Raw genomic sequence first — 144,179 nt, forward strand, 5'->3', positions numbered from 1 at the left:
GTCGAAGTCGGGGCATGCCAGGACTGGTGCTTGCGTGAGTCTTTCCTTGAGAGTCTCGAATGCCTAATGTTGTTCGCCTATCCACTCCCACTTTTGATCCTTTTTGAGCAGGTTGGTCATGGGCTGGACCACCGTGGCGAAGTTGGGGACGAAACGTTGGTACCAGGATGCCATCCCGATGCAGCGTCGCAGTTCTTACAGTGTGGTGGGCGGTGCTAGTTTCTGGACTGCGCTGACCTTGTCTGGGTCCGTGTGGATGCCTTGTTCGCTGATGACATGGCCGAGGTAGACTAAACTCTTCCTGAAGAAACTACACTTGTTTCGGTTTAGTCGCAGGTTCGCCTCTCGCAGCCTCCTGAAAACCTCGCGAAGGTGGTCGATGTGTTCTTCTAGCGTGGCTCCGATGACGATGATGTCGTCGAGATACGCGAATGCGTACTACTCCATGGTGGGTCCGATGACGCGGTCCAAGGCTCGCTGGAACGTCGCTGGGGCTGAGTGCAGGCCGAAAGGCATGACCTTCCACTGGAAGAGTCCTCTGCCAGGGATGGTAAATGCTGTTGCCTCTCTGCTGCCCTTGGCAACCGGGATCTGCCAGTATCCGTTTTTGAGGTCCAGCGTGGAGATGTAGCGAGCGTGGCGTAGTCTCTCGAGAATGTGGTTAATCCGTGGCAGCGGATACGCGTCAGGCACCGAGCGGGCATTTAGCTGGCGATAATCCACGCACATTCGCATTTCTCCGGTCTTCTTTGCTACCAAAACGAATGGTGCTCTGTGGGGACTTCGGGATTGTTCAATCCTTCCGTCCCGGAGCAGCTCGACCACCTGTGCGTTGATGATCTTCTGCATGGCCGGGTTTTTCGGGAAATAGCGCTGCTTCACGGGCCTGTTGTCTGGCATTGTTATCGTGTGTTCGGCGATTGGGGAGACTCCAGCTAGTGTGTCGAATTTCGCCAATTCTTCTTCCAGAAACTTGCCTGCCCACGGCGTGGGGGGTGGTTCGGGGTCTGGGTCGTGCTGCCACGGCGATAGGTCCTCCAGTTCCAGGGCGGTAATAGCGGCCAAGATCGCGTTCTCGTAGCCATCCGAGTCGGCTGGGCGAAACGGGTTGCGTTCCCGAGCTATCTCGGCGTCGGTTAATGGCTCCAGTTGGTAGTCCGTCGTCGGGGTTTCTGTGATCTCGTCCTGTGGTATCCGGATTGTGTTATATATTCAAAATTTATTGGAAATTAAAAAATTTTTGTTTTGTAAATTTGTATTTAAAGTGTAATAAAAGTTTTCCCAAATTCAACAGCACGAAATTAAATTTTTGCAAGTGGATTTTGAAGAACGCGCCACTACGCACCCCCTCAAATTAAAAATCTTTATATTTGAAGATACGAGAAAACACAAGACTTAGCAGTACAAAACAATTATTTCTTCTACTAGATTATAGAATTTGGTAGACTCCTGTCGCTGTCTCTCTTGTCCAGAGTGACGCCAGGTGACGGAGGGGTAATACCTACATATGTAGTACGGTACAGAAGAAAAAATAGTTAAATGAACTAAATGAAAATAGTAATTTAAATAATATATAATTTATTGAAAGCTTAAATAAAATGTTGTTGGCTACTTAAGAAGTTCTGCGTTATTTTCGACTTTTCGCTTTGCAAATGAAGCAATATTTTTAAAATACATACATATACATATGTATATGTATGTATACAACTTTTATATATTCTTGTATTTTGTTATATATTTTTCTTTTCATATTGTTAAAATTGGTTTTTGTTGAAATGTATATACTTCTATATGTACATATTAACACAGCCGTGTAAAATGGTCATATTTAACTAAGCTTTTTACATCCCGTAAAGCTATTCGTAAAAGCTTTTAGGAATATACACATTTGTTGTCAGTGCTTGTTACCTTTGATCGACATAAAACAAAACAAATTTTCTAGATAAATTGTAAATAGTTAAAAATTTCGTAAATAATCTTGTTCCTATACATATGCACGCGAACTATTAGGGGAAGTGTAGTCAACATGTTTGTATATATGTAACATTCAGGAACCTAATGCGTGGTAAGTAATTGACCAGTATTGATTATTTCACACTCAATATGAAATTATACATATTTTTTCGAATGTCTTGCAGCGTCAACCTTGAAAAACATTGCAAAAGCTATACAAATAGGAGGAAATAAAATACGAAGAGATACATCTTTTAGCAGCAATCTAAACCATGACAGCTGATTCTAGCGCACGTAATGTATTTCGAAAGAATGGTGTTGCCAGCTTGGGGAGTACTCACGGTCGAAATCTTATTACGACGGCAAATCCATCCGGTGGAAGTAGCGCATCTTTACTGCAAAAACAGTTATCATTTAAAACACCAGTTGGTTCGAAACAAATCGGCAAGTCCGATGAAATTGAAATAGTTGATAGCTCCAACATCGAAAACTTTAATGCAGGATATAACAAGGTACATTAAACAATTTACTTAATTTAATTTAATTGAATTGGAGCGCGGATGTGTTTATATTCTTGCAACTCAGGAGCCAGTGAAAGTTTATTTTCTTTAGTTTAACAAAATATTCTCTTTCAGGAGAAGGCACTCACACTCACTTCCCAGAATTTCAAAATTATATCAATCAGTTTAGTTAAGCTTTAAAAGCCCTTACTTATCAAACAATAATTTTTATGAACGATGACTAGTGCTCACTATGATATTTCCGTTTATGATACATTTTACGAAACGAAGCATAGATGGACGTGAATGTATTTAATTAAATATACTATTATAAATGCTGAAAATGAGAACTGGTCCATATTATAAAGATTCTGAAATAGCTTTCAAATTTTTTTTAATTGAAATACATTTTATTTTATTTTAGAACAGCATTATTGGATGGATTTGTTGTGCTCCATGTATATGGTTTCGAACTTCTGCGGCTGTTCATAAAATGGCCATAACATCTGCAACCTTATTGGTGACTACTTTGCTTGTAGCGTCACCCATACTATTTTTGATTAGTACGGCACCGTCTCCCTTACCTCGAGACTGCTATATGGAAGGCGACCGTTGCTCATCACCCATCTCTGCACCACCCGAATGCATGGATGTAATTTGTGAATCAGTAGCTTCCAGTATTCAAGCCAGACTAAATTGGAACAAGGACCCATGCACAGAATTCAAGAAGTTTAGTTGTTGGCGGAATTCCCGAAACAAAAATATAACAAACCTAATTGAAATGGGAAACTCTCAAAAAAGTGTTGATACTCAAATGCTGTGTAAGAATATTTTCCAAAACAAAATACATTTTTGTTAATCTTTTTGCTACAGTCTTTTTCCAGAATAAAGCTATGGACGAAAGATTCAAAATATTACATCATTTATATGAAAGCTGTTTACAACAGACCACTAACTCAACTGAAATGCACCGCATATTTGATAGTTTGGGCGGATATCTACCAGTTGGCTCAACTGGACCTTCAAGTATTGCACCTTTGATAGCTAAAATTTATGAACTCGGCCCAAGCCCATTAGTTGATTTGTATTATGATCTAAGCTATGGAAGAAGACCTCACATTCTTCTTATAATAAGTGGTCCAAGCACATCGTCAACTATCTTAGAGGTGCGTACGTTTATGTTAAGCTTATTTAGAATTAACAAGTATGCACACAACAATAGGTTGTTTTATATTTATATATTATATAGAATGCCTAACAAGAGAGTATTATGATTTTGACCAGATATATGGAATCACATATGTATCTGATTTTAATAGCAGTTATTTATATAGTTTATATGTATATTAAATCTATGTAAAGTGTATATATTATTGAATAGCATCAATAGCCGAGTCGATATACCCTTGTTCGTCTGTCCACCCGTTAATTTAGTTATTTATTATTTAGTTAAAATAAGGTAATACAATATTCTTAGGTCCGGTTTCTCGACTTCGGGTCAAGGTGCTGTTAGTTTTCGTTTGGATAAAGTTGACAACCAGATATCCTTGCTTCCGGTTTCTCAAAGTCCGATTTATAACCGGAACGAAATATAATAACAAGGTGCTGTAAAGCGCACAAATGTGCTGTTGAGCCTACAAATGTTCTATACAGCGCAAATCACACGATTGCTTCGATTATTGCATCAGCTGTTTGCTATTTGCTTATTTTCGTTCTGGATCTGACATTTGGCACATCAATTCTTTGTTCAGAATTGCAATCGCTCGTGCGACTTATTTTTATCGATCGGGATGCTGACAGCACAGAAAATTCCTGCCGTAATAAAGTTGCTGCTGCTTGCATAAAAGCGAAAGGCCAACAAACATTTTGTCTGTGATTTTCTTAAATCAGCTGTAAATGATCTCCTCTTCTTAATTTTTATGTAAGGCCGAAAAATTTTATTTGGCAGTCGGCTGCCGCACAGTGGGAGATTCGGTCATTTCAGCTTGCTAAATTAATTACTTCTGAACGAATAAAAATATCTTTACGGAATAAACTGAACTTAAAGCATAAATCTTTCAAAATGTAGTCTGCACAATAACATCAAGATTTTCCCCGATATTTTGTTATATATATTCTTTGAATATTTTATTTTATACATGCGAAAGCTCTTTGGCCGCTTTTTCGTGTAAAGTTGCGTCAGTTTAATAGATTCAGAAGCGGAACAGCTCCAAAATGAAGAAAAATATCGGCGTAAAACCCGAATAAATTTTTGGAAAGTCAAGTCTAAGTTGAAAAAACAGTCCAAACTTAGATGGTTTGGAAAATACGTTTTTCTTTAGAAGTGTCTATGCAACGGACCACTTGAGTGTTGATACGTTACATACGTTACATAGTTTTTTTTTTTTCACCTGAAAGATGCAGTATGTGAATAACAGTTTAATATATTTTGGCACACTGAAATAATTTTTCACACTCACATAAACTAAAAATCCGATTCTTTTGAAAATTAGATTTTGAAAAGCTCTGGAAATTTTTCTATTACATGCATATATTAATTTCATCCAAAGCACTCACAAAATTCTTTGAATTATGACACATCTTTTCGGTTGAGGTCCCAATGTTCGTCGGCCCTTGGAAAACCGTTTTTTCCATATCGGACACTTGAACGTTCCGATTAATGTTTAGCCGAAGTAAAGAAACCGGTCCTTAGTTTAAAACTTACATTTTTGAGCTAATTGCGTGCTTGTTAGTTAGCCAGCAACTGGATTTAAATACAATTCTTATGGGATTAATTTAATAAAAAATAAACGGGACAACAGATATCCATTTATTTTTATGGGCGGAAACAAATTTTTCGGAATGTAAGGCCGTTAAGTCGTCCAGATTTGGATGCAGTTGCATCAAAACAGGCTTCTTTGATTTTATCAACTATTCTCCATTTCATTCCCATTCCGAATGAATTTTGGGTAGACGAGGGTTGCAATTCGATATTTGAATACTCTGCTTGTATAATTGCCTATTAGTCTCAAAAGTTGAATGTTAACTTTTTATTGTTAATCAATCGATCGTAAAAACGGGCTAAAACATTATAGTTTATTGTTTATTGATCTTTGAAAATAATTATACCCGATACTCAAAATGAGTATTGGGGTAGATTAGATTTATGGTGAAAGTGGATGTGTGTAACATCCAGAAGGAATCGTTTCTGACCCCATAAAGTATATATATTCTTGATCAGCATCAATAGCCGAGTCGATTGAGCCCTGTCTGTCTGTCCGTCTGTCCGTCCGTCCGTCCCTATCAGCGCCTAGTGCTCAAAGACTATAAGAGCTAGAGCAACGACGTTTTATATCCGGACTTCTGTGATATGTCACTGCTACAAGTATATTTCAAAACTTTACCCCGCCCACTTCCGCCCCCACAAAAGGCGAAAATCTGTGGCATCCACAAATTCAAAGATACGAAAAAAACTGAAAACGCAGAATCGTAGAAGATGACTACATCTTCTAGAGTGCAAAATCTGAACCAGATTGTATATTATTCTAGCCAGAATCAAGAAAACAATTTCATTCTTTCTCGCTCTGTCTCTCTAACACACAGGTTTCATGGTCGGTTTTGCCAATCGCAAAATATGAGTTCAAGGATCTCAGAACCTATAACAGCCAGAGCAACCAAATTTGGTATCCACACTCCTGTGATATCGGACCTTGACCATTTTGTATCACAATTTCGCCACACCCCCTTCCGCCCCCGCAAAGGACGAAAATCTAGGGCATCCACAAATCTCAGAGACTATTAACGCCAGAGTAACCAAATTTGGTACCGCACTTCTGTTAGATCTCACTATAAAACGTATATCTCAAAATTTCGCGCCACCCCCTTCCGCCCACACAAAGGACTCAAATCTGTTGCATCCACAATATTGCAGATTCGAGAAAACTAAAAACGCACCATCATAGAGAATGACAATATCTATCAGATTGTTGAATCTGGATCAGATCGAATCATTTTTATAGCCAATAGGAACAAATTAATTTTCAGCGCCGGACAACACTTTCAGACTCTTTGTCGCTCAATATAGCCATCGGTTATAAATGTAGAGTTGCGGTCGCAGAAGCAACTCACATCGTTCCCCGCTGTTCTAATTTCCCTTTGACTCCGGAAAGTCGAAAAAATGTTTCTTCTGCTTTCATATTTTATTATTTTTGTTTATTAATTAGGTATCGTTTAAAGTATAGTTTATAAACTCTTTTTGGATAAACAAAATTAAATTAGCCGACCACAATGAAACCGAACACGTTGCGACGGTTAACTTTATTTATTGTTTTTAAACTAATAAACTATATTTGTAGCACAAAATACGTTGGATCAGCCCAAAAGCACCCCCAAGCCGTATACGACAAGGACTCCCTAAGCTTTTATCCGATTTGGTTGACAATTTTCTACCATTTTTTGTATCATATGATCAAAGAATATCAGAAAAAGATACAATTTTTGAATTTGTGAAGGATCTTAACAAGGTAAGTTTTACAGAAAAGTTTTTTAGCTATCTAAACAAAATTGTACACCCAATTTATTCGAGGTGTTTAATTACTCATTAAATATAAGCGAAGAAGTTGTATACACCTGCAGTTAGACGCTTCCGATTTCAAAATTTTGTTAGATATGCTATTGAGCTACTGAGCTTTTTCAGCATTCGATCGAAATACAATAATAACGCACGAATTGGTAAATATAGAAACTTAATTAAATGTTTATTGTGTGTTTATGATATATAGAACAAGAGGGAAAGGTGTGCGGATTTGACAGCGATAGAGTAAGTTCACTACGAAACGTCACACGCTGGGTTATCTGTCTGAGAACCCCAGATGACGCGTCATCATGAGAGAGCGCAGAGAGAACATCTTTGCATGTGTTAGTACACACGCAATATGTTTCGACAAAAATATGTGTTTGTTGCTTTTTTCGTTTTCAGAGATCTGATGCTGATGCTAATTTCTGTTTTCTGTTGTACCTCCAGCATATTTGAATGTATACATAGGTGCACACGCATTCTCACGTACTTTGCATGTGTGTGTTCTAGCTTTGCTGGCCGCTATAACTGAAATTTAAGTTTGCTTCTTGTTTTGGGTCTTTTGATGAACTGACGTACCGCCACAAAATAAATGAAGAATGGGCAGGGGGTGGGGGTATGGTACACTAGGGCGCAGGATATAAAATAAAAGCTGTTATTTGTTGGATTTGTATTACAAAATATAAAATATTACAATAATATAATTACACATTTATTTCGTTATTTTCAAAAAGGTTGATTAAAAATTATAAAAATTATGTAAACGCCGACTTCTTTGTTTATTATAACTAAAATATTGACGTATCTAAATATACGATATATATACTAAAATAAATATGCAAAGCAATATATGCAATATATGCAATATATATATATATATATATATATATATAGTCGCCGCTCAAACTGGCTCCCGGTTGAAGATCGGTACCCAAGGAACACCACGAGGAGGCCATTATAAATTAAATAGGGTCAAAAATTAATCTGACCTTTGAGTCGACTTGATATGACTTAATTTCAAGACTTTTAAGTAATTAAGTCACATCCATGTTCTCAGTCTAGTAACCCAGCGTGTGACGTTTCGTAGTATGAACTGGCACATCTACATATATACGGTTATGGTTAGTGGTAAGATATAAGAAGAGAGCAATCAGTTGTCTTGGATTTATTCAAAGACGATGTCGATTTAAGACGCGAGGGTCGGTTCAAGTCGGTGTCGGTTTGAAGAACAAGAATCCAAGGGTTTTTGCAATACCAAGTGAGTGATAGGTGCAGAGTAAAAAGAAGGGCACATATATTTTCACCATTGAAATTGATTGAAAAGGCATTCTGAAAATCAGACTTAAGACCGCGATAAAGGCTTTCAAGCTTCAGAACTTTGTCGTTAAGCTCGTCTATTTTCGAATGCGAGTCATTCGCAACCACACAGTTATCACACTGCCACAACAAATTAGGCAGATTTGTTAAGAGTTGAACTACATCTGCATGCAAATCGATACACGTCAGATGAAACGCTCGGCGAACCAATAAGAATAGCGGACATCCTCAAAGAAACGAAGCTGAGCGGCAGTGACGTCCAAATTGCATTCCGAGCTGTAACCGAACGCAGTGAGAGCTGACTAATCACTGATCAGATTTGACTAATATTAGATATGTGGTGAAAATGGATTCCAGAAGGAAGCGTTTCCGATCCCATAAAGTAAATATATATTCTTGATCAGCATCAATAGCCGAGTCGATTGAGCCCTGTCTGTCTGTCCGTCTGTCGGTCCATCCGTCCCTATTAGCGCCTAGTGCTCAAAGACTATAAGAGCTAGAGCAACGATGTTTTGGATCCAGACTTCTGTGATATGTCACTGCTACAAGAATATTTCAAAAGTCTGTGGCATCCACAATTTTAAAGATACGAAAAAAACTAAAAACGCAGAATCGTAGAGAATGACCATATCTTTCAGACTGGAGAATCTGAATTGGATCGTATCATTATTATAGCCAGTATCAAGAAAACAATTTAATTTTGCCGGCTTTGCTGAGCGTAAAACATTAGCGCCTAGATCTCAGAGACTATAAAAGCTAGAGCAACCAAATTTTCGATCCACACTCCTGAGATATCGGACCTTGTCGAGTTTGTTTCAAAATTTCGCCACACCCCTTTCCTCCCCCGCAAAGGACGAAAATCTGGGGGTATCCACAAATCTCAGAGACTATTAAGGCTAGAGTAACCAAATTTGGTATCCGCACTTCTGTTAGATCTTACTATAAAACGTATATCTCAGAATTTCGCCCCACCCCATTCCGTCCCCACAAAGAACGAAAATCTGTTGCATCCACAATATTGCAGATTCGAAAAAACTAAAAGCGCACAATCATAGAGAATGACCATATCTATCAGATTGTTGAATCTGGATCAGATCGAATCATTTTTATAGCCAAAAGGAACAAATCAATTTGCAGTGGCTACGCAGCGACTGGCGACACGCTCAGACTGATTTTCTGTCTCTCTCGCACGCACTATTTGTCGTGTCGTTTAAAATAGCGGCGTCTGCCGGAGGAGAGCCACACTGACTAAGTATCGGGTATAAATGTAGAGTTGCGGTCTCCGCAGCAACTCACAACGTTCCCCCTCATTTTTAATTTGTAAATGTGGAGTCAGAGTTGCCGAAAAAGCTCGGCAGCTTCCAACAGTCCGTCTTTAGCCAACACAAACAAACTGGATGGTTTTCCCATAGGAAAAACATGGTGCTTCCAAATCAAAGCCACATACAGACAATGGCCTTGTGATTTATTGATCGTCATAGCGAATGCCAATGTAATTGGGAATTGATTGCGTTTGAATTCAATTGAAAAAAGTCCCTATTAATCATAGGGACTCGTGGCAGCAATACATTTTCGCCTTGAAACTTTCCATTCAAAATTATGGCTTCAATAACGTTTCTCATACGTTTTTAATGACTAATGACCAGCCGCGGTGGGTTTTAAGTTACGAAGCAGATTGATCGGAGATCCATCCTTCCGTTGTAAATGGTGTGGTGGCATGCCTGGCAAATCCAATCAATTTTAAAACTCAATTGGATAATTCACAGTTTCGTTGACACCAAGTCCCCAGGCAAAAATTGTTGTATCCTTAAAGTTAACCCATTAACGTCCAATTTTTTGCTGACAAAATCGCTCTTTCTGCCAGCCAATTATGATTTTCATATTGTGTGTGTACATCGGGAAATATGTAAACGATGAGAGTATTTTGCGATTATGATTCACGTAACCGCGCCGTGTTCACACGCTCACACGCTCATCTCCATTGTTGTCTTGGATTTGTTCACCTACAATGTTTGTTATTGAACTTCTCCGAATTTCATGAAATTTTATGTGCTTTCGATTATAAGTTGTTATTTTAGATGTTTTCGCTTCCGAGATGAAACGAATAATGATTTCATACACAATATTCAAATCCCAGGACCGAATTTTTGTTTCGGCCCACTAGGATTTCATATGTGTATGAAAAAATTTTATTCAATTTAATATTTTTCATAACATTTTCTTTGAATTCACATTTACATTAAATGCTATTGGCTCAGATTAGCGAGATTACAAAATGGTTGTAACAATTTTCTGGGTTTTACAGGTGCTGCAGCTCCAGATTTACATAAGTTTTTTTTAAATTCTAAATACAGCCATATATACAGCCAAACTTTGTCAAAACATAAGGGCGTGTAAAATAATTATGCATACCAAATCTTGACCCGATCAGTCGAGCCATTTCGGAGAATTTAAGCTACAAAATTTGTCACACTAAAAATTTATACATTAGATTTATTGAGATGTTTATTGAACACGTGTGTTTCGTACATCGGTTGTTTATAGTAAGAAACAAAATGCATTACACTTATTTGTGATCTTATTATTATTTTTTCCTCTAAATTGTATTCTAGCTTCAAGTCGAATATTCACGTCGGGGATTTTGGGATAGTTCTGTACTGTATAATATATCGATTCTACAGGACATGTACCCAGTTGTAAGTATAATAGATATGTATTTTTTTCATAGTTTTATTTTAATAGGTTAATAGGTTTGCACCTTAAAATTGCACCAAATCATAGTACGTTTTTAGTGTTGTCAATCAGTCTGGACTAACCATTCAAGGAACATGTTGAGCTACTGAGATTCTTCAGCAGCGTAGATTCAATCGCGAACTTTTTGAAATAAGTTGGATTATATTCAGGCAGGCTCCGTTTTTCACTTACTTTTGTGGATTACGCTTTCAGCCAAAACATTTCGTTCTCGTTTTAATGTGGTCCAGTTTTCACATATTTTTGTTATCGATATGTTTCATTTTTCATCGTTTCTGGCAAACAAAAACGGCTGACCTGGCTGCTTTGTAAAAATGCACCGTGATGCCTTTTCTTTTTTCAATTGCTTGTTGAAAAGCAAAACGATTGCAGAAATTACGTGATCTAAGAAGATCCAGACATCTTAGATGCAACAGTTGTGTATTTAACATGTCAGACGAACTGTGAGTAACAGCATGCAAATTGAAAATTAAATAGTCAAGATTTTAAAATGATTTTGTAGAAAGATGATTTATGCTTCCCCTTTCCTTTTTCAATTCAGATTCGTTTTCTTTTGGTGTAGGAAAATGGTTTCGTTTGAAAAGTAAGAAATCTTGCGGATTGTGAAAAAGGGATCCCCAATTTATGTGATTTTAAAAGTAAATCGAAAAACTTTTGTGAAAGTGAAAAACGGAGCCTGGCTGATTACATAGGTTTTGCTGCGCAAGGCGAGTGGGGTGATTTAGATGCGAGAATTATAACAGTCGGACCCGAATTGGCGCGTGTTTAAACGATAACCACGTCTGCAACGGTTCGGATTATGTGGCAGCCAGGTGACTGTGCCAACGAAAACGAACGAACGACGAGAAAAAGCGATACACCAATTAAGAGCGTAGGAGGGGAACCAAACGACAACAGTAACAAGTTGCTACAAGTACTGCTACTTGTTCTGCCATGGGCCGGCGCTTAGCCGAACAGAATATACATATTACACATTTTTTCAAATTAAATTACAGTATAAAAATATACAATATACATATGTACATACTATCAAAAAAGTGCATGAAGGTATTAGATACTATTTTAATATACTTTTTCGTAAAAACTACTTTCTATGACTTTTTAGCTTAATTGGACACTATTAATCCCAAAAAACTGGAGTGGTCCCATAATTGTCAGAAATGGTGATTATCTCAAAGCTTTGAAACATTTTCTTACAAAATATCCGACTAGAGTTGCACATAATTCATTGCTTTTGCTAAGTGCTCTAGAAATATTGCCAAGGGATTATCCAAATCCTGAAGTGTGTACTCGGTCCACAATGTGGGCGTTGCCTGAATTAGCCTCAGCTTTATACATTGCACAACATGCATCCAACGATTTAAAGGACATTACAAAACGGGTAATTATGATGCTACATATGTACGTACAGACAAACACTGAATTTAATTTGACATATTTTCAGGCGGAATTAATATTTAAATCATTGAAAGCTCATTTGAAAAGAGCTCCTTCATTAAAAGGAGCTGCTCTTGTAAAGCTATCCGCGTTGAAAATACAATCACAGACGTGGGAAGGATTTTCAAATGTAACCGACTTAGTAAAGTCCCTAGAAAGCTTGAATATAAATGCCGAATGTTGGTTTCAAAATATTTTAGAGATTTATAAAAAAAACAAATTAGTTCCCAACGAAATTAATATGCGTGAAGGCTCACATGAAGCGTAGGTTCAACGTGCTGTTAAAATTATATGCAACAAATTTTGATTTAGATTTCTTACAGATGGGCATATCCTATTGTATCAACTACATTTTACGATACACTTAGTCATTCAATCGGTATGTACATATATTTAAATATACATATATACATTTTGATACCTATAATATTTTCGTACATTTTTGCAGTGGTTCCACTTTCAGTCATACTCATACCGTATTTTAATGCAGCGTTGCCGCCCTACCTACATTATGCTTCTGTTGGCGTTTCCATAGCCAAAGAAATTTTGCGGTCTATAACAAAATCATTTGACGAAAAGGCAATGCGTTGCGTTCCACATTCTGTAAATATATTTTCGAACTATAGTCGAATGGACATTCTGATACATTCAGGAGGAATGCAGATATCATACCACTCAATGCTTTCATTGACTGGTCCTATTAAAGGAATGGCGCGACTACCTGGTCTAAGCTTAACACCAACACAAATATTCTTTCTAGTTTCCGGTCAGGAACTATGTGCTGAATCGAATTACTTGGGAATCGATATAAGCGCTCCAGAGTTCGATAATATGTAAGTTTAATATATGTCTATATAGTCTATATCCGCTGTATTAGCTAATTTTCTGTCTGTCTGTCTGTCGGTCCGTCCGTCCCTATTAGCGCCTAGTGCTCAAAGACTATAAGAGCTAGAGCAACGATGTTTTGGATCCAGACTTCTGTGATATGTCACTGCTACAAGAATATTTCAAAATTTCGCCCCTTCCCTCTTTTGCCCCCTTAGCATCCACAATTTTAAAGATACGAGACACTTTGGCTGTTATTTGTTTGACGTACCTTAGTAAAATGGATATATGTGCACTGCTTTGAATGACGTTTTTTTTCAACACGTATTTTCTTGACTTATTTTATATTTTTATTTGGTTAGCTGTTAATAAGTACAAAACAAAAAGGCATAAACAAATTCAATATAATTTTTTTAATAACAACAAAAAAATAGTTTTATATGTTTCACATAGAAAATGGCTATAACAGCAAAATATATTTTGTATGTACAAAAATTTCCTAAAAACAAGTTTTTGGGAAAATAATTAATGCAGTTGAACTTATGCTCCTGAATTTTATTCAACCTACTGGGCATTAAGCCTGCCAAGTTTTGTAGAGTTAATAACTCTATCCTGTTTCATTCTGCAACAATCGCTTGTTTTAATTCCTTTAAGGTTTCATACCGCCTTGTACAGGCATAGACTTTTCCTGCAAAGAAGCCCCACAGCTCCTCAATTGGATTTAAGTCCGGACATAAAACATATTGGAGACTTCCCTTTAGCACTAAAGGCAGCCCATATAATAAGCAATACATCACCATGGTTTGGCTTGTAGCAAGTTGCCCGAGGATGACGCGTGTCTATCCAATATTTATGATGCACATTTATTTATGATCTGAACCGTCTAAATTCAATTTTTTTCATCACTAAAAATAAAATTTTCTAATTCGTGTTCCCAGATCTTGTGTTTTTCAAAAATGACATGCGCGCATCATTATGACGTTTAGTTAAGCGGAGTTTTCCCACTTTCTTTTGATATGTGAGGTTAAAATTTACGTTCAAAATTTGGCTCACACGTTGCCTGGGGATTGTTAACCCGAGTTCGGCCATGATTTTGTTGCAGCTCATTAAGTCTTTAGTTGCAAACTGCCGTAACAGCCGTTTTGTCAATTTTATTATGGTTAATACTGGGCCAAGTCGATGATTTATGCGGTAACCGTCTGGATCTATGACAAATTTTGAAATAGTATTTCGATGTTGATACATTAGCGAAGCTATTCGACCAGTTTTTATGCCGGCTAATTTCAATCACTTGATCCTTCCCTGTTCTTCCTCAGAAAATTCTTTACCATGTGGCATTTTTAACTAAACAACGAAACAATGCTAACACTGCGCTTCTCAAAACATGAAAAAATATTATTGCACATATATCTGTTTTCTACGTAGAGCGCACTTTGATCTCTTATCTAAGCTAATGGTACCACAAATGGGATTCAAAGAAATCGAAATTTTGTAGTAACTGAGCACAACAAAAAGAAATATGGACTGCATTGAAAAAATAAAAATAGTTTTTGGCAAAAAAATAGAATATACTAGCAGCCATGCAACAATTTTTAGTTGACCCGGTGCACTTTTTTCCGCCTTAGAGGCAATAAATAAGCAGTTTTTTTTATTTGATCATGCTTATTTTAGTATTTTAACGATTCTTTTTTTTTTCTTTAGTCAAGCACCTTGTGATACACAACATTTTTTGTTTTTTTATCAAGAGCAAAAACAAACAACGCAAATGGTCTTCTTAATAGTCATGGAAAATGCAAGACGTATCGGAAATTGAAGTCTTTTAACTCAAACGGTATATCTGTTGGGATCATCGGAATCCTAGGAATGAGAACTTCCTCCCCTTCGAATTCTCCTTTGAGTATCGTCGCGTAAATTAAATTGTACATACATTTTCTTACCACCAAACGCATACCGTTGCATGGTTTTGGTTGGTTTATGTTTCGAAGCATGAACGAAAAACGGACAAAAACGCCTATCAAAGGTCTTAAATCCCATTTATGTATAATTATATTTTGACCGTTTTTCGTGGGAGGTTGTGGCAGTTAAATCTGTATAAAAGGCTCCGAAGCGCAGAATCCGCTTTTAGACTTAGGTAACAAATTATTAAAAAACATATATACAAAAATTCTCGGTAAAATGTAGGGATATTTTTTTTTTAAGTCCAGTCAAAGCTGACAAAAAGCCAAAATTTTAGATGGTTTGCAAAACAAGTTTTTCTATAGAACTGCCTATGCAACTGACCATATTTTTAAAAAGTTTTCCTACCTGAAAGATGCAGTATGTGAATAAAAGTTAAATAAATTTTTGCACTTTCAACTTTCAGTGATCATATCTTCTAAACTAAACTCTAAAACTATATTCCGATTATTTTGAAAATTTGATTTTTTAAAGCTCTATTTAAATATTCGACTTTTTTGCCTATTTTCGGCTGATTCCCCACTGTGCGGCGGTAGCCGAACGCTAGAGCCGAATACCCTGGGATTTAGTTTTTTATGTTCGGAAAAACAATTATATAATGTATGTATGCATTATAACCAAAGGATCAAATCACTTTGCAGTGGTTGTGCAGCGCCCTCCGCCTTCTGACTGATATTCTATCTCTCTCTCTCACAAGCCCCTTGGCGGGCAATGTTAGTTTCCTCTGGCGGAGGTGTTCTTTATAAGCCTTTCAAAGTCATAAGACACGTAAAACATGCCCAGATAGATAAAAGCATACTTACATCTTATATTTGCGACCTACGTATAAATCGGTCGAGGCGTTAGGGAAGAGTTCAAACACAAACCTTACTTATTAGAAGACAAAAATTCAATCAGAATAGCAATTTAGCAATATGAAAAGCCATTATAAAAGTAAAGAAAAAAAATATCTAAAAAAAATCCAGTACCTTATACAGAAGAGGATATAGCCGGATAAGAACAGACATTTTTAAAAGTTGATTATCCTATTCTTGCATGTAAGCGACGTCTCTCAAAGCTTTCTATGATTTATAATCTATGATTTATTAATAATAAAGGGGTTACCGTGTTACAAAATAAGTCATATACCAAAATTTCTATGAGTTTGTAGCTAAAATTAAACATTGTTTCTTTTTTCTAGATTGGGTTGGCTCGTAGCCCAAGGTGGAAGCGCAACGGAAGTTTTCAAGTGTCCATCTGGATCTATGATTAATATACAAAAAACATGCAATGTGCTTTAAATATTATATGGTTACCATATAGACTATCGGATTAGAGTTAAAAAACATTAATTTTAGAGAATCAACTATTAATAGTGATTACGTTTAGATTATTAATTTGGCGAAACACTTTTTTAATCTGTTGTCATGTTTAAGAAATCAAATCGTGTTTTCCCATGATTATACCCGATACTCAAAGAGAATAGGGAATACTCAAAAAGAATATAATTTTTGTCTAAATGTATGTAACGGCCAGAAGGAAGCATTTCCGACACCATGGTGGATATATTTTATTGATCAGCATCAATAGCCGGGATCACATATGTACATACATATGTAGGTATTTCTGTCCGCTTCTCCGTCCCGTTTGACGTCTTGTTCTATAGACTATACGAGCAAGAGAACAAAATGTTGTGTACAGACTCACAGTGAATTAAGTTTGTTTCGAAATTTTGCCAAACACCTTACCGCTCCTTAAAAAGGATAAGAGGATATGAGGATAAGAGAACACGGAAAACTCAGAATCATGAAATGATTCTCTTATACTTTCTCGTATAGGTAGTTTGATGGTGGAACAAGAGAGGGAGAAACAGAGAGGGGGAGAAATGTAATGGAAGCTTAGGTGCAAAGAGGTTAAACAAATTAAAGAACTACTACTATCACTATTCTGCACGCTCTCCAAACAATTGCTCGCAAAATTTAGATTACATATAAACTAACGGAGTACCGGGTATTATAGTGTCGCAATTAACGTCAAGGCTTTTTTTTCTTTGTTACATGTATTTTTTTTACATAAAAAGATAAACAAATAAGTTAATAAATTAAACAAATTACTTGTATTATAAAATCTTCTAGTCTAGTTCCTGAAGACGGCCGTCCGTAAGTAGGTTGTTGTCGGTAAGTTTCAGCTTTCTCTGGTTTTTCAGCTTTTTGATACAAATATTTAAATTGAGTGCTTGCATTCGTTGAATTATAATTTTTTGTCAACACCTCGGTTTTCTCTAAGGCTAGCATTAGTATAATCCATATGCGTGTTGAGATTATAAGAGCGCAGTGCAGTAGTGGGTCTTCCTGCTCTTATATATGTATAAAATATACATATTACAAATAATAAAGGTATCTAACCTCAACATCGGGGTGTAGTTATAAGATTCTGTGGTACGTTGTGCTATTCGTAATGAAACTATGTGATAATAATAGTGTCCTATCTAAAAATTAAAAAATCCCAGGTCTATCAAAAGTACCAGAAAACCAGCTGTCTATCTGTCATTGCTGAATATTCTTATTATACCCGATACTCAAAATGAGTATAGGGGTACATTAGATTTGTGGTGAAAGTGGATGTTTGTAACGTCCAGAAGAAAGCGTTTCCGACCCCAAAAAGTGTATATATTCTGAATCAGGATCAATCGACGAGTCGAGTCGATACAAGAAAACCATAAAGGCAGAATCGTGGAAAATGACTATATCTTCTAGTCTTCAGAATCTGAACTAGGTCGTATCACTATTAAAGCCAGAACGAAGAGCTCAATTTCATTCTCTCTCGCTAAAACACACGTTTCATGGCCGGCTTTTCCTATCGCTAAAAGTGGGCGCCTAAAGACTAAAAGAGCCAAAACAACCAAATTTGGCATCCACACTCCTGAGATATCGTACCGGCACAAGTGTATTTCAAAATTTCGCCCCACCCCCTTCCGCCCCCGCAAAGGCATCCCCAGATCTCAGAGATTATTAAGGCTTCAGCCACCAAATTTGTTATCCACACTCCTGTTAGATCTATTACCATTTTGCCATTTCAAAATTTCGCCACACCTCTTTCCGCCCCCACAAAGAACGAAATTCTGTGGCATCCACATACTGAGCCATACTGACTACGTATAGAGTAAATTTAAATAGAGAGTTGCAGCAGCAACTCACAACGTTTCCTCTCGTTTTCGCTCTTAATTTCTGACCGTCAATAATCAATATTATAACCAGTATCTTTCCCAAATTCAAAGTTGAAGAGAAAGTAGCTTAAGAAGGTTTTTGATCGACTGATATTTATTTTTTAAGCGTTTTTTTTAAACTTCGCTAAAGCCCTATGACAACCTTTGACCTTCTTTTTTAATCTTTCTTTGGAGCGTTCTTGTCTCCCAGTGATTTTGATCGAAATATATATTATTTCTCTTCACAATAAAGGGTCAAGTTCAAATATGGAAATATATCTCGGTATTGCTGCTTGAGCACATAATTATTAGTCAATTGCAACACGTATGCTGTAGTTTTTCATTCCCGTCTCAACATGGTTTTTTTATACATCGAGCAAACCTGCTTGAAAAAACTTCTTGCAAACGGACTTGTTAGTCACAGACATATACTTAATTAATATTACAGAATATACAGTGCAATCTCATACACAAATACTCATAAATATAATTGTCCATGTCACTTCATGTGAATGAATATGACGACACGAAAATTATATAGCAACTAAGAATAGACAATAGCACTTGTAAACTCGAACCCACCAAAAGGGATCAATCAATAAACTATTTACTTAATTGCTGTCAAGTACCTAAGTAAATGCACTGAAATATAACACCCGCACAGAGTAAGTGCACCGTATCTAAAAATACACTCACAAGGAACCTGTGCGTTCAATAAGAGTACCACTGCTAGCTATATAAGGACATGCATTTTTTCAATAAAACTCAGTATCAGAAACAGTACCACAACTGCCTGTCACTCATTTTCCCATCGCAATCATCAGAGGCTGTCGCCGTGTCTTGAGATCCTCATTTTGCGCACCGAAGGATACCCACTCCGCAGTCCAACTGGTTCAAGTGCTAGTTGCGACGACCAAACTGTAGACAGTTTATACCGCATACAACTCAGCTTCCTAAAAACATATACACATTAAGATTTGGTGACCCCCGAACATGGTCATCCTTTCAAACTGTCAGACAAGATACAGTGAAAGGACTCGATCTGGACATCAGATTGAAGAAGTCAACAGGACTCAATAAAATTTGGCACCAGGCCAAACACTTACGGTAGTATCTCCTACCAATAAGTATCACTGTGGCAAATCTGACATATTAATGTTATCAGCCAACAGAAAAACAGCTACAGAATTCGATTACCATCGAGGCAATCAATTTTTGTTGTTCGTGCGTTCCATAGATTGGTAACAGCACAAATCCATCCATCCAATACATCACCTGTACTCTTAGTTTCAGACCGACAACGGTTGCTATTCGGAGCGTAAAGCAAAAAAAACACTCCCAACGGGGCAAAAAGTAATAACTAAAAACAGATAGAATGGATGCACAAAAGGAGGAAGAAGCTGCCGCTACAATGGCAATGGATGTGCAGCAAGATATTGTCGGGGAGATATCGAGGCACATTCGGAACTTTAAAAGAGATCCCCAAGAAAGGAAGCAAAAGGCCTCTTACTTTCAAGCCAAAATATCGGCAATCGAAAATGCGTGGAATCGTTTCAACAAAAACGACTCCAAACTTCGCGAAACAGACAATACGGATGAATATGTCAATTTTCGTGAAGATTTACGTACAACATGTAAAAAATACGTTACGATTTTTACGGAATGCATTGACAAGCTATTGCAGACAACTAGCGTTCGTGGGGAACGTCTAATCGTCCCTAAAGAAGATCATGAGGAACCTCCTGTAGGTCCTAAAGAAAGCGATCTGATCCAGAAGTCCCCGAAGGTTTACAGCAAATTGCTTTCACTATGTCGCCGACAAAAGACCATAGTAGAGTCCTTAGAACGCAATCTGAAACAACTTGCAGAGGCGGAAGGACGCATATCAAGTGATTTGATAAAATCACTATGGACTCAAGGAATACGAGGACCCAGTGGAAGGAGGATATGACATGGAAGCCTACCTAACACTGGAAAGTATGGTACAAAGACCATTGGCATAATCAGCCACACCAAACACGGACAACGTGCATCTTCCACGCATCAGCATTCCATAGTTTAATGGGGATCTATTAAAATGGACCCAGTTCTTTGACCTGTTCTCATGTATGGCTCAGGAAACTAACATGCCTACGGTGAAAAAGATGTGGTATCTTAAAACCACCGTTACCGGCGAGGCAAAAAGATTGATCCGACATATCGATCTAAAAGAAGAAAATTATGAACCCGCTTGGGAAATACTGGTTGATGCATACAACAAACCCAGAGATGTTTCAAATACGGTACTGAATCACTTCCTCAATCATCAAACAATTAATGACGATCCCAAGTCATTAAAAGAGTTGTACATAACAACCATAGAATCCCTTGCATCACTAAAAGGATTGGGCATCAATATATCTACATGGGATCCAATATTGATTGCCATTATCAGAAACAAACTGGATGTTACAAATAAGGCCTTGTATGAGCAATCATTGGGAAGCTCAAAGGACATTCAGGCGCTGGATACGATGCTTCAGTTCTTGGAGCAAAGAATTCGAGCTCTAGGAACTAGTAAGAAGCCACCAGTATCAAGGAGAGAGCCAAAAGGCACGACTTGTGCATCACATTCTGCAAGAAGGCAACGTTATAAGACTGTGGATAGATGAGCTCATCCGAGTGGGTGGTAGACTTGAAGAAGCTCTACTTCCATACAACTCATCCCAGTTTTGCTACCATACAATGACCCAATCGTCAAAATGATCTTGCGTGAACTCCTTGAGGAGAATATGCATTGTGCTGCTCAAGCATTAAGGGCGATTGCAAGACAACACTATTGGACCATCAACGACAAGACAATGGCTAGAAGCATCATTCAAAGCTGTGTTAGATGCACCAAGGCTAGACCAAAGCTGGTGCACCAGATCATGGGCAATCTTCCAGCACAAAGAGTCACACAAGCACGCCCATTTCAAAATGCAGGCGTCGACTACTGTGGACCAGTTTCAATCTACCATAAGATTTGGGGCAAAAAAACTAGATAAGGCATACATCACCGTGTTCTGCTGCTTTTCCACAAAGGCAGTGCACCTGGAGCTGGTAAACGACCTGACCACAGATGCATTCTTGGCAGCCCTGCTTCGATTCTTAAGCAGACGTGGGAAGTGCCAAATTATTCATTGCAACAATGCAACGAACTTTGTGGGTGCAAACAACAAGCTCAAAGAATTAGAAGAATCTATATTCAGCTCAAAGGCAAGTGCTCTGAGCACTCACCCCAGGACACTTCTTGATTGGTGAACCATTGACAACGCCACCTGACGTCAATTTTGATCATCAAGGAAAAACCTTGGTAAAGCGCTGGGAATTGGTATCGCACCTAAAGCATTCATTCTGGAAACAATGGTCTACGGAATACCTCCAAGAATTGCAAGCTCGGCATAAGTGGATGACCGCTTCACCAAACGAACCTGAAGGATTATTAGTTTTGGTGAAGGAAGAAGTGAAGTGGCCAATGGGTCGGATCATTAAGACATATCCTGGACAGGACAGCCACGTAAGAGTAGTTAATGTTATGACAGCATCTGGCGTATACAAGAGCCCGATCAGTCGTCTATCGCCGCTATTTCCAGAAGATGTGGCAATCAAACGTTCCAACAACGTGATCGATGACAACACGGAAAATGATGAGCCACCCAAACAGCGAACAAGAATATTGTTACCTACATTAGCATCAACATTATTAGTGCTGTTGCTCATGCTTCCATTAGCATTGTCACAGTCAATAAATGTGACACAATTCGCCAAGAAGCCTGGAGTATTCTATGAGAAGCGTGGAACATCACGAATAGCAACTTCTGAGTGGACCATGATCGTATATTATGACTTGGACCCATATTGGAAGCATATGCAACTAATGTCTGCTGGAATGTCAGAGCTACGACACATGTGCCCTGAACTAAACAATGTTCCGACATGCAACTTTATTTCTGATCTCGTAAATTTATTTAAAAAAACCATTGCATTTGAAATACTAAGATATTGCAAATTTGCACACATGTGTTAATAAATAGAGAGAGAGAGAGAGCGAAAAAAAAGGTGGCAGAAATTTATGCTACAAAGAGAGTCGCACTGCCTCACATTGTACATACCTTGCGTACTCACACTCAACTTGTTCACTTACTTGTGTGCACCCTAATATGTTGTCAAAAGTAAAATTAAATGTACAACAAACTTCATTCAGGCTTTTGTTTTTAATCCGTTTGTCAAAATCAAGATAAGTCCATTTCTACTTTGGTTGAGCTTTCCAATATATATACCCTTAAAGAGGGTTTTGTGAAACTGAGCAGACGTTTGTATTTCTTCTTTCTAGCAGATCTAGTTATTTTTGTATGTAATTAATTACATTTAAAATTATCTGAACGAAATTACACATACATAAATGTGTAAATTACAAAACTTGCAAAGTCTTCATTAACATCAGGCATTTGTACTCAGAAAAGTTATTGTTTCTAAATTGTACTTACTTTCACATTTGTACTGTGGGATTTTAATAAATATGGATTTATTCGTATAAGGGTATATAAAATTCGGCGCGCAAAAAGAAGTTCGATGATATAATTAGAAATAGTTTCTAAGCTTTTTACAAAGTGTTGAAAAAATGTATAAATGTTCAGCACACATAAAAGAAAGTCAGTTTGTTCCGTGCAACAAAAAAGAAACATACATATTTAACATTATTTTAAAAATGTTAGGCATAAGAGTGTTAATTTCTGGTTATATTATTATTGTTGGAGCGCTACAAGGAGATGCACTGAAAGATAATCAATTTCGTCCTGCTGACAGTTCTGTAGAAAAATATCCCGAGTTCTATTCACTTTTTCCACCGCAATCAATGGGGAGAATTGTAAACCGCAAAAATCATATATGTTCCGATCATAATAATGAGACATTGACCATCAATATTACAAATGAATTCGTACAAGCTATTCGCGATAAAACACATAAAGAAATAAATACAGACAACCGACAATATCAGTATAATCACGGAATATCGGAATTACCACAAAAGACCGCTGATAAATTTGGCAGCTATACTATTGCAAGCCATTCCACAAAGCTAAATGGTTTTGGCTCCATCGACCAACCATACTCATTCAACAACGTCAATTTGATGCTTCTACAAAATATGAAACCGGAATTTCATCTGCAACAGCCTTACACATTTTTCCCCAAAGATCACATCAATACGACCATAGCTCCTTCATCTCAATCGGTACCGTCTTTATATAATGAAAGTCATGTAATCAACACTCTTTTTAATTATGAAAATCAAGATAAAAATCCTTATTCGTCACAAAGCCATAATCAGCATATTCAGTATTTTGTTAAAGAAGCATTGAACGGAGCACCTTTTGGTCCTTCAGTACAAGAGAATACGAGTACTTACTCTTATAACAATTATATCGAAAAGAATAGTGCTAAACTTCGATCCCAAAACACGCCGAAGTTAGCACATAAAAGTCAGTACATGGACATACAGGAGGAATCTTTGGGCCAAAACAGCAGTAGTTTTTTAGATATCAGGTCATTTGTTAATAAAAGTAGTTTCATGGGTACTGCGACATCTGTTAATGAGTCCTTTAATAAGCATTCTTCATACGACGTACCACTTAATTGAAATATTGTTTGTTGTCTAAATAAATGTTTCTTTTTCTATTTTATATATGTATATATATTCCGGACTACTCATTTTCGGATAAATATGTGTAGTACTTAATATCTTCAAAAAAAATTTAGTTATGAGAGATAAGTAAATCATATAAAATACTCTATTTTATTTTGTTGTGTTGACTTTTATAGCTAATATAGCTAAAAATATAAAGAAAATCAGCAAAATATATGGAAATGCAGCAAGACTTTTATATCTGATACACCGTCCATTGATATGTAATCTTATGAGTTTTGTAACCTATGAAATATGTTTTTTGCGAAATTATCGATGATTGCATTTTCTCTCCCTTTTGGTATCGCTGTTCGTGAAAAGAACGTAATGATTTGTTGGTTAATCTGGTCAGATGAGCTTGTAAGGCGGCTCAGAGGGGTCAAGCTTAGACCACAGAACGGGTCGTAGGCTTCGAATAGCGAGTGGATTTCCTCGATAGGTATATACATAGGTCAGCAGCGAATGAGCTGACATTCAAGTAATTTGTCTCTGCGGGAAAGTACCGAAAACACCAATCCCTATAAAGACAGTACTAAACGTACACCATATTAAAATAAGAACGGAACTACAAATCTTCAAACAGTTCATGATATTCCATTTCCACAACTACTTCCATGGTCTTATAAGAATATACATTTTAAGGCAAGTAAACGCCATTATCGATATCCCACAACTCATATTAGGGAATAAATGACGAAATGTTCATACAAGGAGGCCTGTATAAGCAAAAAATGGACAGTGTCTGATGGAAGTAGTAACTATTCAGAGCACGAACAAAAGTTATGGCTCTCCTCCGGCAGACGCCGCAAATATTAAACGACGTGCAAGAGAGACAGAAAATCAGTCTAAGCGTGTCGCCGTCGCTGCGAAGCCACTGCAAATTTATTTGTTACTTTTGGCTATAAAAATGATCCGATCTGATCGAGATTTAGCAATCTGATAGATATGGTCAATATTCAATATTGTTCAATATTGTGGATGCAACAGATTTTCGTCCTTTGTAAGGGCGGAAGGAGGGACTCTGTAAACCATTCCCTTTTAGCACATAAGCTTGACCTTTTAGCGTTTCCGCCCAACCTCCTGAGATAGATTTCTAGCTATCTTTATTATACGTCTCATTAACAGTCTCTCGAGTACTTATGAATACGGATGATGTTAAACTGATATTAAAACCAGTACACTGGATGATCTTAGTGTTATATTAAACGCCAAGGTAAAGTTTCTGAATACATTTCAACCATGGTAAAGAGCGACATGGGCGTGCTTGGATTTATAAAGAGGTGGTTAAAGGAATTTGAAGACCCCTATATAACAAAGACTCTCTATACCTCGCTAGTTCGTCCGATCTTAGAATATGGCTCCTGTTTATGGTGCCCTCATTACAAAGTACACCAGGACCGCACAGAATCAGTACAGAAAAACTTTTTACTCTTTGCTCTGCGGGGCCTTAACTGGGATGCGGGTGTGAGACTTCCATCTTACTCTAATAGACTGCTATTAGTAAACCTCCCATCTTTAGCTAACCGTAGGAAATGCTTGGTGTGATTTTTGTGCACAACTTGATCACATAGACAGACCTGTTCTGTTGGGCCGCATAAACTTCACGATTGCTATTAGACTCACTAGAAATTTTATACCGTTGTTCCTTCCACTTTGTAGATCGGATTTTTACTTGCATAAACCGTTTAGGGTCTTATGATCGAAACATAATTCCCTCTACCATATTATTTCCACCACTAATTCTCTTCCTCCTATTAAGTTACTAATCCTCACACACCTTTCTAGTAATTAGTAATTGTAGTGGTATTTGTATTTTGAAGAAATAATTAGTTTCTTAGTAGTTTAGTGCTAATTTTCCTCAAATATTAGTCTGACAGATATTAGGCTACGCGCCGCGCGTCATGCCGCAGCGCCCCTCGGTCGGTTGGACGGGAGATGGGCTGCGTTTTGCCTGGGATCGTCTCGAACGCACAATGAAAAAATGTTTAAAGTCCAGGATTGGGAGAGCCAAATTGAATACGGAAGGAACTTCAAACATTATTAGTCGAAGAGGAATGCGTGGGATCCTATTACACTTGCGCACTTCTTGAAAGATTGCCGAGTATTAAGCTGGGAAAACTTTAAATCAGATGGGAGTACTAATATAACAAACATGCGGGAAACTAGAACATCTCTGATTCAACGCTACATGATGAGTTGGCGTGAGATATGTATATAGCGCAATTACCTTCTATTCATTTTAAGAGGTCCCAAGGATAGACAATTCCAAACGAAGGCGACGTAGTTCTTGTACAAGTTGATCATCAAAGCTAGGCACATAAAACGAGATGGACAAGCTAAAGCCTGCGACGTCGGATTGAAAAATCAACAAATCTTACGACGACCGATCCCACTACTGTATCCACTATAGATAAAATCAGTCTTTGGCCGCGCCGATGATGTACAAAACTAAGTTGATTCATTAAAAATGTTTGTATCCTTGTTAGCTCTAAAACTGAAGTTTATAATTTAAGAATAAATAGCATTTCTTTGTATATAGAAACATTTTTTATAGACTGTATTGTTTATGGGGTGCGTGTGTTGGCTTCCGTGTTCATGAATGATACCTTTCAACCCCCAAATACATATCTTCCAAAAATACAGAAATACGTTGTATTACATATATTTTAAAATGATTTGAGATTTTAATCAAATCGAACTGTAAAATATTTTGAGAATATATAAGAAAAGAAATAAGTCAAATAATTAAAATGAAACGGGAAATCTTTGTGATTGTTATATACGCATTATATACAGTTGTGTTAAAACATGCTTTTGCTAAGTGTGTTAAAGATTCTCATCCGTCAGATTACATAAATGCAATTTTATATAAAAAAGACGGATCATGCGAATCGGAACTAATTGTCAATATGCACATTAGTCCGAGTTTTGATAAGGAAAATTTGGAAAAGTTTTGGGTACTCGATGAGACGTATGAGATCACAAAACGGTCCAATGTAAAAATGCTATCTCCATATTTGATTGCAGTAAGTCGAAGCATGCCGATTAGTATGTATCCACTACAATATGTCAAAGTAAGTACGTGATTTTTTAATTCGAAACAAAATGATAATGTGGTTTTAGTCAATTAAGGAAAAGGACATCTTTAAGAAGCCTAACAAAGATGTCAATTATATCATGAATCATGATGATCATGACTCGCAACTACCCATAATCTTGAACAGATTTAGAAACGAAAAACTTTTACGATGTGAGTAATTTTATACAGTTTCAATATTTATCAATTGCAGAGAACAAATTTTTTTGGCGACACGCGCCCTAATACCCTGGATGGCGCGATTGTCAAAACCTTTCTGGGTGACTACTCCCGGAACCACGCGACTGTTCTCCCAAGGAAGGGGGAAAGTATCTAATGTGGGGGTACATAGGCATAGATAAATGGTACAATTGAACGGTGGGATCTGATCCCATTAAAAGAGTCGGACTATTCCCTATTTACCGCACCGACACTTGCCCTAACGTTCACTTCGCTGAGGCAGTCTTACCCCTTTCCCGGAAGGTCCTCCAGACTCTTCCTCTTGGTGGCGTAGTTTCCTTTGGTGGTGTTGGCTCTGGCCTTCGTCGCGGCTCCACCGGGAGCTGGATCTTTCGCGTCCGTTTCTTTTCGATTCTCGCAACACACACCATTTTCCCCTAGTTTATGGCTTTTATGTTATAATAATAACTCACACGCAAAATCTGCGTTCCTTACATTTTGGGCTTTATGTGGAATAGAGTGTGGAATGGTTCGGAGGGGTTTACTTAAAGCTAAATCTCTATAAAAGACAATTTTCTGAATCTTCTGTGTATTTTGGAATTTTTTTGCTTTCGATATCGGACTATTTGGTTTGTCTAACGGCTGCAATTTACATTTGGGGATTTAAAAATTCCCCCACACAAATTCGTTTGCATTGTTTATAGTAGTACTTGGGGCAAAGGAATTTATGGAGGTATCTTGTTCAACGGTATGGTCTGGTACTCGGATGGCTCCTCGTTTGGTGGATTGTAGCCCTTTGGATAGGTGTGGAAGGCACCCAGACAAATCTTGCCAGCAGACATAGTGCGCACAGGATCGACCACAATAGCCACGAAGGGCTCCTGGTAGGTCTGATTCAGCATCTGTGGCACCAGCCGACGGCATGCTCCATGCTCCCCACCTCCTTGGCAGTCATGTACTCATTAGGCCTGGGGCTTTCTCTTCCAATGCAAGTTCATGAACGCACGTATACATGAATGTATATATGAGTAAGCGAAACATTTTAACATTATTTTTACATTTTATATATATATATATATATATATATATATATATATATATATATATACTATATATTTTATTTCGCTGCTATTTTATTTGGTTTTTGCGGAAAATTCCACTTGTCTGCCAACGTTGTTTTAGTTGTTGTCAGCAGCATATTGCGACAATAACTGCTCCTGCGGGTTCAATTGGTGCTGTTAAAGCACTTACCATACGGTATATAGATGTGCCAGTTTATACTAGAATGTGTCACACGCTGGGCTACCAGTTTCAAAACCCCAGAGACTTCGGGTACTGAAGCGTTATCATGAGAGAGCGCAGAGAGAACATCTTTGCATGTATTAGTACACACGCAATATGTTTCGACAAAAATACATATGTGATTGTATGCTTTTTCAGATTTTCTTAACTCTCTCAGGTCTGGTTCTGTTTTGCCTCCAGCATGTTTTACCCTCTAGTACCAGGCAACTAGTTCCGCACTGGTGCCGCACTAGCTACCATTCTCACCTCCCTGGTTCCAGATCGATTACCCCGCAATGTATTTCAGCGGAGAATTTAACACATGCATGTCCTAGGGCGGAACCACCCCTGGTTCCCGCTCGACTACCCTTCGACTACCTGTAGCTAGTTGCTCAGGAGGTAGTTACTACCTACCAACTAGTTACCAGTAGAAAGCCAGCAACTAGTTCCCCGCTCGACTACCCTTCGACTAGTTACCAGTAACTAGTTCCGAACTGACTATTGGTAGTAGTCAATCTGGCAGTCTGGAATAATACAAAAATAAAAACACAATGTCATTATAACGAATAATTTTTAATTATATGATGCTTAGCCTACTCCTGGTTTTTGGCAAGACACTTCTTCTTAAACACCCTTTTCTTCATCCTTTGCAATGCCTTCCGCACAGTGTTTTCGGGGGGCTCATCGCCAGGCGGAATACATTCTGTAATTAATATTTGTTTTAATTTATATGAAAAATTTTTAAATCTCTAGAAGTGTAAATGGTATTTTACCTAGCAAAGCTGCAAAAAATTCTTTGTGGGTCCTAAGGGCCTTCTTCCCTTGGACCCCATCGACGTTATAGGCTAGAACAATTTCCTCACTCAAAATAAAGTTTAAGCCGCTCAAAACGCCAGCTGGCTGGAGAATCGATTTCATTGCTGTTATCTGTAAGTGAAACATTAAAATATAAAGATAAGACAGAGAAAAAAGTCATAAAATTTAGAGTTTAGATATACTTACATAAATGTCCCTATTTAATTTTATTTTTTCTTCCAGTTCAACTAGCTCTTCCTCACGTTTTATAGGGAACTGTCCCCGAATGGGCTTCAATTCCCCCTTCTCCTTTACCAGCTGCTTTATTAAAACAGTTTGATCCGCTAAAATTTGGATCACTGCATTCAATTGATCTAAAAACAATGTTGTTAATTAATTTGATTATATAAATATTTTTCTATTAATCTTTATTAGTCTTACCACGAATAACTGCATTCTCCTCTTGTAGAGTTTCTAAAAGTATATAAATAGTTATTTAGATGTATTCATTCCACTATTCATTGGAAACAAAGTTTATATTTACCCGTCGTTTTTTTGAGCTCCTCTAAAACGTCGGAGCAGGTTTTACCTTTCTCATTTTCTGGAAAAATCGTATTAGCTTTTTTGTTTATTAAGAAATATTTTAAAATATACTTACCATTGCTTTGCATAGAATAGCGTACAATTTTTCGCGGTGATGCCATCCTTCTAAAATAAGTGATTTACAATATTTTTGTCTAAAATCTGCACAGATATATATATATATATATATTTTTTTTTTTTGGTTTTGCGGACCATGGTACATAGGTGAATCTTCTTAAGATACTCTTTAACGTCGTCGCTAAAGGGCATGCCCGATTCATGTTGAAAAACAAGCCTACGGACTAAACACCCCCAGTAAAATCTGTACTAATTTTAGGTAATGAATATTATACATTTTAAATACAATGATGAAGCAATGGAATGACTAAAATATTTCCCTCATAAGGTAAACCTACGGCTTTACTTTGCAAATCTAGAAATTTAAATCTCTCCTCGAATTCTATGACTTCATTATCTACTAAAACAATTCCTAATCCGATTGAGGTTATAGGTTCCTCATAGAAGCTCCTAATATTTGAAAGCCTTTGCCCTATAATTGCCCCTCCCTCTTCTTCAGTAAACCCTTTCACCACAATTGGAATATTTCCGTTAATAAAAAAAAAATTATCTGGTTCCTTTACTGACAAAAAAAAATTATTAAAATAACACTTACTACCCACTATCTTAAGATTTCTGTGCATTTTTTTTTTCTATCCTGTCTTCACAAATTTTTCTAAATATTTGTTCAAAAATTTTACTAGGCTTTCGGACACATTATTTTAAAGTTTGTAAATAGTTCTCAAATGCATACGAGGAGCCGGAAATGGGATCTCTGATTTGTTCTACGGTCTCTTTTGTAGACACGCTGTTGTCACCGAATACAATTGGAAAATTGTGCACAAAGAGATCTAAAATTCGTTGACAATTTTCTTTATTGTACTCACGAAGTTTAGAGCTGCAAAGCATTCTATATGTGCAATGTAATAAAAGGAATTCATAATAAAGGTCATCACTGACTTCGTTTTTGAAGGCAATAATTCCCGTGTACAGCAAAAATTGTCTAAACTCCGTGGCCTTCCAATTACACAATTCATCTAAAGACCTAGGCTTACGGGCAAACTCTCTCGGAATGATCTTTTTTAGGAACACTAGCTTATCTGAAATGCGTTTCTTTGATTCTGTCGAACTTTTTACGACCAGCTTATTATTTACAAACCTTAACAAAATCTTACGCATCACTCCTAACTCTACCAAATGCATACAATCTAATGGAATCTGTGTCACCATGGAAATATCAATTTCTTCTAATATTGACCTACAATTTAAATATTGGCTGCTATGGTGACAAGGATATCTTCTAAGCGCAAAATCTTCATTAGTAATTAAAGCTCCTGATGTAGTACTATAAGTCAAAATTCGGTCTACCTTTCTAGCTATTTGTGTACATTTTGCACAGCCATGACGAGATGTGTGTCCTGGCGTGCCGCTAATAAACGCTCTTGCTGGAGCATCGCAAACTACTGCCCTAATAACTATATTTATATCTCTGCCACAAATGGTGAGCCTGCCATTCCTTAACGCTTTAAATTCTAGACAAAATTGTGCTAAAAACTCTTCACAGCTATGGGGCTTACTTTTTCCTAAAAATATACCGACTGGAAATACTGGAACATTTGGATAATTGTTAACTCTAACTAATATTGGCCATAGCTGTGCCCTTGAACTTCTAAATAATGGAAGTCCGTCAACATTTATATCAATATTGAGTTCTTCCATTATATCTATATTCTGAAAATGTCGTTCCAGCTGCCAGGCTAGGCCTATGTGAAGATAAGATCCGCCACCAACTAACTGAATATCACCTCTGTGCTGGCGTTTTGATTTATAAAACGGACAAACATCTATATTTTCCCCTTTCAAAATACTTACTAAATCAAGTGCACATTCACGCGTTGGCCTATGCTTCATAAACCACTGCCTAAGTTTGTCATTTAATGACGATTCATTTGGCTGAGTTTTGGGATTCTCATAGATGAATTCATCCTCTTCTATCAGAATTTCTTTTTCTTCCACGTTTTCTGCCACTTTTCCTACCACTTTTTCTGCCACTTTATCTGCCACTTTTTCTGCCACTTTTTCTGCCTCTTTTTCTTTCCTGCACAACGCTAACTTTGCAATGTTAGCTTCCCTTTCACTCTTACGGAGTCTACGCAAATGCCTTTTGCTCATCATTTTATTTGAAATATATAATATATATTTGCACGTACCTGTTTATATTAATATGATTTATTTATTAATTCTTTTCCACTTTTTTAATAAATGTTTACACAAAAGACTCTTCCAGCGATTAGATGTTGTACAGAAGTGAACAAAATCAACGCATAAAGCAAACGAGGAAAACAAATGCATTTTGTTTGTGTAAATTCTTGTCTCTTTCATTCCACGAGCGCAACTACAGTAAAATATCACGATTAACTTACCATTTCGGTGCTTATTGCATGTCGTGGCTCGGTAAAAACTAGCTGAGTGGGCACTGTAACTCCACGGAATTGCGGTTAACTGCCGCCTTCAAAAACAAACCGAAGGCGGCTTCGTTTTTCGGTTCTTTTTCGACTGGTCCGCGTTCGCTTCCCGCTTAACTAGTTGCAGAACTAGTACATTGTAGTCGACGCAGACCTGGTCCGCGTTCGCTTCTCGCGTAACTAGTTGCGTAGTTAGTTGCGCGGTAAATAGCGCAGAACTAGTTCGAGAGGGGTCAATTGACCCCTTTGGTTCTACAGGGTAGTGTATGCGTGCACATGCATTCTCACGTACTTTGCGTGTGTGTGTTTAGTATTGCTGGCCGCTAGAACTGGAATTTGAGTTTGGTTCTTGTTTTGAGTCTTTTGATGAACTGACCTACCGCCACAAAATAAATGAAGAATGGGCAGGGGGTGGGGGTATGGTACACTAGGGCGCGGGAAATAAAATAAAAGCTGTTATTTGTTTGATTTATACCACAAAATATAAAATATTACAATAATATAATTACGCATTTATTTCCTTATTTTAAACAGGTTGATTATAAATTATACAAATTATGCAAACGCCATCGCATCTCGACTATATACAATAATATAATTGCGCATTTATTTCCTTATCTTAAGCAGGTTTATTATAAATTATAAAAGTTCATATATGTAACTACATATACATATGTATATACGTAAATACATATGTACTTAAAGTCGCCGCTCAAATTAGCTCCCGGTTGAAGATCGGTACACAGGGAACACCACGAGGAGGCCATTATATATTAAATGGGGTCAAAAATTAATCTGACCTTTGAGTCGACTTGATATGACATAATTTCAAGACTTTTAAGTAATTAAGTCGTTCGACGAGCTGGCCTTGGCTTGATCCAGCTGAGCCGCAGCTGTCTCTGCCAAAGTCCTTGTTTCGTTGCGTTGTTCTGATGGTGACTCCTGGTTCCACGAGCTGGCCCTGGATTGATCCAGCGGAGTCACAGCTGTCTGCCAAAGTTCTCTGGTTCCTGCAATGTCCTGTTTGTGACTCCTGGTTCGACGAGCTGGCCCTGAATTGATCCAGCGGAGTCACAGCTGTCTCTGCCAAAGTCTCCGCTGTTCTTCGTTGGCCTGTTTGTGTCGTGCTACGGGCTGGGGAACTGGCCATGGTTGGGCCCATCGGTGTCGCTGTTCTTTCCGTCGGAGCTCTCTTCGTGTCCTGTTGCAGTGTTGTAGTCCTGGGGCTGTTGCTTGGTCTGGTTCGGTGGGGACTTGTGATCGGGGCGGTTGGATGAAGGTGGGGACACGTGGGTGGCGTCAGAGTGTCGGTCTGTCGCTGGACGCGGACGACAGCGGAGTCTGCGAACATGACGACTCGCGGGCGGGGCGGGTTTCTGCTGCAACTTCAGCTGTAGATATGCCCGCCCACACTGAATCCTTGCGCAGATGCCGCACAGGAAATCGAGTCCCAAGATGAAGTCGTCTAATACCTTGGGTAGTATAAGAAAAGATACCTGTGTTTCTCGTTGATCCATTTGCACTGTGACTGCTATAGCTTGGACGGCGCGTCTAGGACACCTGCCGGCGGCTGTCGCTTGGGGGGTATTAGATAAACCAGCCCCAGCTGTACACAAGTCAAGGGATCAACGGTGCTGGCTATTCGCCGGGACTTTGATTTTGGCTGCAAATCACTGGTTTGAAGTGCCCCACCTCTGCTGCCGTTCGTGTTTCTGGGTTCCCCGCTACCGCTTGCTGCTTCTCCTGCTGCTGCTTGGTTCCCTTTCCACTTTTCACCCATTTCACTTGGTCCCTACATTAAGCGACTTTCCCCTCGTGGTCCCTGCTCGGGCGCCATCTGTAAGGAAGTTCTCAGGCCAAGGTACAGCTTCTCAGTCTGTCCAGGGCCCGGTCCTTCCCCACAGCTAATTTGTTGTGTAAGGACCTAAGAGGAGAGCCGTTCGTGGCGAAAGCGCTCCCGTGGGGTTGATCGTGGGACGGTCGGGCCTGGCCCGGCCACGAGGCGTGGGTGAACCCATGCTTGGGAGCTGCAGAAACGTGCGTCGGGGGTCATGCGTGGCGGGGGAAGGGGTTCGGGTCAGGGATCGGAAAGGTGTGGGAGAGGGGCGCCCAGATTAGCAGATGTCGCATTATCCACGACTCACATCCAGAATCGCCAGGTCCCCAGGAGAGGAAGGTATAGGGGAGGGAAACCCAGCTTGGTAGATGCCGCATGATCCAAGACTCACATCCACTTCGCTGGGTCCCCGAGGAAAAGGGCGGAGAGGGGGGAAAAAGGGTTGGTTTGGCGAGTGATTCCCAAAGCGGGAGTCTTGTAGAGCAGGTGGGTTGAAGTTAGTGTCTTTATTTATTTTGCGGGTCGTCAATTTCCCTACTTAAAACCTCGTGCCTGCACCGGGGGGGCAACTGCCAAAAATCTACATGCAAGTACATGGAGAAGTCATTAAGCGGAAAACAATTTAAGTCTGGCCCCTAAACTGTTCCCCACCTAACGCACCGATCACTTCCCCGCTCACATACGTGAGGTGGCTCACACTTTTCTCCCCGCGCCGATGTCCAGTTGTCTGCTGGCTCCTGATGCTGATGATCCTCGTGGCGTTCACTTTCCTGTCACTTTACGATCACTTGTTGATATTGCCTTTCCGTGGCTCGACTGATCCGCGTGGGAGTTCAGAAATCACTCTCGAGTCTCGCTCCCGCTGGACCAAGCCAGGCTTCATTCTTATCTTTTTCGGCAGCTTCTCTGCCGCTTCGCTGCTTCGCAGCTTTCGGCTGCCGGCCTCTGCTCGGGGATGGTTTTAGGCGTATTGCCGTCGGCTCTTCGGCAGCATGGGTGTGAGATCGATCGATCCCTCTATTTTGTGCCATTTCTCTTGGTGTTCGTGGCGCTGCTGTTGTGTTGGCCGTTGGTAATCTGGCTTTGGATGCGTGGGTGTGAGAGTGGGAGCGATCGTTGGCTCTCTCTCCGTTTCCCTGTCTTTTGTGCTTTTCTTTTCGTTTCCGTGGTGCGCTGCTGCTGTGTTGCGGTAGGGCCACCGCTGGTGATGCTCTGGTTGGTTCTTGGTACTGGTTCCGTGTTCTTTTACCCTATAGAAATTAAGACGCTTCGTCGTTTTGGGTTTCCTTAACCTATTTCTTATTATAATTGGGGAGGTATCTACAATCAAAATTCATGGCATTGTCTCTAGGTGGGTCAAAAATTATAATGAGTATTTATATGGAAAATCATAAGTTGTCCCTCCAGGGGGTGGTTTTGCTGCCCTTTTGTGAAGGTTGCACAACCTTCAACTTCACAAGCTAGAGCAACGACATTTTGTATCCAGACTTGTGTGATATGTCACTGTAACAAGTATATTTCAAAACATCGCTCGCCCACTTCCGCCCCCACAAAGGACGAAAATCTGTGGCAAGTGAGTTCCAAGATCTCAGAAACTATAAAAGCTAGAGCAATTAAATTTGGTATCCACACTCCTGTGTGGATTTCACTATTTTTTCTATTTTTCGTATCTTCAGACTTTCGTTCTTTGTGGGGGCGGGGCGAAGTTTGCAAAATACACTTGTAGCAGTGACATATCACAGAAGTCTGGATACAAAATATCGTTGCTCTAGCAGAACGTGGACAAAATGACACATAGCCTGAAATATGTTTTTTACATAACAGATCTTTTATTTAAATCGGATATAAGGACTGAGCCTGGAGTATTTGAATTTTCAGGCGCATACGTGTATACACATAAAAATTTCTGGCTTTAATTTCAATTAACTTATTTATGATTATATGTATTATAGTGAAAAGAAACAGCCCGCAAGCCTTTGTGAAAAGTAAATCCGGTATGCCAAAAAAAAAATTAATTCGAAAAAAAAGGGAAAAGGACACAGCATCTTTCCAGCATATATCTGGTTATAATCAGAATTATAATGCGAATTTGGGACTAGTTCGAATTATTAAAACACCCGGTGGAAATGGTAATATTTATTTTATATATTCTATATATATTTGAAAGATGGAAAATATTAATAAGAAATTTTATAGATCTACCAGAGGCTTATATGGACATACCAGACTCTGACTTTAATCAAATAGATCTAAATATGTTGGATAATTCACAAATCCATGAAATGGAAAACAAATGTTCTCAAAAAGGTTACATGGAAATGAATCAAAAAACTAACAGACATACATTTTTAGAAGGATATACAGATCCTTATGATAAGGTAATTTTAACAAGATTTCACAGGGCTTAACGTATTGATTGCAAACATGTATACGCAATGCGCAGAATATGATCTGCATAGCCAGCTGAGTTGATGTTACATACGTCTGTCTGAATAAAAACAAGAATGTATAAATAGAAAAAACAGTTGAACATTTATGTGCACAAGTGGCTTGATAGATATAAATCAAAGGTTATGTCAGTTAGCTGAATATGTTATACATGTTATACAATAGAAGATGTTTTACCCAATAAATTGTTCATCATTTTAGCAAAGAAAGACATTTCTACTATAGCTAATCTAGAAAAATCAGCTCAACACGTAGGAATCTACAAAAATTTCGTAAGAATCACGAACACCCAAGGAACGTAAATAGCAATCGTAGGAATGTTGGAACTTATTACCCTCGTTATAGTTGTAATGATTCTAACAATCAAAACCCAAGTACTTCTAGAAATAACCATGGATCGAATAGAAATAATTCAGGAAATAATGCCGCAAATAGTATAGGATTATTTAATGAATTTTGAAATTCCCTAAGCCAGGACAGAGCACAGAATCCCACTAACTATCAAACCAATCAGACTCAGGCAGGTAGCAGTGCACCGAATCAGCCGGTCAAACGATCAAGGGAACGTCAAAGTGGACAAATGAAAATGGATGTAAATTTTCAGCAGAGTGCCTCGGAAGACACCGAGGAAGACCATATATAGAAATAATAGTAAATAATAAAAAATTAAGAGGTATCGCGGACTCGGGATCGTCAATATAATAAAGGAAAAATTATACAGATTCTAAAGTCGATAGCGACAACCTCACTGTCCATACCATCAATGGACCCGTCCGTCTGACTAAGAGCATTACACGTAATGCAACCAAAAATTGTCCGACAAAATTAATTTGTGAAAAACTAGTTAATTAGCGGATATAAGTTGGCCGACTTTTGACTCAGCGTTGCTTAGAAAATCACATAAATCACATAAAACAAAGTCAATCCAGAGTAAGAATCGTAGAAAAATAACAGTATTATATTCGAAACATTCGACTTTTTTTTTCTGCTCATTCTTGTTATTTATTTTAAAAAATCTAAATTTTACAGGAGTATATTGCAGATTACCAATTAAACGACGACTATGATGAGAAAAATTTCGGACCCGCTATTTCAGAGTAAGATATATATTTTTTTGCCATTTGTTCTTAGTTCTTGGAGAGAGTATTTTTTTTTGACCAGACGCTTACAATCCAGAAAAAACTAAAATGGTAGGTTCCATATGAAGAACACACATGAATTCTATATCAATAGAGTAAATATGGCCATGTCGTTCAGGTTGCCTGTCTGCGTGTCAAAACATGTTCTTCAAACTGATGATCCCTCGCAGTGGTTCCGCCACGCCTTTCTCGCGCTTAATTACGTGCTATCTCCCTCACACACTCTCTCTCGTGCAGTATTCGCCTTCTTGTGCATGGAAGCGAGATATCAACATTCATACCATTCTGACTGAGTATCGGGTGTAAATGTAGGGACGCGGCATTTCCGCGGCTCACAACGCTCCCGCTCGTTTTTAGATATTTTTCGAAGTTTCGAATTTAATAGGCCAGGTAAAGTCATAATAAATTAATAAACACGGTTTGAAAATCAAAAAAAATTAAAATTTTGTATAGGATTTTATTCTATTTAGCACGGGTCAAAATAACACAACACAAATAAACAAGAAAGAATTTGTTTTTCCAACGTTTCCTAATTTGTTTTCATAATTTTAATTGGTTTTAGAGATAAGGAACCAATCACCTATTTTGCATACGATCAATGCCTTTTTAAACCCGATACTCAAAATGAGTATATTATGGTATATTAGATTTGTGGTGAAAGTGGATGTGTGTAACGTCCAGAAGGAATCGTTTCCGACCCCATAAAGTATATATATTCTTGATCAGCATTAATAGTTAGGTGTACATTACTGTGTACTATGAACTTTATAGATACTTTTCTTTATGCATTATATGTAATACCCTCCCCAAGAGTGGAACAAAAAATTGTTTTTGGTTGTGTAGGTTCAATAAATATTAAATGCAGTTTTCCCTTTAGAAAGAAAATACAAAAGACTATGCCACTGCCGACTAAGGAGAATCTCTTTGGATTTTCAGCAGGTAAGTGATTGATTGTGCCAAAAAAATGGTAATGTAAAAAGAATTATTTATTTATCTTTTCATAGCAACCACTATGGAAACTGTAGGTGCGTTTTAGGCATTATACAAAAAGTTGGAAATTCTCTTTCTATATTTATTTGTTCTTGTATAGGTAGATAAATTAGGCGTCGTTTAAGGTAAAAATATGGAAGCACAAGAAATAATTGTGCGTTCAACTTTTCCCAAAGGTAAGCTGAACCAAACAGTTTTTGGGTACAATTTATAACTGCACTTATCAGCTTTGAGAATTGCAATGTTCAATATTACCAAATATTTAAGTTATGTGAAAAAATAAGTAGTGCTTCTTAAAACCATAAAAATGTTAAATTTTAAAAATACATTACCATAGAAAATAAACCATTAACACATTGGCCACTATGCCCATTAGTTATCCAAATAGGGGGTATGAACTGTCGCGGAAGTGTTTATGGGATTTTAAAGTCCTCAAGCATCGAGGTGTTTTTAGCATAGGCCAGAAGTTCCTGTGGCGTCCTCTTGGAGGCATCTTCTAGTAATGCCAGCACCTGTGTGACCAGGTGTATTCTCCTTGCCCGTAAGAGGGCCGAACAGTTGTAGATGAGATGATCCGAGTTCCCCAGGCTACTTCCGCATGGTATATGCTGTATTGGTACGGTAGCATATATGACTTATATGTAGTTCGTAGATAGCCAATTGCACTATGCCCGTATCCTTGTGACGACATGTTTCCTGATGCTGTGCGATGACGCTGTGCTGCCTTTCCTGCAGTCAGACGAGCGTGGATGACCAGGTGGATAAATCTACATTTAAATTAAGGTTTCCAGTGCTTTTGTTGGGGTTGACCTCAGCGCCCCGGTAATACAGCGCAGAGCCTGTTGCTGAGTCTATTCCACAAGCTTATGATACGTCTTTTTTTTCGGTAGCTTGCCACCACACTAAGAATCCATACCGCAGAGTTGGTCGCACCGCCGAGATATCCAGTGCATTAGAGCAGATGACAGACCCCATGTGCTTCTGAACATCTTCTTGGATACGTAAAGCGCAATGGGGGCCTGCTTCACCCTTTCCACTAAATTGGGCTTCCATGGCAGTTTGCTGTCGAATACTGTGCCTAGGTATTTTACTTGTGATTGTGGGGTTAGCCTAGTTTGGTAAGTTTAGGGTGTTCATATCTGTACATTGTACCTTTTGGTAAAGAGGATGAGATCCTTCTTCCGCCCAGTCACGTATATCCCTGCGTGAGCTAGGAGGAGCTAAGGGTCCATTAGGAACTAAGGGTCGATTTACCTACAACCGTAATAAGAATGCTTAAGTCATCTGCATAAGCTGTTACTATTGTGGCCTCCCTTTCAAATGTCTTGATGAGGTCGTCAACGACCAGATTCCACAGGAGGGGCGACAGGACTCCAACCTGAGGTGTGCCTCGGTTGCTCAGTCCTGATGCTTTTCCATGCGCTTCCATTAGTGCTGTTAGGGCTTCATCTGGCTATGTGTGGTGGGCTTCCAAAGCCGTGAGGTTTCAGTTACTTTCTCGATGTTGGAGCAGAAGGTCCTCCACGAGTTCCGTTGTGCCTTGCGTATTTCCTTCTTGAAGCTCCTAAGTAGGATCTCATTAAAGATCTCTTCCTTCGCTTGTCTGGCAATCTTAAAGAATTTCCTGAGGTTGTTTCTTTGGAGAGAAAGATCCCGGTTTCACCAGAGTGGACCTCTTCATTGCTCTCGAGTTCTTGCACGATAAACATGGTCTCTGCTCAAACATAAACATATTATTGTACACATTCACTCTTGTATCCAAAAAACGGATCTCTAAATCCGTTTCACATAAATTAGATAAGTAATAATAGTTCGGGTGTAAACAAAGATCTGTAGCCCATCAAAAGATACTACAACAAAACACAAGTGGGCAAAACACTTAACCAATGCATTCTTAAAATAACACTAATGTTGGCACGCACTCAAATAGACACCCGCAATAAAATGTATCCTTTGCGTAGGTCTAACGATAATTATGGAATACAAAATTGTACCTCCTACCTCATTGTCAAATCACATATAAGGCTCTGATTTTAAGAATAAAATTTAGTTTGAATTTACAGCTCAACTTGCAAATGTCTAGACTTTTCTTTTACGGTCTTAACATCACTAAGGACTTCTCTATATCCTCCACAGATATCACTGAGCCCGGATTCGCGAGCATAGAAGTTGAATAAGTTGGTCAGTTTTGCGCAAAGAATATTATGGTTGACTGAGTCGAATGCCTTACTGTGGTCGATAAGTGTTAAAAACGTAACCCACTTCTTATCAAGTTACTGTCGAATATCTTCGACAATATCCGTTACAGCGCTTATACAACTTATTTTTTTCGAAAACCTGACTGTTTGTGGTTTAATAGCGAGTAGTTAGTCAGGTGGTGTTCAATCTCTAAGGACATGAGATTTTCTAGAACTTTTGACAGGAACGGAAGTACTGAATTGGCCTAAAGTCGTTGTTAGGTTTTCGGATCGGTACAATTTTCGCATTTTTCCATCACCAAGTGGAATACTATTCAAGTACGTGTTACTTGTCGCTTCAGTTACATCAATTATCGATATTCCTATACTATTCATTTCATTCTATCTTTGCTTAATGGTAGAGCAATTTTGAAACTTAGATTTATAGTAACTACGCTTAGCAGATCTTATACTTTTGTTAACATTTGCTCTTAACTCTTTGTACCTTAAACGGAAGTAGTCCGTTTTATACCGCTTCCATTTTCTACAGTACAGACATCTCGGTGATACGTTATTTTGTATCTCGTTGGTAAACCATGGACATTGTCTTGGCTTGGTGCATTTGGTTTTTAGTGGTATAAATTTGTTGAACAAGAACTGAATATTGTTGTTCAAAACACTCAATTAATTTAATTGTATTCTATTCTGTCTAAATTTAGTACACTTGTATTCTCAAGTTCGTGGTAACGGTAACATCCGGGCACGTAAAACAAACGTAGATCAACTATTTATTTGTGGCTAGCCCATACCAGTACATCATCATACTATTGTGTATATTGTTTTAATACATATGTATATTAAACATAATTTTTTTACAGATAACTTAAATGATGTTAAATATTCAAGTAATAAAGAAGACAATAGTATTCAAAATGAATATTATATACCCGATCGTAATCTTATAAAGAATGTTAATACCATTATGACAAACCCTTTATCAAGAAGCTCAATTGACCATAATTATAAATCGATTTATTTTCCACAGTCTGAATATATGAAAATAAAGAAGCGAAACGCACATTTCATACCAAATCTGCAAAACCACAAATGTTTAGCAAATAATGAAAACTATAACTTTAAAAATTTAGATGACAATGATGAAATTCCCTGCGATACTTGTGGCGGAAAAAATACAAATTCACGAGGTAAATCACAAAATAAATATGATGGCAACTTAACTGTATCAAAAAACCAGTACTTTAATCCCTGTCATATTAACTCGCAACATGACGATCGTGAAAAGTCAAAGCTAACCCGTGATCTAACTACCACATGGTAAGCTATACTTTTAGACTTTATTTGTAAACACCTAGGGAAATGTCTTTTGTAGTTGAAAGTATATACCATTCTCTGCGTGCCGAAATATGTAACAGAGTATAGGACAAGCCCTAACTTTGAAATTATCAGCGTTCATTACTCATAATCGAATAATCAATTTTCTATAAGATTGGCTGATTTTTAAAAGCGTAGTATTACTGCATTATATTTTAAAATCTCAGAATCTCCGAAGAAAATCATTCTGCAGTTTCCCAACCAAGGCCAATGGCAAGCTGAATGTGTGCAAATTACAAATAGAGGCACCGTCTTTCATTTGGATCATCGTTCAATGGTTCCAAAGAGCTTAAAAACTATAAAGAACGAAACACACATGCTAATCTGTTTTTCTGTATCGTGAGAAAGAGTGTGTTTGTCAGAGCAGCTACGGATGTTTGACTCTGCTCGTGAGTCGGGCAGAAACTGAGATCGACGATCTGACGGACATAGCTACTTTCTTATGTAAAAAAAAAATAGCTAATTTAGTATATAGTGTTATCAAACAAAGAAAGAGTAATCTTACAGTCAAAAAATTGTTTATACTATCTTAATTGTAACTTCGTTGTTCTATATCATATGTTTTGTTTTCTATTTACAGGGAAACAAGCGGCAGTTACTCCGTTTACGATATGAGTACCCCTTTACCTTTCGTTGCAACTAAAATTAATATTTTTAGAAAGCGTCATAATAGGTGGTGGAGGGTTGTCCCAACTGTAGTGTAAGTATACCAGTAATCATCGACTTATTATACTGATAATAAAATAAAAGAAGTCTTTAGAATATACGCAATACTCAAAGAGTATACAAGTAAATATATTAAATTCGTGCCAACAATAGACAGATTGATTGTTAATGGCACCAGAAAGCTTGTGGTCCCCAGGAAACGTATTTAAGAGAGATTGTTTTTCAGATACATTAAAAAGAAGTGGTAACGTTGTGAGTTGCTGCGGAGACCGCAACTCTACATTTATACCCGATACTTAGTTAGTATGGCTCTCCTCTGGCAGACGCCGCTAATATTGAACGACACGACAAAGAGAGCGTGCGAGAGAGACAGAAAAGCAGTCTGAGCGTGACGTCGGGCGCTGTGTAGCCACTGCAAATTGATTTGTTCCTTTTGGCTATAAAAATGATCCGATCTGATCTAGATTCAGCAACCGGATAGATATGGTCATTCTCTATGATTGTGAGTTTTTAGTTTTCTCGATTCTTCAATATTGTGTATGCCACAGATTTTCGTCTTTTGTGGGGGCGGAAAGGGGTGGGGCCAAATTTTGACACAAAACGGTCAAGGTCCGATATCACAGGAGTGTGGATACCAAATTTGGTTGCTCTAGCTCTTATAAGTTCTGAAATCCTGGAACTCATATTTTGCAATTGGCAAAACCGTCCATGAAACCTGTGTTAGAGAGAGACAGAGCGAGAAAGAATGAAATTGTTTTCTTGATTCTGGCTATAATAATAATACGATCTGGTTCAGATTTTGCACTCTAGAACATATAGTCATCCTCTACGATTCCGCGTTTTCTGTTTTCTCGTATCTTTGAAATTGTGGATGCCACAGATTTTCGCTCTTTGTGGAGGCGGAAGTGGGCGGGGCAAAGTTTTGAAATATTCTTGTAGCAGTGACATATCACAGAAGTCCGGATATAAAATGTCGTTGCTCTAAATCTTATAGTCTTTGAGCACTAGGCGCTGATAGGGACGGACGGACGGAAAGACGGACAGACAGACAGACAGACAGGGCTCAATCGACTCGGCTATTGATGCTGATCAAGAATATATATACTTTATGGGGTCAGAAACGATTCCTTCTGGACGTTACACACATCCATTTTCACCACAAATCTAATATACCCCAATATTCATTTTGTGTATCGGGTATAATTAAAAATTGTAGATATTAAAAAAAAAGACCGTGTAAAAACAGAATTAGGTCCACTCGTTTTGCGTACGGGTATAAAAATGCCCTTCTCTTTTAGATCAACTGCATAGGTTCTAGCGCGATGATTTTATTTTGTGATAAGCAACCGATGTTAATGTTTCGTAATGGTGTTATTTGGTTACTTTTCTACGAAAAGAGACAATAATTAAAACATTCTAAAAGAGTATCCCTATTATGTATGTACGTGTAGTCTCTGTTTAAATTCCTATACATACCCAGAACGAACAATACAATTTCTAGTGGCTGATTCCTCTGCCTAGAGCATTACATTACGTACTACAATTTTCATATCTAATCAATAAATTTATCTTTATACAATCGACAGATTAAATAGCTTAACTGGAATATACGCAAACGAAAATCTTTCAATTCTATTTACTACAAATATAGATGTACTGCAGATGGAAAAGTCAACATGGCTACATGGTCACAAACTTGTTATTCAAAAAGCAAAATCGATAAATAAAACAGATTCTAAAAGAAGGACACCTATTGAAAACGGTTTTATTAATAATTTCAGAAGCGATGTAATTTTTGATGGCGTCAAAAATGTTATACCTAAACATGAACTCATAAACTTTATACAAGCTAATATGAGAAAGGAGTCAGAAAAATCCAAAGTTTCAATTAAAAGCTTTCCAGCTTCGATAACTAAGTTGAAGAAATTTCCAAATAATGAGAAACCCTTGTACTTTAAAATGCTTGAAGGACAATTACCAGGTAATAAGTGTAAATATATGAACAGAATAGACTTTTTACTCCACGAATCAAACCAACTTTTCCCGATAGAATTAGGGTGTTCCTGCCCATTGCAGCACAAAAAGCATTACAGAGAGCAGATCTCTGAACCTAGCGCAGCATGTTGTTCTTGTTATTGCTTGGTTGCTTCTAACTACGCTCATAATCGCTGTATCCCACTTTTCTCAAATAAATCTTTTTTTTTCTGTGATTATTTGAATCAATCGAGTTACGCCTCTGAGTTACGCTCAACACAGGGCTTTAATAATTTTTAATGAATTATGGTTATTATTTATTCTATTATATATTTATTTTATTTATGTATATATATTATATTAATAAATATGTAGGTATGTAAGTAAGATTAAATATACATTTGTAGTTAAGAGTAGTCATATAATGTTACAAATTTTGATAAGGTTATTCGCCTTCTGTGTTGACCGGATGGGCAAATGCGCAGTTATCTTTTTGGTCTTAGTTTACGGTGAAGTGTTTTTGCTAGACCATTTGGTTGTGAGCGATTCTTAATGATGTATATTTTAGCTTGAGTATTGAGCTAAATCTGAAATTATGGGAATCTTCAGGCCTTTTGCTAGGTTCTTCGTACGAATTTATCATTTTGCACCAGATATTTTTCTCAGTAGTTTAGCTTGAAACACACGTATCTGAGTTTTTACTGCAATGCCATAAATTTGTAATCCATAATGGAGCAAGTATAGACTTTATTTTTGATAGAAAGTTTTTTTTTTGGGTTCAGGAGCTAATTAATTTTTCACGTTTTTAATGCTTTGATAGTTTGAAGGATGTGACCTTGGAAGGTCAGTAGTATTCCTAGATATTTGAAGGCAGTATGTTGGTCTAAAAATGTTCCATGTGTCTTTAAGTAGGGAAATTTGGGAGTTTAACTGCTGCACACTTGTCAGGGTTCATTGAAATGTTCCATCTGCATACCCAGTTTTCAAATTTTTCGAAAATATTCTTGAAGTGTATCTGCATGTCTGTATATCTGCTTCGTATATAAATTTGTTTTTCGCTAGTATAGATGAGTCGTCTGCACCGCTGCGGCGGCGTGTGTTCTTCGTGGACCACCACCATAGCACCGACCTCGATGTTGGGCTCTGGATTGGCCACTTGCTGCGACGCTGGAGGCTGTGGACGTAGTCCTTCGACCAGGCTTGCCAGAACCGCCGTTTGAGCTCTGAGAGCAGTTTCCACCTCTTGGTATAGGTGGTACCACTGCTCAGTGCGTCTGGCTCGAACACTTGCGGCAGCTAGCGAAGGGTATGGCCGATCAGCAAGACGCCTGGCGTGCGCACCTCTCCGTCGTTGGGATCCGTGCTGGCCGGAGTGAGTTGCCTGGAGTACAGTACGGCCTCTGCTTCGGCCTGCATCGTCCGAACCTTGCTCTCCGTGAGCGCAGCGTCGCCTATCTGCCGGACGGCGAGTTGTTTCGCCGAATTGACCGCCGCCTCCCACAAACCGCCGAAGTGCGGTGCTCGTAGGGGGATGAATTTCCACTCCACCCATTGCTGCGAGCGTCAGCAGACTGGGCTGCTTCCTCAGCTCGTTCCGGGCTCCGACGAAGTCGGTCTCGTTGTCGGAATATATCCTCTGCGGATCGCCACGTCTTGCGATGAAGCTTTTAAACGATATAAGAAAGCAATTAGCTGACAGGCCCGGGACAAGCTCTAAATGGACGGCCTTCGAAGCGAAACAAACAAATACAGCGATATACATTTTGACGGGCGGACCTCCTCGAATCCGAAGCGAAACTTTAATAGGAAATGGACGACCTTCTCAAAGCCTGTCTGCCGGCAGATTTCTCATGATCTGACTCCATCTCCTAACTATCCGAGTGCATTCCCGAAGTACATTTACAAACCAAATCTCCTGTCTCAGCAGACTGACCAGTGTCTTTACATTGGTATTACAATTTTTAAGTGCAAATTCCTCAAAAACAATTCGACTAAGTGAGTTTTGGCGGGCAGTAGAATTGGAAACTTGGCTTCTAGTGGCACAGTGGAAAACTATAAAATCGTGGATTTCTCGACCAGGAGTAGGGCAGGAGCGTTGATGATTCGCATTCCCATCCCCCGACGCAGAAAACAAAGCGCACAACTAAGAGCTTGACAATAAGGTAGCACGATAGCAGGATAGTAGATAGCCTCCTAAATAAATATTTACAATGGGGTTGATTTAAAAATTCTTGAAGCATATACATAATTCCTCTGTGACTATAGTCCACATATCCGATAGCTATCGAAAAAAGTAATTTTAGTGGAGACTTTGTATCGTAATAGTTTAAATTGTTGTAGTACCTGCCACCAATTCTGTCCTGCCAGACAGCTTGAAAGTCGGCAGATAGCTGTGGAGCATAGTTTTGTGGCTCTTCCGTAGATATTCTGTCATTGATTTGCTGCTGCGATTTGCCCGGCGAGCTGGGCTTTGAGAGATGTGGCAGTAGCAGAACTGATTGGATCAGCAGCTGAAGTTTTATTTCTGTTACTAGTCTTTGAAATTTTGTACTTGAATATTACATTTCAATGTTAAGGTTTCAATTTACTCTCGCTTTTATTCAATAATAGTATTACACAATAACACACGAGCAAGAGTCGGATCTGAAAAAATATAAAATGTACACTTTATTATATTTCCCTATGAAATTACCCATGATATATATACTATGATACTGATGATATTTTATATTTATTTTTCATATTAACATGCAAATAGCAATTAGCATGAAAATCAAAATGCCCTTCCGAGAGAATACGCCTTTATTACAAAATCTTTATAAAGTGAAAATATCTAGAGTTATTACTGATACCACGACAAAAGATGCTCTTCAAATTATAGTCGAAATTATTAACAAAGGATTTGAAGCGAAGGAATTTGTTATATATATTTGTAACTGTCAACAATCAATGGGGATATTAAGTACAATAACTGCTAAGAAAGTACTATTGCCATCTGTTGGTGAATCTATATCATTTATGTTGCCTTTAATCATTGGCTTAAAGAAAAACAATAAATTTAGTTGCGATGGTAAGCTATTATATTTTTAATCTTAATCATTTATTTTCTATTAAAATCTATGAAATTGCATACTTTATAATATGTGAAAATCTATATTAGTATTGATATTGTAAAGTTTGTTTATTGGTTGCATTAAAGCTTATGAGGAACTTCTCCGTCTGTCCGTTCTTGTTTGATGCATAGTTTTTAGATACTATAAGTGCTATAAAGACAAATTTTGTGTGTACTCTCCTGTGATATCACACTTAATCATGTTTGTTTTAATATTTATCCCAAGCTTTCTTCTTACTTAAATAGTATTGCTGAAGCCCGTGCATTGGCGGAGACTTAGAGTGTGTTACCGTCCAGTGCGGATTAAGTGGCTGAGTGGGATAAGTGGAGAATCTAAGTGGACCGTTTTTGTTTTAGGGTGCTCCATTTTTCACAATTTTTTATTATCGATTTGTTTCATTTCTCATTGATTTTCTTTATTCAAGTGCTTGTTGTGAAATGAGGAAGTTTCGGAAGATTAAGACATCTTAGATGCAAAACCTGTGTATTTAACACGTCTGACGAACTGCCAGCAACAGCATGAATATTTAAAATTAAAATGTTAATGGTCCAAACAATGCATTTTTTGCACCTACATTTTGAATTAAATAATTAATTTGCTGAGCTGTGCGACAACGTGGCCCTATTTGCCACTTGTTGTCTGCCAGTCGCATGTACTGCTCTTTTATGATGAGCTTGCAGGTGGCCTCGATGTCCCAGTGGCCCGGGACCCATATACGGCTGATAGCAAATTGCTGAGCCATCTCGTGAAGAGATCTGCGGCGGTTCGCCACAGTAGCCGAGTTCGAGGAGATCGCGTTGAGTGATCTGATCGCAGCGTGGCTATCGCTGTAGATGTTTAGATTGGTTGCCGTCGCGGTAACCGTGTGAAGGCAGTACAGAGCCTCCCTGATTGCTGTAACTTCCGCTTGAAAGACGCTACAATGATCCGGAAGCCTGAAAGATTGCCTCATGTTTAGCTGTGCAGAGTAGATTCCTCCTCCGACCCTGCCGTCCAGCGTTGAGCCATCCGTGAAGATGCTTATGGCCCCGTCAGATCCTGGGAGTCCCTCGAGCTATTCGTCTCTGTGAGGGATGATAGTGCTGAATGGAGTATCCGTGTGCTGGGACAATGTTGTGAGGTACCCATTGATCAGAGTCTCTAAGAGGTATTGCCGCCATTTCTGCCTGCTCTAAAAGCTCTAAGAGCTCCACTGATGCAGAGGGCGGCCGTTCGCTGAACTTTGCCCAGCTGATTGGTGATCGTCCTTTTTGTTAGTGCATGGGTTCATGCCCCACTTTAGGTCAATAGCTTTTTTGCAAGTGTAGAGTGCTATCGTTGCCTTCTTCACCCTATCCTTGACATTCAAGTTCCAGTTAAGCTTTTTGTCAAAATGAGTATTGAGGTATATTAGATTTGTGGTAAAAGTGGATGTGTGTAACGTCCAGAAGGAATCGTTTCAGACCCCATAAAGTATATATATTCTTGATCAGCAGCAATGGCCGAGTCGATTGAGCCCTGTCTGTCTGTCCGTCCGTCCGTCTGTCCGTCTGTCCGTCCCTATCAGCACCTAGTGCTCAAAGACTATAAGAGCTAGAGAAACGATGTTTCGGATCTAGACTTGTGTGATAGGTCACTGCTACAAGTATACTTCGCCCCGCCCACCTCCGCCCCCACAAAGAACGAAAATCTGTGGCATCTACAAATTTAAAGATACGAGAAAACCAAAAACGCAATCGTAGAGAATGACCATATCTTTCAGACTGCAGAATCTTAATTGGATCGTATCATTATTATAGCCAGCATCAAGAAAACAATTTCATTTTTTCTCGCCCTGTCTCTCTCTAACACACACGTAGCATAGCCGGTGTGATTTTGATGCACAACTTGATCAGGGGTGACATAGACAGCCCTGATCTGTTGAGCCGCATAAACTTCACGATTCCTATTAGACTTACTAGAAATTTTATACCGTTGTTCCTTCCACTTTGTAGATCGAATTATTCCTTGCATGAACCATTTAGGGTCTTATGCTCGGATTATAGCTCCCTCTACCATATTATATCCACCACTAATTCTCTTCCTCTTATTAAATTACTAATCAAGACCATAACCAATTTCAAGAAATTAGTTTTAGTTCTTCTTACTCTCGCTATGTAATAGCTCAATTCTCAATGCTATAAGAACTAACTATCTCGATGCAGCATCAATGCACGACTCCAAACAGTTTTATCAGTCGCTTTCATTTCGTAATACGTCGGCAAATAATGATTTGGTAATTGCCGATCTTTTTGCCCAATTTTTCCAAACCACCTATTCTGAGCAAAGCTACTCTGGTCTTCTGTATCCATACGGTTTACCGAATTGGAGCGGCATTTTCAGTCCCTTGTTAAATGAATGTTCTCTACTTCATGATCTTCGACTAGTTAAGCCGGTGATTTCACCGGGTCCAGACGGGACTCCAAGTTGTGTACTCAGGTACTGCTTATACTATTCACCCTGTCCATTGATTATTTTTGCTTCCCCCAGATCTGGAAGGAATCTTTTATAATTCCTCTCCATAAAAAGATAGCAAGTCCGACGCAAAAAATGAAAGAGGTACATCTAATTCTGTTTTTACACGTTCTTTTTTTACACGATTTTGAAATAACGCGGCCTGAAAATCAAAAATTGTAAATGTTTGTACACGGTTTTGCTCCATTTAACACGGTTTAAAATAACACAACACAAATTTAAAAAAAACACAGCTCACAAACAGCTAGAAACAAAACGAAAACAAGAAAGAGCATAAGGAGAATATGTACATATTTGTTTCTCTTTCGTTTTTTTGCGTATTCGATCAATGTCTTTTTTTACACGGTTTTTTTTTTACATGGTTTTTCTAGGAACCAATCTACCGTGTAAAAACAGAATTAGGTGTATTCGCAAAACTATGAACTAATTTAATTGTTTACTTTTCAGTTGTTGTTAAGACCAATATGGTAAGCGACACTGCGGGAATCCGTCTAAGAACCCTAAAACAGCCCAACGCAAATATGGCCAATGTAGCAAAGAGGTCAATTGATATTAAAATACATTCAAGATGTTTTTGTGTCTGGAGATGTCGCTGCCATTGCCTTGAAAAATTGGAAACTTATATAAATTTCAATGTTTGTGAAAAAATGAACTATAATTCAGAAAATGAGGCTGGGCTTCTCTTGAGTTGCCCACCTGCAGAAGAGCGAAATGATATGTGCATCATGGAGAGCAGTAATGCCAACAATAATTTAAGATTCTACCATTCTTTTTTTTTTACAATTCTACGTTTAGCTCTTTTTATATTGATACTGCTGTTTTTATTAGGTAAGTCAATCATAAAAAAGCTGTACGATCATATCATTGTCTTTTCTGGTTAAAATCCTCTAGCAGATCCAGAGGCTGCCCGATTGTCAATGACACTACTGTACCCCGAACAACGGGTAATGCATTTTGTCCGAGGTATCCGCACTGACTTTGTCGTGCTTAGGGTATCTAGTGCCTCCCTGCTCGCCAATACACTTCTGGAACTAACCACAAACAACTGGATGGATCTTATCGCCGCTTGGCTGTCGACGAATAGGTTGACCGCATCGTGTGCTCTATCAGTGAGAAGAGCGACCTCGGCTGCTTTCCTGATGGCAAAAACCTCTGCCTGGAATATATTACTTTGGTCCGGTATCTTATATGACAGCCTTATTTCACGGTCTGTACAATATAGGCCCGATCCAACTCATTCGTCCATCTTGGAGTCGTCTGTATATATATTGAGGTACTCAGTGCTCAGGTTCCCTACCGATTTTCCAGTCTTCAGGTCCCAAAGATGAGGTTGTTTTGACGTCGATGCAAGTTTGGGGGGTCATGTAATCAGTTGATCTGGTCATTTCCCTGCCAATTGAACTATGCCCGTATCCTTGTGGCGACAGATTTCCGGAAGCGATGGGGCGTTATGTTGCCTTTCCTGCAGTCAGTATCCAGTACTGTGTTGGGGTTATCCTAGTTTGATTGATCTTCGGGGTGGTCCATATCGGTACCTTGTACCTCTTGGTAAAGAGGATATGGTCCGTCTCGTCCCCGTTGATACTGAGTCCTACTTCTTCCGTCCACTCACGTATCTCCCTGAGTGTACGTTCCATTATGGAGCTGAGGGTCGATGGACAGACACCCGTAATAAGTATGCTTATGTCATCCGCATAAGCTGTTATTATCGGGGCCTTCCTTTCGTATCTCTTGATGAGGTCGTCGTCCATCAGATTCCACAGGAGGGGCGACAGGACTCCACCTTGGGGTGTGCCTCTCTTTTACCATTGAAGCGGTGCCCAACTTTGATTGCAACCGTCTGCAACCCAGGAGGTTCCTTATCCACAGGTTGATTGCTGGGTGTGTATTAGTCGCTACCAGGCAATAAGTTATTGCTTTCGTAGCCACGTTGGTAAATGCTCCGGAGATGTCGACGAATACTCCCAGTGCATACTTTTTTATTGTGAAGGGCTTTCTCAATGGTAGCTACTACCGAGTGTATTGCAGTCTCCACAGATTTCCCTTTGGTATGGGCATGCTGGTTGGTTGACATCAGTCCTCCTACCTCATTCCTGATGTGTAAGTCCAGAAGCTTTTCTAGTGTTTTTAGTATATCGGTCTATGGTCCTTGGGACTCGCATGGCTGCACTTTCCTGCCTTTGGGAGGAAGACGACTCCTGAGGTTCTCCATTGGATAGGAATATAGCATGTACTTAGACATATTGCGGAAAGCCATGGGGTAATCGCCTCTTTAGTCACCTGCATCATGGCTGGGAATACCACGTCCAGTCCTGGTGCTTTTGTGCCCGCAAAGGAGTCTATTGCCCAGTGGATTCGCTTTGTGGTTAACAGATCTGTTGGGGGGTGTTGTTCCTCGGTTGCTGGGTCCTGGTGCTCTTTGGCATCAGCGACCTCGGTGCAACCAAGGAAATGCTCCTCCATTAGTGCTGTTAGGACTTCATCACTGCTCTCTGTCCACTGTCCGTCATCTAGCTTTAATTGGCTTTGTTTGGTAGGCTGCTTAAAGAGCAGCTTCCGAAGCCGTGCGGTTTCGGGTACTTTCTCGATGTTGGAGCAGAAGGTCCTCCACGAGTTCCGTTGCGTATTTCCCTCTTGTACCTCCTTAGCAGGAGTCTGTATTCCTCATAGACGATCCCTTCGTTCGCGTGTTTGGTGATCTTAAAGAATTCCTTGAGGTTGTTCCTTTGAAAAGAGAGATCCCGGTTCCACCAGAGTGGCTTGGACCTCTTCTTCGTCCTCAAGGGTTTGCACGATGTGTGGTAGGCGTCCAGTAAAGCGTTGGATAGAGTACCTAGAGAGTGCTCCTGTGATATCGGACCTTGACCGTTTCGTGTCAAAATTTCGCCACACCCCCATCCGCCCCCGCAAAGGATGAAAATCTGGGGCATCTCAGAAACTATTAAGGCTAGAGTAACCAAATTTGGTATGCACACTCCTGTTTGATCTCTCTATAAAACGTATATCTCAAAAGGAAGAAATTAATTTGCAGTGGCTACGCAGCGCCCGGCGACATATTCAAATACGTTTTCTGTCTCTTCCGCACGCACACATTGTCGCTCAATGTAGCCATACTGACTATGTATCGAGTATAAATGTAGAGTTGCGGTCTCCGCAGCAACTCACAACGTTCCCCCTCGTTTTTTTATGAAACGTTTCACATAATCATACATATGTGATTCTGTGTACACACGAGCCACAATATCTCGTACTCGGCTGAGCAGCAGCCGAGCAGCTCTAACGCTCTCCGGCTATCCTACTCTCTCGCTCACGTCTAAGCTTGCTGCATAGGGCCCGGCAATTTGGCCCGTCAACCCTTGCATTTTTAGTCTTAAGCTAATCGTCGCAGCTATTAGATTAACATCCTCGCAACAATCGTTCGTCCAATTACCCCCATATGTACATACGCGATAATTTGGTTTACATATGCAAATAAATTGTGAATTATATACAACCTGTCGACTTTCATTAAATTCAAAATAGCAACAGCTATTAAAAACGCTTAAAAGCTTAACAGAGTTTATTTATTCCTTAACATTTTTAACTGCTCTTTATTACTTAATGATGTATAATAAAATATAATTTTTTGTTCACAGGCTTTTTAAAAGGTATTTTCGGCTTTTGTGTTCAATCAATAAATCAATTCGGACTCAATACCATTCAGCCGGGAATTATTTTTGAATGCACTTCTAAATCAAGAATTTTTATAGTAAACTGTTTCTTCTTTATATTTATACCATTTGTATTTTGGTGCAAGTGCTTTAGACCAAAGGTTGAAGATTTGATGGCAGCTAGTACCGAATGGTTTTGTACCGATGAGAACTCGAAAGAAAGTCAAAAAGTAAGTTAGAAATTGTATTATAAATAAATAAAGTTTGTATTATTATTTCTATTATTCTCAACAAAATAACTCCAGTTATATGTTATATTTAATTTTTAATTTTACGCAATTTTACAAAATTTTAATTAAACAACATTTTTCTTCGATTGCTGGTATTTTTTTTTTTTATGCAGCTTAAATATTTAAATTTGATAATGTCAATATCCACCCCAGTTATTTCTGCAGTATTTTCGATTTTTTTTCAAAGAATGTCCGTGATGATTTTTCATCGCTTGTGTTTCCAAATCCTGGTTTGGGGCAGTTCACCTTCAGTGATAGTTTGTCTTAGGATTTTTCTAGGATACATTTTTTCCTAGTCTTTTGTTTTTCCTTGACTTGGTGTGCTGTTGTCCAAAGATTCTCCCTCCAGCGGAATGGCATATGCAAGCTTTAGAATAAACCTCATAAATCGAATTCTGGCATGCAATTTGGAAATGCCAAATTTCTCGGACTTTGATATGCAATGACTGCATCTTACAAGAGGCGATGCAATTACTGCACCGTCAAGTGGCCCGTGTGACACCAGCAGAAGGCTGTTGCACGCGGATCCCAGGGAAACAGCAACCCTCCTTCCGCCCAACCGACCGAGGGGCGCTTCAGCATGCCGCGCGGCGCGTCGCCGAACCGAACGCGAAAATGCAAGAAAGATAGATGTTAGACTAATATTCGAGGAAAAGTAGCACTAAACTTACTAAGAAACTAAGCATGCATTCAAAATACAAATACAAATACCATTACAATTACTAATTATTAGAAAGTTGTGTGAGGATTGGTAACTTAATAAGAGGAATAGAATTAGTGGTGGATATAATATGGTAGAGGGCACTCCCCAAACGCCAACTGGGAGCTATTACAAGCATGGCAAAGCAGCTGCCCAAAGGCCTGGCCCTACCAGCTATACAGCAGGGAATACCTGCAAGGTGGAAGGTGCCAGAGCGAACCAGAGGGGGTCCCATCCCGAATCTGGAGTGGGTGGCAAGGAAACTCCCGAAGCTGACACCTTGGAAGGGAAGCTAATCAATACTGTGGCTCCCCGACCTTCTGGTAAAGCGGATGGGGTTGACTTGCCGTCGACAAGCGCCCAAAGCCAAACGCTACACCTATGCCGAAAAAGGGAGTACAGGGCACATACTCCGTCGGCAACACGCCAGCAGCGAAGCCAGCCCATCTGCCGACTGGCTGAAGAAGGTGGAATGGGCTTCAGCTGCTCCCGGAGTTCACCTTTGAACAGAAATAGGTGGCTCCCCAAGCTAAGAGGTAGCGCTTGCAAGAGACACCGGGACCGGTAGCAAAGCGCTCCAGAGTGCTGCCCAATGTCTCTTTTGCGCAGATTGGCGAGAAGAGAACGCTAATTGGCGTCCCCGACAAAGGCAGTGCAGAGGGAAGGATCCTAAGGAGTCAGTGGAAGTGGGTGGAAGCGGCATTGGCCGACCGCTGCTTCGACTTGCTCGACAAAGACCCAGGACCACCGCCAGTCTGCAAAGATATATGGGGTGGTTCCAGGGAAACGTCAAGATAATTGCCTGCGAAACCGAGCGTTCCGTGAAGCTCTTCAAAGTGGCAGTGGCGCAGGTCGGTGAGGTCTACGCTGGGGCAAAACTCGTCGCAGTCGACTGGAGGTGCCAAGCATACCAAGGGCCAGAAATTGGGTGCCGGCTACCTTCAAGGAGCCAGAGCGCATCCTGAAGATGTTTCAGAGGTGCAACCCAGGCCTACCGACCTCGGATTGGAAGGTAGCCATGGTTGAGACTACGATTTTTTTCCAAAATACAGCGGGCATGCGCACAAAGGCTCCGGCTGTCAGCTTGGCTACCTCTACTTGGGACTTTGACATTGTCATTTTGGTTGAAACCTGGCTCAATTCAAACTTTTCCAGATGTTTTGTAAGGACAGCGATTGTGCTAAAACGAATCGTTGCCGAGGAGGTGGAGTCATTGTGGCTGTCAGACGCACCCTACGATGTGATCCGATTTGTCTCCTGAATGGTGACTCTGTAGTGGATCAGATTGGTGTGGTTGTGGCTGGCCAGTCGGAGACGCTATTTTTTAGCGTAATGTGCATTTGCCGCACGAGATTCTCTTGATAGATGATTGTTTTAGTATGGGCTTAACCCAAGTAAATAGTGCTGACACTTCCTGTAGTGTTTTCCTGCATACGGTCCGTCGTATTGTTGTTAACAATGCTTCCAAAAGGGTGCAAGGCTCCTATAGGTTACCATGGCATACGAAGTATCTTGTGAAATATAAGAATCTGAGTAACAAGTACTTTAAACGATTTGGTAAGACCCGGGACCCTGTGGACTGCGCGAGATATGTGCAGCATAAGAGGGAGTTTTATTTCTTAAGCAAATTTTTGTATATCTAATATATTGCCGAAAAGTATTGTTGAAAGGGGACTTAAAATCAATCCCAGATCGTTTTGGCATTTCATAAATTCAAAAACGTTGAAGAACTCTCTTCCTTCAGCTATGAACCTGGGTAGCTTGAGCGCTAATACGGATTGTGGTATAGCAAACCTTTTTGCTTCTTTTTTTAGCCATACGCAAATTGGCATAGTTTCGATGTCTTAAACCCTATTCCTTCGGTGGTTAATATTGGCACACTTGATGTATCGGAGGTGTATATTTTGGAGGCAATTGATGAATTCAATAATTCTAAAAGACCCGACTGTGATGGCATTTCTGCCTTCTCTTCGCAACTGTGATGTTGCGTTCTGTGAACCTCTTAAAATTCTATTCACAAATTCGCTTCAAATGGGTCGTTTTTTGGCAAGTGGAAAGCTGCCACGATTACGTCAATTTTTAAGAAATGCGGCAAAACTCTCATCTGCAATTATAGACCAATCGTCAATATCAGCAATGTTTCAAAACTTCTAGAGCGAATCAACGACCACCAATCTGAATGCTTTCAGTAATTTTTGCACTCGTGTCTTTGAAATACACTCTCAAGTAGATGTTGTGTATACTGACTTTGCTAAGGCCTTTGACAAAGTCTCCCACTTTGTCTTAATAGCCAGGCTGCATCGCTTAGGGACTTGGTCCACTGAGCTTCTGAGCATCTGCTTTATGCTGATGATCTTAAAATCTTCCGATCGATGAAAACTTTAGGAGACAGTATCCTTCTTCAGCGCGACCTGGATAGATTTGGTCGTTGGTGCAGACTTAATTCGCTCCCTCGTTAGCAAATGCTGCTTTGTTTCCTTTAGCAAGTGTATCTTCAATGTGCTGGCCTCATACTCTATAGATGGCAATCCTCTCTTAAAGCAGACGGAGATACTTGACCTGGGGGTCTTATTCGACTAAAGATTTCATTTTGCTGAGCATCTGAATTTTATATTGCCAAAAGCCTATGGTATTTTTGGCTTTGTTAAGCGCAATTCATCCCACTTCAGGGACCCATATACGAGGCTAAGTCTGTACTTATTCCTTGTGAGCTCGCGCCTTGAGTACGGTCTGCAATCCCACTGGGGTCGTTCAAATTTCACGCATCGAGAGGCTGCAAAGGAGTTTCTGAAATGAGCACTCCAGCAAAGGGCAGAGGCCCTTCTCCATTCCGCTGCCGTCTTATGAGTGCAGATGTCGCCTCGTGCATCTCTCCTCTCTAGAGGATCAAAGGACCATGGCGGCTCAGATTTTTATTTATGACATTCTACTGGGTAATATCGATTGTCCTGACCTGCTTAGTAAGATTAGCTTCAGTGCCCCTGCCAGGAGCCAAGGACCCATGCACCCTTTGCAGTTGATCTCCAATTATGGCTTTAATGAGCCTATTTGTAGGCCGCTTCGAAGGCACGATGCGCTGCCAGCAGGGATGCGTTTTGACTTTTGCCAGGGGAAGGGAGCCGTCAGACGGTTGCTTGTAGACCTCTTCCTTTAACATAATTAATTCTTGTTATATTCTGATATCTTAAGTTAGAAATAAAGTAGTCTAGCCAGATAAGGATTCTTAATTCCGTTGGCGAATAAGAATAAATAAATAAACAAATCGGGAATCTTGATAGGTGGAGATTAATTCAGAAAATGAAAAGAGAATTTTGGATTAAATGGAAAGAATAGTATTTTCACACACTACAACAAAGAAATAAATGGAAAATAGGAATGCAGAATAGGAATGGAGAATATTAAAAAAGGACAACCTGTCACCCAGCTAGATGGCCCTTAGGAAAAATAGAAGAGTATGCGAATGTAATTGGCTTGGAGCAATGCCAATGATAATGCATGAAGATGGCTCCTTTCAAAACAAATAATTCAAATTGAGTGTACAGAAAGATAGCAGATACAAGGTCATTTTGGGTCGAATTAGAAAGGCAGGGTAGTTGGCTCTTCAAAGTTCCAGTAAACACTAATGCTAGAATTCAATGTAGTCACTCAAATTAAGAACCAATTGATCTTCAGCAACAAAGAATTTTAACTATAATATATGGTTGTACTGTGCGAACCGATGATAAAATACTAGTACCTTATCACAGTATTCAATCAGAAAGCTACGAGCAAATTTCATTATTTTACATAAGTACTATAAGTTAAATAATAAAAATTGTTTGCAATCCATTATAAGTAGCATTAATTAACCATACAATTAATTAAGATAAGTTAAGAAACAAGTAAAATTGTTAAAATAAGGTTGGTTTGCATATGAAAATAAATTGTGAATTATATACAACCTCTCGACTTTCATTAAATTTAAAATTGCAACAGTTATTAAAAACGCTTAATAGCTTAACATTTGGTGACCCCGACGTGAAGTTAGCAAAACAGAGTGTCTTTTTTGAAGCTTAAGTCAACGGAATTATGGGAAAAGATGAAAAGGTTAGTTAACGCTTGGCAGAATGAGTCGTCGGACTGTGACTACTACATGCTCGTGGTAAAGCAAGAGCAAGTCGAGAAGTTGATCGGCAAATTTGAGATGTTTCACGGCGAGCTTGAGGAATCGGATCGAAGCGAAATTCACAGTGGATTGTGTGACATTTTTGAGACACTTGGCTAAGAGTAGCGGCCGCATGCCGCTTTATTCTACCTTGGCTGGAGGAAACCCTACGATTGAGTTTGAGATGTTGAGCAATCTCACATTGATGGAGAACGGACGTGCCTTTTATTTTTTCTCGTCTTCCCCGCAAGCAGCTCTGGTCCACCCCGCGTCCGCAGCCTGATTAAAGGCAATTACCAATATTTATCGCAAAATTCTACCCTGACCGACTGGCTTGAAGAGGACTGTCCGACTGCCTGATCGAAGGGTCGAAGCAGTGGATTATAAGAAGTAAGAACGTTACTTATGTGTCTGCGTGTATGCACTGAGAGCGTGCATACGGGCTCAGGGATGAGCGCGATAATAGAAAGCTTAAGAGATACGTTCTTGACGTTACTTAAGAGCTATTAACGGCTGCTGCTCCGAACAATTGCATCTGGTCAAAATCTATTCATAATAGGAATTTAGGTTAAGTTAGGCTGTTTTTATCTATCAGTCATTTAACTGATATTGGACAAATAAAAATTTACTCTTTTATAGATTGAACTGAAATATTACTTCTCTTTCTTTATATTTCAGGAAAATGAATGTAATTGCAAACGCCGTATTTATTCTGGCTTTGAGGAACCTGACCATAACAATAACATAAATGTTCTGCGTGCACTAATGCCAGTATACGAAAATGTTTTATTTAACGATGAAAAACAAGACGATGATGAGAGTACAGCATATATCTTAGAGGTATTGGAAGAGAGCAAAAATTCTTTGAGTAAATTATTACGATTATAAATAAAATGGAATTCTTCCGAATAAAATTATCTTTAATTCTGAACTATTGCAAAATAAAAAGATAAAACAAGAAGACAGCGGAGTCTGGTGATGATATGACGAGGATCCAATTGCATCCCCACCTTGTTTTTATTATGATTGTCATTGCTTTTTCAAATGTATGTTGTCTGAGATAAGTAATTAATATGGCCATCTTTATGGATGTAATTTACTGTTGAGTGTATTTTTATACCCGACACTCGGATAAGATTTTATCATATTGCTGTAAATGATAGTAATAGCAAGAAGTATGCCTTTCTGACCCTGTAAAGAATATTTATGAACGTCGCGGCAGTGTTTAGGGGATTTTAAAGTCCTCGAGAATCGAGGTATTTTTCGCATAAGCCAGTAGTTGCTGTGGCTTCCTCTTGGAGGCATCTTCCAGTGATGGCAGCACTTGTGAGCCCTCCTTGCCCTTAAGAGAGCCGGACAGTTGCAGATAAGATGTTCCAGGGTTTCGATTCATCACATTTTCTACAACTATCTCTGTTGGTGATGCCTAGCTGCAGTCCTTCCGTGGTAGGTGCAGTAGGTAGTGGCTTTCTCATTGCGTTCTTTGCGCATGATTTTCGAGGTTCTGCAGGAGGTGGTACTCCACCTACTTTCGGTTTGTGAACTGGCCTGCTTCTCTAGATCGCTTTGCAGCGGAGACAGGCACGTTCTCGGTTCTGGTATTCGCCAGCCCGACGACTTCCTTAGCTAGTACGTCCGCCGCCTCGTTTCCTTCGATGCCCTGGTGGCTGGGAACCCAATAGATCCGCACTGGCGTTGTCGTGGTGTCTGGTGCCTCCCTGCTCGCCAATACACTTCTGGAACTGACCGCGGACGACTGCATGGATCTTTTCGCCGCTTGGCTGACGACGAAAAGGTTGACAGCGTCGTGAGCTCGTTCTGTGAGAAGAGCGACCTCTGCTGCTTCCCTCTATTTATAATTCATGTTCATTCAAAATAAATCTATTAATTAAGATTCCAGAGGTTCATGATACAAATGGATACAACGTAAGAATATAGGATACATTTCATTAAAACTGAGCCTTTTTACTCACGAATGTCAACATCTCAATTCAATACGAAAACAATGGATATTTACCCAATTCAAACACTTTTCTTGATGAGCTCGTTGGGCCCAATGAGCTGCATCGGTTGCTCTTGAACAATATTAATTATATAAATAACGAGGGGGAACGTTGTGAGTTGCTGCGGAGACCGCAACTCTACATTTATACCCGATACTTAGTCAGTATGGCTCTACTCCGGCAGACTTCGCTAATATTAAGCGACACGACAAAGAGTGAGTGCGAGAGAGACAGAAAATCAGTCTGAGCGTGGCGTCGGGCGCTGCGTAGCCACTGCAAATTGATTTGTTCCTATTGGCTATAAAAATGATCCGATCTGATCCAAATTCAATAATCTTATAGATACGGTCATTCTCTATGATTGTGCGTTTTTAGTTTTCTCGAATCTGCAATATTGTGGATGCAACATATTTTCGTCCCTTGTGGGGGCGGAAGGGGGTTGGGCGAAATTTTGAGCTATACGTTTTATGGTGAGATCTAACATAAGTGCGGATACCAAATTTGGTTACTCCAGACTTAATAGTCTCTGAGATTTTAGAATATCCCCAGATTTGCGTCCTTTGAGGGGGCGGAAGGGGGTGTGGCGAAATTTTGAGACCAACCGGTCAAGGTCCGATATCACAGGAGTGTGGATACCAAAGTCACATTTTGCAATTGGCAAAACCGACCATGAAACCTGTGTGTTAGAGAGAGACAGAGCGAGAAAGAATGAAATTGTTTTCTTGATTCTGGCTATAATAATTATACGATCTGGTTCAGACAGACGGACGGACGGACGGACAGACAGAAAGGGCTCAATCGACTCGGCTATTGATGCTGATCAAGAATATATATACTTTATGGGGTCGGAAACGATTCCTTCTGGACGTTACACACATTAACTTTTAACACAAATCTAATATACCCCAATACTCATTTTGAGTATCGGGTATAAAAAGTAAGAATTAAACAAGGATATTTTGGGACGACATTGCCAGAGTTAATCAAGGCTTAACATTAAATTGATTAGGAAAAGAACTTAGTATATAAAAATGATAAAGAATTAACTCTATAGAAACGATTTTCCTTAATATCTGTAAGTCTAAAGGATTTTACATTCAAAGTTAAAATTAATGGAAGTGCGAACACCAGAAAGTGCAAAACAAAAGAAATAATAAGACAGAGGCAAAGAGAATCAAATTGGTGCGCATATATATGTATGTATGTATGTGCATACGCACGTATAGACTCTAATTCTCCTCGAACGAAAGCTCGCTCTTGGCGTATGAGTTACCACGCTCTCCCTTTCATCGCGCTGCACCGCTGCTATACCCTGCTATTTCGCTATTTCCATTTTAATTCCTAGGCGTTGCCGACTCCGTAACAAGGATGATGAGTTGCATCGCGCTTGACGAGATTGGAGGGCGCTCAAGGGTCGATGCAGATCATCCGTATAACGGAAACGCTGGTTATTCGAAGCGGCCAAAATGTAAGACACTGGAGGTTGCCTGGGGGGGGGTTAGGACTCACGGCTTGCTCGAAACGGAACCTAAATTCTCTCGAAAATAAAGCCTTCCAAAATAATACAAAACAGCTATCTGTCTTGTCTCCGTTTCTCAATCCGGAATACGAAACTTTCGAGATGTTAGTTTCGATAGATATTAGTTCAGTATAAAAACAGTTTGCGTACTAATCAAATATTAAAAATAAAGAAAACTCGAGATTAACTCAGCTTAATTTGGTTGGTTTTTTACTTAGATCTTTATAAAGATTTTATTACTATAAAATGTATTACAACAGTATTAAAATAACATTAATATGAAATAAATTATTATTTCAAATAATACATTAGTACACATATGAATATGTTTGCGAATGTAGTTATGTAAGTCTATAACACAAAACCCCATGCTAAAGGGTAATTTTCGTGTTACCTTATATAAATGCAAGACTACCGTAAAAATGTTAAGCTTATATTATATGTAAATTACTACTACAAATCGTTCTTGAATTCTTGTTTATTTATATTTGGATTCAATTAATTCACTTTAACTTTTTGATGATCTATGTATACATACATGAAATCCAAATGAGCTTATGAAGATACTCTTTAAAATTGGCTTGTAATTCATTATTACATTTTTTTTAACAGGTGGTTTCTAGCAAAGTATCGGGCTTATGAGTACTTGAAAAGATTTTTACTTGTTTGGGCGAAAGTTTTAAAGATATTAAGTCTTTATGGCAACTCGCATGTTGCTCCGAAATATGTTTCTTCCCGTTAAATATTTCTGGCGTGTTTATTTCAATTGAAAGGTTTTCTTGATCAAACACTTTTTCAGAAACAGGGATATTACGTATGTCAAAATCGCTAATTGACAACGGAACCATTGTTTGCAATGACGGCTTACAAATTTGTTCTGATAGTCTACGAACATTTAAGGGTAACTCTTCTTGAAATTTGGTAGAGATTGATGAAAAGCTATGTCTAGATTGCAAATTTTCTGCGTGAATTTTTAATTTTTCTTGATTATTTCGACAACAAAAATTAACATAATTTTCATTTATAGTTTTACTGGGGTTGTTTGATAGCGGAAACGAAATATCCGTTAATTTATTCAGAATAAAACTTCTAGATTTTGTGCGAGAATTTGTATTTAATTTATCTGAAGGTTGACCGTTTTGTGAAGAAAATGTGGCAAACAGCAGCCCAGACTTATCTAAAACAATGTGATTATCATTAGCGTTTTTAATATAATTTAATGTTTGTTGCATACAATGTTTTTTTTTAATTGTTTCCGAAAAAGGTTTGTTTTTAGTGTTATCTTGACAGATATATTCTGGTTGAAACCGTGAAAATTCTATTGGGCAGTCCGTTTGACGTTTGACCCAAGGATCGATATTTTGAAATACGTGCAAATGTTTTTCTTCCGTAGAGGAAATGGTATGGTTGATTTCGCTTTTTCTAATCCATGGATTTGAAGGATACAGCAAACAGCCAGTACTTCTTTGCTTGGTATGTTGATCATGAGACAAATCATATACAAAATTAGCTTTGTCCATTTCTATATTATTTGGAGAAGTTTGCTCGGATTTGCTAATTTTTCGAGAAACATGACGATTTAATTGATTGTCTGGCTTTACTAAAAATGGGGTTATCACTTGAGAGCCTCCGTACTTAAAGGAATTGATATCGTTTTCCTCAGAAATTATCACGGCATGTTGAAAGTTATTTTTTTTATTAAACTGCGTTCTGGAATTTAGTCCTGATTTTTCCTTTCCAAGCCCACTTTTTGATTGATAACATACCTGTGTTGACTCATCCGTACCTTTGTTTATGATATTATATTTCGTGGGACATATTTGGGATACATTAGAGTCTTGAAATTTGGCACTGCTTGCACCGAGATTTTCTGCAGTATAAGGTTCTAAATTGGTTTTAAAAATGTCTCCTTCTTTTGATTCGGACCCATTTGAATTAACTGATTTCTCACAGCTGCACATTACGGATGATATAGATGAAACTTGATTGACTGCGTAGAGGGATCCGCTTGAAATAGCTCCCTTCACGTCATTGGTATCGATTTTTTGGGACGCTTTGTTATTTAAATATCGATCGGATAGTTGAGTATGTTGACTATTTATATATAAATTTGCATTCATCGGTAAATGTGGAAATGGAACAGGAAGTGTCGGAGAAATATTTGATTGTTGTTTTAATCGAGAAATCAAAAATCCATTTGATTTCATACCGTTAATTGGCTGACTGTCATCTTTTTTAGATTGTTTTTGGTATCCATTTACGCATGATTCAGTTGAAAATTCGGTCTTCGATAGCTCGGGTGACAATGTTTGGGCTGCATATGAAGAGCCCGACTGTTTTTGCTAAAGAAACTTTTGTTGATGAGCTTTAACAGAACTCTGGCTGGAATTTGGGGCACCTATAAATAAAACCGAACATACTTATTAAATACATACTGCATATGCGCATACATACATATACTCAGAAAGATCTTATTCTACAATTAGTACATAATCGCAATAGAAGTACTATAAATATGTACCAATTGTAAAATGCATTTTTTAGGAACAAAAATTCACTCTATTGAGTTGCCATTTCTTAAATAACGATATTTCCACTAATGAAAAATATTAGACGTTTTGTAAAATGTTGAAAGTTACTTTGTTCATTTTTGAGCACTCTTTTTAAATACTATTTTTAAAACATCTAAATTATTTATAAAGATCACAACGTTCCCTAAATTTTTTGTGTACCATTTGATGATACGTTTTGGGTTTTCCCATGATTTAATGCCAATTTTCATAAAAAGATTCTTTTTATAAAAAACTAACCATTAAAATTTGTAGGTATCTTTCGAACAAGCCAAGACTTAGAAGACTCTTCAATAAAATTTAAGCACATAAAAAAAAATATAAGAAGTTACTTGTCAAAAAAGTGAAGCTCGATTTTGATCTTAGACCCCTGGATTTTCGGATTTTCGGTTATTATCAAATATTAATAGCCACTGCAGATTGATTTGTTACATTTTGCTTTAAAAATGATACGATCTGATCCAGACTCAGAAATCTGATAGATATGGTCATTCGATTGTGCGTTTTTAGTTTTCTCGTATCTTCAATATTGCGGATGCCACAGATTTTCGTCCTTAGTGGGGGCGGAAGGCGGTGGGGCGAAATTTTGAAACAAACTTGTCAAGGTCCGATATCACAGGAGTGTGGATACCAAATTTGGTTGCTCTAGCTCTTATAGTCTCTGAGATCTAGGAACTCACTTTTTGCAATAGGCAAAGCCGACCTGTGTGTTAGATAAAGACAGAGCGACAGAGAATGAAATTGTTTTCTTGAATCTGGCTATAATAATGATACGATCTGGTTCAGACCCTGCAGTCTAGAAGATATGTATAGTCATTCTCTACGATTCTGCGTTTTTGGTTTTCTCGTATCTTTAAAATTGTGTATGTCACAGATTTTCGTCTTTTGTGGGGGCGGAAGTGGGGGGCAGTTTTTAAATATACTTGTAACAGTGACACAGAAGTCCGGATATAAAATGTCGTTGCTCTAGCTCTTATAGTCTTTGAGCACTAGGCGCTCATAGGGACGGACGGACAGACAGACATGGACTCTATCGACTAAATCAGCTGTCTTTTAGGTACGTGTTTCAGATATCCTCATCAGCTCGTGTTTTTTTCCTTTGGGAACAAACCATATCTGTTGCTAAAGAGTGCACCCTCAAATCTTACTGCTCGCTCTACGTTACGAATCTGGATTGTGATAATTCTCTCGTACGGATTCTCTCCACTCTCGTACGGATACCCACTATGCCTCGGTTATAATCAAAAGCCGTCTTGGCGCTCCTTCTGTGTGGCGACCGACTCTATTTTAGTCAGTCGGCATACTTGATCTCCCAAGTTCGATACATATGTATGCTGGTAACCAATTGACGCTTAAAAAGTACGTTTTCTCGAAGCTCTAAGCTATGTTACTGACGCGAAAAATATACGAGTATAAACCAATGTTTGCAGCAGATTGTATATTGTGTCAAAATTTGATCTCAATCCAATAAAATTGATTTTTTGACGTTTAAGACGTTTCATTCCTTTTCAGTGAACAAAATACATTTAGTTGAACTCAATTTGTTCGGACGGACATCAATATTTTGTTGTCTTTGTAAGCTTTGTACAATTTATATTATACCCCATTTAACGGGTTAATTAATAATTTAATCATTTATTTTGTATTACAAACCATCATTTTCTATCCGTATTGTATTTGTTGCCAAAGATTTTCTAGTTGATTCTTTTTCTGTAGCAGCTAAGGTATTAAGGTCTTTTGGACTTGGGGACAAACTTCCTTCGACTGGATTTAAATTAGATACAACTGCTGTAGTGTCGCCAACAACAACACCTCCATCGACATTGCTCTTTAATTGTCATTTGATAAGTTCCACCGAAAGAAATTTCCTTAGTCGTTCGTAGTATTGAGGATGCAATTCAACATCATTATGTCCAGCGCCCTGAAATGAAGAAATATTATATTAAAACAATCGTCAATGAGACAAATTTTTGTTGTTTTGTTTTTAAGATAAGATTACTTTTTTGATTACACTACTAATAATTGATTAAAGAGTCCGAGTTAAACAAAGTTCGATTTTTTATAGGTATATCAATACGACTTATTATTTCCCTAACTATAAATTTAATTTACAAAGTTTTCACGGCTTATTGATAGCTGTTTTCAAAAACTTTTCAGAATTGCATCTTGACCATCTTAAACTCATTTTCTATATATATACATATGTATTTAATTATCTCTATGAAAAAAACCCAAAACAGCATCAAAGTGTTATGTCCAGAAGTGGAGAGATGCATTTTTACAAGTACATCCCGGACATGAAAAATCACACGAATTTAAAAGCACTACAGAGAACAGATCTCTGAACTAAGTGCAACTTGTTGTTATTGCTTGGTTGCTTCTCCTTACTCTCTTAATCGCTGTATCAATCTTTTCTCATCGTTCGTCAACTGCGAAGGAGGCTCGGCTGTATAGCAGAAATCACACCTACACTGATCGTCATCGCAAGCACAAGTTTCGTCGTCTGGCACAGTGGCCCTTGACTCCATAGAATTACACATCAAAACAAAAACAAATAAGTACTTTATCGAGATCTTTTTGTTGCTATGGTTATTTGAATCAACCGAGTTGTGCCCCTGAAGAAGCTCAGTGGCTCAACAATAATGTTTGGCACACTATATATAATTCATAGATTATTCACTGGATAATTCCAGTGAGGAACAGTAAGAAGGGCTGTAATTTGTAATTTCGTTGTAATTTATCAGACATGGTCTCAGGAGTATGGACAAGTTTCCACCTCTACATTGGATCGTCGGAAGAGGCTTATCGCAACAATCGCCGGGCAGGCCGGAAAGATCACCTAAAGACTACCTAAAGGACCTTCTGCCAATGACTTGAAATCATTCCTGTGTGTGTAACTAATATTTGGAAAAGTTGGAAAAACACTCAGACTTGCAGTCGTTATGAATTATTATTCTTATATTTACTGTGAAATAATTTACAGTTATAATTTAAACCAGCTGAAAACTCAATATTTTAAGCGATTAAAGCAAAACCCGCCTTTCTTCAGAATTTGCATTTGCAAGGGAAAAAAAATGTCATTGTGAATACAATAAATAAAAATGCAAGAGCTTATCATAGGGTTGTGCAATAGTGTTGAAATATTCCACATACGAGGGCAAAAATGGACCGTTAAAAAGGTTATGAAGAAAATATGCAGAAATTATGCAGTTTTGGAAAAAAAATAAATAAAAATGGTCAACAAAATATGAAGCAGGAAAGAAGATAGTTGACTCTTCGGTGACACGGAAACTGACAGTGATACAAAGTTGTTCCTGGTGCAGAGAACTCACAGATAGGAAATTATAAGTTGTATGCATGGTAAACATTCTACCTCTGTTACGGTTTGGGACTCATGTATATGGCTATATAAAAGACATTATTTCGTGTTTTTCGTCGTCTATCCTTTTCGGATCTGTACTTCTGCATATCGTGTCGCTAAGCCGTCAGCTGCTCGCTAGCTCTATTTTAGTTACCGCTTGATATAGTTGGAGAACAGACCTTTTTTGTCCCTAATCTATTACTTTGACTCGAGATCAGCTCGCTTTCCTCATCCAAGTGTATAACTCTTCTAAAAGGCTCTAACGCTTATAAGGCTTATAACGTTTGCCAATATAATTAATTTGTGAAATTATTGAACAATTATAGTCAGCGAAAAAGCTCGTTGTCTCAACATTTGGTGACCCCGACGTGATCGTCGACAATGTGAAAATTATCCACAAAACATAACTGTTCCTACGCGAAGCGGTTAGTTCTCATTTCGTCGCGCGCTTTCTCTTCGATTCTTCTTTGTGCTTTGCTCACTGCTGCCTGTCGAAAATGTATGAGACCAATGATTTGCCGGAAAACAGGGTGTCTTTTTACAAACGAAAGGCACTCTCAATATACAACAAAGCCGTTTCACTTCGAGAGACGATATTGAGTGATGAAAACAAACCAATCAATGAAGATGCGCTAAGTGTTCATTTTAAATTCTTGGAAAAAATGTCTGACTCAGTTAATGTTACTCATTCTAATTTAGAAGAGCTTGATGTAAAAGAAATTGGCAGTGACCTAAGCAACAATTTTGAGGATTTGGCTATGGAAATCGAAGTTCGTATTCGCTTAGATCAAAAAGGTTGGCCAGATCTCTTGTAGCGCCACTAAAGACTATTACAATATCCAAGTTGGAATTATGTGGTGCAGCGCTCCTCGCTCAGCTTATGCATGAAGTGTCTTTAATGAACTTCAATTGCTCTTATTATTGCTGGTGTGACCGCTTCTTCGCCTTACTCAGCAATTTCGTCTATCTACTGAAATAAGAGCCCTGGAAACCCGAAAGGACATCAAGGCTTCAAGCTCAATCGCCTCGCTTTCGCAATTTTTAGATGGTTGCGGTTTGATCGTGTTGAAGGGCGTCTTAAAAACTCTACCTTTGACTTCGAAGCACAGCATCCCATAATCATGCTCAGGAATCATTCCATCACTTCTGCTCTGATACGGCACTTTCACGAAAAACACCTTCACGCTGGATCCCAGTCGCTATTAGCCATCATTCATCACACGTACTGGACAATCGGTGGCCGAAAGACCGTAGCACACGTAATCCAAAGGTGTCAAATGTTTTAGACTGAAGCCTCAAACTCTTAAGCAAATAATGGCAGATCTTCCGGTGGACAGAGTTAGCGAATCTCGTGCATTTTTAGTTACCGGCGTTGACTATTGCGGTCCGTTCCTGTATAAATCAGAAGTTCGAAACCGGCCCCCACTAAAGTGCTACATAAGCATTTTTATATGTTTCTCCACTAAGGCGGCTCACATCGAGCTTGTGATGGATCTTACAACGTCTGCGTTCCTCTCTGCTCTTCGCCGTTTTATTTGCACCCGTGGAAGACCGATTCGAATTTGGTCAGATAATGCCACAAATTTTGTTGGAGCGCGGAACGAACTAGCGGAACTTAAGTCGCTATTCCTAAGCGACAGTCATCAAGAGGCCGTGCATCTAGCTTGTCTCGACGATTGCATCGATTGGCATTTCATTTCTCCTAGATCGCCACATTTTGGAGGATTGTGGGAGGCGTCAGTCAAGCTTGCTAAACATCATCTTCGACGTAGCCTTGGATCCTCGCTTCTGGGATTTGATGAGCTGCTACTCACGCCCAGCCATTTTCTGGTTGGCGCCCCTATCACAACCTTCTTGGAGCCGGACTTGGTTCATTTAATCGTCGATCGCTTGGACCGTTGGCAGAAGGTCACACAGCTTCAGCAAATCTTTTGGTCTCGCTGGCGCCAATCTTATTTAACCAGTCTTCAAGAAAGAACGAAGTGGCGCAACCGGAATCCTGAGCTTCACGTCAATGATGTCGTTCTTGTTAAGGACGAGAACTTCCCTCCTCTGAAGTGGCCTCTAGCGAGAATCCTCGAGCTTATCCCAGGAGCTGATGGCGTATCTCGAGTCGCCTTGATCAGGATGGCTACAGGTGTTAGCCGAAGGGCACTTGCAAAATTATGCCTATTGCCTGTACGAGATGAGCTGAAAGGCACGGATCCTTCCATGGGGGAAGTATGTTCGGGCGAAGCCCGAATGTAAATTTAGTATCATCTTTCTATTGCTTATCAATTCACTTTCTGTACCATTTTGGTCATTGTACTAAGCTAAGGTAACGTAAGCTTATCTTTGCCTTTGCTCGCACAGCCCCATGCTCTCATCTCACCATCTCTTCTTTATCTATTCTCGCTCTTTTTATCTTTTCATTCCTATGCTGTCGCTACGCCGTCTATATTTTAATACACTGCCCGTGAATTGCACGTTAATCATTAACCATTCGAGTTGACATTTTAGGGGATGAGCTATACTTTTATATTCTAAGTAACAGCAAAAATTCAATCCGATCAGAGCGATATATAGTATAGCTGCCAGAACCATTGGCCAAATATCTTATTTTTCAACTTTAACCTCACGTCGACACCTCTAAACGTTGTCGAATCGGGCTAAAACTTTATAATTTATTGTTGTAAGCCAAAAGAAAATTTTTTAGACCCTGGGGCGTTTGAAAATTTTACTTTTATAAATAAGCGCAACCCTAATGTACATATTATATACTAAAAATATACTATATAAATTTACTCTTATCTTTCATTGACAATATAGTTTTAATAAACCTAGTGGTGGGCCAATGAACAGTGGGAAAATCTAGCGGAATATATACAAGTCACCCGATACTCAGTCAGAATGGCTCCCCTCCGACAGAGGGCGCATACGAGGGTGTGAGTCTTGCAATCTTAAGTAACGCAGTCAGCAAATACAAATTGTATATATAATTTAGTCTAAAAAATATCTTTTTTTATAAAAAAAATATTTTTGAATTTTAGAAGCTATAACTTTTATTCCGCTATATTGTCTGTTTTGCCCAGTGTGCAATGGGACGACCACGCCAGAAAGCCGAAAGCATATCAGAAAAAAACAAATGTTGCACCGGTGCAAGTGCGCAGGGGCACATTACTGACATACATATGTAGCGGGGCTGAAAACTTTAAAATCACGCCCAGATCAGCTCAGCTTTGTTTGATCGTATAGTTGCATTTATTAACAAACTGATTGCTGATATCATATGATATAGTATTCCGATTTTCACAAACTGTTTTAGGTAATTACACAAAGGGGAATTTTTTTGAAAGAACTGGTCTACATACAGATGTCCGATTTAAATGATTGGAAAAATCATGAAGGAAACCTATGCTACAGTGCTAGAGTACGCACCTCATGCGATGGGTGCCCCAATTACTCAAAATCGACCATAAATCGACATGAGAAAATGTATTAAATATTTGGAAGGGGAATTAAAATCGGAAAAATGTTGGACCAAATAAATTGAGACACAAAAAGTTAAACAAAAAAAAATTAAGATTTGTGTCTAAGCAGTCAAACTAGAAAAGTGAATATTATCGATCTAAAACCATTGACAGATACATATATATTTATTAATATTGCAGCTGAACCGAATTTAAATAAATATTTATTAATAAATTACCTCAACCCAAAATGGTTCCACAGTCTTTGGGCAACGCTCGTAGATACCGATTCCATGAGAAAAGTCAATGACCTCGTCATCAGTTCCATGAATAACAAGAACGGGAGCCTTAACTTTAGCAACTTTATCAATACTGTTTAAAAATGAGATACGATCATTTTGAATTTCAAAAGTCAATTTAAAGTTCTTACCTAGGGAAAGCGTCAAAAAACCATGTTCTCTTTGTGTTTCTAAAGACGACTCTCAGGCCAGACATTAATGGCGAATGAAGTATCACAGCCCCAACTTCGTGCCGCGAAGCCAAATCAACAGTTGGAACAGTTCCTATGCTTTGACCATATAAAATTATTGTCTCTGGGCTAATATTGAACCTTTAAATACATAACCGTAGTTGACGTCAATATGTACCAATTATGGTTCGGTAAGGTAAGAACTTACCTATTTCGCATTGCTTGCCAAGCAGCTTCAATATCTGCATATAAATTCTTTTCAGAGGGCTTTCCTCCACTCATGCCATAGCCCGAATAGTCGTACCCAAATATATTGCAATTAATTTGTGACCCAAGGGTGAGATAAAAGCTACTCATCTGCCCCAAATCAACCGCGTTCCCATGCGAAAACAATAAAGTGTATTTAGCATTCTTGCTACACCGGACATATATGCATGTAATCAAGTTGCCACGCGACGTCCGAGTAAAAAAAGCTTCTACTTTCGATTTTTCTCGTTCAGAATATTGCCATTCGGCGCGGTCAAAGAGTTGTAAATTGTATCTAATATTTGTGTCATCAGCTGGAGTTAATTTATAAGTCGGTTCCGGAGGCTGGAAAGCAAGTTTGGCCGCTATCGGTCCAGGACAGGGTGGACAGCAGAACATGCAGCACAGCTCACTTATACTGAACATGCTAAAAACCTAATGCCTCTCAATGGAATGCAACTGTTGTTTTTTTTTTAATAATGCACGGTTACTATCAACAAAAGGCAAACGAAAAAAATACAAATATAGTTAGATCTTTCTGTTGGCAAGTTTTAAAATCACTACAGAAAAATATACGCCACAAAGATTAAATTTTAATTTCGAGTGCAAGATTCACCATAATAAAAAATAAAGTATTATCAATCGCTAAAACGCTACACACTCACATTTACAAAATGCCAATAGAGACAAGAACGCAACCACAACTATAATGTGAACAAAACATCATAGAAAATACTATCTTAGTATTAAAAGTGTGACCGCATACCTTACAGGAGAATAAGTATAAAAAAACTCTTTTGGGTATTCTTTACGAAGGTTTGGATTTGCTTTAGATAAGCATTGGATTTTATTAATCAGGGGTTTTAAGCTGTTGCATGCACTGATTCAATCTCACCAGTCAGTGCATGATGAAATTATACAAGGTGGTCTCGTCGGGAGCCGAAGTACGTTCGTGTTGTCCCTTATCGTCAGTGCATGTTGATGATGAAGGTTGTTCACGGACGAATTTTTTGATATAGTATTCTTAGCCCTTATGTCCCGACAACAACAAAATTATAAAAAGCATATAAAAAAAATAGCACAGAATTAGAAGTAATCTTTATATATTATGTAAAAGAACATTTTAATATAACTAAAAATGTTGAAGAAAAATTATTAATGGCTGCATAAAATTTAAATATTAATATATCAGTAAAATCATTTTATTTTAAAATTTTAAAACCCACGGCCCTGTTAAGGGTTAATCAACATCAACATATACCGTCTCACTCACACTCACTATACTATGTGCCCTTCACTCGCACTTATTGCTAGCATACGTTAAGGGACTAACTTTTGCCGACGAGACCACCTTGTATAATTGCATCATGAGTCAGTGAAGAATAGCATACGAAAGTGCCAACTTTTAGTGATTTTCATGCATGAATTCAGGCATTAGATGGAGCGTAATAGCCTTTTCCCACACAACACATCTATGGGTAAGGTGAGCTTATTTGACAGGTGTGAAACCTCGATTCCCACTGGCACCACCCACAATATTCCATCATTTCAAAAAAATTGCTAATAAAAACAATAACAAAGTTTTTTTTTAATTGTGATATTTAAATTGTTGAAATACATAAATTGGATATTTTATTGGCTATAATAAAACTATACATATGAGTACCATATAACATTACGCTTTGGACTCCCTTAAAAATTGCAGCAGATCTGTTTGGAAGTTGGTTTGGCCTTGTCTGCTCGCAATTTACTGGGAATGTCTTAATTGGGTTTCTGCTGCTCCTTCTGGACTTCCAGCATTTTCCGACCAATCTTTAGAAGGTTGTCCAATTTTGTTTGATTTGGTGGGTTGCCTTGGCCGCAGAAAGCATGCTAGGGCTTCATTGCATCTGTGCTGGTCGACATCAACGGAATTTTTAAAGGCTCCCCGCAAATCCGACTTGTTATGCAAAATTTGTACATGAAAATTTTCCATCTCCGCACTCCCTTCAACCTGCGTGTATTTGTTTTTTATATGGATCCAAAATAATAAAAAAGTACGGAAATACATACATTTATTTATTAAACTCACCATAACCAGTTTTTGTTCTCTCCATTTAATATTGTTTATGGTGAATTTTTGCCTTGAACGATCTATAATTTAAAATGTCTAAGCGCGAATTAGTTTTTATTGACATATATTGTTTTTTAGCGTTGCATTTGAAAACTATATGCTATTTATCGCATATAAACGTGCGGTATAGGAATATCCTCGATGGATGGTAGCAGACTTTTTCTAAACGTTAAAACCTTTCGGACCATTACAAAAATTCATGGTGGATGGTCGCCAGTGAGAATAGGCTATAAGAATAGTACACTCCATATGATACATTGATTTTGGTTTGTATAGATATGACGTATGAATTTAAGCATGAATAACCATTGGCACTATCGTAGGAACTGCATCACTAAGCGCGGAGCAAATTGTGCTGGTTAAAGCTCCCGAGGATCCCAGTCTTGTCAAACCAAAAAAGGACCTTAATCTCCACCAAAGAAAACTTTGTTCAAGTTATTTGTTATAGGCTGTTCACACTGCTGCTACTTTATGCGTTTTTGCGTCCTGCAGCAGACGCAAGAGTTCCGTTTTTTCGAACGCAGGTGCATCTACTCAAAATATTCGATTATTTTTGCACTTGTATGTTTATCAGGAAAAGGCAGCCCAAAGGACTGGCCCAACCCGAAATAAGCAGACAAAGCCTGCAGGATTGCTATGCAATCCTGCGGCTGCTCTACCTGTTGGTAAGGTGTCGGGAGTTGGCATCGACTAGCACCCTAGCCAAAACATACACATACGCCGAAAGAAGTAGTGCTGGTGATGTCGAACCTCGGCACAGACGTGCCGAAGAAGAAAGAAAGAAGAGCCCTTCAGCTAAAGATACAACACTCGCAGGAGCCTCCTGGGCCACTAGACCAAGGGCGAGAGTCTGGGTGCCCGCCTCTATAAATGAGCCTGATCGCATCCTAAAAATGCTGCAGCGATGCAACCCCCACCTTCCAACATCGGACTGGAAGGTGATCAAAGTGGCCCTTCAAACCAGGCGACCTCAATTAGGAGTCGCTGGCCTCGATTGAAGCTGCCAAAGGCGTGCTTAACTTCAGGTTCAGCTCTGTGACCACAAAGGTCTATACGTTGGGCGTTGCCTCGGAAATCGAAACCCCCGACGATGAGACGTAGACAGACCTGGAAGGTTACTCCACCGTCAGCACGATTAAGCGTGAGTCCGAGGCGATGTGTCACGACGAGGAAGTAGAAGACGACCCACACGCCAACATTACAGTGGTAGAGAACTTTAAGGATGTCTATAATGTCCAGATGTCCAGATTATCAACTGCACAGAATATCGAGGTCACAGTATATCGAGGGCACAGTATATCGAGGCCACAGTATATCGAGGGCACAGAATATCGATTGAGTCGATTGAGCCCTGTCTGTCTGTCCGTCCCTATCAGCGCCTAGTGCTCAAAGACTATAAGAGCTAGAGCAACGACGTTTTATATCCGGACTTCTGTGATATGTAACTGCTAAAAGTATATTTCAAAACTTTGCCCCGCCTATTTCCGCCCCCACAAAGGGCGAAAATGTGTGGCATCTACAATTTCGACGATACGAGAAAACTGAAAACGCAGAATCGTAGAGGATGACTATATGTTTTAGAGTGTAAAATCTGAACCAGATCGTATAATTTATATAGCCAGAATCAAGAAAACAATTTCATTCTCTCGCTATGTCTCTCTCTAACATACAGGTTTCATGGTCGGTTTTGCCTATTGCAAAATATGAGTTTAAGGATCTCAGAACATATAAGAGCCAGAGCAACCAAATTTGGTATCCACACTCCTGTGATATCGGAGCTTGACCGTTTTGGGTCAAAATTTCGCCACACCCCCTTCCGCCTCCGTAAAGGACGAAAATCTGGGGCATCCACAAATCTCAGAGACTATTAAGGCTAGAGTAACCAAATTTGGTATCCGCACTTCGGTTAGATCTCACTATAAAACGTATATCTCAGAATTTCGCCCCACCCCCTTCCGCCCCCCCCAAAGAACGAAAATCTGTTGCATCCACAATATTTCAGATTCGAGAAAACTAAAAACGCAGAGTCATAGATAATTACCATATCTATCAGGTTGACGAATCTGGATCAGATCGGATCATTTGTATAGCCAAAAGGAACAAATTAGTTTGCAGTGGCTACACGTTCAGACTGATTTTCTGTCTCTCTCGCACGCTCTCTTTGTCGTGTCGTTTTATATTCGCGGCGTCTGCCAGAGGAGAGCCATACTGACTAAGTATCGGGTATAAATGTAGAGTTGCGGTCTCCGCAGTAACTCACAACGTTCCCCCTCGTTTTTTTATTTCGTTGTTAAACCAGGGATTTACATTTATACCCGATATAGAGTTGCGGTCTCCGCAGCAACTCACACCGTTCGCCTTTGTTTTGCTTGCAGCTATACAAAAAATTGAGTGGCTAACGTTTTTCGTCGCCGAAAGATGCTTATAAAGTTTTTTTTAAAAGATAATTCCTTCTAAGTATCTACAGTAGTTCAAAAATAGGTTAAAAATTTTCCAAATGGGTCATTATCGTTTTGGAGAATAATAAAGGAATTTTCAACCACCAAAATTCGTTTTTTCATAGGTAGGCGAAAAACTTAACTTAGCCTACGTACTTTCCCTGTACCACATCCATCAAAATCAAGCCCAACGTACTTGTGAGGATCAAGATGCACTTCAATTAAATATTCTTTAATATTTGCGGCTATAGTTTCTGCATTCAAAGCAGCACGTCTATAAAGAAACCATTTTAACATTTTATTGTATGAATGTATCGTGCCATAATTATAACTCCCTCTGTCATTCCTTATCCCCTCAACTGTCGCTTAGACTAATTACATGCAATATTTATAATCACTTAAATTCCACTAACGTTTAACTTCTCTTTTTTCCTCCTTTTGTAATTAAGTACCATTATTAACAGATAATTGTTAATTTAATAAATAAATGTACTCAAATTTTCATAAAAATATATTGACAAATATTATGCATCCATATTCAGGGGAAAACATGCCCCTGAGATGTGTGGGTCTTTCAACAGGACAATGACCCATAGCAACTCAAAACTAGTCAAGACTTGGTATACGAAGAACAGGGTAAACGGTATGAGTTGGCCAAGTCAGTCGCCAGCCCAATTAAAAACCTATGGTGAGACTTGAAACGTCAAATTAATACGTTTTCGATACGTTTCGAAATGCCCAGGAGTTGTGGGGAATTTGTAGAAAAAACGTGGTATGAGATTCCAGTAGAAACTTGCTGCAAACTTATTGCTACTACGACAGTGACGCGACAGTGAACCAAAATAAGCGTGGCTTTACCGGATACTAACAGAGGATTGCCAATAATAAGAGAAAAGTGTTTTTTTAATGAAAAATGCTCATGTTTAATATTTGTATAATCTACTCTAGGTTACAAAATTAAGAGTGAATTGAATTTTTTCTTTATGTTTATTAAAAAAGTTGTACGAGACGTGATCGAAAGCTCATAAGCGTTTACTTGTTATTTTGACCAGTGATGTATATAGAAATTAGTGTTTTTAGCGTAGCTCTGGTTCCGCTCTGGCGGTCCTCAATTTGGACAGACATGGGTTAAGGACTGTAGACGCTGATCAATGCATCGATCACAGAACAATGGCATTTTGTTTTGAGAAAATGTATTTCAAGTACATATAAAAAACTAGAATACACTTAATAATTATTTTATTTTCTATTATAAGAGCATTTATTCAGTCCCTGAGCGGATCCTTATTATTAATAGGATACATCATTTAGTGATAACGGATATTAAATAAAAAATGTCTTAATCCGAGTTTTCTATTAGTAATATAAAGTTTTAATTTAATGTCATATGTTTTAAATTCTATACGATACTTGAAATATAAGATGATTTTTGTATCAAAATTCTGTTAAGGAGCCATAATAATACTCTAAAAATGTGACTGCGCATAGCAAGATATTCTTCCATATTGGCCATTATGTAAATTGATTTTCATGTAGAAATTACACTCTGCTGTTAGTACATTTAAACTATGAAAATATGGATTTATTAGCTTTGTCTTGTTCAATGGTTCTTTGAAATATTCATTCTCTCTAGAATCTGGAGATATAAGATTTTCAATGGTGAATGCACGTTTAGGACGAATAGGTACTTTAGGTACACCTAACGGAGGCAGCGGTGAGGAGATATTATAGTTCAAAAAATCAGCAACTTTCATATGACTATGCATAAACGGTTCAGTAAAGTCGATTTGAAGACATTTGTCATCTAAATAGGGACCAGCTTCATTAATCCGCGGTACAGATATATTGCAATTTGACATATCCTTTTTAAGATTCTTAACTTGAAAACGTTTTCGTCTTCTTAAAAGGCTACCACTTTCAAACATATTGAATGCCATAGGATGTAGTGTCCAGTATGATCCTTTGCCGCCTTTCTTAGCATTGCGAGGTATTTTTATAAAACAATCGTTAAAGCTCAAGTTGTGACGCAATGAATTTTGCCATTTCTGAATATTTTTCTGATAGTAAGGAAACTGTTCCATAATAAACCGATATATATCACTCAGCGGTAACAATTTTTGCGGTGAGTGTATTATGGCCATGGCGGTTAATGATATGTACGAATATGGCGGCTTCTGATCACCGTAAGTCATTTTCAACGGGCGTGGCATTGTGACCTCGTTTAAATTATCACAAAGCTCGTAAGCTCCTTTCTCAATGTCACGGCACAAAATAAGTAGAATCTTCAGCTTGCAACCGCGCGCTTTCAAACTCTGCTTTAGGGATTTTTAATATATATTGATATTTAATGTTATGTTTGATGTTATCATAAATATAACTATTTTTGTATATTATATTTTTTTTATTTTTTTGTACGATAATATATATTTGTGGGATGTATCAATTAATTTTCTAAATTTGTAAAATAGCTCGACATTTTTTTAGAGTTTCCTTGTCCGCGGCCGAGATATATTTGTGAGATACATTTTACACGTTTCAAATCCAACCACTTTGCTGTTGCCCAAATGTTGCTGGTAATCCTCATGTTGACCGCATGTTGCCCATTTCTGAATGTTGCTAGAAAACATTTTTCCAGGAATCGAATGAAATGTAAAAAAGGTATGGACAGCGTGGGCAAACGCCCTTGCACCACATTTCAAGTCCAATCTAGTCTTCAAGACAAAGTTAGCATGAGAAATAACGATATTTTATTGTTGCTAATAACATTCACAGTCGTAAAAACACGTTCACCAACACGCCCAGCTGATTTAGACCAGCCCTACTTTTAAAGTATGATTACTGCAAATCCAAACTAGATCATATCCTTTATATTTATAAGATCTCATATTATATATATGCATATACATTATATATACATATGCACTACATTACGACCATAAGCACCTCGAAGACTCCACCTTATTTAAAAAATGCCTTGAATGCCCATAAAGCAACATTCTCGTGCCTTCGGCTATGGTTTGGCTCTCGCGAGAGCCGCTCTTCGTATCAAAATTCAGTTTTAAGTGAAAAGAGACTACGAACTATTGAGAGCGGCGCGGCGCGGCGCACTCATACTCAAGTAAGGGAGATAGCAAACGTGTCATTCATACCGTTCACAAATGAGCTAGTTGTCCCTTTCTTTACTTTGCACCAATAAGAACAGAAGGTTTAACTTAGAGGCAATTTTCGAATGTTTTGTGAAAATCTGACCAATTGAAAGACATACATGACATACAGATAAAATATTTACAAAGTAGTGGGCTTGGCTCTCTTTTTCCTCCTTATTTGTTGTTGATATTATTGCGTATTGTAATTATTTAAACACTACAATGTAAATACATATGGATGGAATTATGAACATACGTATAAACATGTTTATAAGTAAATTGTGGGCGGGCCAAACAACAAAACTAAGTGAAAATTATCTGATATATTTCTTCGCCAAAAGCCCTAGTTTTATTATCAATTTCGTTAAACGAGTGGAGGTTTTATGTAATTTTTGTAAATAATTAATTTTACAACATCAAATAAAGGGGCTAGTCTAAATTTGTTAGGTCTTAAAAATGAATGAAATCAAACAAACGAATGAATCAAATTCACTGCTGATAATGTACATTTGCATGTATATATATATACATATATGTATGTAAATATGCACGTATTAATGGTATATTATCATCATGAAATGTTTCTTTCTGCACCTTGCAAATATCTTGTAAAAATCATATTACCTTCTACCTTCTATGGGTATACCAAGAAGAATCGATGACAGTACGCTGTTCGTAAAAAGGACGAATTGATTTTTTGTTTAACGCAGGATCTCCCCGTGGGATCCACTACGTCTGTCTTCTCTAATCATTTCTCTCTCTCGCTCAGACAGACGTGGCTCATCAAAAATATATATACTTTATGGAGTCGGAAACGCTTCCATTGCAATGGACCAATGCATTGGTGAGTTGCACACATCCACATGAACCACAAAACAAAAAACACGTCTTCCTGAACACGAATATATGTGTACATATGTACATAATTATGTATGTATAAATTTGAAACGATCGTAGATTCTTTCTTATGTGCATAACAAACATCTGACTGTTTCTATAGCACCCTTTTCAAGGAAATACAACAAATACTAGCTTCGGAGCCAATCTTCTACTACCTTTACAGCTCGGTTACTCCTATGTCAGCTACATATGGGATGTAGTCAATCGAATTTGGGATAGTTATGCTAATTAAAAACATCTTGTAACACCTTGTTGGGAGTTATAAGTCATGCAATCTTGGCGATTCCATATGGGGCCAATCTCTAAGAATATTACTTATTAGGGACCGTAGTTATTTAAAGTTATATTATAAAAATTACATGGCAATAATAATATTTTAAGTCCTTACGTTTTTCTTCAATAATAACACTATACAAAACCACATTTCCGATCTGAACTAAACCGACTTTTTCTCACAGGTTTTTGGGCATTTATACAAACGATACCTCAAACGATTCCCTAGAATGTATGTACATATGTATTTCGAGTTTTCAAAATAAAATAATGCAAAAATTTTTAAATTTGAGAGTAAAAAATTTTCCAGCTTAAGCTTCAAATTGTTTGGGTCTGATCTATAGATGAATTTGTCAGCTTTTCAGAATTGTAGAGTTCGATACAACCAGGTGATATTTACGTCATGTCAAAAAAGCACAGCCTCTGACAGAATAATTGAACAAAATTTAAAGTAAAAAAAAAAACAAACCAGAAAAAAAAGTCATTCATAATTTGTAAAGCCCCAAATCTATCAGAAAAAGTAGGTTTTGATCACAGCGTAAATAAAAAGTTAAGAGACCCGTAAAAAATCAAACCAAAAGATTTTGGTGTGAATCATTTATTTGTAGGTCCATTTTGAAATCCATTTATTAAAAATATAAATCGTTATTTACGGTCCCTGATAGTTTCTTGTCATATATTTACATAAGAAAAACTATCCTAAAGTTTTAGCTGCTTTTTTGGTGTTAAAACATATATTGTGCGGAATATAATTAACTTCCATCGCACCTTCTCAAAATTGTTTCTTAATCTACCGCCAGAATAACGCCACACTGTCTCGCAAGTCAAAGGCGGCTTTTTTAAATTGGTAGCCAGTTCTCAGTTTCTCGGTTCGTAGAAAGGAGCTCATGCCATTATGGCTTCCATCGAAGTGATTTTTATTTTACGCTGCTTGCGCGCGGCCTGTTTGTTAGTCTGATGTCTGAGCACACCTCTTATTATACGTACAACACACACTTTTACGAATTATAAATGCCAGAGTAAGGAAACTAGCGGCTGTTAAAATTGCAAAATATACAATGCGTTCCTCCTTCGTTCACGCGCACACACACACGCAAGAAAAGAAACACCACTAAGTTTAATTTGATTTCGATTCAACGTGAAATAAGACCTTCAAAATGTGCCAGCCTCACTGTTTTATCATTCACCAACGTTTAATGCTGTATATTCGACAACATGCAAAAACAACCTGGTTTGCTGTCATGAGCAACGGAATGATTACTCCTGAGAAAGGAGGTGTGAATGATGCAAGCTAAAAAAAGAGTTGCCGATGTTCATTCTCACCTCGTCGACAGTTAAGCGTTCAATATGGACAGTAGGAAATAATCTACAGCACAACACTGAATCGTTATAAGTACAAATATTTACTATATGTATATTACAAAAATTGAATAGAAAGAAAATGCTCGATTGCCAACGTTTCGTCATAAAATAATTGGCTCTGATTTTAAAACTTGTCAAAGCAATATTATATTTAATTTTTAATAATAACCACCACAATATTGGCACGTATGGATGTGTACATAAAATTTCACTACAATCATGCACATATACATATATATACATATGGCTGCAAAATTCCAACTGGGTAACATGTTTTAGCCTTCTTATATTGCAGGTAGAACCAAGAAAATTGTAAGCTTTGGCGGGATACATTTATATGGGTATATGTACGTATTTATGTATGTCTGTACATTCATACATGCATGCATACATCCTCGGGGTAAACACAACTCAACTCCTCAAATTAGTGTGTTAGCCTTCAATAAATTGGCGGCCTGTTGCCTTCAAACATTTATTTCATAAGAGTATAAAGCAATACTATACAAGCCACACAAAACTCCAACACATTGAAATAATAAATACTGATGGTTATTAGCCTCGGCTCAAACAAAGATCTTGTCTTTCTTTCAAAATTTTTAGAGCGTACAGTATTTTAACTCGAGATAGGGCTGCTAAACATGTTATTACTTCACACCATTTATTTTATACGTGGTTATTTAAAACATGAGAAATGACTTATCCGCTCAACTTTAACTGAAGACGACCCGTATATATTTATAATATTTTCATGCATACTCCGTACTTGGAGAGTAGTTTTTTATCGTATATTTTATTCACAGTACATCGAGTCTTTCATATCATAATAACCCAATGTTACCAAAAAAGGTATCCAAATATTTTACCAGCAACTCATGTGATAGATAGCCTGCTACTGGATCCTTCTACGAGAGTTGTTATATTTGATGTGGGCTTTCAGAGTATTAAATCAGTAAAGTAAGGAAGCTAAGGAACTTATGTGAAAATATCTCTCCAACAAACAACTTTTTTCTTGTCCATTGCGATGAATCATCTGAACTTTACTTTACAAACTTCCGCCCAATTTTACAATTAATTTTTCACATTAATATCTGATTATCATGATAAACTCCAAAAGCACTGAACTGATATAAATGAAATTATGCAAAGTTATGCAACTTTTGTCAAACTGAGCTAAGATAGTTTTTATCTCTATTTATTTTTATAGTCGCAATATTTTGTATTGGTAACTTTTTTTTTATCTGCCGGATTTGGTACTGTTGGACAGATGACAACATATAGAAAGTCCGCACGTTTTATTTATGGTTCAATCTTCTCAAAAGTACACACATATGTAAAATTTACAGGCACTTAGCAACAAAAGCTCTTTAATATTATATGAAATATTATGATACAAAAATCTAATTCAGTTTAAAATGTAAAATAAATGACGCTTAGCCACAAGTATATTAACAGATAGATTGCGCCATAAACAATTACTTATAGTTTTCATACAACTTTGTCTCTTAGAACTCTCATTGTAATCGAGACCACTGCTCCTAAGACAGACCCTTTGATTTTGTCTAAATTTAATTTGGTTCGTTTGTTTCGATTTGTACACATTTCATCGATTTAGATATCTAATCGACAAAAGACTTAGTTAAGTCACTAAGCCCATTGGATCTTCCATTTCGTTTTGCAACCGAGAAACCAAAAAAAATTATACATACCTTCCCACCCAAAGCTATACATTATAATTCCCACATTTCTATCACTATGCATACTACATAGAACTCAGCACAACTCTGTTAAATGCTTCTGAAAACCGAATGATTTTCTTTTGAATTCGTTAACTCCAAAACTGTTTCTAAAGATTGGTTGCTCCCCCTAAACGAAAAACATAAATAATCAAATTGTTATTTAATTGTTGTTGGAATTTTCTCCATGCATTAAGCCAATTTTACACCTTCGACATTTACTTGATGCAATAAGCAGTTAGAGACACTGCCGTGGTTTCTTTAAATGTAAATTCCCAGCTTAATACATTTAATTACGGTATGAATTTAAGTATTTTATAGCTTTTCTTAACAAAAGTCTTCGTAATTTACTTCTGAGCTTACGTGGCTACGACTCTTGTTCGGACTGGATCATTTAAATCAAGTACGAAAGGTCTAGAGATGGTTCAGATCTAAAATTTATCCATAACCATCAATTCATGAGAATTCTTACTAGACTATCTTATCCGTCTAAGAACTATAGTCAAATAATTTTGTATAGTTATCTTTTGTAAATGTTACGTTTCGTACGTCCTTTGAATAGTCAGAGCGGCCATTGACCTCCTTAATCTAGGCTAACATATATACATAAATATTGTTTTCAACGTAATTGAAAATAACGCACATCAAAGGAAAAAAATAAAGCAAAGTGTAAAAACTAACGGTAATCGAGAATTCCGGCATTGTACGCATAACTGTTAGAGTGTACGCCGGTGAGGTGTCACATTTTTCTTGTTTTTTTATACCCGATACTCAAAATGAGTATTGGGGTATATTAGATTTGTGGTAAAAGTGGATGTGTGTAACGTCCAGAAGGAATCGTTTCCGACCCCATAAAGTATATATATTCTTGATCAGCATCAATAGCCGAGTCGATTGAGCCCTGTCTGTCTGTCCGTCCGTCCGTTCGTCCGTCCTTCCGTCCGTCCGTCTGTCCGTCTGTCCGTCCCCTTCAGCGCCTAGTGCTCAAAGACTATAAGAGCTAGAGCAACGATGTTTTGGATCCAGACTTCTGTGATATGTCACTGCTACAAAAATATTTCAAAACTTCGCCCCGCCCACTTCCCCCCCACAAAGGACGAAAATCTGTGGCATCCACATTTTTAAAGATACGATAAAACCAAAAACGCAGAGTCGTAGAGGATGACTATATGTTCTAGAGTGTAAAATCTCAACCAAATCGTATAATTATTATAGCCAGAATCAAGAAAACAATTTCATTCTTTCTCGCTCTGTCTCTCTCTAACACACAGGTTTCATGGTCGGTTTTGCCAATTGCAAAATATGAGTTCAAGGATCTCAGAACCTATAAGAGCCAGAGCAACCAAATTTGGTATCCACACTCCTGTGATATCGGACCTTGACCGTTTCGTGTCCAAATTTCGCCACACCACCTTCCGCCCCCGCAAAGGACGAAAATCTGGGGCATCCACAAATCTCAGAGACTATTAAGGCTAGAGTAGCCAAATTTGGTATCCGCACTTCGGTTAGATCTCACTATAAAACGTATATCTCAGAATTTCGCCCCACCCCCTTCCGCCCCCACAAAGGACGAAAATCTGTTGCATCCACAATCAGATTCGAGAAAACTAAGAACGCAGATAATGACCATATCTATCAGATTGCTGAATCTGGATCAGATCGGATCATTTTTGTAGCCAAAAGCAACAAATTAGTTTGCAGTGGCTACGCAGCGCCCGACGTCACGCTCAGACTGATTTTCTGTCTCTCTCGCACGCACTCTTTGTGGAGTCGCTTAATATTAGCGGCGGCTGCCGGAGGAGAGCCATACTGACTAAGTATCGGGTATAAATGTAGAGTTGCGGTCTCCGCAGCAACTCACAACGTTCCCCCTCGTTTTAAATTGAATTTCCTAATTTGTTTTTTCCTATTACGTTTATTTTATTGAATAAAAAACAAAAATGGATAAGTTGATAAATAAGCAAAGAATATTATAAAAAAAGAATTGTTGCCCAATCTAGCCTTATAGTGAATATATTACATACACAAATTATTACCTAATCATTGGTCAAAATAAAAGCAAAAATAGGACAAAGTTATAGTCATCCGCCTAAGAATAAACATTTATTCACAACCTAATATGCATCCACATCTGGGTGTATATAACCATGTCTCAAAAAGCCATCTCAAAGATTATGGAATGTTTTGTGAAATAAACAAATAAAATATTTTCAAATAATTGCCACGTTTGTAATGCTATTATCTACGGCTAATTATCTAATTAGATTCGTTTTATGCATATATGTAAGTATGTACATATGGGAAAACTAGTTTCGAGGCAACGTTCACTCTTTTTCTACAATTAGGTATAGGCTAGAAAATGGCCGCCCACACAATAACACCACCAAGTCTGCTATGCAGTCTATATAAATGATAGGTTTTTCGAGGAGGTCGTGATAGATAGTAAAGTAAATACGTATAATGAACAAAGCCTTCCACATTTAATTTTTTAGTCAGAAAACACCACATGATGCCACTCCAAAGTCCAGGTCGCATGTGCATGACAACATAACGCGATGCATAATTGATAGACTTGCTGTTTTTTGCCACATTTTTCCCGTTTTTTCGGCAACTGCATTATGCGTGCAGATCTATATCTATAGGTCAATCAAAATATATATCGCAAACATAACGCTTATCCCACTTAAAACTTCTCGTTTTTATATTTTATAATATTTTATAATTTTTCACGAAGATGGGCGAAATCCACGCACTTCATGGTAACTTATTTGAAATTTGGAATGCAAAATTGCAATCCACAAAAAATAAATGTTCTTCAATCGTAAGGGCACGTGACGCTTGCACTAAATTATATGGCGATGGACGAATGCTCAAGTGCTACTATTGCGGATCATTAACTTTCTATGGCAATTGGTCGCCGAGAAAATCATGAGTAGCAACCCCATCGAAAGATTTCGAGCATCCCTCATTGTAAATATCGCAGTTATATTGTATTGTTATTGTTGCCTACTACACCATGACGCTACTTTGAAGAAGTGATGTTGCACGTTCTGTTTTGATTAATTGTGGCATTAGGTTTATGTGTGTCCGAGTCGACACGATTGACGATGATTTTGCAAAACCTATTTACCTACATATAATAAATATATTTGGTTTTTATTACTCTAATAAAATGTATGTTTTCATATAATAGTCGTGGTTGTTATTCCTTATAGGGACACTTTACAATAAATAGGTACACATAATAATACATTATTCGGGTGCTGTCAATTTAGCAAGATGCTCAAACGAAAACCAAGAATTAAACGTAACAAAAAGGTATGTTTGATTGTCAATGCACAGCGCCATCATCGTAATGTCATGGAATATCTATGCACAAAAGGAAGCATCTACGACCGCATAAAGTAAGTATAGTTTACATAAATCTTTATGCAGATATGGCTATTACCATCTATCCGTATCTCCATCTTTCTGTCGATTTATTTATGTGAAAACTTGCCCGCCAATTTCGAAAATATCGGCCAGTAAACTGTTGTTCTAGTTCAGGGGGTTACGTTACTATATGCCCTGAGAATTTTCAGGGCCTTTCTGTCAGGCTGCCAGCCTATTTACGAACCATAAACTTTTCATTGTAACATATACAACATAGACAACAAGAAACATATTTTGACGAAAGAGTCTTAGAGCACTCTCCTCGCTTAATAATTTCCATATTTTTTTTTTTTACATGAAAAATCTAGTCAAAACGGGTGAATTCTTTCCAAATGCCGATATTTTTGTAGGAGCTCAAATAATGGGAATATTATACTGGCATTTTGTACAGTTGATCAGTAGTTGTATTAATATTAGCTTGTTAAAATTTCAGGACTAACCATCCCCCCTCCTCCCTTACTCCACCAAAAATTTGGTTTTTCAAATTCAATTCGATAAAGAGTTTTTTCTTTTAGCTCTAGATAGAGTCCAGATAGATTGGAAAAATAAATATAAGGAAATCTCAAAAACTAAAGATTATTGATTAGACGTACCTATGATCATGTCTTTTTGCATAGGATTAAAGCCAGATATACAAACATTTGCGAGGTTTGCAATGCTCTCGATGGTACTGAACAGGAAATCTTCTCCTGCCAAGAAATACTTATAAAAAATACTTATCTCAAAGAAATATAAAATCTTCAATCGTTTTCACAACGTAAGGTGTTTTCTGTTCACGAAAAAGCCTCTTATCTTAAGACAATTGGCCAAATTCATTAATGAAGCCAATTTTGATTTTTGAATCAAATAAAAAAGGAAAGTCATGAACATTAGATCATCCGGGTCAAGCAACTGGGTGCCATCGTCGTCTTGAGGAACAACCTTCTATTATTCTCACTTTCTGGGGAAGCCTTCTGTTGATTCCTTTTCAAGTGAGCCTTCTGTTTCCCTAACTTCCCACATCTCCTTCTGTGATACTCTACATACAATTATACACTAAACTATTTAAAATCAAAAGCGAATAAGTTTAATAAGTACTTAGCCATACCGCCTGATGGTGCCAGTATCGCAAAAGAGATTTACTATCGTGTTGTTCATTCTTTTAGACGGTTACTGTCAAAATTCCAGCCGAATCGGAGTCGTAGTTTTTTTTGACCACGTAAGGAAGCGGCCGGGAAAAAGACCAATATTGGTCGGTGATTCGATTCTTATTTTTGGAAGGAAGTCGTGTAGCGAAATCAAAGAGCGCTTGGAAGCCCGTGACTCGTCTCATTTGATGGCGATCGTCAAAAATTCAGCATGGTAGCATGGTTTTTGATGAGCACAGCCGTTTCAATTAATGGAATCTAGTACATTCTTCACTCCATTTTTATACCCGATACTCAAAATAAATTTCGGGATATATTAGGTTTGTGTTAAAAACGGATGTGTGTAACGTCCAGAAGGAAAGCGCATGTGGCAACACCCAGAAAGAAGCCTTCCGGCCCCATAAAGTATATATATTCCTGATCAGCATCAATAGCCGAGTCGATATAGCCAAGTCAGTCTGTCCGTCCGTCTCACAGTGGGTCAAACGGTCAATCTAGCTTGTATCCGTAAAGCGGATTAGTAATTGTTTTTTATATTTTTAGCATCGATATCTATAAAGCAGTACGCTTTCAAAGTACACATAAGTTTTCGCAGGCGCAACAACGAATTTTGATGCCAATATGAACCGGGTGCAAAAAAGTATATAATTTGAACAAATAAATATACATTTTTAAACTAAATTGCTGTTTTTTAAAAACATTTATTTTAGTTTTCCCGTTTGCTCCAAAATATTCACTTCTTCCCAGAATTTAGAAATTAAAAGTCTGTTTCAAGATCTGGAGCCTCATTAGAGACAAATTTGAATCATTGATTTTATTTTTTAAATTTAGAAAATAAAAATTTAGTTGTAAAATAAAACACAAAATTTCAAACAAATTTGATTCAAAAATACTTTCGACCCTATTAGTTTATTTTATTATTTGAAAAATTGATCGGATTAGCTTGAAACTCGTCACTCGGGAGCTTTCGGAGTCAATAATTACGAATTTGAAGTCAGTTTTCAAAAAATTCAAAATGGCGGATCCAATATGGCCTGATTCAATTAAAGGGAATAACCCGGCCTTCATCTACATCTTTCCCCTTTAAATAGATCTTTTGAAGAGAAAAGAACTCGATACATTTCGAAACAAGAAAACTGACATCAAATTCAGCGACCTCAAAAGCCCCCAGTGACGAGGTTCAAGAAAATCCGATACATTTTTCAAATGTTTTTCCACCTTGTTTCAGCCATATGGGTTTTTTGAGGTTAGAAAAAAAAAACTGACGTGATGGAGCAGCCGCGCACGACAGGTAGAGGTCCTCTTAGATCATCCTGTTGGGCAGGTCGACTGGGTGTATTCTGGCCAGCCTTCGCCGGTATCTGGTTCTCGCAAGACGTCTCGCCAATACATTAGGGTAGTTTCTGAGCTTACAAATATGGTTCTTCCCTTGATTGTTGATAGCATCACCAAAAAGAGGTACGTTAAGGCCCTTGGCGATGTCCCGGTAACGGATATACTAGTCAGCTCCGGAGATCCTGCATCATGATCCTCGCAAAGTTAGTTTTGGCGGCAATCCCATACACCTGAATGCTCTACTTCGAGGTATGGGCTAGTATGGTTTTGTAGATCAGGACTTTGTTTTTTAAATTGAGCTTTTTGCTTTGTTTAAGTAGCCAGAACATTTTCTGGGCCTTACCCACCAACTTGCTCCTCACGCTCCGCATGTGACTGTCGAAAGTTAAACGTGCATCCAGTGTAACTCCGAGATATGTGTGATTCCTACGCTGATCTACGATATTCCCAAGCAGGAAGACACTAGGCCTAGATGTTCCATCGGCCCAGTTTTCTAATAGCTTGAGGTATTGCTGTAGATTGTCTGGTGCATCATAGACACAGCTAGCCCCCGAGCGCACTGCTGTATCGTCAGCAAATGTTGCCACCTCGAGGTTCTGTCTAGGTCGCATTCGGACCGTAGTGGGATTTGGACAGTCGGGGGTGAATAAGCACCTTTTGCCACCACAAATGGCGTGGCATCCACAATTTTCAAGATACGACAAACCCGAAAACTCAAAATCATAAAAAATTACGATATCTACATACAAGATACCCGAAGCGTTGGAAACGTTTCCGACCCCATCAAGTACTTTATCAGCATCAATAGTCGAGTCGATATAGGCTAGTCTATTGGTCCATTCGTTCGTCTTTGCGTTTGGCCATCTCGATCGCCTAGACCTCCGAAAGTCTCGGAGTCTTCTGTGATCACGCTGAATGAAGTTTCTTTCAAAACTCACGCCGCCTAACCCCCGGTCAATGGCGAGTTTCTCTAGCATCCACATCTTTGAATTTAGGAGAAAACCAAACAAGCAGAGTCACTAAGATTATCATATCTACTGTACTACTGTTCTGTACGGAATCTAGATCAGATCTGATCATTATTAAAACCTGCACGAAGAAAAAAAACATCGTGGCTGACGCCGTGCAACGCTCTCACTTTTCCTTGTCTAGTGTGCACCCTCTGGCAAAGTGAGCCAGATATAACGTCCGGGTTGTAATTCTTTGGTGGAAAGTGAGATACATATATACATATATGAATTTTCGATTTGGAATGAACTAGAATATTGTTCATCAGGTAGACAGAGGATATAATGTATAAGTTGAATAAATAATACATTTACATATATAGGCATTTACGCATTTAACGAATAAAAAAGATTTAAAAAAAAATGTTTCCAGATTTTTTACAAAATGAATTATCTCAAATGGTGTTTTTTAAATTGAATTAAGTGCCGGTCGCGAACGTTCGATTCTCCATGTTTTTTTTATTACTTTATCACCTCACATTCTCCCATAAATCACTTTATATTTCCTTAACAAACAACAATAGGTTTTAAGATAAAAGATAATGAAATTATATGTCAGTTGGTTAAATTAGCTGAATTTCAGTCAGTTTAGGAACTATCATCGGGTTTGACATTTTCGGTTGACATTTCCACGGATTGCCCATATATGTAAAAACTGACAACCAAGTATCACGACTCACGTCACGACCCTTATCCCAAATGAATTTTAGACAACAAGTCTTAAGGCACACTAAAAAAATGATTTGATTCCTATAAAATTGTTAATTTGCAGAATATTATTTACTTTTCTATGGATTCATGGGGCACAAAAGTCCAAAATCAAAAGTCAGTCCAGCGCACAGTGGACGGTGCTGTACGGAAATGGTGGCTAAAATACTGCCCGTGCGAATATCAATACGAAATTTTAAAATAAGCTTTATATAATATTTACAAATTATAAATCAAACAATTGTTATGCGGAGACAACTACGGGACGCTTTTAAATGAGGAAGAATATTGATTAAAGACTAAAAATAGATAGAACCATTTTTTCTAATTTAATTTCAGAAACGAAAAAAAAAATAATAACAAATATTGAATGATGTGAAATGAATTAAATTAATTAGGTTAATCAAAAACAGATTTGAAAAGAATAGATTAATTTTTGTTTTGAAGTTTTCGTTGCCCAGTTAAAAATGGATCCGAGCTCAACAATAATCTGTTTAACAAATCTGTATTTGTTGCTACACGTGAGATCATCCGAGTGTGATGGAGTCGATACATTTTTATATCCTTATTCCTAGACTCAGCAGCTTCTTCGGAGAGCCCTCCAATGGATACTAAAGCATGTTTAATGACGTCAGGAGAATGACGTCTTTAAACTGCTGTTGTAGATCTTCATAAACTTTGTTAGCTTTATCAGGAAATTAGCCATTATTTAAGCACCATTTATCAAAAAATGAATGCGAGAAAGCATACATTGATTTGTATATTGTGCCTATAAATAAATATTTATAAGCGAAGTGTTAAAAAAAATGTACAATAAGACTATAAGATAAATACATTGAGAAACAAGAAAACAAAACAAATAAAATCGCAAAGCATACACAAAAAAACAAAAAGATAACATAAAACTTCCACAAAAAAAAAAACGGTAAAAAGTAAACTAGGCCGCCTTAGTTAAATGCATATAGCGCAAACACGGGCAAAAACGGGCAGCTGATATTCATAGCTAATAATATTAAAACAATAACAAATTTGTATACATAAGTCTGAACTTAGGCAGAGAAGGGGGTCCCAACTTTTACTTTAGCTAAAGTAACAATATTAAGGTAACAACACAATTATTAAAACAAAACTACAGCACATTATATCGTAAACACAGTTGTATTGCATAGTAAATACCTCCCTCAATATTTATTTTAAATTGCAATATTACTAGTCGCTTATTTATAATTTTTTTATATTTTCAAATCGAGAGCTCAGTCTGTAATAAATTCGACTGCACAGTCCACATGCATTTTTGGTCGCTTTTTTCGAGCTTTTCGTTATGTGCACGATTGGAATAAAGCAAAAACGAAATCACCGATTAATAAAATATTCATTTCAGAAATAGTGAAGACACATTTGGAGGCCAAATTTAAACTTTGATTTTTTTCCTAATGGCCTATGAAACCGTCCATTGTGCAGCGTGAGGAATTTTTTTTTCATTTATATCAATGAATATATACCATTGCCCATATGAATTCAACTAATCGTAAATATTTTGATTTCTCATGAGGTACAAATGCGCTCGTGACAAATTTTCGACTACAATTTGTTCCGCTTACTTACCTTTCAAAGTCTTCTTTGATCTGCCGCTAATAAGAAAAGCATTAGCATCGAGATGGTTTTATTGATGGATTTTCACAAAAGTTTTCAACTATTAACACTCAATTTGAAAATCACCTGTGGCGATAATTAAAGGGCACGGTTTAAGCCTGTATATCTTTTATACCGAGTATACAATGAGTACAAGGGTATATTGTATTTGAGAATGGGTACGGTACGTAACAGCAACTGCTTTGATATATGCGCTTTTAATCCGATAGATTCATGATCAGCATCAACAGACATAAATCAATCAATAGCTTAGTCGATATTGTCATTATTTTCAGTGCAAACAAGTCTCTGAGCTTTGAAGGTAGCTAAAACTCTACAATGATAATTATCATATATGTATGTATGGCTCGATTCTAACTTTCCGACTAGTAATACGGACTTAATTGCATTAATTAGACGATTTTAGATTCGACCACGAAGATAACCCTCGTCTTCAGTTCATACTCATAGTTCGTCCCACTGTCAGCTAAAATATCATATACAACAATTTTATTAGACATATATACATATGTATTATGTAGTGTTTTCAATTAAAGCAGTTTTGGGAAAATACATATGAATGTATATTAGGTTTGCGCTTATTTATAAAAGTTTAATTTTCAAAGGTCTCAGGGTCTAAAAGTGTTCCTTTTTTGTAAAACAATAAAATATAAAGTTTCAGCCCGATTAGACAACGTTTAGAGGTGCCGACTTGGTTCCTACCTAGAATATTAAAATATAATCCATCCCCTAAAATTTCAGCTGGATTGGTTAACATTTAATATTATATTATGGCATTTGTATTATTATGGGGATATTGAATATCAAATTCTATTTTTTGCTTAGTATTTGGTTATAGCATTGCATAAGTTTAACAGAAAGTTCGGTTGTATCATTAACCACTTTTTATTATACCCGATACTCAAAATGCCTATACTCATTTAGATTAGATAGATTAGATTTGTGGTGAAAATTATCAATCGTTTCCGACCCCATAAAGTATATATATTCTTGATCAGCATCAATAGCCGAGTCGATTGAGCCCTGTCTGCCTGTCCGTCCCAATCAGCGCCTAGTGCTCAAAGACTATAAGAGCTAGAGCATCGAAATTTGTGGCATCCACAATTTCCAAGATACGAGAAAACAGAAAATCTTAGAGTATAACTATATCTTCTAGAGTGCAAAATCTGAACCACATCGTATTATTATTATAGCCAGAATCAAGAAAACAATTTCATTCTCTCTCGCTCTGTCTCTCTCAACACACAGGTTTCATGGTCGGCTTTTCCTATTGCAAAATGTGAGTTTAAGGATCTCAGAGACTATTAGAGCTAGAGCAACCAAATTTGGTATCCACACTCCTATGATATCGGACCTTGACAAGTTAGTTTCAAAATTTCGCAACACACCCCCTTTCCCCCCGCAAAGGACGAAAAACTGGGACATCCACAAATCTCAGAGACTATTAAGGCTAGAGTAACCAAATTTGGTATCCACACTCCTGTTAAATCTCACTATAAAACGTATATCTCAAAATTTCGAGAAAACAAAAAACGCACAACCATATACATACATAGAATGACCATATCTATCAGATTGCTGATTTTGGATCAAATCGGATAATTTTTATAGCCAAAAGCAACACATTAGTTTGCAGTGGCTACGCAGACTGATTTTCTGTCTCTCTCGTACGCACTCTTTGTCGTGTCGTTTAATATTAGCGGCGTCTGCCAGAGGAGAGCCATACTGACTAAGTATCGGGTCTAAATATAGAGTTGCGGTTTCCGCAGCAACTCACAACGTTCCCCTTCGTTAAAAATTGGTTTTAATATATTTAATGCATTTTGAAAATCTTCAATACTTTGCCATTCTGAAGAATCTTCAGTTAAAATACGTTTGGAAATATTAAATCGATCAAAAAATGCAGAATTAGGTGTCACAAAATCAGATAGTCTCTTTGAAATAAACGTTGGAAAATAATTTTATTTAAAAATTTGGCGTTTTGCTGAAGTTTTGACATCATCAACCCGAAGTGCCAAGAGTTGCTTCGCCATTTCTGGTTTCTGCATGAAAGTAACTTTATCGTCAAACAATGCAAGTGCGATATTTCCATCAGATAAATACCATAAATGGCTCCAAGTCTTTTATAGAACTACGTTTTGCAATTTTCGGATCAACTTCTTTATAGGTGTACATTTCGCATATGAATTGAAAGACCAGATTTGAAGCTTCAATAGCTAATGTTGACCTCCTCACAAACACCTCTACATGGTACCAACAAATTATCAACCTCGCTACCAACAACACCCCCCCAAAAAACAATATCCTTAATAGAGGTCATAATTAATAGACTGAGACTGGGCCACACCAAGCTGACCAATGCCCACTACATTGACAAAACATTGCCCAAGACATGTCCATTTTGCCGCAACGCGAACATAGACTCACGACACATATTATACACCTGCCCCTTACTCTCCCCACAAAGGTCCCTATCATTCAATAACAACGACCCAATTCAACTTATCTCAAACCCCACCAACGCAAATTCAAAAACTATACTCAAATTCCTAGAAACCGCCAATTTCCTTCATAAAATATAACCGAGCATACTGTAAATACTCATACCAACATCTTTGTATATAATTATAAAATCTGACCAAATTACCCCAGAGCTTAAGGCCTCAGTAGCTATAGCACCAACATTTGTTAATATTTAGTTTTAAGTAGCTATTAGCATTATTTAAAAACAATAATTAATAATAATTTGTATAAGAACGCACTATAAATATAGAAACGTCACGCAAATATTTTTCTTCTGGAGTTGTAACTTAAACTTTCCTCAAAAAATATATATTTTAAAGGTATAAATCGCCTTATACATCCAAAGTGGATGGTGCATTGATCCAGGGAAATTAAAATAAACGAGGGGGAACGTTGTGAGTTGCTGCGGAGACCGCAACTCTACATTTATACCCGATACTTAGTCAGTATGGCTCACCTCCGGCAGACGCCGCGAATATTAAACGACACGACAAAGAGTGAGTGCGAGAGAGACAGAAAATCAGTCTGAGCGTGCCGTCGGGCGCTGCGTAGCCACTGCAAATTGATTTGTTCCTTTTGGCTATAAAAATGATCCGATCTGATCCAGATTCAGATTCAATCTGATAGATATGGTCATTATCTATGATTCTGCGTTTTTAGTTTTCTCAAATCTGATTGTGGATGCAACAGATGTTCGTTCTTTGGTGGGGCGGAAAGGGGTGGGGCGAAATTTTGAGATATACGTTTTATAGCGAGATCTAACAGAAGTGCGGATACCAAATTTGATTACTCTTGCCTTAATAGTCTCTGATATTTGTGGATGCCCCAGATTTTCGTCCTTTGCGGGGGCGGAAGGGGGTGTGGCGAAATTTTGAGATCAAACGGTCAAGGTCCGATATCACAGGAGTGTGGATACCAAATTTGGTTGCGATTTTTTGCGATTAGCCCATGAAACCTGTGTGTTAGAGAGAGACAGAGCGAGAAAATATGAAATTGTTTTCTGGATTCTGGCTATAATAGTTATACGATCTGGTTCAGATTTTACACAGATTTTCGCCCTTTGTGTGGGCGTTGCTCGAGCTCTTATAGTCTTTGAGCACTAGGCGCTGATAGGGACGGACAGGGCTCAATCGACTCGGCTATTGATGCTGATCACGAATATATATACTTTATGGGGTCGGAAACGATTCCATCTGGACGTTACACACAGCCACTTCTATACCCCAATACTCATTGTGAGTTTCGCGTATAAAAAATAGCTTTCGGAGCCAATCCTACAAAAATTTGAGTTAACTCTAACAATTCAACGTAATACGCGCATGAATTTTCTCAATTCAACTTGACAGAAGATAATAATTGCATTTTTTCTGTCATTTAAATGTTTTTCAACGTACTGATCAGTGACACAAAACTTAAACTTGATTTGTTCAATAGTCTTCTAGGAATCTTTAAAACTGGCAACGTTTATACCTGCTGTAGCTTCGGCACACGAGTCAAATGCTGCCCGCAAATGTATTTCAGTGGTGTGATGTCTGCAGGGAGGTATAAGAGTCTTTTGTTTAATAGTTTCTCTAGGCGGAATGTAGCGCCTTTAAGTTGTCCAGAATTGGACACAGTTTTATCAAAACAGGCTAATACCGATTTCATTCCCATTCCTAATGCATTTTGGGTAGCCGAGGGTGGCAATTCGATATTTTAATACTCTGTACTCTGTACTCCCCCATTAATATGAGAATTTGAATATTAACTATTTATTGTTGGCTTAAATATTAACAAGACGAGCTATTTGGGGCTGGATTGTATTATAATATTCTAAATCAGAAAAAAAATTCAATCCGATCAGAGCGGTATATAGTATAGCTGCCATAGGAACCATTGGCCAAATATCATATTTTTTAACTTTGACCTCAAGTCGGCACCTCTAAACGTTGTCGAACCGGGCTGAAACTTTATATTTTAATGTTTTATAACAAAAGAATCTTTTTAGACCCTGAGACTTTTGATTCCGACATCATTCAGTTTACGTACCTCTTTTATTAAGCGATAAGTTAGCTAAGAAACTATTCAGATGAATACCACAAATCCCTACCTAAGGTCAATTATTCTAGTACTTTAACCAAGCAGAGAAATGGATTATTCATTTTCAAACAGAATTTCAAAAGATATAGAATAGAAGATTAAGTACATATGAATGTGAAAAGTCTTTTTATTATAGCTCTGACACTGATGAAGTTTCTTTGACGGACCGACTCTACCGATCATTTTGCGGAAAAAAATTGCTTATCCGCCGGAGACACTTCCGTACTTCTGTACATTCAAATAGCTGACTACCAGGGGTATATTTAATATACGAGAATTCAATTTATTAAAATAATCCAACGTAACGACTATCTTGCAATTATAACGTTGGCTAAAAATGCATTTATTGCAACAACTTGTTTCTTCTGGTATTTTAAATTTAATAGTCTTCAGATAATTATCGACTTATGTATAGAATTTAATACAAATAAAATAAATAGCTTATGCATACGGTATGTGATAAAAATTGTGTATTAGGCGTTGATACATACTAACTACAACTATGCCATGTTTTGGTCCTATTTATCAATTAACCTTAATAAAAAAAAGGAACAAAGTTTGGATGAATTTACATATCTTCATAAATAATTCTGTACAGCAATATTCTAGTTTGATCTATTTATATAGTACGCAAATCATTGTCTATTCTATTTTGGGCTTCCGGTGTAAGATATTGTTGTGACGGTGCCACCAGAGTAACGTTATTATAATAGATATTGTGCATATTGGCCAGGGGTGCCGTTGCCATCATAAACAGTGGATGGGAAATAGCTAGTTCATATGTGGTGCTGGGGATTCCCGAGGATTGGAGATTTCCCGAGCTCAGTCCTGATACATTGGCTCCTGCGGCATAATGAAGAAACGGTACGTTTCCTGCATTTATAGTGTGTAACGGCGGTAGCGGTCGTTCTCGCTGATCTTCAGTGTGGTTTATTCGACTCATTGCCATATATTCGTCGGACGAAGATGTTGGCGGATATCTGAAAATTCCACTACATTCCACTACATCTATATCAGTTCGGTCATCATCCTCGTCTTCCTCCTCCGAATGGTGTTCAGGTTTGTCGGGAGTAATTAGACTCTCTATCGTAAAGGAACGCTTCGGTCGTAAACTTATCGGACCTTCACTGTCTGGACTAGTTATCAAGGGCAAATTGGACAGTGCTATATCTGATAAATTGGTATGATTTGCATTATATGTGGGAGGATGGATAACATCAGGTAGAATTATACCTTGAGCTAAAGGCGTTGATAATTGATTTGCTACTCTGGGATAATGCAGAGTCGAGTCAAGGCTCATAGATGCATTGTTGCTGTCTAGCGACGTCATATGCGATACACTTCCATTGCGATTTGTAAAGAAAAATCGATTTAGGTTCGCAAGTGCGGTCAATTCTTCATTCAGTATGTCCTTATCATTTTTATGCAATTTAAATCGCTTTCTTCGTCGTAGTAGACTGCCGTTTTCAAACATGTCAAATGCTTGAGGATGTAATGCCCAGTAGGCACCTTTCCCGGGCCTGTCTGGCCGTCGCGGAACTTTTATGAAGCAATCGTTAAAACTCAAATTGTGTCGCAAAGAGTTCTGCCACCGCTGAGTGTTTTTTCGATAGTATGGAAAGCGGTCTGTTATAAACTTATATATATCGCTGAGAGGTAACATTTTCTCCGGTGAGCTCCAAATGGCCATAGCAGTTAATGATATATATGAATATGGAGGCTTCTGATCGCCATATGATTCACGTGAGGGTCTTGGCATTATTAAACAATCGGCAATGTTTAATTATTTATTTCTCCAGAGCTCAATCACGCATGATTCAACACAGAACTGTGTTAAATATTTCCTCATATTATTTAAAGATAGACAAAATAAATAACATTATTTTTGTCATGTAATCATGTATCAGAGATTATTATTTACAACACTGGTTTTTGTTTATTTTTGCGGCTTATTTGTTTTTTTCTATATATTTTTATTTATTTTTTGTTTGTACTTTATATTTGATGGTACAACATTTTAGGTGTTCATGTCTTTAATACATCTCTTAAAGACAAATTATTTAAAAACATGAGAAGCGAACAATTGCTTTATCCGTTGCAGCAAAAAGTATTCTATTGAAATTTGATTTGTCATGATGAAGTCAATAGCGACGGTAAAACAAGATCGCGAACTGACGGCAATAAAATCTCCACAAGAACTACGCTTGTTATAAGCTTCAGCGACAACACTGAATGTAAAAGCACTCTCACTGAGGTTTCCCTGGTCTGGCAAATTACCATCTAAAGCTGAATACGAATACGTGAGCGGCGGTGGTAGCGAACTTGAAGCGAAGATAGCGATAGAGAGGGAACAAAACAAACGACAACAAACGAAGAACACGGCATACAAAAAATTACTGTTTCAGCAGACTAGCAGACGACGCGCCGGTTATTGTACTAAGTGAGCAATGCCGTACAACCAACCACAGTGAGCAATGCAATCAAAATATAATCACTCACATCATTGCCCCCGTGCTCTCTCCCAATCACCGCGATGCGAACATGCATCATCCCTCCAAAACGGCGAAACTTCAAAGAAGAGAGCCAAAGCAAAGAGTCTGAGATTTACTAAACGAATAAACCAGTCTGACCAGACCACACTACGCCAGAGCAAACTATGGGGAAGGGGCTCGGCTTCAGTTACGGGGAGTGTCGTAGGTTTTAGCTTAGCTTAAGCTACGGATATACATATGTACACTCGACAACCGCCCTGGCAGCTGGGTCTGGCTAACAGCCCAATGCGAGAGAGGTGTTGAAAAAGAAAATTACAACCACTTTACCGATTTACTGATTTTACGTTTTCATAATCTTGTTAGTTGATTTGCCTGCTTTTGAACGCAGTCATTATTCTGCAGAACGTTAAAACCTAAATCGTACTGCCACTGCTTTTGTAGAGCGTGTAGTCCCACATTGATTTTATAGGTATAGTAAGTGCGAAAGCCAATTAAATACTAATATATAACTTCCGAGCTCGGAAGATAGTTCCACTCAACGATCGTACACATTTTTGTGCACATATATTTATATTAAATATCCAAAAAACCAGTATATTTAAAAAAAAAAAAGTTTAATTTCGTGTCTTTTATATGTATTATTGTATCAACAGAAATTAATTTATTGATAATTGGCCTTTTCAAAGCGATAATTAGGTGATCATCTTCATCATCAAGTGTAAGTGGAGGTTAACAACGAAGTGCCGCAGCATGGAGAGCGAGCGGCGGCTAGTTGACGACGAGAGAGTGAGAAAGCACAATCAACTCTTAAAGCGGGATGGTATGATGGTAGCAAGTCTTATTTGTCTATAGACAAAAAAAACCTGGAATTGGATTGGCTATTGTAGAAATACATTTCTTTGGGCGGAGCTTATGCGGTTTCTACAATGTAACATTTATACATACATACGTAAATTTTCATTAGTACCCTCCTTATTATTTATTATTCCGAAATGGTGGGTGCCCAATCTATCAGAGACGAGACATTCAAAAATGATTCCAATAAAACCAGATGTATGTAAATATTAATTTTAAAATGTATCTATGTATTATGCATATGTACGTGCATACGTACATTTGAAAATACTCGTGCGTGTACATATGTATACTATACTGATAATATTTATGCATGCAGGCTTTTAACTTGATTCATATGTAATTATTATATTATATAAATATACGTGTGTACATATGTACATATGTAATGATTACATGTGCAAATGTATTTCAATCATTTCACTAATACTCGTATGTATTATTTGCAAAAGTTGCCTGCTATTGGATAGTTGTATTGGTGGGTGGATATTTTTGAAAAAGTCGAACTGCCCTTTTCTGAAATGAAATCGGCAACAGTGACCAGGGCCTTTTATAAACAGCTGGTAAATAAAATTTCGTAAGCGTAAGCGTCTGACCTTTAAATTTCAATAAGTCGTACGTGTGAGCTAAGGCTAGCATTTGTATTTTTATATTTTGTGCATACATATCTTTTTTATCTTATATTTTATTAATATTTTGTAGCGTACCGTAGATTCTTGATTACACATTATTGATATTTTTATTTTTTGTTCAATTTAATAAATATACAATATTTGTTTAAAAAAGCGATTTTTTAAAGAGCGGTGGTACTTGAAATGCCTTTTAGATTGGAATTTTGTTCTTTTCCGTATATTGTAGAAATAACAAAATATGGATTTTGAAATATTTTTGCCAAATTATAACACACTGGGTTATTTCAAAGTTCGTAATAGCGGTTGCTAGATCGGTAGAGAAAATATACATTTATTTATTTACATTAAGTGCCTCGACCTCACCACTATTTTGTCAAAATAGGGCTGGATCTTACGAATAGTTTGAAGTACATACATATGTAGGTTTCCAAAGGGTCAATTGGTAGCTTATTACCATGAACCTGCTACGTACAGGCATTGCAAATGTTGAAGATTTTTTGCCGGCGCATATTTGCTTATGTGAAATATTCCATTTTTATTTTTTGTTTGTTATCCATAAGTAACTTTTAATGATTGATTTCATTATACATACTAGCTTTTTCTTCAAAAGTCTGTGTTATTGTTGATACTAAAATTGAGTATAGGGGTATATATTTTTGGGGAAAGTGGATATGTGTAACGCCCAGAAGGAAGCGTTTCCGACCCCATACAGTATATACTATATATTCTTGATCAGGATTAATAGCCAAGTCGATTAAGTCATGTCTGTCTGTTCGTCTATTGGTCTTGTTTGACGCCTAGCTCTCAGTGATATCAAACTAAATCAAGTTTGCTTTAAAATTTTGCGACGCCCAATCAAAGAGAATGACCATATCTACCAGACTGCCGAGAAAAAATCAATTTGCAGTGGCTACGCAAAACCAGCCACGCGCTTACTTATTCTCTCTATTTCTCTCTCTCACAAACTCTTCGTAGTACAATGTGTGCGCTCTCTGGCGGATGGGAATCGCAATAGCAACTGACTGAGTATCAGGTATAAATGTTTCCGTTTGTTTTTATAGAATAATGTTAACAATGAATACACCAAATAAAATAAACCAAAAAGAAAAGCATAGGTTTTTATAGTTTTATTATATGTATTCAATCCGAAAGATACAGTAAGATACATATGTATGTATCTCCTAAGCCAAAAAGTTGACATTTTTAAAAGCTTGTGTGTATGCGTGTGAAGCGTGTGTTGAAATTATCCAAAGCACTCATAGAAGTTATAAAAGGTTTGACTTTGGCCCAATGGTTTCAAGTAAGACCTCACCCTGTAATGTAGCCACAGTAAAATACTTACACTTGGGCAGCCGATCGCATGATTTTGGCGACCATTCCACACATCGCCTCATTTGGAAACTATGCGCTTTGTGAACACTTCTTGCAGTAGCTCCATCGAATCGCCTTCTGTTCGACACGTATCGACATTTTTTTGAAACCATATGACATTTTGATCAATTTGCCATCCAACTGAAGCCAAAAAAGTTAGTTAGCATGGCTTGGTTTGCTATTGGCAGTCACCGTCTGACCCTTTTCGCTTCGAAGCCAATGATGCCTCCTGACCGAAATGCGCACGAAATAATAAGTTACCCTTCAGTAAATGCAATTTATCCGGAGCATTAATTGCAATCGAAATTCATTAAAACTGTAAATATTTTGAAAGCCTTAATCTCAACATAAGAAAACGGGCTGAGTACAGTATCTAATTATCTAAAGACGCTAGACACCCAAACAACGTATTGAGAATCAGAGAAGAGGGAATAACTATAGCATCAAAAAGAGATTAATTTCAGGCAACAGCAGCCCCCGTGTGCTTATCTATATTTTTAGGGGCGGAATGGGGAGTGTACTTTAACGCACCTATACATATATACATACATATGTACATATATTTTTATTACAGTTCCATTCCATACATAAGACTGACTGCTATATAAAGATAAACATATTATGATAAACAGTGAATTAACTTGGTTTTGGTTTATTTGTTTCAAAAACTGTGTCCCTGTATTTTAAACAAACCGTGTTTGTTTCGAATTTACGATATACAAACCAACCGAAGCCGAAACCGAAGCCGAGATCTTTGCAGATTCCTTCATTTAGAAAAGACAACCCGTGGATCAACATTTTAGCTATCTTCAACCTATATAAGCATGTACAGTGGGTAACTTTAATATTTGGTATATTTTTTTCTCAACTTAAAATGCAAATAAAATGCATAAAACTACAACAAAATAAAAAACGTTAGCTGTACCGCCGTGTACGCAAAACGCCAATATCGGCTATATCCGCGTTAAAGGAACAGCTTCAGGAAGAGTTGGCCAAAAATCGACCATAAAAAATTATAAAAAATATGCCAAACCCTTAACCGAAACATTAATCAATAATGGGTATTATAATAAAATATAAAATTACGTTTTTTCGATATTAAGATGGTTTCTTTTTAGTCATATAAGAAAAAACCAAATATTAAAGTAACGCAAATTTTGGTGATTTTTTTGTTTAACAGTACTTTATCTTTTACTTTCTAACATATAGTAAACTATACTATATATGTACATATTTATGTATCTACAATCTACCAAATGTATATTCAAATTAGTTCCGGTTGCAGGACATTTTTTACTTACACGCTATTCCATTTAACCGTGAATCTCATTTAAATTTATTTAAGAATCATTTACAGCACTTTGAATATGCATATCGAATTGGAAGGCATAACAAATGGTAAACATAAATTCTTATTTCCCAAAGAATACAATTTTTAATAAAATTATTGCCGCTGAGGTTTGCTCAATTATGTATATAATGTAATCACAGACACAATCACAACAAATTTCATGCTATGCAATTACAACGCATTAAGAAGAATTTGTTAACAGGGGGGATGGTCAAGGTATTTAACCCGGAATAATAAATCATTATGTATTCGCAGCGTTTTTGTTATTTTGTACTCAATTCCCACCCAGTAGGTTTGACATTTGCCTGTAAATGCGAAATAATCAGGACTTCCGACAAACAGAAATTCACGCTTTAACGCAATTTGTTTCGGTGTACGGTTAACAGTTGTTACAATTATCTATTGTTTGATACAACCACAACGGAAACCAATAAAAGTAAACAGAAAATCATGAAAAACCAAACCTGAACGGGGATATCAATATTTAAGCGTTACTGACAAGAATAATTCTGTAAAGATTTTCAAAACTAAAATTAAATTCGGTGTGTCGTCAGGCTGATTTTTCTTTGGTGCTAAGAATTACAGACATAAAAATATGTATGTATAAAGATCAATCATACATACATACATACATATGTACGAGTATGTATCAAAAAAAAACAACAGCAATTTCTAGCTTTTACTATAATTATCCTGAGAAACTAAAGTTTTCCAAACCCAAATAAAATATAAATACAATCTGATCTAATGGAAGATTATCCTATTAGTTTAAATAGCCTGAAAATAAAGTTACTATTTTGCATGCAAACAAAACGAATATGGCTATTTTGATTAGCCTGTTCAGACTGATCATGAAGATGTATAAATTTATTTAATAAGGATCGCTGAAATTGGTCTGTAATATTTATAAAATTATATAATAATTTATTTATAGTATATTTATAATAAATTTAATTAATTAGTGCAAATCAAAAATGAACTGAAATTTACACAAACCTTCGTGGTTACGAGTGTGTATATGTTAACGTTAGTCTAGACCACCTGTCGTACAAAGCGGAAAAATGCCTTAAGTTTCAGTTTACATTAAATAATGAAACCCATAAATTTAAAAATGAAACTGCATTGTTATGTGTCAGAACCGTAATTAGAGATATTGGCCTTAAATAATCGTTCGGCGCTCATTTGTTCGCTTTTTAGTTGCCGACAACACAGCGGCAGCCCTGTGTCTTGGATTCGAGCCGAAAAGGTGTTAGAAAAGGGCGATCTAAAGGTAAAAAAGGAACACATTTTTGTGTGTATGTATATTTACTTCATATGTATGCACATATACATACACGTTGTGCATTTATTTTGGAGTTGTATTGTAACGCTGGAACAAGTGGAATTGATGTTTAACGATGTTGGCGTTATACAGATTAACACACATATATGTACATACATACATACATACATATATGTCTGGGTCTTAATGCATTTGTGTATTTTTACCTGCCGATCATCGATTACTTGTAATTGTCTTCCTTGCCATCCATTTCGGCCATCCAACAGCTGGTAAGTCAAATAGTTAATTTATGAATTTGATCTCACGAGTTTGTTAGAAATGAAAAACTAACCGTTATTCTCACTAACTTTTTTGATCCTCCGTCCTATGCTGTGATTATCCGAATATTATCATAAATATTATTAAGTACATCTGAAAATTCACGACAGTCATTTTGTTATGTAAGTATTGGCTTATGACGTCGCAGATGCTTTTTTTAAGATTTGTTGTATTCTTATTTTTATGGTTTTTTCAGAGCTAAGCTTGTTTTTTTTTTTCATAACTGCATGTTACACCTAGTTTTAGAGAGTAACTTAGTGATTTTCTTTCTTACACAGTCAATCCTGACTCGTATTGACACGTTCTTGTGTTTTAATATTCTTTGGCTAAAATAAACGTCATTATATACATATATAGACTGGAAGTTGATATTATTATTATTACCTAACCTAACCTATTAAAAAATTGGAGAAAACGGAAGGACAGACAGACAGGGCTCAATCGACTCGGCTATTGATGCTGATCAAGAATATATATACTTTATTGGGTCGGAAACGATTCCATCTGGACGTTACACACATCCATATTCATCACAAATCTAATATACCCCAATACTCATTTTAAGTATCGGGAATAAAAAAGGAATGCCTAAAAGTATACAGAAATTTTTGTGAACAGGCTTGAAAGACAAGTGGTTTTTGTTATGTTAACATATACCTCACAGGCCGGCAGTGATTTTGCTGCAGACCTAGGCTAACTTGTTATTATAGAATATTGGCTATATTGGCTGTGGTTTTTCGCTATGCCACGTTTAAAAAATCAAGACTTTTCTCTTCTTAATTTAGGCGAACTTTAAAGATTTAAAGATTTTTAAGAGTACATAATGACATTTTATGATACTGAATACAGAAATGAAGATTGGCACCTTTTTATAACCCGTACTCAAAGATTTTGGGTGTATCTTCGATTTATATATGTAGATGTGTAACTAGAGGATAGATTTTCTGACACCTTAAATATTCTATTCTTTATAAGCATCATTAGCTGAGTCAGCCTGTCAGTATGTCTGTCCGTCCTATAAGATCTACATCTACTACATTGAGCACCGACTCTTCTGATATCACACTGAAAATCTGAACCGAAAACACTGAATTATTGAGAACGCCCGTGTCTAAAAAATTGCAAAACAGATGGGATTATTATTATAGCCAGAATAAGTAAAACCGTATCGCGTTGCTGACCCCCTGCTATAGGGGCTCTCTTTCTCCTGGTCTCCTGGCGGAGTGAGCAGTTCTTTGGTGGAAAGACAGAGAGATAGACGGAGCGGTATGGACACATCTAGAATATTGGTCATTACGTAAAATGGGGTACGAAAAACTAACTGCAAGAACATGACATAATATTTTAATATAACCTAGCAAATGCTCTCTCCATATTTCCTCCATCATTGTTGTGTCTTCTTTACAGAAAAGTTTCTAAGATTTAATCCACCAATTTTCTATACAAAACGTTTCATTTTATAGAATTTTGTTTTGGCATTTAAAAAAAAAAATACTTAGTCTGCAAATGTCAAATTATTCTGTATCTCGCGAGAAAAATTCTTCTTGACAGCCAATTGTTCATGCAATTTTGTCCCTTTAATGCCCAAAGACCCTCTATCTCTTGGTTTGTCATATGACAATATTACAATAGCCAATGCTGCACAGCATCTATTTTTTCAGGTACAACGTGTACTACTGAATGGGTTTTACTAATTTGTCTATAGCGGAACTAAGTTGATCAAAGCATTATTGTGTTGAAAATCAAAGTCGAAAATCTTAGCAAATCATAGTAATCTCCAACGATGAATTTTCCGTTTATCGCATGATTTGGCCTAAAAATTACAATCTTTTAAATGATTTTGCCATGTTATGACAAGGCTACGACCTTGAGGCAGCCCGTGTCTCAATGGAAAAATATATTCGCAATTAAAGAAGCTAAAAAACAAAAAACAATAATAAACCTTGTGCCTATTTGTATATTCCTGTTTGTTTTCTTTTTGTTTTCTTACCGTTATTCTGGTTTAGGAAATGCTTTCCAAAACATTTGTGACGCCCAGCGCTAGACACACAACGCCGGTAACACAACATATAGAATTATATCATAAAAGAGCATTTTTTAACCCGATACTCAAAATGAGTATTGGGGTATATTAGATATGTGGTGAAAATGGATGTGTGTAACGTCTAGAAGCAAGCGTTTCCGACCCCGTCAAGTGTATATATTCCTGACCAGCATCAATAGCCGAGTAGATTGAGCCATGTCTGTCTGTCCGTCCCTATTAGCACCTAGTGCTCAAAGACTATAAGAGCTAGAGCAACGACATTTTATATCCAGACTTCTGTAATATGTTTCTGTTACAAGTATATTTCTAAACTTTTCCCCGCCCACTTCCGCCCCCTCGAAGGGCGAAAATCTGTGGCATCCACAGAATTGAATATTCGATAAAACTAAAAACGCAGAATCGTAGAAAATGACCATATCTTTTTGGACTGGATCCTATTATTATTATAGCCAGAATGAAGAAAACAATTTCATTTTTTCTCGCCCTGTCTCTCTATTTTTCTCCTTTCCTTCTTTTGTAACTAATTTCCATAATAAGCAGATAATTGTTAATTAAATAAATAAATTTAAAAAAACGCAACACGACGCACAGTGGGTAATCAGTCGAAAAAAAGTGGCAAAGTCGAAGTGCTTTTGAGCGCTTTGGATAAAATGGAGAATTTTCCAGAGCTCTTAAAAATCATTTTTCAAAATAATCGGACTTTAAGTTTATGAGCACTCAAAGTTACAAATGTTTCAGTGTGTAAAAATGTATTTAATTTTCACATATGGAAGCCGAACGGCTGCTCAGTGGACGGTGCTGTACGGAAATGGTGGCCAAAATACTGCCCGTGCGAATATCAATACGAAATTTTGAAATAAGCTTTATATAATATTTACAAATTATAAATCAAACAATTGTTATGCGGAGACAACTACGGGACGCTTTTAAATGTGGAAGAATATTGAATAAAGACTAAAAATAGATAGAAATATTTTTTCTGATTTAATTTCAGAAACTAAACATAATCAATTAATTTGTATTAAATTTTATTGAACGAAAAATAAAAATAATAACAAATATTGAGTGATGTGAAATGAATTAAATTAATTAAGTTAATCAAAAACAGATTTGAAAAGAATAGATTTATTTTTGTTTTGAAGTTTTCGTTGCCCAGTTAAAAATGGATCCGAGCTCAACAATAATCTGTTTAACAAATCTGTATTTGTTGCTACACGTGAGATCTTCCGAGTGTGATGGAGTCGATGCTTTTTTATATCCTTATTCCTAGACTCAGCAGCTTCTTCGGAGAGCCCTCCAATGGATACTAAAGCATGTTTAATGACGTCAGGAGAATTACGTCTTTAAACTGCTGTTGTAGATCTTCATAAACTTTGTTAGCTTTATCAGGAAATTAGCCATTATTTAAGCACCACTTATCAAAAAATGAATGCGAGAAAGCATACATTGATTTGTATATTGTGCCTATAAATAAATATTTATAGGCCAAGCGTTTAAAAAAATTAACAATAAGACTATAAGATAAATACAGAAACAAGAAAACAGAAAACAATACAGATGAGAAACAAAAAAACAAAACAAATAAAATCGCAAAGCATACACAAAAAAACAAAAAGATAACATAAAACTTCCACGAAAAAACGGTAAAAAGTCAAATAGGCCGCCTTAGTTAAATGCATATAGCGCAAACACGGGCAAAAACGGGCAGCTGATATTCATAGCTAATAATATTAAAACAATAACAAATTTGTATACATAAGTCTGAACTAAGGCAGAGAAGAGGGTCCTAACTTTTACTTTAGCTAAAGTAACAAAATTAAGGTAACAACAACACAGACAATAACACTGGGAACAGTTAATTATTAAAACAAAACTACAGCACATTATATCGTAAACACAGTTGTATTGCACAGTAAATACCCCCCTCAATATTTATTTTAAATTGCAATATTACTTCGCTTATATATAATTTTGTTATATTTTCAAATCGAGAGCTCACTCTGTAATAAATTCAACTGCACAGTCCACATGCATTTTTGGTCTCTCTTTTCGAGCTTTTCGTTATGTGCACGATTGGAATAAAGCAAAAACGAAATCACCGCTTAATAACATATTCATTTCAGAAGTTTTTCACCTTTGACTGGACTTTACAAAAATATATCCCGAAATTTTCTCGAGAATTCTGTTGTATATGTTCTTTGAACTATTTATTACCTAATAGGCTCTGCCCATTAAGGACATATAGGGGGAACGGTGGAATTTTTTGACAGGTGTGAAACCCCGATTCTGTTAATGTGTATGTGTGTGTAGGAAGCTGGGTTGTATACAGTACATAAAACGTCTACAGTTTGGTCGTCGTAACTAGAACTTGAACCAGTTGGACTGCGGAATGGGTATCCTACGGTGCGCAAAATGAGGATCTGAAGACACGGCGACAGCCTCTGAATTAGTGGTGGATATAATATGGTAGAGGGAATTATAATCCGAGCATAAGACCCTAAACGGTTCATGCAAGGAATAATTCGATCTACAAAGTGGAAGGAACAACGGTATAAAATTTCTAGTCAGTCTAATAGGAATCGTGAAGTTTATGCGGCTCAACAGATCAGGGCTAACAATGGTGAACGGAAAGTCAGTTCCGCGGACGGGGATGACTGAGGTGAAGGAGGGAGATCACCAAGTGGTCCTTTCGGGAGTGGGATGGGAAAGTTAAGGCCCGGGGGGAACCATACAGAGCGAGTGAGCACTCCCGATCGGCGCATCCCGCAAAGCCTGTCGGAAGGCGCCAGCGCTCAGGCAAGCGCGGCGCGGTCGAGCCGGATCCGGATCCGCAGCCTGGAGTACCACGACGGCCAACGCTTCCGCGTATCGATCAGCGGAAGCCTGGTCCGCATTTCGCCGCGCCCCACCCCGAAGTAGGAAGGGAGTGTGAAGGCACAATCTTCACAAATACTCATTATAATTTTTGACCCACCAACAGACAATGCCATGAATTTTAATTTACCCTCCCCTCTGTAGATGCCTCCCCAATTATAATAAGAAATAGATTAAGGAAACCCAAAACGACGAGGCCTTTTAATTTCTATAGGGTAAATGAACACTGAACCAGTACCAAGAACCAACCAGAGCATCACCAGCGGTGGACCTACCGCAACACAGCAGCAGCGCACCACGGAAACGAAGAGAAAAGCAAAAAAGAGAGGAAAACGGAGAGAGAGCCAACGATCGCTCCCACTCTCACACCCACGCACCCAAAGCCAGAGAGCCAACGACTAACACAAAAGCCTGACCCGGTCCAGCGAGAGCGAGACTCGAGAGTGATTGCCGAACTTCCACGCGGAACAGTCGAGCCACGGAAAGGCAATATCAAAAAGTGATCGTAAAGTGACAGGAAAGTGAACGCCACGAGGATCATCAGCAGCAGGAGCCAGCAGAGCAGTGGCAGAGCAGCGAGGCCGTGACAGAGCAGCCAAGCAGTGACAGAGCAGCGAGGCTGTGACAGAGCGGCGAAGCGGCGACCGAGCAGCGAAACAGCGATAGAGCAGCGGAGCAACGAGGTACAGCCGGCGAACGCAGGGGAGCAGCTACATGGCAGCGGAGCCCTCGGCCCGAAATCCATGGCCACGGCCAATATAAGGCGGAGCAGGAACACCAGGAAGACAGTTACCATCGACCTTCTGGAGAGTTACCATCGACCTTCTGGACAGTTACCATCGACTTTCTGGAGAGTTACCATCGACTTTCTGGACAGTTACTATCGACCTTCTGGAGAGTTACCATCGACCTTCTCAAGAGTTACGATCAAGCTTCTGGACATTTATCATCGAGCCTCTGAACACTGAACACTGAACAGCTACTACCGAGCCTCCACAGGAACCTTTCCCTCTATCGTGCCGCGTATCCTTCGACAGGATCATCCACCCAGTGCTGTGTATCCTAGTACAGGATCACCCAACCTAGTATCGTGCCACGTGTCCTTCGAACAGGATCCCCCAGTGCCGTGTATCCTAGTATAGGATCACCGAACCCGGTAACGTGCTGCGTTTCCTTCGACAGGATCATCTACCCTTTGCCGTGCATCCTAGTACAGGAGCTCAGACCCAGCACCGTGCGACCGATTAGTCTACCAGGATCAAGATGAACATCCGCTAGATAGCGTCACGCAGGAAGGACAAGCTACAGAGCCTAGCCAAGGAGTTTGGACTAGGAGAAACTGGGACGACGAATTGGCCACACACTTTGGGAACATACCGAGCCCCAGGGACCACCGGAGCCCAGCCACGTCACCCGGACCAGAGAGCCGGAGGAAGATGGAAGACAGCAATGAGGGACCAAAACTGCGATTAATTATACCCGAGTTGCCCACCATGAGCCGAGGATCCACCCACAGATACAACGAGTCAGCGACCGAGACACTGTCCGCCCAGGGCGACCAACCACAACGAGGTGCCCAATGACCACTCCCAGGAACCAGACCGGAGGCATCCAGTAAGAACCAAGAACCAGGATCCAATACCACTGGACCCCCTGCCACACCGAGCCACCAAACGACCATGGCAGGAGAGCAGCCACGTTTTCCCCAGGGACATCGGGTCTCACGCCCCGGAGGGGGTCACGGAATTGACCCAGCTCATCTTGGCCTACGAAACCGCACGGGACCGAGAATCACTCCGTAGCATCGGGACCACACAGAATCATCGACCCCGAGCCGCCTACACCGCCAATGGAACAAACACGCAACGAGGCACCACACACGAGACATCCGGGAAAACCGAGATCGCCAACCGGGGAATCGGCCAGGAGGAAGAGAAGGCGATCGATGTACAACGAGCCTGTCGGAACAGCGGAGAAAACGGCCATTTCAGTGGTACGTGCACAAACCGACAGAGGCTGTTCTGCTGGGAATGTGGCCACCGAGGGGTCCGGACCATCAACTGCTGCCGGAAAGCCGCGTCCGGAAACGGGTCGGGTCTCCGCCCAACAGGGACATGGACGGAGACGCGCACCCAGGAACAGGAGAAACCCACCCACTAAGCATGACGGGAGGAAGGATCGCCGCCCTGGTGCATATCGATGGGAGAGCTTTTAAAGCCACCCTCGACACTGGAGCCACACGGTCCTTCATCAGTCAGCGGCTAGCGAAAGAGATAGGGACGGCCGAGAACAGGCGAGAGTTGAGGACCAGGATCTGCCTGGCAGACGGAACCAGGAAAGAGATCAACCAAGCTATAGCAGTCACAGTGCAAATGGATCAACGAGAAACACAGGTATCTCTTCTTATACTACCCAAAGTATTAGACGACTTCATCTTGGGACTCGATTTCCTATGCAGCATCTGCGCAAGGATCCACTGTGGACGGGCAAATCCAAAGCTGAAGTTGTAATAGAAACCCGCCGGGATCATACCTGCACCGCCCAGCCACGACTCGCGGGCCGTCACGTTCGCAGACTCCGCTGTCGTCCGACCGACAGCGCCAGACCGACACTCTGCAGTCACCCACGACCCTTCCCACCGCCCCGACAACAAGTCCCCACCAAAACAGACCACGCAACAGCCCCAGGACAACACCACTGCAACAGGACACGAAGATAGCTCCGACGGAAAGAACTGCGATACCGATGGGCCCAACCATGGCCAGTTTCCCAGCCCGTAGCACGACACAAACAGGGCAACGAAGAACAGCGCAGAGACAGCTGTGGCTCCGCTGGACCAATCCAGGGCCAGCTCGTCGAACCAGGAGTCGCCATCAGGACTACGCAACGAAACGAGGACATTGGCAGAGACAGCTGTGACTCCACTGGACCAATCCAGGGCCAGCTCGTCGAACCAGGAGTCAACAACCAGAAATTGCAGGGACCAAAGGACTTTGGCAGAGACAGCTGTGGCTCCGCTAGATCAATCCAGGGCCAGTCCGTCGAACCAGGAGTCGCCATCAGGACTACGCAACGAAACGAGGACATTGGCAGAGACAGCTGTGACTCCACTGGACCAATCCAGGGCCAGCTCGTCGAACCAGGAGTCAACGACAGGACACTGCAGGAACCAGAGGACTTTGGCAGAGACAGCAGTGACTCCGCTGGATCAATCCAGGACCAGCTCGTCGAACCAGATTCCAGCCGTACGCGTTCGCGTATCTCGATGATATCATCGTCATCGGAGCCACGTTAGAAGAACAAGTCGACCACCTTCGAGAGGTTTTCAGGAGGCTGCGAGAAGCGACCCTCCGACTGAACAGAAACAAGTGTAGTTTCTTTAGCAAGAGTTTAGTCTACCTCGGCCATGTCATCAGCGAACAAGGCATCCACACGGATCCAGACAAGGTCAGCGCAGTCCAGAAACTATCATCGCCCACCACACTGAAAGAACTGCGACGGTCCGTGTTGTCCCGAGTAAGTCGCCTGGAGCTCAAATGGGCCTCTGCCTCGGCCAACACCGTTCGAACCTCACTCTCCGTGAGCGCGGCGTCGGCGATCTGCCAGACGACGATTTACTTCGCCGACCTGACGGCCGCCTATCACAAACCGCCGAAGTGCGTTGCTAGTGGGCGGATGCACTTTCACCCCTTGTCCTGCTGCGAACATCCTCAGGTTGGGCTGCTGCAACTCAAACGCTTTCTGCAGCCTCCTCAGCTGTTTACGCGCTCGAGCTTTTGAATTACAGGAGAAAATAATTAGTTGACAAGTCCGGGATAAGCTCTAAATGGACAATATATGTGCGTACGTCCTCGAATCCGAGGGGAGATGTTAATAGCGCCACAAAAGTCACAAAAGACACCACAGATCAGGAATAAATCCGTCTGCCGGCAGATTTGCCATGATTTGACTCATCAATTTCGGCTTGTAGCGAAAACAGTTGATGCATCTCGTTCCTCTCCGACATTCCCAACATGCATTTACGAGCCAAATCTCATGTCTAAGCAGACTAAGTGTAAAATCCTCAAATAATCCTCCTAGCGTGATAAGCGAAAATATTCGCTTTTTCTCTGACAACCTGTAGACAAAAGAAGCCATCACTTACAGACTCGAATGCAGAGCCTGTCTCTGAAGCGCTCTTTTTTCTTGTCGATATTCAATATTCAGCACACATAGGCAAATACTCGAATTAACTTAGCGAGAAAATATCTCAATGGGAAATAAGTCTTCAACAACAAATTAAAACTTGGGCGGACTTTTTTACCTCCAAATCCCTCACATCGGCTGGGATGTTAAATTGCGAGTTCTCTGGGCAAAAATGATCAGGCCCACATACAAATTTCCTACCATCTAGCCTAATTGACTCAACGAGTTCAGGGACGTCGCATCTACGAGACGCCAAGTCCGCTGGATTTGACAGTGAAGGCACATGACGCCACCTTCTGACAGCTCCTGAATTGTGGCTGCCCTATTTCACACAAAAACAACAAGCGACGATGTCGGAGTCTATCCAATGTGTTCAGGCCAGCAGCAAATAATTGCTGAGCACTGTGCCAACTCCGTGCGCTCCGGTCCTTCGAGGCGGATCTTCGCCTTCCCCATAAGGAGAAGCTCACCCCAGCCAGCATCGGCGGATCGCTCTAAGTTCAAGACAAGTACTCTTCGATTGTGCCCAACACCAGTGCAGTGATTTTGTGCGAGTTTTCCATCCCAGTCCGAGTTCCCGTGGCATATGTACATAGTGTTCTCAATGAAAGTGTCGCAGGAAAATTCTATTTACCCAACAATTAAATGCTCTTACAAAATAACATTTTAAATATCATTGTATGGCCTATATTATTAGACCAGAGCACCAACATGAACTTTTCAGAAATTTCGAAAACAGAACTACAGCCAAACATATTAATTACATCGTGACGAAAAAAACTTTACCAAAAATGTAACAACCAGGACATTTACATAGAATCAAAGACTATACAATACCAAGATGTCGCATGAGGAACAAATGCTTTTTCAATTTTCGTTTGACGCTTCATGGTACGGGCGCGCGGGGCTAGTACTTCAATTCTCTTTTACGCCCACCACACTGAAAGAACTGCGACGGTCCGTGTTGTCCCGAGTAAGTCGCCTGGAGCTCAAATGGGCCTCTGCCTCGGCCAACACCGTTCGAACCTCACTCTCCGTGAGCGCGGCGTCGGCGATCTGCCAGACGACGATTTACTTCGCCGACCTGACGGCCGCCGTCAGCACGAGCACGAGCCAACCCAGAAATATGCTTGTAGTTGTGTATATGTGTGTATGTCCTAGGTCGGCACGGCCATAAACCGGTTTCGCCCGCAGCATATACGGCTTTTAGCTTCACACACAAGCGCACTGAAAGCATGTCAGTGTCTGCGTGCCGAAACCGTAGGGCAGCGTGGTCGCTGATGTCTTTGGCGCGGCACAGTGGAGACTCAGCCGAAATAGTCAAAAAATTGTATGAGTGCTTTATATAAATTTAATGTACGCATCTAATAGAGAATTTTCCAATCGAATTTTCAAGATAGTTTTAGTTTAGGAGATCTAAGCACTCAAAGTTTAAATTTTTTTCAGTGTGCAAATATTTATTGACTAACTAACTAATTTAGCAAGCTGAGACGGCCAAAGGTCCCACTGTGCCGCTCCAATGACATCGGCGATCCGCGACCACCGCTTCGACGGTGAAGGCATTGCCGAACAGACGAAACCGATGGGCAGCGGGGTCGCGGTAGAGACGAAGTACAGGCGAAAAGGGAATTGAAACCCCGCGCGCTCCCTCGTGCCTTTTGGGTCCTAATGTTAGGACCCGCCATAGAACAGCTTTTTGGTCGCTCATGCGACATCTTGGTATTGTATAGTCTTTGATAGAATTCTGCATTCCTGCAGAATTAAAACATATTTCACTATCAAACAACGTTCAACAATATACAAATTTAATATTTACTGAACAAAATGTAACCAAGGTTGAAATTAAGCAAATGACTTTGTTAAGAAATAAGGAAAATACAAATTTATTAATAATCGTTGTAGTCAAATATCTAAAACCGAAAACAGTCAAGACAAATCAAGACCTAACGTTTGAAATCGTGAAGAAAGAGTTGAAATTGAACAACCAATAACACAATTACACCCAAACATGAACTTTTGAGGACAAGATAAAATCGAACGGCCTTTTAAAGCCTCGTTTTCCAAAAGCTGTTCACCCAAATTAAATGTAAAGCTAATATAACTCTCGACGATCTTTTAATAAGCTTTACGTTCATCAACTACACAAACTACAAAGCTCAATTGAACTTTCACGGTCTGTAGAGCTCTGATGAAAAATCTTCAGCTCAGCCTTTGAACCTTTACTCAACACACTGCAATAATCAAATTTAAAAAGAAAATATTAAATGTGTTTTTATAATTATTTACTGTATATTCTCTGTATGTATATACTTGATGGGGTCTGAAATGCTTAATTCTGTGCGTTACAAATTTCTTGACAATTTTACAATACCCCTGCAAGTATTGATTTGATATATAATTATATTTGTTAAGGATCTACACTTTTATAAAATTAATACAACAGTTGATTAAATAATTCGTATTTTATTCAGTTTATAGTAAAACTATTATTTTTATTTTGTGCTCTAATTGTTCAATCCAGATTCATTTGAAAAAATTTGTTTTTTGTTTGAAGTATTTAAGTATGGGCGATTAACCCATTCGGTGTCAGCGGCCTTTATATTTTCCAATGTTCCAAGTTTAATTTGATATAGCTTAAGTACAAATCTTGGACCTATTTCGCTGAGACTCAATTCTCTATTTATATTTTTATACTGATGATGTCTAAATATAATGGAATCATTATGGTTTAAGAAGGATATTACTCGTTGGGATTTTTCTTTTGGTACCGGAAATAAGTGCTTCAGTATTTGCACAGTTCTTAATCCAATAGGACTTTTAAAATTATTAAAAATTAAATGAGGCTTCTGCTCACTCATGTGTCCTATATCTGGAATATCATGTCGCATTATAACATCGGATATATTAAAAAATGAGGTTGGACCATATGGAAGATGACAAATCACAAGACTATCTGGTATGCCCCGATGCTCATGAACAATCAAAAAATCAGTTACATTATTTGCTCGACAAGCGTGCATAAGTGTGGTCAATTGATATTTGCCCCTGTTCATTTGTTGAGCATTTGGAAAAATCAGACGAAGTTCTTTCATAAACATTTTTAATCTTGATGAAGGGTTATGTGATGTCGTTAACATTATTTTTGGATCTTGGCAACCAGCGTGATCATATTCATCATTTGAAAAGCGGACTTCAATGCCTAAAAAGAAAATATAAATATCCTTTTAAACAGAAAATCAAATTCATTTTCAAAATTAATACAGTATTTTTACTTATACTTATTATTATATGGTTATTTTTAAGCGATTTTACACTCTTCTTATGGTATTTAAATTTTGCACAACTATATAAAAAATAGAAAAGAACGAATTTCATACATTATATAAATATATACTACATACATGTATACTTATGAACAGTCATAGAAAAAATATTAGGAAAAAATTGGTGTTTGGAGCAAATATTATCCATGAAAACCACTTTGCTTTCTTTATATTATTGTGTCTTACTGATTTGTCTTGCAGAAAAAATAGAAACGCACTCAAATTTTGTTCTTGTCTTGGTTTAAAGCGACTGAAATCGAATTATAGAGGTAAAATTTCATAAACTAAAGATAAAAGATATAAAATAAATATTCTGGCGGATCCCGTATTGTTTTTTGTGGGTAGATATTCCTTTCAGAATTTTTCGCGGCGTAAATTATATTGAAATTGAATGAAACCCAAGGTCCATAGTCAGATATTGCCACAACTGAAAATAGCGATTCACTACACACAAGAACCAGACAAACGCGGCAGAAAGCGCGCAACATTGGAGAAGTTCGACAACTTCATTGTACGAAAAAAAAAACATTTCTGTCAACGGAAGATTTGAAAAATGATTTAAATGCACATTTTTAGTAGCCCGTACTATGAGAAACAGGCTGACTAATGACAATTTTAAAAACCATTTATCTTGAAAGGTATATCATACCATACCTCAACAAAACAAATTATTGCGTCTAAATTGGAAAATATGCTGTGGTCAGACGAAACTGAGATCAATGGATATGAGGGGAGAAAAAAACTTGTCAGTCGCCCATAAATACTGATGGAAACATCATGTTGTGGGGATGCTTATCCCATTCAGGTGTTGCTGCAATACATTAGATAAAAGAAAACATATGTGCCTTGCACTATGTAAATATAGTCGACAGTATAATGCGGATGAGGAAATGCCATTCAAGTGGGAGTTCCAGCAGGATTACCGAGTCCTGACTGAGTTCACGGCTGTGTTCTTACCGAGGTTCTGTGTGGACCCTATTCATAAGAAAAGTCACAAGTCTGATGCAAAAAATTATAGAAGTATAGAAAATTTATCCGCTATTCCTAAAATATTTGTGAAAATTTTAACTCCGCACTTTCAACATCTCTGTAAATCACTTATATACCACCATACTAAAAATGTTAGAATAAAAAAATCATTATGTTTAAAGGACACAGCTATGTGAACTCCATGTGACTAGCGCATTAGCACAAAGTAGACACAAAGTAGTAATACTGTCGCGTTAGGAGTATATTTATATAAATAAATAAATAAGTGACACATCATATCAAACACCACGAACTTGTTAGAGTTTACCTCTTTCATTATTAAAGGCTTTCAAGGTAACTTACAGACGGATGTTATTTAAACCGGCTTTAGTAAAGCGTTCGACTCTGTAAACCATTCCCTTTTATCGCATAAACTTGACCTTTTAGGGTTTCCGCCCAACCTACTGAGATGGATTTCTAGCTATCTTTGTTCCAGGTCTCAAAGAGTCCTCTTGAAAAACTCCCCCTCTTCACCAGTAAAAGTTAATTCGGGAGTACCTCAGGGCATCTAGGCCCCTAACTCTTCCCACTCATTTTTTAATGAATTGCCTTCGGTATTAGCATACTCTCGAGTACTTATGTAAGCGGATAATGTTAAACTCTGTATCCAGTGTAAGGAAATTTCATTTCATTCTCGCTGGCAATTCGATCTCAATAGCTTTCAGTCATGGTGTTGTGCAAACTTGTTACACCTTAAAGCCTGGAAATGCAAAGTTCATCGTTCTAGCCCTTTGTTGGCTCCCTATACCCTATTTCGTGGTTCTCTTGAGAGAATTACCCTGGTGGATGATCTAGGTGTTATGTTAGATCCCAAGTTAAAGTTTTCCGAACACATTTCTACCATGGTAATTAAGGCCATGGGCGTGCATGGGTTTATAAAGGAATTGGACGACCCATATATGTATAACAAAGACTCTCTATAATGCTTCCTAGACAACAAAAAATAACCACTTTGGAACTAGACGTAAATTCCATAGAGAACCTTTTGGAGATCTTAAACAAAAAGTTTGTTGTTTGTAAGTGCAGAAAAAGGATTTGTGGAAAAAAGTTAAATCCGAATGGTACTTTTGGCTTGTGTAATTCCCCAATTTTAAATATATTATAAATTGTCTACAGGGTCATTTAAAAATAATTTTGCACTTGAGGACCAAGGTTTGCAGTATGCGCAGGAACGGGAGGCAAGAATGGAAAAAATTAAGCAAAAAAAAAAATTCAATTTTAGCACATAATGCACATAATACATACATATATCTTTTATATTCATATTCATTTCATATTCAAAATTACAAATATTGTTTATTAGAGAACGAAACGGGAAAGGGAACAGAAAAAACTCGCAAAAAATATTTCAGACTTCTGCGATATCGTTTACGAGTCATTTTTGACAGTGCTACGCTACAGGCTCGAACAAAATATTTCTTTTGATTTTTTTTTATGTCAAAAACGACATCGAAAAGAAATCGCAAAACGATCGCAAGCGATTCTTTTGCGAGCTATAATAAATGATACTTTCACTGCCACAAACTAAAAGACACATATTTCTATCATATGCGGGTACGAATGTGAGCGTTTTGTCGGGTTAAGTCTCGCATTTGACTCGTTTACGATATCATTTGTGAGCGTGTGGTTCATTCTGGTTTTTGTTTGAGTCTTCAACTTATTGACGAACTGAATAATAAAGTATAATATAATAATCCTACTTAAAGTAAGGTACATATGAATGTAAATACGAACCTTTATCATCATATTTTAGAGAACTATATACATCTATGCCTTTGGTTACAATCGGAGAATTTAGAGTTTTGTTGCGGTCTAAACTTTGAACGATACTATCCTGGACTCTTTTCTTCGATTTGAGGCGTTCGCTAAGTGCTTTTGAATATAAATATTCTCTTCTCTGCCTGGCTTGTTTTCTTAACATATTTATTTATTTATTTTATTTTCAACCACGTGTAACTTGAAATCAATGTTATCAGTGTGACCAAGTGTAGAGAGCGAAAAACATAGAGAACATGGAGAAATATCGATATTAACATCTATGTCATAGATGTTTGGGTGCAGACATCGAGTTGGGTGCAAACATTTTATAGGCTCAGCACACTAATAATATCCCGCGGGAACGATGGTATTTGTTGAAAGATGTGAAACCCCGATTTGCACTGGCACCATTCACCATCTGCCATACGTCAAAAAGCAGCTGATAAGCATGAGCAAAGTTTTGTTCTGAATTGAGACATTTTCACAATTTTAAATTAGTAAATTGGGTATAACCAATCCATATATGTACAATAAACGTTACTCTTTGGACTCCCTTAAAAATTGCAGCCGCTCTGCTTGGAAGTTGGTTTGGCCTTGGCTGCTCGCAATTTGCTTGAGTATCTCTCGCTTTGTTTCCTAGTGCTCATCCTGTAATTTCTGCAGCTCCTGAAGACCAGAGTCCTCAAGCATTTTTCGAACAATCTCCTCTAGATTTTCCAGTTTAACCCGCTTTGGTGTGGCGCCTTGGTTGCAGAAATAATACTGGAGCCGTAGTTGCATCTGTCCCGGTTGAATCCGCAGTACTATCATGACATATGTCTATAGCGAGATTTTCAATAAATGCGTTTATTATTATTATTATTATTATTATTATTATAATTGTTTGTTTATTTAATGGCTGCACAATACAAATTATAAAAAAAGAAAGCAAATATGTTCATACACGACCAATTTTAGGTCTCTCTATTTTGTATTATGTCTGTGGAGATAATGTTTTTTATCCCCAAGCGGCCGACTAATTATTTCGAATTAAATAAAACTCGGCACAGAAATAAAACTACGATATGTTCTTTAATGCGTGACCTCCAAACCACTGAATATTCAGATGTCGACGCTCACCTTGCACGCCCACATCCTTTCTGAGGGAATCGTCGATCATCGTGACAGATGATCCTTCATTCAGAAGTGCGTATGCATCCACCCGTCGGTTTGCTCCGTACAGCGTTACTGGCAGTATACGGAACAGTAGGCGGCCTCTTTCTGCGTCGACAAAATTCAAGATCCTCTGTGCAGGTGCATCCGCAGTGGAGTTTGTCCACAAGTTCTTCCAGAAGTATTGGGTTTCCCAAATGCTGATCTGCCCTCGCTGACTGCAAGAAGGCAGTGAGATTACTCATACGGGTTGCAAAAGGAATAATCTTCGCCAGGTTGTGCTCCGAAATATTGGGCAGCTCTCGTAGCTGGCTGCGTATAAGCTGCTCCGGTCGGCGATATCTGAAACGCAGGTGCTCCACAACAGCGCTAACGTTGCTTGGATGAGACAGGAAAGACTTGAAGGTCTCGCGGGCTTCATCCTTCAGTGCCTTCAACAGTGTACAGTTGTAAGCTTGCGTAGTCTCAGTATATATATATATATAGTATAGGATCCAGCTAGCGGCGGCGGCGTTCTGACGGTGGACATGCCTACATGGCCTAAATGGCGTAAAATAGCCGCTAATCCCAATCAGTGGTGGTCCGCTATAAGATGGCGGCTGCGAGCATGCTGTATTGCTCTCCCCGCTATTTACAGAGAGTAACGGACTACTCCAAGATGGCTTCAGCTGTGACGCAGGACTGATCGAACCGACCCCGTTAGGTATTATGGTATCGATTAGCGTACTCACGTTGTTCTTGGCTATTGCCCTTTCCACTATGGAAAGCATCTGCGTTTGGGCTCTCGGGAATCCTGACGAGACTCCCGCTATTGCCAGAGAAGACAGATTACTGTACACCTAGTGATCACCTGTCGAGGCCTTTCCAGGTATCAATCCCAACTGCAAATGTGGTCCACTTCTACACTGGTGGCTCAAAGCTAGACGGCAGCGTGGGAGGCGGAGTGTACTGTAAGGAGCTGGACATCAGCTATTGCTTTCTTAGAGCATGGTTGTGAAGTGATTAATAAGGAATTGCTTTTGCAAAAATAAAAGAAGGGATGACTGAAGGAGAAATAAAAAAGGAAACCGATTCTCCGACATATGCAAATTACACAAACACAACGCGTTGGTGAATTAAGTTCTCTATTGATTACTTTAGTTACAATCCCTTAGAAGCGTTAGCTAGCTAAGAATATTGAATATAATTGATTGAGTTGTAATTGATATCAAATTCGGTAACGGTAGCTGGCCGATATGAAGAATGAGAATTAGTTATCTATTGCGAGCGATATGCTGCGCTTATATTAGATTCAAACTTAAGACTGATCATAAATTAAATTAAAAGCTATGAATGCAGCCGGCTACGCGGCCGGTGCTGCCGCGGCTCTGCCGTAGCCACAGCACAGTCGCCGCCGTTCCAGGAACTCCATCGTCGCTGGCAGCTGCTGGGCTCCCATGAGAACTGCTTACTTGTGGGTGGTGTCGGGTTGCTGCAGCGGCTGCCAACATTGTTGCGACCATAGCTCGCAAATAACTGTTGACACTTTCGGCGTGTCTGATAAAAACCTCTCATTGACGGACACATTGAGAAAATGGACTGAAAAGACCCGATCAAATCTGTTTTTGCTCAACTCGCTCTTCGCTCAAGCAAAGACCGATTTTTTCACTTCTCTTTTGTTCCTGTTTTTCACTGAGCATCTTGTCGCGAGTGAACGAACAAAGTGTCTTTTGCGTATGTATGCGTGCTTGTACGTGTGATGCTTATGGCAACTATCAACTTTTGTGAATTCTATACGGTTTGACTATTGGAGCTTAAAATGAATCGTGAAAAGCAAAACGAAAATGTTCGTTTGCCAATTTTGCAAATAAATATACATATTACAATACAATAGCCCAAAAGATGCGGAAAACATGAATAAACATATACACGAAAACAAAAATTAAAAACACTTTACTCAGACACTTTTTTGGTTCTGGTCATCTAAAGACACTTTTTCTGTGAGCGCTTGACCAAAGTGTCTTTCTAAGTTGTTATTGTGAGACACGATCGTGTGTCGGGCTCACCCGAAAACCCGAAACACATAACACAAGCGAAGAGACAAAAAGTGTTCTGCTCAGTGAGAGACCGTGTCTTCGTGGTCTTTTTCGGTTTTGTCAGTGACGAGACAGCAAAGGGAAAAAGTGTTGACCGTCGTTTGCGAGCTATGGTTGCGACACATCCTCCGCGCCTGTGACTCTGTTCGTGGACCTCGCTAATATGCTAGGTCAGCACACGTCCAGTGTCGGTGGTTAACTTGCATATTTATTTTAGTATATATATTTTTTGTTAGATCCTATATTTAAATATGTCAGTTTTTTAGCTAAAATCACTTTTTCATATGTGATAAACATAGACGGCGTTTACATATTATGTATGTGCATAATTTATAGCCTGCTTAAAATAAGGATATAACTCTGCTGGCTGGCTCATGATGACGCGAAGGTTGCCGATCGCCAGAGCCGAAGACCCTGGGATTTAGTTTTCTGTGTTCGCTGTGCTATATGTTCGTTGCATGAATTGGCACATGATGCAAATATACAAGGTGGTCTCGTCGGTAAAAGTCAGTCCCTTAACGTATGCTAGAAATAAGTGCGAGTGAAAGGCACATAGTATAGTGATTGTGAGTGAGACGGCATATGTTGATGTTGATTAACCCTTAACAGGCCCGTGGGATCTAAAATTTCCTATTATGATACAAAGTGTTGAAGTTTTTTTTATGGTTTTATATTTAATAGTTTTGAATTTGCAAGCAAATGTTGCTTTTGCCTTTCCATGGATATTTATTTGTTAAGATTGTCGGCCTCAACGATTTCCTCATTTTCCACAAGGTCAATGACCACATCCAGGGTGCCAGTCTTTATTTCTACTTCAGATAACCATCTGTATAACGTAGCACGACTAGGTAAAGGAAATCCTTTTTTATAAAGATGGTTGTACGCTCCAGCGCCTGCGGTATGAAGGCAAATTGCCGCAGATATGTCCTCCGAATTAAATTTTTGTCGTTTTCCACCACTCTTTAATATTTTGATTTGATTATCCGTAAAAATTTTCCCAAGAGACTTTTCTAATTGGCGCGAGTCCTCAAGCTGCTGGCTTACGCGATGCATTTCCACCTCCATAGCACGAATCTTTTGTCTCAGGCACTCGTTTTCCTTGAACATTGCATGATTTATCATTTCGTCCCTACAGAGCATTTGCATTATTATTTACATTTATTTATATATTTTCACACGGTAAACTTACTCTGTTTGCGTGTTCGAATTGACGAAACCATCTTTTAAACTTTCGTCCTCTCTATCCGGAACGGCGTTATCAATCAATCTCCTCCTTTTATAAGTCTGCCCTTTGTTAGGTGCAGACTTCCACTGGGAAGCTTTGAAATGAGTATCGCAAATTTTAGAATGAGCGCCAAGGCTGCAGCCGAGGCTTTGCTCCCACAACTTCCGCTTCACTGCACATTTCGGAGCATGAATAAATTTTACTCCCGGAACATGATTTCGGCAAAAAGTGCAGTATGTCATTTTTTGTTGGTGGCACGTAAGGGTTAAAACTTTATACAAAAATTCGTCCGCGAACAACCTTCTACATCAACAAGCAAGCTCGCACTAACGATAAGGGACAACACGAACGAACTTCGGCTCCCGACGAGACCACCTTGTATAATTGCATCATGAATTGGCACATCTATTGACTATATGGGTAATTCTATCAATGGTGGGCAGAAACAACCGATGATTGGCTAATTTTACATCAATTGTATCGATAGCAATATCGAATTTTTGAAAACAATCTTTTGCGTCTCCAACACGCTGAATTTATAAACAAACACTTTAAATTTATGTGGAAGTTCTATATTTGTAGTATACTGAATAGAAGCCGTGTGTTTTCGCATATGTACATGTATATCTTATAGCAATTTTGAAAATGGTAAATACATTTCTATGAAAAAATCTTTGGCAATGAAATATGTACATATTTTAATAAGCAGTGCAATATTATTTAAAACAATTGAATACTAAATTGTTTAGTATTTCAGCTCCACCTACATATGTGTTTCTTATGCCTCATTGGAATAGGGATATTAATTTATTTCGTTCATCAGCGACCTTCATGTGATTATACAGGAATGTTATTGAGTCGTAACAAAGTGTACGTACAAAAACTCCTGTATTAATATTTACCTTTATATACATGTATTATTTATATTGTTTAAATATATGTATGTACCTCTTCCTTTTCATCCGCGAATGAGACCGGTCGTAAAATTTTCATAGCAGTCTGAAAAGTGGCTAGTTTTTTCAACACAGGAAAATTGATAAGTGGTAGAGAAGAGTGGATTATCGTTTAAGCGCTTGTTTTTCTTCTCAAGTCTTAACAAGAAATTGATTTTTTTACTTTACATTTATACTCGATACTTAATCAGTATGGCTCTCCTCCGGCAGACGGCTCTAATAATTTCTAAGACAGAAAATCAGTCTGAACGTGTCGTCGGGCGCTGCGTAGAGACCGAAAATTGATTTGTTATACCCGATACTTAAAATGTGTGTAACATCCAGAAGGCAGCGTTTCCGACATAAGGTATATACATATGTATATTCTTGATCAGCATCAATAGCCGAGTCGATTGAGCCCTGTCTGTCTGTCCGTCCCTATCAGCGCCTAGTGCTCAAAGACTATAAGAGCTAGAGCAACGACATTTTGTAACCAGACTTCTGTGATGTCACTGTTTGTCTCTCTCTCCATATGTACCAGATTTCCGAATTTTGATCAGATGGGATTATTGTTATAGCCAAAAGTAACAAATCAATTTTCGGTCGCCACGCAGCGCCCGACGACACGTTCAGACTGATTTTCTCTCTCTCTGGGTGACCGAAAATACTGACTAAGTATCGGGTATAAATGTAGAGTTGCGGTCGCAGCAGCAACTCACAACGTTCCCCCTAGTTTTTTACTGTTTTGTTTCAGAAGTAGGGCTTCTTTTTATACCCTATACTCAAAAAGAGTATAGAGGTATATGAAATTTGTGGGGAAAGTGAATGTGTGTAACGCCCAGAAGGAAGCGTTTCCGATCCCATGAAGTATATATGTGCATACATATATTCTTGATCAGCATCAACAGCCGAGTCGATGGACACATGTCTGTCTGTCCGTCCATATGAGCGCTTAGATATCAGAGACTACAATAGCTAGAGAAACCAAATTTGGTATCCACACTCCTGTGATATCTCACTTTTACAAGTATATTTCCAAATTTCAGTGGCTGCGCCCTACACGTTCTGACTGATTTTCTGTCTCTCTCTCTCTCCCCCTCCCTCTCTTTGACGTTCACTGATAGTGCCCTCTGGCACTGAGCATAGTAGATAAGTTGTAGCAATTGATGGAAACAGAATTGATCAGAATTCCAGAACCTCCATGAGACTTACCTTCGGGATGATTTGTCGCATAGAACTTGTAGCCATTTAGATAAAAATAATTTTGTTTGTTAGGTGAGTCTCGGAAATGAGTATTGAGTTAATGTCATGTTGATCGAGGAACGTCAAACGCTCGCATTTGTGCTGTGAAATGCCATTTGCAAAATGTAATTCCAAAAAATGTATTTATTTTTTGACCATTATCAATTTAATTTTCAATATGCATGCTGTTTCTCATAGTTTGTCAGACACGCTGAGAATCGATGAGAAAATGAAACATATTGATGACAAAAATTTCTGTAAACGCAAAAGTAATTGAAGGCAAGCTCCGCCTGATTCACTCAAATATGTGTGAAAAAATTTAGGTTAGGTTTGGTGTGTTGTAACAACACGGCGTGTTGTAGCCACTGAAAATTTATTTGTTCCTTCTTTCTATAACAATAATCCGCTCCGATCCAGATTCGGCAACGTTTTTGGATGCCACAGATGTCTTTTGTGGGAGCGAAAGAGGGTGTGGAACAGTTTTGGAATAAACTTGATTCAGTATGATATCACAGCAGTCTGGGTACAAATTTTTGCTGCTCTAGTTCTTACAGTCTCTGCGAACTAGGCGTCAAACAAGAATGTCAGTAGGGCAGACAGACATGGCTCAATCGACTCGGCTATTGATGCTGATCAAGAATATATAAAGTTTATATATATAAACACATCCACTTTCCCCGCAAATGTAATATACCCTATACTCATTTCTGGCAATTTTTATTAGCAGAGCCATCATAAACATCTACTTCGTTTCTATCTCTTTATAAAGTAAATTAACATAATTTTAACATTGGTTAACAATTAAGTATAGGCCCATTTATTCATTACTAAAGTGTTCTGTGCTAATACCCCCTGAAGTTTCAAGGTAGTTTTTAAGGAAAGTAAAATCAAGAAACTAACATAACTAACTTCATCCAGCTATCTGTAAATCCGGCAGCATAAAGTCGAGTTGTATACAAGATACAAAACTACAACTATAAGAGGGAAATTTAGTTACAAGAGTGTGTCTCGCACATGCTCCCAATTTACCAGTATCTGATTAATTCGGAAAAATTGCTGCGATAAAAAGGCCGGTCATCGTTGATATGATTATATTTAATAATAAGGGGGAACGTTGTGAGTTGCTGCTGCGACCGCAACTCTACATTTATACCCGATACATAGTCATTATGGCTACATTGACAGACAAACAGTGCGTGCGGGAGAGCCACAAAACGTGTCTAATCGAGTTGCAGGGCGCAGCGTAGCCACTGCAAACACTGGACTGGTCCGTTTTTATAACTAAGCAGACAACCAGAGTCGTAGCTTAACTAGACAAAATAATGGAAAAAGTAATGCAAATTAGAAAATAGTGGATTACATTACTGTCAAGCGTTTAATAAAATATTAAATTATTCTTAAATTCTTTAATATGGGTCACGTCTTAATAAAAGGATCGCAAAGCTTGAATTTACTCCTTACTGAAAAGGGTTTTGTTATTAGTGAGCTATGAGGTAAATGTTCGACTACCCTCTTACAATAATAGGCTAGTTCTCCTAACTATTCAACGTATTTCTCTAATCACCAGCCCTACCTTAAACAATTATTGTTATTATTTTCGTCCACAATCTGCTTAATGGATCTGCTTAACTATACGTACAGGTGCTATGTTACAAACAGGCAAATAATAATGGTTTATGGGCTTTTTGAATGTGCATAGACAGACATAGAAGTCGTAAAAGTGTTTGTGTTTGATAGTATTTACTGACGTACAAATAATCTACTGTATTAAAATCTTTTATTAAACAGACAACCTTCAAGAACGCCTCTCTACATCGTTGTAGTCTGTTGTGGTCAACGAGTACAGGAGACACTTGTAATGATCAAATCAGCAATCGTTTTCAATTATGAAAAAGAGTATCTTAAATTTTTGATTTTTACTGAGAAAGAAAAAGATGATGAATTGAGAGAAAAGCTAACAGACTGGAAAAATATCCTAACATCGTTTTTTGACTTTGAGATTTTACCTTTGAACTTTCCTAGTCAAAATAAGATTGAGTGGATGAATCTCTTCAAGCCCTGTGCCGCCCAGCGTCTTTTTTTGCCGGTAAGTCTAAATGAGTATTTCAGTTGCATGACCGATTGTTTTTGTCTACTTTTAATTCTAAACCATAGCACTGTGGTACAGTGGTTTTGCTTTTCTCACGAGAGCACGATTTTAAGTTTCGGGCTATTTTTGTAATGTCCGATACATAAAAAGAGTATAAGGGTATATTAGTTTTGTGGTGACAGTAAATGTGTGTAACACACAGAAGCAAACGTTTCCGACTCCATGAAGTATATTTATATAGCCATGTCTGTCCGTGTGCCTAGTTCTAAGGGACTTTAAGGTACCGTATGACTCAATGCTGACTCAAATGCTGCCCGCAAAAATAAGTTTAAAGTTGGGTTTGATATTTCTACTCCAGTAGACGAAATTCAATTTCGTAGTCCCAGAAATTGTTCGCCTTCCATATGTGAAATAATGATGAGGATGTCGAAACATCTACAAAAAGCTGAATTTAAAAATAAAAAGGTTATTTATAAAAAATTAATTTTCAAAGGTCTCAGGTTCTAAAAATGTTCAACGTTAAGAGGTAGCGACTGGAGGTCAAAGTTAAAAAATACGATTGTTTGAACGCGGAGCGTTTTCCGCATTAATGTTTATTCACGAATGGCGGTGTGTTAGATAGCAAACGACTTAAATTCGATATATGAGTTAGCCGTGCAAGAAAATTCGATAGATGCGTTTGAGTGTTAAGCAATAACTATTTATTACAAATCTTAGTGCTTGAGCACTGGGCATTAGAGAGACTCTACTGTGGTGAATTTATTACAATGATTGTGAGTAAGTACACAAAGTTAACGTAGGCTATATATCTTACGAGGGTCTTTCGAGTAGTTTATTCCCTAAAAGAGTTTGACCGAGCAACGATATTAGGCCAATGGTTCTTATAGCAGAGTTATTGATGCGATGATCTTAATCTAATAGCTGCGACGATTAGTTCAAGACTAACAATGCAAGGGTTGACAGGCAAAATTGCCGGGCCCTATGCAGCAGCCTTAGACGCGAGCGAGAGAGTAGGATAGCCACCCTCGTGAGCCCAAAATACATTCGGAATGGGAAGGAAATTGGGAGTAGTGTTGATCAAATTAAAAAAGGCTGTTTTGATACAACTGTGACCAATTCTGGACAGCTTAAGGCGCTACCTACATTCCGCCTATTGAAACTATTAGACAAAAAACTCTTATACCTCCACTGAGACATCACACCAGGGAAATACATTTGCGGTCAGCATTTGAGTCATTTTCCGAAGCTACATCAGGTACAAGCATTTCACTCTTTGCCAGATTTAAAGATTCCTGAAAACTATTGAACAAATCAAGTTTAAATTTGGTGTGACTGATCAGTACGTTGAAACGCCTTTAAATGACAGAAGAAATTCAATAATTAACTTCTGTCAAGTTTAATTAAGAAAAGTCAGGCGAGTACTGATTATGTTGAGTTGTTCGAGCTAACTCTAATTTTGTTGGGATCGGTTCCGACACCCTTTTCAATGTTTTGCCTAAATTTTGGCAGTTGGATAAGCAACGTACCGAACAGTATTTACCAGTAAACTGCAATATTGAGAGTTTTGAGCGAATATGGTCCCTTTTGTTTCCAGATTTGTATAAACGATAACTCAAACAAATCAAATTTAAAAAAATACAAATCAATTTATTTCGCATTTATTCTAGTTTAAGTACCTGTTGCATAGTGAGGACTTACGATCATTATTTATGATTCTGCGTATTCCCATATTTTTAATTTTTGTAATGCCAAGAATACGTACACAAGAAGTCTGCAGTTGGTCTAGATCTTATGGTCTCTGAAGTTTTATTCGTCTAGCAAGACCGACAAAAAACCTTCAGACGTAGACTTCGTTTTTTTTTTTAACTTTTTGAATGCGCACACAATATAATTTAAAAACTTAATTTTAAAATGTAAAATAACAATATTTTATTTTTTTTCCAGTCTTTATTGACCGATGTGGACTCATTGCTATATGTTGACACGGATACACTGTTTTTGTCACCAATATCTGAAATATGGGAATTTTTTAAAAAGTTTAATGACAGTCAAATGGCCGCACTGACGCCCGAGCACGAGAATGAAAACATAGGTTGGTACAACCGATTTGCGCGTCATCCATTCTATGGCCGACTTGGTGTGAACTCCGGCGTCATGTTAATGAATCTGACACGAATGCGTGAATTTCATTGGGAAAAACATATCTTATCTATACATGAAGAGTACAAGCTGCGTATTATATGGGGCGATCAAGACATTATAAATATATTTTTTTATTATTATCCTGACAAACTTTTCGTTATGCCCTGTGAATATAACTATCGGCCAGATCACTGTATGTATATGAGTACTTGTAACATGACACATTCTGGTGTTAAATTGATGCACGGAATTCGGGGATATTTTCATGCCGACAAGCAACCACTTTTCAAAATTATTTATGAATCCATGGAAAGGTATCAGCTTGGATCTAATACAAACACCAATTTTTTAATGCCTCTACGTACTGGTTTAAATCAAAAATCAGTAAATGAATCTAGCTGTGGAAAGATCTCAACAGAAGTGCTGAAAATGGCTACTAAACTTTTTGGCAATAGCTTTTAAGGGATAGAGCATACATTATACGTAAGATAAGTAGAACGCAAGCTAATCTAGAAATTAACAAATTTTTGTACAACTGTTTACATAATATACTTTAGTTTTAGAGTTGTATACATTCCTAAATAGAAAATAAATTTGGGGCTATTTCGAAACTCCCGAATTTTCGCGTGGGGAATACAAAAACTCTGAACTTTTTTATATGATCACAACTTTTGAAGATTTGCTAGAAAGTGTATTATAATTTTAATATTGGCTAATGCTCTGGTGTTCGCATTGGGGGTTCTGTCCCAGATCAGTGGCCGTCGCGAATATTTTAGCCGTGAATTGTTTGGTCGTGAATTCATGAAGATCTTTGCTTCCATTAAGGCGGTTAAGACTCCGTAGCTAGGAGTCTGGTAGGTGGAGATCTTCCCTCTTGGTTGGGACTGCTACCTTCACCCAAATTTTCCCAAAGTAGTCCACACCATTGCTGGTACGCATGCTCTGCATGATCGTCTCATGAACCATATGATGAGGAATGTGATATGGCCTCGCTTTGGTAAGCTTTGCAGCTGATTTCATTGTTTCTTCAGTGGCCCGAAACAGATTGACTCAGCGCTGCCCAAGGCTGTGACGAACAGACGAAACCGAGTTTGGAACAGCCCTGCCATAGAACAGTGTTTACGAGCGTCATGCAACATCTTGTTTATTATACAGGATTCTCAAAATGAGTATAGGGGTATATTAGATTTGTGGTGAAAATGGATGTGTGTAACGTCCAGAAGGAAGCGTTTCCGCCCTAATAAAGTATATATATCCTTGATCAGCATCAATAGCCGAGTCAATTGAGCCATGTCTGTCTGTCCGTCCCTATAAGCGCCGTTGAATATAGCAACAACATTTGGTATCCAGAACTCTGTGATATGTCACTGTTACAAGTGTATTTCAAAACTTCGCCCCGCACCTGTGTGCTCTCTGTCGCTCTGTCTTTCTCTAACACGCACGTTTCATGGTCGGCTTTGCCTGTCGTAAAAAGTAAGCCCCTATATCTCAGAGACTATAAGAGCTAAAGCAACCAAATTTGGTAACCGCACGCCTGTGATATCGAACGTGCATAAGTTTATTTCAAAATTTCGCCCGACCCACTTCCGCCCCCGCAAAGGACGAAAATATTCGACATCCACAAATCGCAAAGACTATTAGAGCTAGAGCAACCAAATTTTGTATCCATAGTCCTGTTACATCTCACTGTTACAAGTGTATTTTAAAACTTCGCCCCGCCTCCACAAAGAACGAAAATCTGTGGCATTCACAATATTGAAGATACGAGAAAAATAAAAACGCACAATCATAAAGAATGACCATATCTACCAGATTGCCGAATCTGGATCAGATCAGATCATTTTTAAAGCCAAAAGGAACAAATCAATTTGCAGTAGTTACTCTACGCCCGGCGACACGCTCAGACATGTTTTTTGTCTCTCCCGCGCGCACTCTTTGTCTATGACTATGTCTATGTATCGGGTATAAAAGTAGGGTTGCGGTCGCATCAGCAACTCACAACGCTCCCCCTCGTTGGTAAGATAGTCTTGGCAACAGCTTGTGAGCCTTGGAGTAGATTTTTGCTAACACAAACGTAACACGATGTTTTAGAAGAATACACGAAAATAAAATCTAATCAGTCCCTGGAAAATCAAAAAATAGAAATGCAACAGATTTGGACAGATTTGTATTCCAAAAAAGCTTTAAATCCGTAAGCACCCAATTCATTAAAGATTTGTTGATGTTGAAGGTAACGTAACCAAGCTAGGCAAGGGAGTACCCAGGGTTAGGCAGTAACCTTTGGCATGCCCTTAAATAAAAAGTAATATTTATTTAATATACGCTGCATAGTTTTTTTATTTTTATTTTTTTATATTAATTATGAGATGTCATTTTTAAATTAATCCCTTTTTTACCAAGGACTTTTTTAAATTTTTTTACACGATTTTATTCCATTTAGCACGGTTCAAAATAACACAAGACAAATAAATATAAACACACACTCTCACAAACAGGTAGAAACCAAACGAAAACAAGAAAGAGCTTAAAGCGAATACTGTAAGGAAGCGATCTTGGCTGAGGTACATATCTCAATCTACTCCAGGGTCGAAATTAGAGCAATATTTATAATTTGCCGGGACTCCAAATTTCGGACCGACGATGGGGACGGGGAGGCAGTCCGCGGACGGGAGCGATCGTAGTGGGGGAGAACCGTATGGGACGTGGCAGTCGGTTTCTTCGAGAACGCTCAGGCTATCGCCGGATAGCGCCATCAGGACCCAATCGAACTCAGAATTAATACGAAGGTCTTTGCTATGCGATAATACCGGCAGGTATCACCGAGAGTGCCTAGGCTATCGCCGGACAACACTTACGGGACCCTGTTGGACTAAGAATTACTACGAAGCGGAAGAGGGCCGACAGGTATCGCCGAGAGTACCTAGGCTATCGCCGGACAGTACTTACGGGACCCTGTAGACCTAAGAATTACTACGAAGCAGAAGGGGGCTTTGCTATGCGGAGATGCCAAGAAGTGTCGCCGAGAGTACCTAAGCTATCGCCGGACGGTACTTACGGGACCCTGTAGGCCTAAGAATTACTACGAAGCGGAAGGGGGCTTTGCTATGCGGAGATACCGACAGATACCGTCCGGCTATCGTCGGACAGTACTTACGGGACCTGTCGGCCTAAGAATTACTACGAAGCGGAAGGGTGCTTTGCTATGCGATAATACCGGCAGGTATCACCGAGAGTGCCTAGGCTATCGTCGGATAGTACTTACGGGACCCTGTCGGCCTAAGAATTACTACGAAGCGGAAGGGTGCTTTGCTATGCGATAATACCGGCAGGTATCACCGAGAGTGCCTATGCTATCGCCGGACAACACTTACGGGACCCTGTCGGCCTAAGAATTACTACGAAGCGGAAGGGTGCTTTGCTATGCGATAATACCGGCAGGTATCACCGAGAGTGCCTATGCTATCGCCGGACAACACTTACGGGACCCTGTAGGCCTAAGAATTACTACGAAGCGGAAGAGGGCCGACAGGTATCGCCGAGAGTACCTAGGCTATCGCCGGACAGTACTTACGGGACCCTGTCGGTCTACTGAGATCATACAGGGCGCCAACAGGTGTCACCGAGAGCGCCTAGGCAATCGCCGGACAGCGGCCTCGGGATCCTGCTGGGCCACAAACTACGGGAGGGGGATCACGCGGGAGCGCCAACAAGTATCCCTAAGGGCGCCTAGGCAGTCACCGGATATCGGCCCTGGGATATTGTTGGGTAACGAACTACTGGAGGGAATCATAAGGAGGGGGGGCCAACAGGTATCGCCTAAAACGCCTAGGCTATCGTCGGACAGCGGCCTCGGGATCCTGCTGGGCCACAAACTACGGGAGGGGATCATGCGGGAGTGCCGACAGGGGTCACCGAGAGCGCTTAGACGATCGCCGGACAGCGGCCTCGGGATCCTGCCGGGCTACGAACTACTGGAGGGAGCCACGCGGGGTACCGACGGGCATCTGTAACGAATACGGATCACCATGTGGGCGGGGCAAGAGGAGACTCGGGCCAGAGGCGTAAGGATGTGCAGAGAAGGCGAAACCCCGGACATCCGGTTTCCCTAGTGTATAGGTTTTTGGTGATCAGGCTATGTTTTCGTTGTATCCATTACATTTTCACTTTATTCTCTCATTTCCCTACCTATCGCACCGCTCAGCAGCCCGTATACACGACTAGAGACTCGCTTACCCCTGAATTCCCACGCTTGTATTCGTCGAAAGCTTCTTCACCTCCGTAAGTGCGGCGTCTGTGCAGGACTTTTTCTCGTACCACTGATCGCGTTGGCGTGGATCTCGTACGCCACGTGCTTTTACTTTTCGCGAACCACTCGAACTTTCCGCGGGCACGTCTGGCTCCTCTGGGCTTCTCCAATCGACTCTTTGATCCACGTTTTTTTTCCAGCTTAGAACCGGCGTTCTCTCGCTCTGCTGATCCAGCATCAGCGTGGGCGGCTGGCGTCGCCAGCAGCTGTCGTTGCCCTTGGAGTGGCAAACGAGATCAACTGCTGCACACTTGGAGTGGTCGGAGTCAGTTTTTCGGCGGCGTACGGCTGAGTGACGGTTGGCACTTGCAGATCCCGCGGAGTGACCTTTTTACGCCTCGGAGACCCATTCAGCAGTTGCAGACTGCCAATTTGAGACTCCATGGCTAGGAGCCGATCGTATTGCTTTTTAAAGCCAACGGTCAGCTCCTTAAAGCCCTTCCTCGTCTGCTTCATGAAAGCCACCATGTCACTCTCCACCGCACGGCATGCCTCGCAACTGTAATGCAACCCATTACGTTTAGCTATAGCATCACTCACGAGGCCAGAAAATCCAGCGCATTTTGCGTGCACTACGCTGTCGCAGAGCCAGCAGGGGACATTCGGCTGATCGTGCTTCTTACAGGTTTTTTTGGCGCAGACCACAGCGTATTCCATTTTTATTATTTATATATTTGCTCAAGAAAATTTACGAAAAAAAAAAAATTTCCAAAACAAATTGGTATCAGACCAATGTGCCAGACAACGCTCAAAGTGGAATTGGTAAAAAATTAGGGCAGAGTGGAGAGCGGTTATAGCGAGCGGTACTGAGTAGAGAGCGCTATTGCTCAGAAAGTTTAAAGAGAGGGTGAAAGAACAGTTATTTAAGTTCAGGTGATAGCGAGAGAGTGATAAAACAAGAAAAGCTACAAGACGAGAGACGAGATCTGTAATGCAATGTAATTTACTTACGTCAACAACACAAACACAACAACCCGACGCCGAACAATTTTAAGTTCAATAAATAATAATTAAACAAAAATCAAAAGGCATGCACTCGCGGAAAAGAATAGGTTTCCAGATAGTAAGTGGATTACGAAGGTATTCAATGTTTATTCAAGAAAACACCGGTTGTTTATGTAAAACAAAGGGAAAATATGTGGAGCGCAAAACAAAAACGCGTCTGATCTACGAAAGAGAACGAATTTGGTGGCGGCTTTGCCACAACATTGTCAATCCTATCGTCGCCAGGGGCCTTCTTTGACTTGAGTTTCTTTATGTCTTCCGAGATTTCTTGAAAAAGTGATTTGCGCCACAGGGAGCTCCATCTGATGGGTCTCATTCAGCCTCTCAGTGACCATCATTGCTCTTCTACTAGTTGCCGTCCGGAATGGTGAGATTCTTTCTTCAAGGTTCGTCGCAAAAGCCTAGTCTCTGTCCATTGCTGTTGTTGCCCATGACCCTTCCTTACCGGAAAGCGAGGTGATATATATACACAGCACGTCATAGGTTAGACAATGTAGGCTAAAATAGAATTCTTTAATTCAATACTATTTTTATATCATTAATATTGTTCCACAGCTACCGAAGCAGTCCATTGGGCCCAACGAGTTTGTCAAGGAAAGTGTTTAAATTGGGTAATGATCAATAATTTTCGTATTGAATTGAAATGTTGAACTTCGTGAGTAAAAAGGCTTAGTTTTGCTATGAATTGTATTTTATATTCTTAGGTTAATGAATCCTCTGTTATATGAACCTCTTGAATCTTGATTAACGGAACCAATATTGAATTAAAATAAACTTTAAATAAATAACCCCGATTCTGTCTAAGTACATAATGTCAATGATACATCGAGTGTAGTAATGAAGCGGTAGTTACGTTAGCGGCCATGCCAACATCGTTCCACGCATTGCCGAAGGTAGGGTGGGTATAGAGGAACTAGTGATCTCCTACAGCTATGATCACTAAATTAAATACGGGACTACCGGATTCCTTCTATGCCGATCGGGGATTGATTACATTTGTTTTTTTTCTTTTGTTTTGATTAAAGTAGAGTCTGTGTAAGTGCACTTAATTTTTATAATATGGCGAGCACAAGGAAGTATAGGGATAGGAAAGACCCCGACCCCATCCGGCGAGCTGAGCTCAGAGCGCCGTATAGTGCACTAAACCCGATTCCCTTTCCTGCCGAGGCTGCAATGCCAACCATACTTAGCCAGCCGTGTCATTACATTATAGGAATTACGATCATTATTAATGAAAAACCCTTTTAGGTTCGTTACAATACATGAAGAGTACAAGCTGAGTATTATATGGGGCGATCAAGACATTATAAATATACTTTTTTATTATTATCCTGAAAAACTTTTCATTATGCCCTGTGAATATAACTATCGTACTTGTAGCATGACACATTCTGGTGTTAAATTAATGCACGGTATTCGGGGATATTTTCATGCCGACAAGCAACCACTTTTCAAACTCATTTATGAATCCATGGAATGGTATCAGCTTGGATCTAATACAAACCTAATAACGCCTCTATGTACTGGTTTTACCAATCACCTATTTTTGCATACAATCAATGACTTTTCTTACACTTTTTTTTCAGGAACCAATCTACCGAATTAGGTCTACTTGAAATAAATCTTGATCCTGGTACAATACCAGGTGAGTAGGCTGCTATTTCAGTTTGTCGCCTAACTATGAGAAAACGAACTTTGGTACTAATCACTCTTGGCACTCAGAAGGAAGTATCTCTACAACAAGACTTCATCAGCCTTGTTCGTTCAAACTCTGTTTAGTTGTTACCGATTCATTTATACTAATTTGTGAGTTGAATTTGTTTTGATAGCTGAACACAAAAAGATTCCAGATGTAAGTAAATGTCTGCAAGGAAGATAACCCCTTGATTCGATTTTTCGGGTGGTTAAAAATGTATTGAGTGGCGCTATGTGGTATTTGGAAGCTGGTTTTCCTCAATTCTATATCTTCCGAGCCCCTTTTTGGCCGATTTCAAATTGTGTGGTATCCAACGCAAACAGTATGACGGAGGACATACTAATGTGCAAGAATGCCTAAATCTTACATTATGTGACATGACTATTTGCTCAATTAGTTCTAGGGTCGTGTTAAGGCTATCATATCATTTAAATTTTTCCGCATATGATTCGACATGCTGAGTGCACACAGGCACCAGAAATATGTACTAAACCCTTAAAAAAAAAGCTCACAGTTATAGAGAAGTATATAATGCTCTAGTATAGTTTTTTGTATCAAATTGTATCGCAGCTTAAGGGAAACGAAAATTTCAGACACGAAAATTCGCTCCCCCTCCCCCCTTACCATGTATTTATTTTTTTTAAGTAACAATTTGAGTGCTTTACATATTTTTTTGGGTAGCAAGAAAACCCACATTCAGCATACATATATGTATGTATATGTAACATTAAAAAGACATAGATTGGCGATATATTCATTTAAATATATTTAGATTTTATTTCAAAGTTCTTTTTCCTTTAATTACAACCGGCCTGTTTCGAATGTAACCCTTGCGACGTTTGGAGTTCTGAAAAATGTATATTCATTAGTACATTGCGAAGTGTGTAAATTGATTACAATACCTTTCTGGATATAAAGTTAGTTGGGGGAAAAAGTCTTTCGGTGCCTTTTAAAGAAGGTCTATTAAACTCGAATGGTTTTTTGACCCTGTATATACGCACTAACCAGTGCTCAGTAGTATAAGCTTCTTCGAGATAAGTCAAGTCGAAATCTTTATTTCCGATAACTGCATTACGAGTTCGGTCATATCCGGATGGTCCTCTGTAAAATAAATGTATTTAAATATATTAAATTACTAGAGGGAAAGCCCCCTGCACACTCGCATAGCTGGGGCGCCAACCACCGCCAAAATATAAGTTTTTGCGACGACGACGGCTCAAAACTTTTTTTTTATAGAGAAATATTGCAAACGACTGGTAAACAAACACTCCTGTTAGATCTCACTATAAAACGTATATTTCAAAATTTCGCCCCACCCCCTCACACTATTGAAGATACGAAAAAACTAAAAACGCACAATCATAGAGAATGACCGTATCTATGAGATTGCTGAATCTGGATCAGATCGGATCATTTTTATATACAAAAGGAACAAATGAATATGCAGTGGCTACGCAGCGCCCGACATGTTCAGACACGTTTTCTATCTCTCCCGGACGCACACATTGTCGCTCAATGTAGCCATACTGACTATGTATCGGGTATAAATGTAGAGTTGCGGTCGCCGCAGCAACTCACAACGTTCCCCCTCGTTATCTTTAAAATTGTGGGAATAGTCAAATATTAATTCACAGCAGCGAGAAGTGTGGATACTTACCTATAGTCGAGTTTTAGCTCTCCAAATCTGTAGTAGCTTAGCTTATACATAAGGCAGTTAAGTAAGGCTGGAGCGCCTTCGGCATCTACCCTAAATTCACCTCTATCAGTGAAGTAATCGCTTTCTTTAATGTCTTTGGGGTGCTCTCCCTCGGCAATTCTAACCATCCAAAGGAACTTGTTTATATCATCACCAGAGTACCCAATGACGCCACCAAATATTACAAGAACGTAATCAACATCCAGAGATGTCATGATTTCATATGACTTCTCTTCAGTAGAAGACATAGCCTTTCCGACTAGTGCTATATGACTGTTGTTCCAGGTATTGTTGTCCACTAAAGTTGTTCTGTTTGCCATGCCAGCTATCTGGTACCCATAATCCCACCACGACATTATTCTTGCATCATCAGCCGTATTTTGGGAAAGCCAATAATATGCCTCCCGAAAATCATCCAAGATATTGCGAGATCTGAAAAAAAAAAATTGTACAAGTTTAATCAAAAACTACTAGGTTCAATAACAAACTACCAAATATACATAGTACCAAACAATAGCCGACTGTAATATTAAAAGAGGGATAGCACGGGCCCAAGGGAACGCCATGGAGTCTTGCATCTGCAATGGCCAGAACAACTTTACTATGTTGAACTGACACCCTACCGGAGACACCCGTCATAATTGGTTCACTTTAGTGTAACATCGGTGTATGATGCTGTACAGTACGCATTGCTTATGTATGTATATATATCTACTGCAATATAAAACATACTGCAACATATATCAAGTAGGTTGCAAAAACAGTTTCGATTCCCATTACAACGCCACAAATTATTTAAAAGCAATAAAATGTATTATTAGAGTATTTGTAATCTAACATTTTTGTTAAAGCAAGGAATTGAAGAACAAAATAATTAATAATTTTTGTATATGCTTATTGTCCAACTGATATTAAAAATTTAGCAAACGCTGAGTGTGAGACAAGCAATAAAACCTTTGGGGAAAAGCATGCAGTGATAATGAGAGGTTTAACAAATAATGCTATAATATGGTTAGTAGTCTAACCCTCCCTTGCGTAATCTTAGGTGTACCGATGAGTGAAGGATGTCTGCGAGAGGAAGGAGATATCGTACAAACCGGAGCTTTATTTTAGATTGGTATCTAAAAATGTATTGCTTTATCATTTATACCTAGTCACTGAAATTAAGGAGTCTTACAGACAGATGAGCATGTCCAAATTTCCTTGGCTATAGAGGCTAATCATCATATGCACTTTTTTATAATCTGTATCTATGTATGTATCTAAGATCACTAGGTATAATGATTAGCGGCACAAGATAATTTACTTACCCATCTTGACTGTTATGAAAAGCAAGCACTATGGACGGGCTAGAGTACGCATTGCTAGTTACCCAGGTGCAGTGCACAGCAAACATCATTAACAGCATTAAAACCGCCAAAATCACAATACTCTTTAAATTTGAGCTTATTCCATTATCTTGTGGTGAATCAGGTTTAGTTCGGTGTTTCAATTTTCCAGCCTGAAAGTGGTAGTTTGAATAATTATAAGACATTATATTAACACATCATTAAAGTTAATCAGATTCAAACCAAAATATTTATCAAATTTAATTAAAATTATCAAATTAAAATGATATCTATACGAAGCTACCCTAAACCTGTATTCTCAATTACTATAACGAATAACTAATTCCGTATAACGAACTGTTCCAGAGTGAAATTTGAAGTGAATTTAAAGAATGGAATATTGAAGATGCGAGAAAACTAAAAACGCACAATCATAGAGAAATCACAATCATATCTATCAGTTTGTTGAATATGGCTCAGATCGGATCATTTTTATAGCCAAAAGGAACAAATCAATTTGCAGTGGCTACGCAGCGCCCGACGACACGTTAAAACTGAATTTCTGTCTCTCTCGCACGCCATCTTTGTCGTGTCGTTCAATGTCAGCGGCGTCTGCCGGAGGAGAGCCATACTAACTAAGTATTGGGTATAAATGTAGAGTTGAGGTCGCCGCAGAAACTCACAACGTTCCCCCTTG

General features: G+C 38.6%; 8 protein-coding genes and 1 long non-coding RNA gene across 26 annotated transcripts in view; 3 read left to right on the forward strand and 6 right to left on the reverse strand.

Moving 5' to 3' along the window:
- The first annotated feature begins 1,871 nt into the window (after nucleotides 1-1,871).
- Nucleotides 1,872-17,409, forward strand: LOC108155007 (neprilysin-2). 3 transcript variants are annotated; one of them, XM_017285558.2, is made up of 11 exons: nucleotides 1,876-2,065; nucleotides 2,139-2,465; nucleotides 2,878-3,274; nucleotides 3,327-3,619; nucleotides 6,788-6,955; nucleotides 10,938-11,021; nucleotides 12,182-12,457; nucleotides 12,521-12,777; nucleotides 12,837-12,892; nucleotides 12,962-13,346; nucleotides 16,475-17,409. In XM_017285558.2, exons 2-11 carry the CDS (start codon nucleotides 2,226-2,228, stop codon nucleotides 16,572-16,574), a joined length of 2,256 nt encoding a protein of 751 aa, XP_017141047.1. In that variant the 5' UTR covers nucleotides 1,876-2,065; nucleotides 2,139-2,225; the 3' UTR covers nucleotides 16,575-17,409. The 3 variants fall into 3 exon arrangements, 2 of the variants coding, with proteins under 2 accessions (XP_017141047.1, XP_033245092.1); XM_033389201.1 differs by lacking the exon at nucleotides 1,876-2,065 and having other exon boundaries at nucleotides 2,412-2,465; nucleotides 2,883-3,274; XR_004471910.1 differs by lacking the exons at nucleotides 12,521-12,777; nucleotides 12,837-12,892; nucleotides 12,962-13,346; nucleotides 16,475-17,409 and having other exon boundaries at nucleotides 1,872-2,065; nucleotides 10,938-11,519; nucleotides 12,182-12,203.
- A 9,484-nt stretch (nucleotides 17,410-26,893) lies between these two features.
- LOC108155010 (structural maintenance of chromosomes protein 3 homolog) lies at nucleotides 26,894-60,636 on the forward strand. Of its 11 annotated transcripts, none has more exons than XM_033389551.1 (13): nucleotides 26,895-27,259; nucleotides 27,318-27,435; nucleotides 36,411-36,587; nucleotides 36,655-36,836; nucleotides 37,936-38,003; nucleotides 38,911-38,984; nucleotides 42,091-42,547; nucleotides 43,185-43,304; nucleotides 44,857-45,251; nucleotides 48,003-48,314; nucleotides 51,298-51,678; nucleotides 54,486-54,730; nucleotides 60,313-60,636. In XM_033389551.1, the coding sequence occupies exons 1-13, from the start codon at nucleotides 26,936-26,938 to the stop codon at nucleotides 60,520-60,522; spliced, it is 3,063 nt and encodes a 1,020-aa protein (XP_033245442.1). In that variant the 5' UTR covers nucleotides 26,895-26,935; the 3' UTR covers nucleotides 60,523-60,636. The 11 variants fall into 11 exon arrangements, with proteins under 11 accessions (XP_033245449.1, XP_033245450.1, XP_033245442.1 ...); XM_033389550.1 differs by having other exon boundaries at nucleotides 26,896-27,259; nucleotides 27,309-27,435; nucleotides 60,313-60,635; XM_033389552.1 differs by having other exon boundaries at nucleotides 26,896-27,259; nucleotides 27,309-27,435; nucleotides 38,923-38,984; nucleotides 60,313-60,635.
- On the reverse strand, nucleotides 29,277-32,684 carry LOC108155009. Of its 2 annotated transcripts, none has more exons than XM_033389561.1 (7): nucleotides 32,580-32,684; nucleotides 30,176-30,225; nucleotides 30,062-30,118; nucleotides 29,959-29,991; nucleotides 29,725-29,891; nucleotides 29,496-29,649; nucleotides 29,277-29,425 (listed from the first exon to the last, which is right to left on the reverse strand). In XM_033389561.1, exons 2-7 carry the CDS (start codon nucleotides 30,219-30,221, stop codon nucleotides 29,316-29,318), a joined length of 567 nt encoding a protein of 188 aa, XP_033245452.1. In that variant the 5' UTR covers nucleotides 30,222-30,225; nucleotides 32,580-32,684; the 3' UTR covers nucleotides 29,277-29,315. The 2 variants fall into 2 exon arrangements, with proteins under 2 accessions (XP_033245452.1, XP_017141049.1); XM_017285560.2 differs by having other exon boundaries at nucleotides 32,367-32,680.
- A 2,717-nt stretch (nucleotides 60,637-63,353) lies between the features above and the next one.
- LOC108156474 (alpha/beta hydrolase domain-containing protein 17B) lies at nucleotides 63,354-73,954 on the reverse strand. Of its 4 annotated transcripts, XM_017287942.2 has the most exons (6): nucleotides 73,917-73,954; nucleotides 73,214-73,741; nucleotides 72,967-73,146; nucleotides 72,776-72,908; nucleotides 67,380-67,647; nucleotides 65,388-65,554 (listed from the first exon to the last, which is right to left on the reverse strand). In XM_017287942.2, exons 2-5 carry the CDS (start codon nucleotides 73,675-73,677, stop codon nucleotides 67,564-67,566), a joined length of 861 nt encoding a protein of 286 aa, XP_017143431.1. In that variant the 5' UTR covers nucleotides 73,678-73,741; nucleotides 73,917-73,954; the 3' UTR covers nucleotides 65,388-65,554; nucleotides 67,380-67,563. The 4 variants fall into 4 exon arrangements, with proteins under 4 accessions (XP_033244859.1, XP_033244858.1, XP_017143431.1 ...); XM_033388969.1 differs by lacking the exon at nucleotides 73,917-73,954 and having other exon boundaries at nucleotides 73,214-73,897; XM_033388968.1 differs by lacking the exons at nucleotides 72,776-72,908; nucleotides 72,967-73,146; nucleotides 73,214-73,741; nucleotides 73,917-73,954 and adding an exon at nucleotides 63,354-65,250 and having other exon boundaries at nucleotides 65,366-65,554; nucleotides 67,380-67,563.
- A 25,233-nt stretch (nucleotides 73,955-99,187) lies between these two features.
- Nucleotides 99,188-101,626, reverse strand: LOC108155442 (fork head domain-containing protein FD4). Its single transcript, XM_017286259.2, has 2 exons — nucleotides 100,314-101,626; nucleotides 99,188-100,250 (listed from the first exon to the last, which is right to left on the reverse strand). The coding sequence occupies exons 1-2, from the start codon at nucleotides 100,837-100,839 to the stop codon at nucleotides 99,700-99,702; spliced, it is 1,077 nt and encodes a 358-aa protein (XP_017141748.1). The 5' UTR covers nucleotides 100,840-101,626; the 3' UTR covers nucleotides 99,188-99,699.
- A 3,984-nt stretch (nucleotides 101,627-105,610) lies between these two features.
- On the reverse strand, nucleotides 105,611-107,824 carry LOC108154568. Its single transcript, XR_001774982.2, has 3 exons — nucleotides 107,395-107,824; nucleotides 107,270-107,329; nucleotides 105,611-107,150 (listed from the first exon to the last, which is right to left on the reverse strand). It is a non-coding gene; the product is annotated as an uncharacterized LOC108154568 (long non-coding RNA).
- An 11,103-nt stretch (nucleotides 107,825-118,927) lies between these two features.
- On the reverse strand, nucleotides 118,928-122,840 carry LOC108156283 (U3 small nucleolar ribonucleoprotein protein IMP4). Its single transcript, XM_017287658.2, has 2 exons — nucleotides 122,571-122,840; nucleotides 118,928-119,683 (listed from the first exon to the last, which is right to left on the reverse strand). The coding sequence occupies exons 1-2, from the start codon at nucleotides 122,755-122,757 to the stop codon at nucleotides 118,989-118,991; spliced, it is 882 nt and encodes a 293-aa protein (XP_017143147.1). The 5' UTR covers nucleotides 122,758-122,840; the 3' UTR covers nucleotides 118,928-118,988.
- A 4,708-nt stretch (nucleotides 122,841-127,548) lies between these two features.
- On the forward strand, nucleotides 127,549-134,070 carry LOC108156282 (glucoside xylosyltransferase 2). 2 transcript variants are annotated; one of them, XM_017287657.2, is made up of 4 exons: nucleotides 127,549-127,694; nucleotides 127,796-127,916; nucleotides 131,009-131,306; nucleotides 133,254-134,070. In XM_017287657.2, the coding sequence occupies exons 2-4, from the start codon at nucleotides 127,816-127,818 to the stop codon at nucleotides 133,911-133,913; spliced, it is 1,059 nt and encodes a 352-aa protein (XP_017143146.1). In that variant the 5' UTR covers nucleotides 127,549-127,694; nucleotides 127,796-127,815; the 3' UTR covers nucleotides 133,914-134,070. The 2 variants fall into 2 exon arrangements, with proteins under 2 accessions (XP_017143146.1, XP_017143145.1); XM_017287656.2 differs by having other exon boundaries at nucleotides 127,804-127,916.
- Nucleotides 134,071-141,200: 7,130 nt separating this feature from the next.
- Nucleotides 141,201-144,179, reverse strand: part of LOC108156712 (dolichyl-diphosphooligosaccharide--protein glycosyltransferase subunit STT3B) — a 5,181-nt gene continuing 2,202 nt past the window's right edge. The window contains exons 2-5 of the mRNA XM_017288360.2: nucleotides 143,465-143,655; nucleotides 142,116-142,586; nucleotides 141,361-141,559; nucleotides 141,201-141,305 (exon numbers count right to left, since the gene is read on the reverse strand). Coding sequence (XP_017143849.1) covers nucleotides 141,234-141,305; nucleotides 141,361-141,559; nucleotides 142,116-142,586; nucleotides 143,465-143,655 — 933 coding nt within the window. The 3' untranslated portion in view covers nucleotides 141,201-141,233. The remainder of the gene's footprint in view (nucleotides 141,306-141,360; nucleotides 141,560-142,115; nucleotides 142,587-143,464; nucleotides 143,656-144,179) is intronic.

This window comes from Drosophila miranda, chromosome 2 (genome assembly GCF_003369915.1).
Source record: "Drosophila miranda strain MSH22 chromosome 2, D.miranda_PacBio2.1, whole genome shotgun sequence".
Taxonomy (NCBI): Eukaryota; Metazoa; Arthropoda; class Insecta; order Diptera; family Drosophilidae; genus Drosophila; species Drosophila miranda.

What these genes read in the sequence shown, in the direction of transcription:
- LOC108155007 (XM_017285558.2), top strand. Translation starts at nt 2,226, where the DNA reads ATGACAGCTGATTCTAGCGCACGTAATGTATTTCGAAAGAATGGTGTT. An exon ending in TTAATGCAGGATATAACAAG is followed by an intron (nt 2,466 to 2,877) that starts GTACATTAAACA and finishes ATTTTATTTTAG; the next exon opens with AACAGCATTATTGGATGGAT. An exon ending in TACAGGACATGTACCCAGTT is followed by an intron (nt 11,022 to 12,181) that starts GTAAGTATAATA and finishes ATGACTTTTTAG; the next exon opens with CTTAATTGGACACTATTAAT.
- LOC108155010 (XM_033389550.1), top strand. Translation starts at nt 26,936, where the DNA reads ATGAAACGGGAAATCTTTGTGATTGTTATATACGCATTATATACAGTT. An exon ending in GCTTGAAGGACAATTACCAG is followed by an intron (nt 45,252 to 48,002) that starts GTAATAAGTGTA and finishes ACATGCAAATAG; the next exon opens with CAATTAGCATGAAAATCAAA. An exon ending in GATACTGCTGTTTTTATTAG is followed by an intron (nt 51,679 to 54,485) that starts GTAAGTCAATCA and finishes TTTTGTTCACAG; the next exon opens with GCTTTTTAAAAGGTATTTTC.
- LOC108155009 (XM_033389561.1), bottom strand. Translation starts at nt 30,221, where the DNA reads ATGGCATCACCGCGAAAAATTGTACGCTATTCTATGCAAAGCAATG. An exon ending in CTATTCTATGCAAAGCAATG is followed by an intron (nt 30,119 to 30,175) that starts GTAAGTATATTT and finishes CGATTTTTCCAG; the next exon opens with AAAATGAGAAAGGTAAAACC. An exon ending in GGAGAATGCAGTTATTCGTG is followed by an intron (nt 29,892 to 29,958) that starts GTAAGACTAATA and finishes CATTGTTTTTAG; the next exon opens with ATCAATTGAATGCAGTGATC.
- LOC108156474 (XM_033388967.1), bottom strand. Translation starts at nt 65,363, where the DNA reads ATGAAATCAAATGGATTTTTGATTTCTCGATTAAAACAACAATCAAAT.
- LOC108155442 (XM_017286259.2), bottom strand. Translation starts at nt 100,839, where the DNA reads ATGCCAAGACCCTCACGTGAATCATATGGCGATCAGAAGCCTCCATAT. An exon ending in ATCAACGCCTTTAGCTCAAG is followed by an intron (nt 100,251 to 100,313) that starts GTATAATTCTAC and finishes CCAATTTATCAG; the next exon opens with ATATAGCACTGTCCAATTTG.
- LOC108156283 (XM_017287658.2), bottom strand. Translation starts at nt 122,757, where the DNA reads ATGTTAAGAAAACAAGCCAGGCAGAGAAGAGAATATTTATATTCAAAA. An exon ending in TCTAAAATATGATGATAAAG is followed by an intron (nt 119,684 to 122,570) that starts GTTCGTATTTAC and finishes TTTTCTTTTTAG; the next exon opens with GCATTGAAGTCCGCTTTTCA.
- LOC108156282 (XM_017287656.2), top strand. An exon ending in TTATTGAGTCGTAACAAAGT is followed by an intron (nt 127,917 to 131,008) that starts GTACGTACAAAA and finishes TTTATTAAACAG; the next exon opens with ACAACCTTCAAGAACGCCTC. An exon ending in CCCAGCGTCTTTTTTTGCCG is followed by an intron (nt 131,307 to 133,253) that starts GTAAGTCTAAAT and finishes TTTTTTTTCCAG; the next exon opens with TCTTTATTGACCGATGTGGA.